Genomic DNA, 144,179 nt, shown 5'->3' on the forward strand with positions numbered 1-144,179 from the left:
GATGTATATTCTAGTAAAAATAATATCTAAATATATTTTTCATTCATAAATTAGATCTAATATTTTTCAAAATAAGTTTGTTGGTTACAAAAAATATATCATATTATCAAAACATTAGTCATTAATCATGTTATAGTGTTATATTGTTCATCAAAATATATATGTATATGTAGTTTAATAAATAATTTGTATGAATATGCAATGAATTTAAAAACATAGAGAACATTTATTGTGGTTTAGAGATGCAAATGGTCGGATACAGATAGTTTTAGATAGTTACAAATAATTAAAAATCTTACTGTATTCTTATCTATTATAATTTTTCAGATATGGATATGGATACGGATACGGATCAGATAATTTAAGTAATTTTCTGAATTCTCTATTTCCGATAGTGGTAGGTTAAGTCAGACTGTTCGTTTGGAACCGCGGTGGTAGGTTTCAATTTGTTTTCCTAAAATAAAAAAATAAAATAAAAAGTTTCAATTTTTTAATAACTATGACATAAAGAAGGCAATAATTACTTCTTTTATTTGAATATTAACTTTTCCTACTGTTAGCATTAATTTGCATTTACTGAGCTTCTTCTGTCTATCTATTAATTTATATTATCAGGGACATGATTGACCCCACTGAATAAATAAAATGTATCATGATGAAATAATTCCGGTTTCACAAATGCAACTTTTTTTGGGCACTTAAATAACAATATAAAATCTCCAGAAATTAAGAAATGCTGAATGCAGCTATAAAGAAAGGTATTCAGAAATAAAGAAATTTTGAATGTTATTAGAAATGGAGCACTTTGACATTGTCAACAAATAATAAAAAAAACCGATCATGTATTTAGCATTTTTTGTTGTTGTTGTTGATAGTGTGGAAAAAACACGCTGTGTTGTGACTAACATGCTGTAACTTTGATCCTGTGTCGTGCTGTGATCAAGTTAATTTTTCACGTACCGTGTTGTGATTAAAATATTAAGGAATGGTTACGGCACGCGAATGGTCATGTCATGTGAGTCACGCCGTGCCCAAACATACATCGCGTGACCATTTAATCATAATTTAAGTTAGTTTATTAAAGATTCATCATTTAATCAATATTTAATAGTCATGATTACACGTGACTCGTGTGGCTATGTATCGTGCCGTGTCGTGCTCAAGTTTTAAAAGATGATCACGATAAGCGAATAGTCACAAAATATAACTGATACACATGCCGTGCCGTTTCAAGAGGAAGCCGTCATGTCATGGAAAATCATATATTTTAGTAGATTCAACTTTGATAAATTAATTTATGTGGGAGCCATTCACCAAACTAAAAAAACAAATGACATTTCTTTGAAGCCGTGCCAGACCGACAGTCATGTCATGGAACTGGAAGGAACGAGGATTTGTTTGAAAAACGAAAAATTGATCTCCAAAAAAATAATGAGAAAGTGGGACAACAAAGGTGCATGACTGAGTCTATGGTACTATGCATATCATGGGTTGTTACGGTGCTACGGCTCTATATTTCAGTTTTCAAATCCTAACGGTCGATCCGAACCGTTCATCTTGTTCTCCATATTAATATGTGTTTGGAGACCAAATTTTACATTTTTTGAAATTTTTTTACTGTTTTTTTATATTTATTGAAAATTACTGTTTTTGGATGGTCCAGAATTTTCAGATCAAGTGATTTTCTAAATATCTAAAAAAATTTCAAAAAATGTAAAATTTGGTCTCCAAACACATATTAATATGGAGAACAAGATGAACGGTTCGGATCGACCGTTAGGATTTGAAAATTGGAATATAGAGCCGTAACACGGTAACAACCCGTGATATGCATAGTACCATAGACTCAGTCAAGGTGCATTACATATTTGTATGATTGTGTATATAAATTGTCAGGTTTTGCAGCCATTTATATCATTCATCTGTTAATTTGTAAGTGGTTGTAATTAATACGATTATAAATGCTGCGCATGGATGCATGTACATGTTTTCACCGTTTTTTGTTTTTGTTTTTTTTTTCTTTCTAAAAATCGGGATCTTTAATTCGTTACAGGGATCGAAATATTTATCGACGGAATATTATAATTTAATTATGTGGGTATCTATCACAGATCCATGTCATATATTTAGCAAGCTATTTTGTTTGAATTTTAGCATAAACAAATTAGAACAGTATCAAGTTCTGTAAATAATGTATTTTCTTTTTCAGATCCATCAATTAATATATTACAAAAAAATTAAGCATCAGAATATAATTTATATAACAATTTAATATGGATTTAGGTCTATAATGTATTTGATTTTCAGCTTCTTAATTATATAGAAATTATCATTGTCAAAATTTAATTTAATTTAAAATTAATATATAGTTTTTTGAGTGAAATTCAAAAAATAATATTAGTATAAAGAAGTATGTGAATCTTTTTTTTTAGTACCACATTATTAACGCAAAAATAAGCACCACAATATGACAGATTATCTTAGATTTTCCAAGCATTTCAGAAAATTATATCGTTAAAAGGATTTAATATCTAAAAAAATAATCTTATTAGATTGCAAACAATTTATTTTATTGGTACAAAAATTCTACGGATTTATTTCATCGTTAGCATCTAAAAAAATATATACGGGAGCAGGAAGGTGTATTTAATGTTCAAGATAATTTATCTGTAAAAGAAAAATCAATAAAAAATATATTTTCCTATAGATATTATATATTAATCTATTTGAAAATGTCCAAGATAATTTATCTGTAAAAGAAAAATCAAGAAGCTCATGAAGTACAGTAAATTCGGTCTCTTTCCTTTATATTTTTTCAAATTGATATTAATAAATGAATCTTTCTAAATGAAAAACTGCGCTCATTTTTTAATTAATTGATATTAAATAATACGCACTTACAATGTACATTTGATTAAAATGCACATTTAATTATTGTATATAAATTTTCATACTTATTACTGGATCACTCTAAACAGACACCTAATCATTACATAATATACACTTAGATGTTGCATAATACAAATTTAATTATTGCATAACGCAAAAACCTGTTCAATTTTATTATAAATTTTACAAAAAAAAATGATGACAAAAATAGTAGGTGGGGAGAGGGACCATAGTCACAAAATTAGCGAATTAAACTCGAATAATTCATTTTTTTGTGATGCCGAACTGAATGCCGAATTATTCGGTTTCGTAAATTTTACGATTTTTTTTCAAATTTTTCGAATTATTCGCGAACTTTTTTCCATAACCTTTTTGTTTGCTCTCTTGCAGGACTGAGATCTCTGATATGGATAATTCTGAATCATTCCCAAAGTATATCCGAATTATTTCTGAATCACGAATTTTTAATCTTGTCAAATCGAACCCGAATAATTAATTTGTCAGTATGTGGAGACTTGATGCTCTTTGTGAAAATGAACACGCTTTGGAAAATTTCACAAAATGCAACCCTCATGTCATGATAAAAACTGTATGAGACTTGATCCATTCGCTTTGAAAATGAAACGTTCCACAGTGCTTCTTCGGTCAACGCCACACACACACACACACAGGTTGGATACGCTACTTACATAAACATATGGGTATATGCTTATAAGTCTTTTTTTTGTTTTTCAAATTTAAAAAATTGATCTAAACCGTTAGATGTGATATCTATATTGAAATGTGCTTGGAAACCGAATTTTATATTTTTCTGAATTTTTTTTACTATTTATTAAGCCGCTTTGAAAATTACTGATTCAACGGTGGCTTCTGATTTTACTATTTTGTTAAGCCACCGTTGGATCAGCGATTTTCAAAGTGGCTTAATAAATAGTAAAAAAATTCAGAAAAATGTAAAATTTTATCTCCAAGCACATTTCAATATAGAGATCATATCTAACGGTTTAGATCAACTTTTTGAATTTTGAAAACGAAAAAATGACTTATAGGCATATGTCAATATATATATATATATATATAGAGTAGGGTTAAAATGCACCATTGGTTTTGTGCTCCAATCATACTCCACGTCTCTATCTTCATTTACAAAGTTCAAATAATCAATCCTAACCGTTCATCTTGTTCTACATATTAAAATGTACTTAGAGACCAAATTTTATATTTTTTGGAATTTTTTTACTATTTTTTTAGATAGGTAAAAAATCACTGCATCTGGATCATCCAAAAACAGTGATTTTGTACCTATCTAAAAAAATAGTAAAAAAATTCCAAAAAATATAAAATTTGGTCTCTAAACACATTTTAATATGTAGAACAAGATGAATGGTTCGGATCGACTGTTTGAATATTGTAAACGGAGATAGAGACGTGGAACATGATTGGGGCACAAAACTTGACAGCAACATGATTGGGGCACAAAACTTTAGATGTCCTTTTAAGCGTGTTTAATTAACCTCTAGACAGCAACTTGATATTAATTAATTAATTTATATTAGTCGAACCGTTAAAGCGTGTGATCTGTATATATAGTCAAATGTTGAGAACCTTCGTGTACACATTAATATATTAAAAATATATGACCGGTGCCCGGTGGGTATTATATTTAGCTCATTGATTTTATCTAACTTTGGGTTCTTAAAATCATTTAATTCGTTGACCCCCTCAATTCATTTCATTTCCGTCAAGTTTCTAAATATAAATAGGCAGTACCATAAAATAATCCACACTTGCCAAAGGGGCACATTTTATTGAAGGAAATTAAGTGCTTTTAATTTATATATATATATATGTGCTTATGCTAATCTCAAATTCTAAATTGTGTCGATAATTTTGGTCTTGTTTTTATATATTATTTGAAATGGGAGGTGCCACCTCTTTCAAAGAAAATTATATTTTAAGTGGATTTGGTTTCTGAATTTCCATCAAATCATTGTATAATTAATGTAGCTATCAAAGAAAGTGACATTATTATAGTTTCTAAGAAGGTCGTCATTATCTCCATTGCTTTTTTCTGAAATTATTATCTTTGGATTGCTGCAACATGGATAAAACGAACAACAATTTACACTAGAAATATCAAGAAATAGAAGTAGAGAGGCGGTAGCAATTAATAAATTTTTTTTATCAATAATCAGAAATAACAACTTTACTATTGAAAAAGATGGTCAACAAAGAACTATTCAAACTTCAAATGAAATTGCAATACCTTCTATAAAATAATAAATTAAATGAGAAATGTTCTGGTCCCCTGAGCCATCATACCCAAGCGCATCCTCAAGTAGTTTAACAGAAAAACCTTCCAATATTGTCTAACTTCCATTTCCAGCGCCAATATTCAAACATTTAAGAATAATTATTTCAATCCCCACACTCCAGTACCCGCATTATACCCCCATCTCTTAAACAGATTTTAACTTCCCATAAACTAACTTAACTAACTAATTTAATTAAATTTATTCAAAACACTAGTATAAAATACTTGGAAGATAATAAATTAATGCTTGCAAATTAAGATATTAATACTTGCATGTATAACTATATGGAGAGACCACTCAAACTACATGGGGAGAAGAATCATACACGTTTTTAGAGGTGAGTTTTTTTTTCAATATCTTCCACATTTCTCATGTTCTATGAGGAATTTTGCGAATCTAAAACCACGAATGTATTCTACGCAATTTTATCTTTCAAATGAGATCCATGATGACGTACTTTCGGATTCATTGTCACACAAGTATTTATACCTCATTGTGCAAGTATTTATACCGCATCGTACAAGTATTTATACCTATACTTGTAAGTATTTATCCCCAATCGTGGACCCCGCATCTCCGCATCACATTTTCCTAATCGTCCCTGCGTCAACCTTTCTCTAACAAAAATAGTTGACCACATAGGTATAAATACTTCAGTGCATAGATATAAATACTTGTAATACTTGATATTAATACTTTTAAATGTCAGCAGTGTCATATGTGAAAAATACTATGTATAAATACTTAAATGACGAGGTATAAATACTTGTGTGATGACGAGCTCGAAAGTATGTCATCATGGATCTCATTTGAAAGATAAAATTGTGTAGAAGACGTTCGTGATTTTAGATTCGCAAAATCCTTATAGATCATGAGAAATGTGGACGAGATTGAACAAATAAAATTGGGGGGATAATGGGGGGATGAGAGTGCTGGTACTCATATCATCTCCCAACATTTAAAGCTATGTTTATAACATTTTAAAATGTTACTCGCAAGCATATAAACTTCTGTCTGAAAACATATCTAGATAGTTTTAACTCTCAACTACTTTTGTCTTCAAACCAAAAAAGGAAAGATTTTTTTCACCCACTTTGTTTTATTTTTTCTTTGATCATTTTAATTTATTTTTTCGACGATCCGTAATGAATTTTATGAATCTAAAAATACAAACTGATGCGTCCAAAGGGTATGGTGCAAAGTTTCAGTACAATGATGTACTTTTTAAACCTTTAACACACGTTTGAGTTAAATTGCAAGTGCACAATTCTATCAAAGTAGTATTTGAGGTGTCGAACCGCAGGGAGTACGATAAAAACTTAGTTTAAACTTTAGTAATAAATTTCAGAAAATAAAATAAAGTAAAGTGCAATAAAAGTAAATTGTGGGGGGTTTTGTTCTAACAATTCCTAAGGTTGGGTTCAATACCCAAAAGAAAGGAGTTTGAAACAATAATTGTAAATAAAAGTAAAAGAAAGGAATTGATTTGCTTTCAAGATTTAGATATCTAGGGGTCTTTGGTCTACAATCCCTTGCTAACTCTATTTATTCGGTATTTGTTTGAATTCATGTATGATTTGATGAGGTTTCTAACCTAAAGTGTTAAAAAGGGTCACGGTCGTGAATTAATAACGTGCCTAGATAATTTCGGACTTCACGGTCGTTCTTCACCCTAATTATCTAGACCCATTAAGCTCTTGTTAGCCTATATTGACTAATTACTTAATCAATATAGGTGTCCTAAGTAGGGGTTTGACTTCACGGTCGTTCTTCACCAAACCCTAACCCTTAATTTCTATAGTTCCGGTTATAGGTATCAAAGTACGGTCGCTTCTAACCTAAAACCTAAGATATTTGTGTTCATAATTTGGTACTCTCCTCTCATCCTAACTTCTTTGGATCTTTTGCTTAACAAACCGATTCCAAAGCGGGACTACCACGATTTCAAGTACTAAACTATGTAATCAACACAAATGATAAATCACAGAAATTAACAATCAAATCCCATAAAACAATCATAATAAAAACAAATAACCGAATAAAATAGAATCAAACAAGTTCATGCATTGACCTAGACCCCTAGAGAGAGAACTACTCCCTCATGGAGAGATCCATTACAAAAATTGGCAAAGTAAGAAGAAATGAAATAAAGGAAGTAATTACACCCTTTAACAAATCAAAAACCTCTATCTTGCCGACTTCTTGCTCAGGAAACCCTTCTTCTCCTTGCTTGAAAGCTTTCCTTTTCTCCAGAATTTATCGCTAAGTATTGTGTATAGAGAGAGAATGAAAGAGGAAGAGATAATGTGTGAGATGCCTTGAATGGAGAATAAACCCCCTCTTTTATAGCCAAGGATCATGTCCAATTTAGAGGCTAGGAAGTGGAGTCAGTGGGTGCTATATTTGGATTGTTTTTCCAGGATGCCTTGTCCATATTTAGCTGTAAAAATGTGTCCAGGTTGCGTCAAAAATAGAAACCATGTTGAAAATGTGTATTTTTGGCCTTCTGCGGGTCCAGTGCGGGTGCTGCGGGCCGCACTGCGGGTGATCTCATCCGCACTGGGAGAATTTTGATTTTTCATGTTGTAGATATTCTCTCTAGCTTTTCAAAAAGTGGTCACAAACCTTAATCGGAGTTACGAATCAAAAGTTATGGCCGTTTTAAGTTCAGGCTCCACTTATGCGTTCTGCTACAGTGCGGCCAGGCCACCCGCACTGCTACAGTCCCATCCGCACTGCGTCTTCACCATCTGCTACAGTGCTACAGTGCGTCCGCACTGCGTCTGAACCACCCGCACTGCGGATGCATCGAGATCCGCACTAGGCTCGGACTTTTCCTGTGCGACCAGAGTGCGGCTGCATCGCGATCCGTGCGTCCGCATCGATATCCGTGCATCCGCACGGATTTTGATGTATAGCTTATTATATCTTTTTAAAATTGGCGCGCGTCCATAAATCCATCTAAGTACTTATTTTGGCCATATCACAAACCGTGTGTCCGCAATGAGCAGTTTCCTTCGGTTTTCTTCATTTTTCTTCATTTCCTACAAATTAAAACTAAACAAACGCAGTAACTTGATCCAAGGTGTATTATATTCACTTTATATTGAAAATACAAGATATTTGGTATTATTTTGTGATAAAAATCAGATCGAATATGTATATAATTTAGGCCTATCACAAACGTTTTCTATTCGATTTTATCTTTCAAATAAGATCTATGAAGAAATATTTTTGAATAATTTTAAAGTCATTTGTTTTTTTTAAAGTAAAACTCATGAGCATTTTAAATTTTCAAGATTTTAAATCTCAGTCTACAATCATTAAAAATTTTAAGGCTTTGTACATAAGTTTTATATGCTTTGTACATGAACTTTGTAAATGCAGTGTTACTATTGAGGTTTATATGATTTGAAGTGTTATTATTGAGGTTTAAATTTTTTTGTACATGAGGTTTATACATTTTATTCTAGAGATTTAAAGCGTTATTAATGAGGTTTATATGCTTGTACATGATGTTTATACAAAAGATTTGAAGGCTTCTAAACAGAGGTTTAAATTATTTTGAAGTAAAATAAAAAAAAAACTGAAAGTCACAGATATTTAAAGTGAGAAAAAAATTACAACACAAATATAACTCAAAAGTTATTCTTCATAGATCTCATTTGAAAGAGAAAATGGGATAAAAAATGTTTATATTTTTAGATTCACAAAATTCATCATAGATCGTCGAGAAAATAGATGAAAATGATCGGAGAAAAAATTAAAAAAAAAGTGGGTGAAATGAATTTTTTCGTTTTTGGTTTGAAAATAAAAGTAGTTAGGAGTTAAAACTATATAGATTTAGAATTTAATGCTTGCAGATAGAGATTTAAATGCTTGCGAGTAGCATTCTAAAATATTGTCACGCCCCGGCGGCCGGGCCGGGCACCCGACGAGACAGAATGGCACCCTCGCATCCATCCGTCGTCCTGTCAACCTACGTCGCAATAGAAAGAAAACAGAAATAATACGAAGTCAGCTACAAAGCCGAGTAACCAGTTATTTAACGACGCAGCTTCTCTATAATTGGCTTAATTACAGTAAACAACCATTTCAATAGGATTGGATTAATCCGCACAATTAAAAATCAGAATACTTATGCATATTTAACCGATAATATCAGTTGGATCTAGGTTTTCAATAAACAACAGTTACATTCCAGTTGGAATCCCTAAAATAGGTGATTCCCAGTATTCCAATCCATTAAAAACAATTTCAATATCTAGACCCCATATTCCAGTTAAATATACCATCATAATCCGATTACCCAATTCAGTACCCAATCAACCATACAAATCAAAAGCACAGATTATAGAGAAGTCTGATTACCTGATGGCGATCAATTCAGGAATCCAATTCGAAATACAACACTTTTCAACACGACGTAGTCGGAATTCCAATCGAATATACAATCAAAATATTTCTATTTTTTTATTTTTCTTCTCTCTTTCTCTTTTATCTTTCTTTTCCTTTCTTTCTCTGCCTTTAGTTTTTTAACCGAGTCATATGAAGATGGAAACAAATTAAAAGGGTGTTAAGGAGATGAATGCATGGAGGCCACGTGGCCTTAGTGCCACGTTGGCTTTTATATTTTTCTTTCAACATTTAAACCTTGTAAATTTTTTAATATTACAAAATAATTAAAAATGCATACCGGGTGTTACAAATTCTCTCCCTCAAAAAGAATTTTGTCCCCAAAATTCAAACGAATGATACTCAAATCAATCGGGACAAAACAGACGATAATTAACTCGAATGTATCAGGTACAAATTAATCAATCGGAGAAAATATTCAACTTGAAGTAAATGAACTTATTTCTGTACATTTATCTATACATTAAAATTCTATACTTATATAAATTCATGTCAAATAGACTATATACCAAATGATAATCAAACAGGACCACAAATAACATATATTATGAATCAATAATCAATCAAATTCAAATATATCAGACAATCAAATTTCAGGAATTAATATTTCCAAATGTATATTCAGATGGATGAGAAAAATTATCAGACTAATATGGATCAGAAAAGATATAAGTCAAGATACTTGTCGAACTATTTTCAGATAGATCAGGATGCAATTCAATTCAATCAGAACAGTGATAACAATTAAAATTTGAACCCAAACACAGTCCGAGGAACGAATGCTTTGATACCATTCTGTCACGCCCCGGTGGCCGGGTCAGGCACGCGACGATACAAAACGGCACCCTCACATCCATCCGCCGTCCTGTCAACCTACGTCACAATAGAAAGAAAACATAAACAATATGAAGTCAGCTACAAAGCCGAGTGACCAGTTATTTAACGACACATCTTCTCTATAATTGGCTTAATTACAGTAAACAACCATTTCAATAGGATTGGATTAATCCACACAATTAAAAATCAGAATACGTATGCATATTTAACTGATAATATCAGTTGGGTCTAGGTTTTCAATAAACAACAGTTCCATTCCAGTTGGAATCCCTAAAATAAGTGATTCTCAGTATTCCAATCCATTAAAAACAATTTCATGATCTAGACCCTATATTCCAGTTAAATATATCATCATAATCTGATTACCCAATTCAGTACCCAATCAACCATACAAATCGAAAGCATAGATTATAGAGAAGTCTGGTTACCTGATAGAGATCAATTCATGAATCCAATTCGAGATACAACACTTGTTCAGAATTAACACAACGTAGCCGAAATTCCAATCGAATATACAATCAAAATATTTCTATTTTTTTATTTTTCTTCTCTCTTTCTCTTTTATTTTTCTTTTCCTTTCTTTCTCTGTTTTTAATTTTTTAACCGAGTCACATGAAGTTGGAAACAAATTAAAAGGGTGTTAAGGAGATGAATGCATGGAGGCCACGTGGCCTTAGTGCCACGTTGGCTTTTATATTTTTCTTTTAAGTTTTAAGTTTTATGTTTTAACATTTAAACCTTGTAATTTTTTAATATTATAAATAAGTACAAAATAACTAAAAATGCATACCGGGATGTTACAAATATTATAAACAGAACTTTAAATATTTGAATATTAATGCTGGAAGTGGAAGTTAGATAACATTTGAAGTTTTTTTATTAAACTATATGGAGAACGCACTCAGGGATTTTGTTTGAGATGCATTTATCAGAGTCCAAATTAAATAATCAGTTTAGAAAGAAATTGCAATAACTTCATCTGATTTTTCCTGCATTCGAATAATTTTGGCATGGAAGGCTATTTTTGTTTATTTATTAGAAGTGCCAATTTCTAGACAACGAGAATAAGATCCGACCCAATTTGATTCGATTCTAAATGAGAAAAGGTTTCTATCACTGTCTTTTGTCTACCATCTGTCCACGCTTTTTATCTAGCGCTATTCACTCCGTGTTTAACTAATTTTAACGAACACCGGTCCCTACTTCTAACTGACCACTTACTCCAACTATTTAACCTTCCTTCCGTGTCTCTATTTCATTTTTTGAATATCCTTTTCAAAACCTTCCTTCTCCGATCAATTTGTTTCCGATATTTCTTTGTCGTTTTACGGAGACAGAAATTTCTGGATCTACAAATCGTTCGAACTCTGAAAATTCACAATGTCGACGAAACTCTTAACTTCAATCGCGCAACTATTCCAAACTATCAAACTCAGATTTTGGGATAATAAAGTGTACCGAACTCAGATTTGATGGCTCTTTACAGATCGGGGCGGTGACTTCTGTCTACGCTGTTTTTGCATTACATTATCGCTTCGGAAGGGTATGTTTTCTCCGACATGAATTTCTTTATTTTAATAAACTATTCAGCGGCTCTAACATGGATTTCTTTATTTTAATATAATTATTCACGTGTTTTCCTCTAAGTTTGTGCGCATTAAATTGTAATGTTTAATATAAGATTTTTTTTCAGTTTTAATTATTAACTTGTTATATGATAATTCAAATTTTTCTTTGAAATCTGCCGCAAGTTTTAACCAAAACTTCGTTACTGTACTCTATTTATTCGGTAAGCTATATTGCTATCGATTCATTGTTTCTCGTGAATCCTCATGATCTGATCTGGTAATACTTTAAGTCTGATTTGATCTGATCTGACAGGTTAGTTGTCGATTTCAATATTTGATTTGAATTTGTATTTTGAATTTGATATTTGAATTCAAAATTATATAGATCGTTTTCGTTATGTCGTCGATTTAAATTTTTTTATTTAAGAACTTACATGATTCGATAGTTTGTTTTACAATATTCGATTTCATTTTTGAAAGAAGAATACGACGAATCATCTCTAATAATAAAATCGAGTTTCTATGGACAATTAGACGCTTCCATTCTAAATAATAAAATCGAGTTTCTATGGAAGTGAAAATTATAACTGTCACTGTCAGTTATTCAGAAAAAAGAATCCCCAGAAGAATTGTGCACATCAAATTATGAAGAGGTGTCACGGTTTTTATTATTTAGAATAGTTTGTTAATATACTGTTTCATGTTTAATAAACCGGATGATAAGATCATTTTTTTTTTTCAAAAAATATTTGCACATAAAATCGCTCATTGAATACACCCGGAACAAAATCCGCATTTTTATATGATAAAGTTAAAAGAAAAAAAAAATAAGTGAAGAGATAGACAAACGTAAATAAATTTCGAAATTATAAAGTAAAAAAAAAAATTAAAGCGAATCACTGTTTTGATTCATGAATCTAACCATGTTGTATTGTGTAGAATATATTTGTATGGTCCACAATTGTTTTTAGGTTTGTAAATTTTCAATTTCATAATCCATTCTTCGCACTTAAAATTTTTGACTTGCAAATAAAAAAAAAAATGCAAATTAACCCGCTGCATTTTTTGTTTTTGTTTTTGTAAATGTAGTATATAGACATTTGGCAAGTTAAAAAAAGTGAGAGCTAATTAGAACAAAATTAAGTTGCTTCTTGAGAAGGTTTTAGTGTTTGTTACTTGTTAGTTGCTGACAAATTAAAGCTCCTAATTGTCAAATCATAGGTAATAGTAAGACCAAATAAACAAATAAAATAAAACTAAAAAATATTGTTTTGAATTCTTATGCACATCAGAGAAGGTACAATATATCCAATCAAATGCAGATTAGATTCAAGATGTAATGAAATCAGCAACCTCTCCTGTTGCCAGAAATTGTAAAAGGAAATGATTCTATATTTTTTTTTTGAGTAAATTTCGTCAGGGGTCACTAAACTTTGCTATTTGTCACGAATTTGTCACTCAAGTTTGATTTGTTCCTTTTAGGTCACTAAACTTTGTTATTTGTCCCAATCAAGTCACTCTATATTTTTACATCCAAAATCTTAACGGAATATTCCCATTCCATCCAAATAATTAACAGAATATACTTATTCCATCCAAAATATTAACATAATGAGTATATTACATCCAAAATACTAACGGAATGAGTATATTCCGTTAGTATTTTGGATGAAAAAGTATAGAGGGACTTGATTGTGACAAATAACAAAGTTGAGTGACTAAAAATGAACAAATCAAATTTGAGTGATCAATTCGTGACAAATAACAAATTTTAGTGACCTACGGCGAAATTTACCCTTTTTTTTCGTCTAAGCAAAGAAAATAATGAAAATTAAATAAATTTTCGTCAGTTTTCAATATCTTAGTAATATTTAAAAAGTTTAAACACAAAAACCTGCGAGTAACGATTGTGTAAGAAATTGAGAGAATTACCACAATTAAAAGTGTTATAAAATCTTGTTATTTCATTCAAAATTTGCAGCATAATCCCCATGAATTCTCAAATGTATATTGGCAGAAATATTTAATTATTGTGTTATCTGTCTGTTGCTTCACCTTTGAATCTCTAAATGTATATTACAGATGATTTTCTCATTTTGTGAGTTACGAACATATAACATTTCACACGAGAGCCATATACATTTGCCATTGAATCAAATACAGGTTCTTAATAAAAGAAGAACTTAGAACTGTTACCAAATAAAAGAACAAGGGTGTTCGTATCTCTTACTTAATGTTATTGTTATGGATAATAAACTCTCAACTTCATCGCCTTTTTTTTTTATCATATAAATATATTCTACAACTAAGTTACGGAAAAACTTTTACAATGGATTTAATTTTAACGCTAACTAAATTTTACAGACCAACTATCTCAGTATTTTTTTGCACAATATTGTTTACTTGTATTATATGTATTTACTTAGTATCGTTTAATTGTCTAAACTCACTAATAGTTATTAGTTGTATTTTAACTATTTCGGATCCGTTTGGTTTATTGGAATGAAATTAAATAAAGAAATCATTTTGATATATAGATATACATGATGGTATATAAAGATAGATCTTCGTATTAAAATTTTGAAGTAAATACTTAATTTCTATAATTACTCACCACTATACATTCTTGTAGATTTGAAACTATTTTCCAGCAAATAGTATATACTACTTTATTCAATATTAAATTATATTCCTATATTAGAATTTCACACTTACCATATAATTAATTGGATATTATTTTTATTATGTTTGATCAGAAATTTCGGTTAGGATAAGGATTAAGGTAACACAAGTAAAAATCATTTATATTATTTTAATTTATTCCTTTCATCATCGTAATACCGAAACAGAGGTTAGATACCCAATTTTAAGCCGAAATTAAATTGTCAAAGTTTTCATAACATCTATTATATAAGATTTAATCGAAAACAGTCAAGTCAAAATCTTGATAATTCGCTTAGATAGTAAATTAGGACGAATGACATGTAATATTAAAGGTTTTTAGGAAACGAAAATTGAATTCAAACATCATTAATTAAAATGTATATTTATGTTTTAAATAGATAACTAAAGTGAACAAGAGCTGATATGCTTGCATATCGGAATGTATATATTGGGTCTGGTGTTCAACTAGACCTTTTGTTAATGTGACTGCAAGCGAAAGTGGTACTGTCACATATGTGATTGTAGGCTGATACAGTCTTGTCACGATCGTGATTGTATGCGGAAGCGGTCCTGTCACAACCAAGAACTAGTGGAATATGAACTCACTGTCTAGTGAGGCAAATGCAATGGATTAACAGGAATTTGAAAGTGAGAAATGGTTTAAATATGTAGGATTGCATTGTATTAGAGGTATTTATGATTTATTTTATCATATTTGTGAGAATTAAGTAGATTTTATAAACTCCAATTTAGAATTAAATTTCACAGTGAGAGAATGTTCGAATCTTTCACCTTTCCACTTTTATTTGGGTTTTAGATAATGAAGATGAAATTACTTAACAAAGTTTTTTTTTTTTTTTTTTTTTTTTTCCACTTTTTCACTGCTCCATGTATTTACCGAACGGACCACATTGAACTTGACATCCGAACGATGTTTTTATGTTGCAAGATTTCTTCAATCTAAATTGAAAGGAAACTTTAACCGACTGGTAAAACAGTTAATTGAAGTTAGAAGGTTTTTTAACTGTTAATTAACAGCCATGATTTTTTTTTTTTTTTGGTCTCTATAGCCTTGAATCGAACAATGGGAAATTGACCACACACGTGGCGAAAAGAGAAGGCGCGCTCGCGTTGGATCCACGTTGGATTTATCGGCTCCTAGTGCTGCTAATTTAATAGGAGGATTTAGATCCAAAAATAGTACAAGCTGACATGGATCCACCAAGAAATTTAAACAAATCCAATCTTAAATTTCTGGATATATTCCACTATTTGTCTATTTCCCTTCAATCTAGCGCTTTTTTTTTTTCTTTCTTTCTTTCTTTACATTCCTTTTTGAACTTATCCATTAGAAACGGACGGAATTTTCCATTAAAAAAAAATGCAAAAATAAATATAAACTAAAGCTACATTATATCCGTCTACACGGTATATTAAGGAAAGAAATTAAATTCATGGAGACATTTTATTTTATTTTTTTGCTAAAGGTGGTTCATCGTTTAATTGAAAGTTTATTAAAATAAACATTTTGTATCAAGATAAGCAATATGAGTTTTAGATCTAATGTTAATTTTGTTTGTGCAATATATAATTATTTCATTCCAAGGATTTTTTTTTTTTAATAAATTAATCCAAGTAGACGTAATAATGTAATGACAATACATGATATTGAATATAATTAAACAAACAAATCAATAATACAGTTCAAATTACTCAGTCAGAGTCAGGTAACAATATCCAGAAGTTTTCTTCTCCAAGTATTATTCCGATAGTGACTGGAATATTTAGAAAAAGGAAAGAATTATCCGCGTGTAGATAGGAGTGCCGAGTGCGTATCCTCTGAGATATCTCATATTTTGCGTGACCGACGTGTCCAGTGCCTATTCGGGGGTGGCATAGGAGGCCGGTATTATTTGAGCTTTGAGATTCGCGCGGAACATATTGCACGGTTGAGATTTTCCAAAAAGTCACGCAAAATTTGAGATATCTCAGAGGATGCGAATTCGTATGGATAAAACCTTCAATTTCGGAAGAAAAAAAAAAAGCTGAGCAAAAAGAAACAAGAAAATAACCTCCGGATAAGACCGAACCTCTCGTCGAAACTTGAATCACGTGCTACGCTAGCATTAGATCCATTCTCTCCCATTTCCCAAACCCAATCATTCTTCTTTCTATTTCTCCATTTCATGTAACTGGATAAATCCTGTTAGAGGACGAATTTCATAAAAACGGACGCATCCATTGATTAAAATGGAGAGCATAAACGGAAAAAGTTAAGATACCCGTACCCGTTTCGTCCTATATATTCTCACCCCTTTAGAGGAATTTCATCCCATCTTATCTCCATTTTCATTCATCTCAGAGAAAAAGATTATAAGAGAAGCTGATAACCTGCGCAAAGAGAACTTTCCATTCGCTCAATCGAGTTCGGATACTTTTGCAATTGAGAAGTAATTTTCGTTGAGAAAAAGCAAGAAAAATGACGACTTTGATGGGTTCTTCATCAGTGGCGACGAGCGGCTTGAGGTTTCCGGCGATCGCCGGTAGAAGAAGTGTCAGGTGCTCCGCCACTCTCACCGGAGATAACTACTACAACTACAAGACCCTGAGACTTAGACCTGGTGCGACTGAGAAGGAAGTCAAGAAAGCTTTTCGCAAGCTCGCTTTAAAGGTTTGTTTTTGTCTAAGTTCTGATTTGTTCTTTTCTCTTGTGCATTTGAATTAGATGAATAGTTCACGTGTTAGGATTTTCCGAAATAAGAGTGAGGGTATTATTTTGATTTCGTAGGAAAACTGGGTCTTTTTGCAAAATTCTCCTAGATCCCTCTTCATTTATTTATTTCTTTATTTTTCTTTTAAAAACTGAGTTCATCTTACTCTATTAATCTGGATCACAACTTGACAAGATAAAAACTAATTTATTTCTCGTGATTTTGCTTCACAATATATTCGATATATATATTTTTTTAACAATTTTTCATATATCATTTACAGTATCATCCAGACGTATGCAAAGGAAGCCAGTGCAGTACTCAGTTCAACGGTATAAACCAAGCATATCAGGTAATTTTATTTCTAGATTGGTACCTTCCTTTTCTATATTACAGCACACAAATTGGTAAATATTGGGTTAAATGCACAGCTTATGATTGAGATAATTTGAATGGAACAGTTTATAATTAGTAATAACTGATAACAGTTAAAAGTTAAAAGTGTAATCAGCAATTCAATCTTTAATGAATAAAAAGACTAATCAGATATTTGATTGTATGAAATTGCAGATGATATTAGATGAATTGAGGAGACCAGTGCAGCAAAAGGAGGAAGCAGTATATGATTCATACAATTATGAGGATTCATCAGATGACGAGTGGATGGGTTGCGAAGCCGCCTTTGTTTTTTCTGGCGGCAGACAAGAATCCATTTACTTTTAATTAGAATTTAATTGAAAGGTTTATAAAGGAGAAAGATAAAAGCGTAGCTCTGGTTTTATCATAATGAGCTCCTCTTGTCTTTCTTAGTGATGGGAAATTGTACATAATTTGATTTTAATTTACTTGTAATTTCTAGTAGTTTTTTTTTTCTGTTTTAAAGTGAAATAAAAATGGGTTATTTTCCCAACAATTTGCATGGCTAAAGAGTTTTTAGCATTAATTGCGTTGTTCTCATAGTTGTTACAGCGTTATGGAAACCAATAGACCGGTACGATATTAGGTAACTTTGGTACCAGTGGAAACCCACTACTGTCACTATTCTATTCTATTCCTTGGATGCATCTGTTATATATGGGGTTAAGTTCGAACCCTCTCTTAAAAATACATATATATGCATTAAACATGACTATGTAAAAGGATAAATGGAATTATTACAGTCCAGAAGCAAGGAATAGGAAAAACTGCTTGAGGAACCGATTGCTGGATACCTATTTTTGATGGTACGTTTTCAGAATTGATAGAAATTTGTCCATCCTAAGCAAAACAATATAATAAAGCGTATCTTCAATTCCTGAGCAAATTTGTTAACTTTTTTTTTTTGAAAACCGGGCAGTGGCTGGAGCAAATTTGTTAACTGTGATCATATACTAGCCAATACATTTCTAGAGTTTGTGCCAAATTGAAAACAATGCACTGCACTGCACCAGAAATACAAGTGATGTTGATATATTTGGTTTTGTGTGAACGTATACCGATTGAATAAAAGCTCAGAATTTGGAGCTTCCTTTTACCATGGGAATGGGTCCCTGGTATGAAAGACAAGTTTGAGGGTTTATTAATTTTGGAATTATATATGGCTTAGTTGATAAATTGTTATCTTATCACGGATAAGAGATCATTATATGGTCCAGGGTCATAGAACTTGAATGGGCCCCTAAATTGGAAGCACTTTGTTTGACCCCACCAAACCAATGAGACCAAAAACATTTGATTTGTTAATTTGACTAGTACCAGTATACCAAAACTATTGTATTCGTTAAAGAACAAATGAATGGATGCCATTTGCCAACAATAGAGATGCTCCAAGTTTGTAAAATTCTATATATCAAAGAGTGTAGACACTACTATTGAGCACGCAGTTATGTGTCAATTTAAAATGTGTTCAAGTGCCATTCGAATATTCGATAACATTTACAACCCAAAAGTGAATGGACATTATTCGTCTATTCAGAAAGTGGAATTGTCAATCTGTGTTCATCAGGCTTCGTGTAAATTTGTATTTGTGGAGGAATAGGAAAAGAGAAGACAAGTAGACAACTAACACTTTCGCCTGGGACCTATAAGAATATGACATGAGATAAATGCTTTTTTTTTAGAGGAGAACAAATAGATAGATGTTGAAAACTTTGGAATCATTTGTTGAACTTTTCTATATATTCCCAAAAGCGATTATAATTGTAATTTTTAAATTCTACGCTTGAAGGACTCTGTGCAAGAACAAAGGAACAAGTTCAATTGTGATTTAAATTGCAAAATTTTGAACTAAGAACTTGTTACAATAATTCTTTCAATTTCTTACAGATGTCAAATCATGACATTTCAAAAAAGCACAGATCAGCAACTAATATTTCATCAGAAAAGAGAATCGATCGAACTTTGTTGAAATCATAGAAACCATGGAGAAGTTGAAAGTTACATACCTAGCTAGTAGACCATACTGTCAGAGAGGAGAGCCATGAATGCATGGAATTGCTTCCTGATATAAGGACCAGAATTATAAAAATTGTTTCAAAAAGAAATACATTTTGCTTTCTTTTACAAGTGCTATAAAAAAATGTTTCAAAAAGAAATACATTTTGCTTTCTTTTGCAAGTGCTTAGTGATGGAATCATAGAACACCTCAAATCATATATCAAGAAGAAATTAAACCTCAGGTTCATAAAAAAGGAGAAGGTGAAATTCTGTTAACGGATGAGTTGCACAGTAATTAAGATATCGAGCAGTAATAAATTTAGGTGGCTCTCAAAAATAGTCTTTGCTTTAATTACTAGGCGACAAGATCAAATTTTGTTTGTGGGCTTCAAATATTTGCCCGCATAGTAAAAAAAATTGTTACCATCAATTTGGAGCTATTATTGGGCAATTTCTTGGAGAAAAACAGATCCAGGCAAATATGAGCCAAACATAAATTTTGAAGGTTTGAAATAACTTGAATATTGATAATTTTTCAGCTTTCCATTTTTTTGTTTTTTTTTTCCAAAGAGGGATGTTGTAGCTTGTAAAATATTAACCATATTTTTGTTGTGGTGATGCTCCATACAATGGACCAGGGATAAATAAATTTATGTGCAGTTTATTTGTTCTTTAGATGATAAATCTAATAAATTGAATTGCAATGATTTTATAAATTATGGAAATATTTTATTTAAACTTTGGTCCATTTTAAATTATAAATGAAAAAATCGTCACAGACTCATTTTGTTTTAGAAATTCAAACATAAATAAAAATAAATGAAAACATTCATAAATTAGATATTTGTCTTATTTTCCTTCTTTTGTTCAAATTTTAATCTCTTGCTTGAACTTTAAGACACCTCTACCTCTCTGAATTAAGCCTCCTAACCTAAGACAGTTGAACATTAATATCTTAATCATATTTGTGTTGCCGAATGATCCCTACGCATATATCTTAATGAGCCTAGGCCAGGGGCAGTTTGTTTAATTAATTAATTATTATTAAATTAAAAGCTGAGTTAGTTAGAGTTTATGATGTTTTGATATACATTTTTGGAGTACACGCGAAAAAGTCTCCCTCACCGCCTCTATTTCTGATAGTGGTAGGTTAGGAAAGACTCTTGCTCTGCAACTTGCAACCGTGGTGGTAGGTTTCAATTTTTTTAATAATTGTACTATAACAAAAAACAATCATTACTTTTTTATTTTATTTTATTTGAATATTAACCTTACCTACTCTTAGCTTTAATTTAATTTGCATTTGCTGAACAAATTCTGAGCTTCTGCTGCATATCTATTAATTTTGCGTTTTGTTATAGAAGCATTTTATTTGTTGAGGTAGCGGAGCAACTGTCCGTTGTTGGTTTAGCAAAAACAAAAATCATGATGCAATTGTACGGAGATAGAAATGCTTTGATAAAGTCAAACCTCAAAACATCGTTGCTGGAACGAAGAAATAAAGAAATAATGGACTTGGCACTAGCAAATTAAAATAATTAGTCGGCGTGTATTCGCAAAAATAAATATGCCAATTGACCCATACCCATACGGGATTTAAGGAAAAGCATATATTTTAATAGATTCGAATTCGATATATTAATTTATGTGGGAGCCATCCACCAAATTTCAAACTCTAAACTACTCTGACATTTTTTGGGTTTGTAAATCTTGGAGTTGGAGCGGAGGAATTCGTATCCTCTGTATTAACTCAAGAAGGAATTTTTGACTTAATATATCTGAACCGTTTAATTAGCTTTAAGATTTGTGCACATTAAATCGGAACTAATATCAAAGACTTCTCTATGTTATAGGCAGAGATCAAATAAGCTCTATTTATAATCATGCAGTCGAGATGCATTAACTCAAAAGATGCTCTTTTGAATTAATGCAGATTCGATCACTCAGAGCGGTATTTACATCAGTAGCATCGCTATTACAAAATTTCACATGCGCCCTTCAAAAAAATAATTAGATTAGCTAGGTCGGGTACCTAACCCGGTGATGTTCAATTCTTAGGTTAGATCCAGACCGTTCATATAAGTTTCTATGAAATTTTGAAGTGTATCCTTGTACTTCAAGCTCCAAAATCTTTTTTTAATGTGAAAATGTCATGTTCACTTTAATTTGGAATTGGAGTTCTAACGAAGAGCATCGTCACACAACTTTGTTTATATGGTGAGTACAAACGCTAGAGCCAGTGAGCTCTTAATGCCCTACAAGCGAGAAGTCACACGGCTATTCGAAGGGAGCATTAAAGTAAATCTCTACACTATAGAACAATGAACAAAACACTTTAACTAGATTTAGAAGTAGATTAGCTAAGTGAATTTGAGATTATCAAAAGAGTATTGAAGTTTAACCTCTCTCAAAGATGAAAGCTCTCAAGAACACATAATTAGTACTTTTTGAATATTAGAGGTGGCTAGCTTGAATATGAAGTTGGGGTATTAACTCTATTTATAGATGGAGCTTCAGATCTAGGTATTTGAACCAATCTGTTCAGTGCGGTAAAGTTTTGTTCGAACAAATAGTACAAACTATTTGAAATTAGGATTTTCACATTTTTAATTATGAACTAACTATTCATAATATTTCTGCCCGTTCCGAATGGATGTTATATTTCATCCCAATTATCTGTTACCTGAATAGCGTTCATACAGTTGACATCCATATGGAATGAAAACTATTTGGATGTTCTCTGGAAAGAACAAAACTGATCCGTTATGAACAGTTGTTAACCAGAATCATTTATTCCATATTGAATGCTTGTCTATCCATCCGGAAATAGTTGTTAACCATAGTCATTTAATATATTATGTACTTAACGATTTGCTTCCGTTCCAAACGAATAGTTCCAGAAATCAATAATATCAAATTTACTTTACTTTTCTATTTAATATTACAATTCTATCTATAATCTTCATAATTTCTTGTTCATTTCTTCAATTCTTTAAATTAATATTGTAATCATAATGTTAATGAACCTGCAAATTCACTCATATAAAAAAATCATTAAATTTAATGATTGTATATTTTACAAATTAATCAAACAATATAATTAGAAGATTGCATACCACAGCAACAATTCCTTTCACAATTTTCTTTAATAAACCTGTGGTACAAATTGTATGTTTAATCATACAAATTGTTCATTAACATACCACAGCAACAACTTGAGTGGGAATCCTCCGGCCATAGTTGCAGCCTTTCACAATTTGTATGTTTAATCATAGGCACATAAAATATTATGGGAAAATATATTGCCTATAGTTTTAAATTTTCTGGCCTGAATGGTCACTTCTTTTAGGTAAATATATTGACAGAGCTAATTTAACTTCATACAGCGCACAATCAATAAATACAAGAAAAAATACATGACTAGTGCACTGTATGAAGCTAAATCAGCTCTTTCAATATATTTATAAAATCCTATTCTAGGAGAAGTAATTGCAGACACGCTGAAAGCTCTAGGTTAGAAAGGGGGGGATTCATGTAGCCATGTCCCTTAATAAGCGTGTTTAATTAACCACTAACAGCAACTTGATATTAATTAGTAGTCCAACTATTAAAGCATATGTATAGTCTTAAGTGTCGAGAACCTTCGTGTATTCAAGTTAATTGTAGACGCGTTTACACATTAATTTATTAATTGATGGTCGGTGTGTATATAATTCTAAGACACATATTAGAATGAGGATGTGTAATATGTGAATTAGTCTCTATTATAGATTAAAATGTATTTGTAGATTAAATTTTAAAAGTCAATATGAATTGTTTAACATGATCGTCCTACAAAAATGTATTTGTAGATTAAATTTATATTTCTTACAAATTTTTACAACTTTTTTTAGATAGAAAATCATCTATCTATCTAAAAAGTAGTTAAAAATTTGTATAGAAATATAAAATTTAGTATGCAATTATATTTTCATATAAAGATATTATTCTATAGTAGAACTAGTCCGAACTATGCATAGTACCATAGTCTCACTCAACATATTGTTGGGGTTTTGACAGTTCAAACTCATTTAATTAGCTCGGTTTTCACTCAACATATTGTTGGAGAAGAAGATGGAGGTAAAAGAGAAAAATAAAAATGGAAGAGAAAGGGAGAAAGAGGAAAGAAATAAAGGTTGTTAGAAATAGTAGTTATAGTTAAAATAGAAAGTTAGTTGGGGGATGGATAGGTGGAGGAAATTATAATTACCATAATTTTTTAAACATGCATAGATAAAAGAGGAGGGTTCAAATGCCTCTATTTTTTTTAATAAAGCTACAAATAAAATAGATCGGCGGGGCTATTAACTATTTTTATTCATGATGCTGCTTGGAGATGATCAAGCAGAGAGAATGCTTGCGCAAGCACTGCCGTCATGAGGTGGGGGGGGGGTGTTATTAGCATCTCCATCTTTCTCCCTGTGGGCTATCCAAAAATCCAATTTGAATGCCTGTTGTTTCTTCAGGGGTTACTCTTTGCTTAGGGTGTGCTCTAAAAAGAGGGAGAACCCTTTCATTAAATAGAATGGCCTGACCTAAATCAAGGCTTCCCTTTTCTAATGGAATTATGATAACCATTGTCATAGCATTGGTAGACATGTGTTTTGTCCATGTCCCAGTCCAAAATCTGTAGTATTATTACTCTCCGACATAAATGCCTCACTCTTTGAGGTATTGAGCCATGACAATGGTTATCATAATTCAATTAGGAAAGGGAAGCCTTGATTTAGGTCAGTCCATAGTACGTTTTTTAAAATTTTAATATTGATCTTTAATTTAATTTATTTTCTAGTGTTTTTCTATTTTTTTCTATTTTTAAATTATTTTATGACTAACTTGAAAATATTAATTAAACATGGCTAATTATGTTATATTTGATCACATAATTGTAGTCAGATAATGTGATCATTTGTGTGACATTATTATATTTTACTCTTTTAGTTACATCGCATCACATAATTAGCTATGTTTAATTAATATTTTCAAGTTAGTCCTAAAATATTTTTAAAATATTAAAAAAAGAGAAAAACACTGAAAAATAAATTAAATTAAAGATCAATATTAAAAAATTAGTCAGGTATTGTGACATAATTTGACTGAGTTAATTTAGATAATGTGTCGTGATATGTTATTTTTAAATAACACATAAGTCACATGACATAACTGATACTCGTAATGTGTTGCGACAGAACCTGCACTCATATACTGGATGAAAAATTTTGAACATCGAGATTGTAATAATAGATTCCTGTTATTGGGAATAATAACAGATATTAATTTCCCATTTAGGATTACGCTCCTCTCTAATAGTAGAAAATTATTAGTCCCTGGATAGAATTGATAGGGGCTCTAAAAATCCGGACTGAAGAGGCTGCGAAGCGAGTAATCCGCAAAACCCCCAATCAAACACTTTCATAAAAAATGCTTGAACTCACCAATCAATCAATGAAAATAAATCTAAGGAATAACATGAATTTATTATTCTGATTCCAACTGTTAATATCGTTGAGATTTGTACATACCAAAATTTCTTTGCTGAAATTCTTGTGTAGAAAAATTTGAACAGTTAAAATTAAAATAACATGTTCCTGTTATTTCTTTTGAAATAACAATGAGTTGCTCCGTCACTGGTCAACGTTAACAACTGGTATTATCACCAGTTCTCATTTATATCTAAGAAAAATAAACAAATAGTATAAGTATTGTCGGTCATTGATTATTTAACTTTCTTTTTACATTATTCATATTTAACGTATGATTCACATTTACAAAAATAATTAACTAACCGTTACCAAAACCAAGATGCACTCAGGCCTCATATGATCATACCCCCCTTGCCCGTGCAGAATATTACATGTGAATCAGGCTGCATACCTGATCACAAATGTAGAATTGTTTTTTTTCTCTTTATTCCTGTTTTACCCTCCCTACATTCTTTTTCTTTAATTAAGGCTGATCTTCTCTCTCTTCCATTGAGTCATTCCAAAAATAAAACCGCTTAATTAACGCACTGTGCAGATTCTCTCTTATGTACAACAAAACTGCTCTTTGCGCCCCGATTTTTTTATTTATATCAAAAAAAAAATATAAATTTAAAAAACTAATCAAACCTCTCGTCAATTTCGAAAACTACTCAAATCAGAAAAAAAAATTTCGGTAAATGGATATTAAAACCGGAATAATTTTTCCGGTTTTAGGATTTTTTTTTTTATTATTTTTTTTTCAGTTTTTATAATTTTTTTATTTTTTGTATTGAAGTATTACAAATATTTAATATATTTTTTTAAAATATATGGAATACTATATAATTTGATTTATTTGAAAGACTGCTAAAAATAATCCGGATCAACATTTTTTATGCCGGATTTTTTACGGCCGTAAGAAAAATTAATATAATATAATATATGTATATGTAATATAATATAATATAATATATATGTTAAAATGTGCTTGCATATCAAATTTTATATTTTTTTGAATTTTTTTACTATTTATTAAGTATTTAACAAAATCGCTATATTCAGACCATTGAATTTTTGTACCCATCTTAATAAATAGTAAAAAATTTAGAAAAATATAAAATTTGATCTGCAAGCACATTTTAAAATATCCATCATGTTGAACGGTTTGGGTCGATTGTTTGGACTTTGAAAACTTTGAAAATACCGATCGTTGAATGAAAACTTAAACTGAATTTTTGAGGCACTAAACGAGGGTTCCAATGCGTCATTTTTTTTATACCTCATCATACCTCATATTTTATATCTTCATTTTCTTCATATTCAAAGTCTAAATTATCGATCCGAACCGTTCAACATGATATCCATACTAAAATATGGTTAGGGATGAAATTTTATAATTTTTGAAAAATTTTTACTATTTTTTAAGATGGGTAGAAAATCACTGTTTTTTCAACGGTTCAAAAACAGTGATTTTGTACCTATCTTAAAAAATTCCAAAAAATATAAAATTTCATCTCCATGCATATTTTAGTATAAATATTTTGATGAACGGTTCGGATCGACAATTTGGACTTTGAAAACGAAAATATAAAATATGAGGTATGATGAGGTATGAAAAAAATGAGGCATCAGAATTTCAAAAAAACGTCGTTTAGTGCCTCAAAAATTCAGTTTAAGTTTTCGTTCAATGGTAGGCATTCAACGATCAGTATTTTCAAATCATTTTCAAATCCGACATGAAAAATGTTGATCCGGATTTTTTTGTAGTAGTCTTTCGAATAAATCAAATTATATAGTATTCCATCTATTTAAAAAAAAATATTAAATATTTGTAATACTGCAATACAAAAAATAAATAAATTATAAAAACTGAAAAATAAAAAAAATAAAATCCGAAAAAAAAAATCCTAAAACCGGAAAAAATTATTCCGGTTTTTCAAAAAAAAAAACCCTAAAACTGGAAAAAATTATTCCGGTTTTAATATCCATTTACCGGAAATTTTTTTTCCGGAAATTGGTGTTGAAACCGGAATTTTTTTTTCCGGTTTGGGTAGTTTTCGAAATTGACGAGCGGTTTGATTAGTTTTTTAAATTTATATTTTTTTTTATATAAATAAAAAAAATCGGCTTTGCGCCTCTTTAATTAATTTTTCTCCTTTAATGAACGATTATATAATAAGAATTTTGTTGAAATAATAAATAGTTTGTCTTATTATAATTGTTAAATTTTAATTTGTTTTAGAAATAGTAAATTTTAATAAGAAAAAATATTTGAATTTTCTATTCTAGTTATTCTACAAAAAGTGAATTTAACTATAAGACTGATAAAATCGTATTTAGAAAAAAGGCAATACGAGTTTTAGCATCTAATGTTAAACAACACTATAATTTTGTTTGTGTAATATTTCATTTGAAGGATTTCTTTTTTGGGTTAAAAAAAATTATTAGCTGTTGCATTTAATTACATCCCTTATATTGCAAATAGTATTTGGCGATAATCCAAGTAGACATAATACTGTAATAACAAATGAAATTTGACAGTACATGATATTGAATATAATTAAACAAACAAATCAATAATTAATTTTAGACAGTTCTAAATATTCAGTCAGGTAACAATATCCAGAAGTTTTCTTCTCCAAGTATTATTCCGATACTGACGAGTAAATATTTTAACAGACCATTTTTGACTACATACAGCGCACGGACTATTGAATCATAATAGCACTGAATGCGGTACGTGCGCTGTATGAAGCTAAAACACCTCTGTTAAAATATGGACCCATATTGACTGGAAAATTTAGAAAAAAGAAAAAGAAAGAATTATCCAGGTGTTGAAAGAACCGACATTTTTATTTTTATCCAAATTTTAAAATATTTTAATAAAAATAACCAGATTTTTGAAAAAAAATTAAAAATACTCAAAGTGCGGAAAAATTCTGCACCCCGGAATAAAAATTCGGGAGTGCGGAAAAATTTCGCACCCCGGAATAAAATTGTTTAGACCTTTCGATTAAATCCAGCATGGATCTTGAAGCACCCAATTAATCCCCGGAATAAATCCAGCACGGATCTGGATGCAGCAAAATTTGAACGGTGGAGATTTTCCAAAGAATCAAGTGATTCATTGATTGATATATATATATGGTGCGAATTGCACCTGACAGGAAGCAAACAGTTATAAAAAATCGTTACAAGATTAATAAATCGAAAATTCGTTACAAGTTCGTAAAATTTAGAATAGAAAATTAAATAATTCGTGTAGAGAAATAAATAAATAAGAGTTCTAATTAGGAGAATAAATATACAAAATTCTCGTACGAATAAGATTATATAAAAGTTACAAATTTCGTTCATTTATGAATTATAGATATTTGATTTGATATTTATATATATAGAGAGAGAGAGATGGGCTATGGTGCATTGCAATGCATGGAGGGGTTTGTGCATTGGACCATAAATCTAAAATTCAAAATCCAAATGACCGATGCAAACCGTTCATCTCTCTCTCTCTCTCTATATATATATACATATATATATATATACTCTCTATATATATATATATATATATATAGGCTGTGGCTAATTTGCTGCCGGCAGCATTTCTGCCGGCGGTGCTGCCACTGTTTTTTCTATTTTTTGATGTTCAAACGACAAATCTAAACCGTTAGATGTTTAATCTATATTATAATCTACTTGGAGACCAAATTTTACATTTTTTGGAATTTTTTTACTATATATTAAGCTGGTTTGAAAACCGCTGATTTCAATGCTGCAGAAATTTACTGAAATCAGCGGTTTTCAAACCAGCTTAATATATAGTAAAAAAATTCCAAAAAATGTAAAATTTGGTCTCCAAGTAGATTATAATATAGATTAAACATCTAACGGTTTGGATTTGTTGTTTGGACATCACACGGCTAAATATAGCCCCGGCAGCACCTCTGCCGAAATGCTGCCAGCAGCAATTTAGACAGACCCTATATATATATATATATATATATATATATAGGATTTGGCTAATATGCTATGGGTAGCTAAGGGGCCTCCCGTGCTACGGCTCATTATTCGACTTTTCAAAATTCTAACGGTCGATCCGAACCGTTTATCTTGTTCTCCATATTAATATGTGTTTGGAGGCCAAATTTTACATTTTTTGGAAATTTTTTACTATTTTTTTAGATTTATTGAATATCGCTGTTTTTTATGGTCCAGATTTGTCTGAAAAACAGCGATTTTCAATAAATCTAAAAAAATAGTAAAAAATTTCCAAAAAATGTAAAATTTGGTCTCCAAGCACATATTAATATGGATAACAAGATGAACGGTTCGGATCGACCGTTAGGATTTTGAAAAGTCGATTATTGAGCCGTAGCACGGGAGGCCTCTTAGCTACCCATAGCACCGTAGCCAAGTCCTATATATATATATATATATATATATATATATATATATGGTCCAGCTAATTTGCTGCCGGCAGCATTTTAGCCGGAGGTGCTCCTGCCCTTTTTATTTTTGTGATGTCCAAACAACAAATCCAAACCGTTAGATGTTTAATCTATATTATAATCTACTTGGAGACCAAATTTTATATTTTTTTGAATTTTTTTACTATTTATTAAGCTGGTTTGAAAACTGGTGATTTCAGTAAATTTTTGCAACATTGAAATCAGCGGTTTTTAAACCAGCTTAATAAATAGTAAAAAAATTCCAAAAAATGTAAAATTTGGTCTCCAAGTAGATTATAGTATAGATTAAATATCTAACGGTTTGGATTTGTTGTTTGGACATCACAAAATAAAAAAAAGGCAGCAGCACCGCCGGCAGAAATGCTGCCGGCAGCAAATTAGCCATTGAAATATGAGGAGGGTTCAAATGCCTCCATTTTTTGTGCCTCCATCATGCCTCCATTTTTAAAAACTTTAATAACTCAAAATTTAAATCTTAAAATTCAAAATAAAACCGTTGGATATGAACTACATCATTTTATCTATGCATATGTAAAAAATTATAGCATTTCAACTTTGTTTTGGTTGTCATCTTGAGCTTGTAAAAATTTATACTAATGTGCATAATTTCTAGACGTTGATTTTTCAACTTATTGATTCATATAAAAACAAAATCAAAATGTGATAATTTTTTATGAACACATAGAGAAAATAACATAGATCACATCTAACGGTTTTATTTTGACGTTTAAGTTTTAAACTTTGAGTTATTTAAGTTTTTAAAAATGGAGGCATGATGGAGGCACAAAAAATGGAGGCATTTGAACCCTCCTCTTGAAATATATATATATATATAGAGAGAGAGAGAGATATGGGCTATGGTGCATTGCAATGCATAGGCCATGGTGTGCATTGGACCATAAATCACCGATTCAAAGTCCAAATGACCGATCCAAACCGTTCATCTTGTTCTCCATATTAATATGTGCTTGGAGACCAAATTTTACATTTTTTGGAATTTTTTTACTATTTATTAAGCCACTTTGAAAATCGCTGATCCAACGGTGGCTTCTGATTTTACTGTTCCAAACAGTCACCGTTGGATCAGCGATTTTCAAAGTGGCTTAATAAATAGTAAAAAAATTCCAAAAAAATGTAAAATTTGGTCTCCAAGCACATATTAATATGGAGAACAAGATGAACGGTTTGGATCGGTCATTTGGACTTTGAATCGGTGATTTATGGTCCAATGCACACCATGGCCTATGCATTGCAATGCACCATAGCCCATCTCTCTCTCTCTCTCTCTATATATATATATATATATTTATACATACTAATTGATATCTAATGTTTCGGATTCTAAAATCGAATTATAAATACTTGAAAATATTCGTACAACATTATGGAAATTTTACGAAGTCTCGATTCGAGTTCTGAATTGGTGAATGATTTGTGAATATTTACATGATATGAAACATTAAACTTTGAAACTCATATATAGAAGAAAAATTTATAACAATGTTAATTAAAAAAATTATAACTGTTTGCTTCCCGTCAGGTGCAATTCGCACCATATATATATATCAATCAATGTATCACTTGATTCTTTGGAAAATCTCCACCGTTCAAATTATGCTGCATCCAGATCTGTGCTGGATTTATTCCGGGGATTAATTGGGTGCTTCAAGATCTGTGCTGGATTTAATCGAAAGGTCTAAACAATTTTATTCCGGGGTGCGGAATTTTTCCACACTTTGGATATTTTTAAATTTTTTTCAAAAATCTGGTCATTTTTATTAAAATGTTTTAAAATTTGGGTAAAAATATAAATGTCGGTTGAAAGAACCTTGAATTTCGGAAAAAAGCTGACAAGAAAATAACCTCCGGATAGTGTATTAATGGTCGGGCGGGTACGGGTATACCCGGGACAAGTACGGGTACGTCTCGGGTACGGGTAGGACGGGTACAAGGGTATTCGGATACGGGTATGGTCGGGTATATTTTTCAAAAACCATACCCTACCCGTCCTATACCCGTACCCGTGTACCCTTGACGGGTAGGGCGGGTATGGGTATTTTTTATTTTTTTATTTTATTTGCTGTTTTTTTCCGGTTTTTTTGTTTATGTTTTTTTGTTGTTTTTTTTAACAGTGTCGTATAAATGTTATTACGTATTTATAATTCGACTTTTAAAATATGAATAATTCAATATCAAATAGTGTGTGTATATATACATAAAATTATCAAGGCACATCTTTATAATTTCTAAATAATTAAAATTTGTAGCTTATATATATAAATTATTCTTGCCAAAAATTTGTATGTTTAGTCGGCTAAGTACAAATGTATTTATTTATTTCTTTACACGAGTCATTTTATTTTATTTTTAAATTCTTATTCTAATTATTATTGCAAAATTGGATCCGTCTCGTTCTCCTCTTTCCGAAAAGTCGGAGAACGCGTGAATCCGACACTCGTAGCCAAAGTTATAGATGTTTTTTTTTTTTTTAACAGTGTCGTATAAATATTATTACGTGTTTATAATTCGACTTTTAAAATCTGAATAGTTCAATACTTCAATATCAAATAGTGTATATATATATACATAAAATTATCAAGTCACATCTTTATAATTCCTAAATAAATAAAATTTGTAACTTATATATAAAAATTATTATTGCGAAAATTTGTATGTTTATTCGGCTAAGTACAAATGTGTTTATTTATTTCTTTACACGAGTCATTTTATTTTATTTTCAAATTCTCATTCTAACTATATAGTTTCATAATTTATTTATATCTTGAAATTTTTAGTTTACATTTGAAATTGATAATATATTTTCTAAACGTTCATTTTAAATTGATAATATTGATGTGAATTATGCAATACAAGTAATAAATCCTAAATTGCACTCAATTTGGTTGCAAGTGTACAACCTTATCGAGGAGTACTTAGGGATCGTCTCCACAGGGACAAGTCGGAATTTCAAGTCTAACCTAATCAATTTAATTTAGTAAAATAAAATAAAAGGAATTTGTTTGTTTTTAGGATGGTTTGGTTGTGATTAAATTGAATTAAACTAAAAGTCTTAAAGCAAAATCTGAGTTTTTAACAAGTATGAGAAATTAGGGTTTCTTAGGGTTCCTATCCACTAGTGTTATGACTAATTGGTTTATTAAATTTGTTCTTTTAGTTATGAAGGCACAATTGGGTGTTGTAGGTACAAAGGGATATCTCTATATTAATACCATCTTTTAATTAGAATAAACGTCACCTCTCGGTACTTGGCTACCCTAATCTAAAGTCATTAAGTTCTTACTGTCCCAATAAATCTAGAAAACTATCTTTCACCTTTCGGTACTTGGCACAATTCTCTAAACTATTAGGTAAAACCCGTATAAGACAAGCGTCACCTCTCGGTACTTAGCCTATCAAATACCCTATTCCTTATGGTCTGGACCTAATATTAAATTTCTCAATTGCAAATACCAAATCCTAGGGTTTCATGTGATTTCGATTAAGTCCTCACAATTAATTAAAATAAAGAATAGATCATAATAAAGAACAAGAATATATAAAATAAAACCAACTAAATCATAACAAAAGTTTCAAGTACAACCCTAATCTACCCTAGAAGAGTCCTTAGCCTGTCATGGCTAAGATACAAATCAAATCAAAGAAAAATAGAAGAGTTCCGAAAGAAAGAAAACAAATAAAACCGATTGATCAATGATCTCTTCCTCCTTCTTCTCTCTTCTAACTTTTCCTTGCTTTTCCTTGTTAAAACCCTAGAGATTTTGCCTAAAAAACGTCCCCCAATCTGTTCTACAGGTTCCTATTTATAGCCCCCTCTAAAACCTAGAAATAACCAACCAAAAATAACAAATTCGGACTCTGAACCGACCTAATTGCGGGCCGCAATACATTCATTGCGGGCAGCAATGTACTGTAGCAGTTAACAGACTGCGCAGAAAAATTCTGAAGAGGTCCTTGCGGGCCGCAATAAAAGTCATTGCGGGTCGCAATACATTCCTTTTATATTCTCAGATTGTAGATCTTCTCGTTAGCTTTCCAAAAAGTGGTCACAAGCCTAAGTCGGAGTTACGAGTCAAAAGTTATGGCCGTTTTAAGTTCAGACTCTATTTTTGGCTGACTGCTACAGTGCGTTGCGGGCCGCAATAACTGTGCTGTAATGAAGAGGCTCTGACTTGTTTGGTTGCGGGCCGCAATAACTCCATTTCGGGCCGCAATAAATGTTGGCAGAAGCTCATTTCTTCGTGCTAACTCACCCGTTTTGCTTCGTTAAGGTCCAAACACTTGATTACCTGTAAAACAAACATAACTAGGGCAGTAACTTGAACTTTTGGACATTTCTAACCTAATTAAACCTAATTTAAACTAATTTAACCAAAACTTGGCTTAATTTACATACCTAATCCTAGGTTTAAATAGATACAATTTTGGCTTATCAAATATATTTTGTAAACGTTCATTTATTTTTAATAGGTTAAATAAAATATAAATAAAAAATATCTTAAATCAATTACTTTAAAACAATAAAATATAAATTAAAAATCTAACCTATTTAAAATAAATCTAACATTTTTAAAAATAAATCTAACCTATTCAACATAAATCTAACATATTCAAAATTAAATCTAACATATTCAACATAAATCTAACATATTGAAAAATAGGTCTAACATTTTCAAAAATAAATCTAATCTATTTAAAAATAAATCTAACATTTTTAAAATAAAATCTAATGTAACATATTCACAAAAATAAATCTAACATATTTTTTTAACCTATTAAAAATAAATCCGAATTTCAAAAATAAAATCTAACCTATTAAAAACAAATCTAATTACTTCACATATTCAAAAACATAAATTGAAAAACCAATTTTTTTAACCTATTAAAAATGAATCTAATATATAAAATCAAAAAACAGAAATTAAAAAAAAGAATTTAAAAAACAGAAATTAAAACAAAATTAAAAAAACAGAATTTAAAAAACAGAAATAAAAAAACAGAAATTAAAAAACAGAATTTAAAAAACAGAATTTTGAAAATTTTGAAATTTTGAATTTAAATGGGTACGGGTACCCGGATAGGGTACAACGGGTAAACGGATACGGGTACCCGGGTAGGGTACAATGGGTAAACGGGTACGGACACGGGTACACAAGTACGAGTATAGTCGGGTACGGGTATGATCGGTCCGGGTTTAGGGTTTAGGGTTTAGGCGGGCAAAATTAATCCTCTACCTCCGGATAATAAACCTCTCGTTGAAACTTGAAACACGTGCCACGCTAGCATTAGATCCATTCTCTCCCATTTGCTAAATCCAAATGCCCAATCATTCTTCTTTCTATTTCTCCATTTCTTATAACTGGATAGTTCCTTTTAAAGGCCGAGTTATATAAAAACAGACTCATCCATTGATTGAAATGGAGAATAAAAAAGGAAAAGTTGAGATAGCCGTATCCGTTTCGTCCTATAGAGAAATTTCATCCCATCTTATCTCCATTTTCATTCGTCTCAGAGAAAAAGATTAGAAGAGAAGCTAATAGCCTGAGCAAAGAGAACTTTCCATTCGCTCAATCGAGTTTGGATACTTTTGCAATTGAGAAGTAATTTTCGTTGAGAAAAAGCAAGAAAAATGACGACTTTGATGGGTTCTTCATCAGTGGCGACGAGCGGCTTGAGCTCTCCGGCGATCGCCGGTAGAAGAAGTGTCAGGTGCTCCGCCACCCTCACCGGAGATAACTACTACAACTGCAAGACCCTGAGTCTTAGACCTCGTGTGACTGAGAAGGAAGTCAAGAAAGCTTTTCGCAAGCTCGCTTTAAAGGTTTGTTTTTGTCTCCTTTTCTCTTTTCTCTTGTGCATCTGAATTAGATGAATAGTTCCCAAATAACAGCGAGGGTATTATTTTGATTTCGTAGGAACACTGGGTCTTTTTGCAAAATTCTCCTAAATCCCTTTTCATTTCTTTCTTTCTTTTTCTTTTAAAACTGAGTTTATCTTACTTTATTAATCTAGATCACAACTTGACAAGATAAAAACTAGGAAAAAGTGTGAGATTGTCACTACAAAACCTTAAAATTGTGAGACTGCCATTACAAACTTCAAAATTGTAAAAATGTTACCATAAAACCTCTTAAATTAGAAATTTGTCATTCTTGTACAATTCTTATACTTTTTTTATTAAAAATAATCTGAAAAATTCTATTTTAGAATACGTATTTCTGTATTTCTAATTATACCATTCAAGTAAAATTATGAATATAGAAATGGCCACAGCCGATCCTCTGCCTCCTCTCTTCTCTTTCACACGAGAAAGGGGAATGATTCTCCATGGGAAATTCATCTATTGCCTCTCGCCAATCCATCTCTTCCCTCTTTGTCTCTTACCCTCCTCCTGCCTATCAAATCGCCGCCTCCCTCTCTGCCTCTGACTCTAAACCCCACCCCCCCTCCTTTCCTCTCACTTGCTCTCTGTGTTTATCTGTGAAGAAAGGCAAATGGTGGAAAAATGGTGACTGCAATGAACACCCTTTGGGAGATTGAGTCCCCATGTAAGTGTTTTTTTTTTTTTGTATTTACCAGTTTTACATCACCGCTGCAAGCTAAATCCTGAGAATAATTTACGTTTCCGAATATTTTAGTGTGCAGTAGGAGAATCTAAGCAAACACTTTGGTTTTTGTTTTCTCTGTTTTTTTTTAAATTTAAACCAGATTTTATATTTTCTGATGTGGTTATTGCTGAAGTACAGATAATATGTACTCTTTACAAATCCTTTATTATTCAAATTTTAACTGGGGATTTTATCATATAGAAAATTAGATTTTAACAACCTGGTTTTTGATAGAGATGCCAAGTAAAGTTTTACCATGAAGAGAAAAAAAAATTGGGTTGTGATCTTTACTGTCAAATTTGGCTTTTATTTACAGAACAAATGCACATATGGGATGCATGATGCTGGTTGTGTGCCTCTGACTAAGTCCTTATCCAAATTATATAAATAACATTAAAACCCAATATATATGTAAAACAATATACTTGTCTATAGTGATAATCTATTAGCATCATAATCAAAAGACTACAGATTGATGGCTCATTGATATAAGAATGGTGTGGAACTTTTGAGTTGATCAATTCTGGTGAATTTAAATGACTTCTTTAATGTTTTCAATTTTTGTGGCATCTGAGTTGATCAATTTCGATGAAGATAATTTAAATTTATTGTGAGTGGAAGACAACTTTATTAATTCTTTCTTTCCCTTTAATTAATTATTTAAATAACTATAAAATAAACAAAGTTAAAAGAATTTTTGCAAATATGACTTGGTTCAATTTGAGTAGTTACTCACTTTGTCGTTAATTTGAGGGATGACAAACTATTAACAATTAACTCTGATTTGATATGCTGTAGGTAAAGCTAGGTAGCCTGTCGAGAACTGGACCGTGGTCTAATCAATCCTGCCTTAGTATTAGACACTATAAACAAAATGCAATTTATTTTTATGCACCAAAGAAGAACAGATGCACTATGATCTCGGCAACAACTGATGAAAATGGCTTACCAGTCACCGAGCCAAAAATATCAGAGCAAGCAAACACAGAAGAAAAGCCACAAAACAATGACAAAAATCCCCTTCCAAGTATGGACAGCAAGAGGCCTCCTTTAACTGCGCGTGAGAGGTTACGAGCTGCACGTGTACTCTCAAAGTATGCTGAGTCGAATCCTAAGCCCCCAAAATCTGAATTTGGAAGTAAAGTTTTGGAAGCTATCAGAGAGACTGATAAAGGAAAGAAAAGGGGATCCCGTCTCCCGGAAGCACCGACAAACTTGTTTGATGATAGTAAAAGGGGGTTGCCTCAGGGAAAATGGACCATTAGTAACCCTTTTGGTGCCGATGTGCTTGCAGTTGTGGTTTCTTTTCTTTTAATTACCACAGTTATGTTTGGCACCACTTATCTTGTCTGGAAGGTTGGTGCTATACATTTTAATGAGTACTAATTGTAAGTATTTGCCTTTTGCTATGTGATTGTAAGGGTAAGAGATGATTTTATTTAGGTTCTTGAGGTCATGTAATGCTAAATTGGGTAGCTTGTGTAGTTTTGAACTTCTTTCTATTGTTGATAAATTGAGCTCTCTACGTGATACAAATACCAAATACTTGAAAGTGTGACTAATCTTTTGGCTAAAATGTAATTTTCATTGCCTTAATCAAGTCATAGTCCATTAAAAGAATCCAGGTAAACACTACAATAGAAACAAGCTGGCTAATCTTTTGAATTTGTTCACTATGCACTTGAAGAATCTTGGTACTTAACTGCCAAGCCAGGCTGCTATATTGCTCGGATTAGAGACGGCTGATACTGCAAATTTTCTCAATGTTCTTGCTACTAATTCGTGACTCACTTTAATACACATTAAAGAAGTACAAAAGCAATGAAAATTGTGAGGACAACAATCATAATCAATATGTTTATATTGAATTCAAAATGGAATTCTAATTGTTAAGTACAATTAGTTGTCCTTGTAAAACATATATTCAATTGGACTACAAACCAAAAACAAAAACAAAAACAAAGAAAATAGATACACTCAATATAAACAGAATTTTGCTTGAGCATCAAAACATGCATCTTAAACAATAGTTTCAAGCCGTCATCATAGTCCTGAACTCCTCGAAGCTAAGCACTCCAGCCCTGTCAAGGTCAAACTGGCGGATCATCACCATGCACTCCTCGACGTTTCGTGATGAGCTGAGGCGACTCAACATTCTTTTCAAGCTCTTTGCGGTGATGCACCCCTCTCCTTCCATCTCGTACATCTTGAACGCCTCTCTGAGCTCTTTCTCCTTGCCAACGTCCTCCCCTTCTTCCATTAGTTTATTGAACTCCTCCATGCTCAGCATTCAGACCAGCACAGAAGGGAGAAGAAGAACTAAGAAGAGCGAAAGCCGTACACCATGTGGCCCATTGGCTAAGGTTCATAAAGGAAATTTGTCTCCAGGCGGAAGGGAGAAATGGGTCAATTGGCTAGGGTTCGTGTCTCCAGGCGGAAGGGAGAAAAGGATAGAGTTCGTCTCCAGGCGGAAGGGAGAAAAGGGTAGGGTTCGTGTCTCCAGTGATCTATGCTGCTTCCTATTTTTTCATTCTATGTTGAGATCACTGGAGACACGAACCCTACCCTTAATGAAAAAACAGGAAGCAACATAGATCATTGGAGACACGAACCCTACCCTTTTCTCCCTTCCGCCTGGAGACAAACCCTACCTTTTTCTCTCTTCCGCCTGGAGACATGAACCCTAGCAAACTGACCCATTTCTCCTTTGCGCCTAGAGACAAATTTCCTTTATGAACCCTAGCCAATGGGCCACATGGTGTACGCCTTTAGCTTTTCTCAGTTCTTCGTCTCCCTTCTGTGAAGGTCTGAATGCTGAGCAGGAGGAGTTCAATTTAATTAGTTTGGTACGCATCAGACTTGCCTCACATTTTTCAGACCTGACCAAATTGACAATCATGACACGAGGTATTTAACAGCAGCAGCATCGCTATTACAAAATTACACATGTGCCCTTCAAAAAAGAATTAGATTAGGTCGGGTACCTAACCCGGTGATGTTCAATACTTAGGTTAGATCCAGACCGTTCAATATAAGTTTCTATGAAATTTTGAAGTGTTTCTTTGTATTTCAAGTAAGCTCCAAAATCTTTTTTAATCTGAAAAATGTGATGTTCTCTTTATTACGTAACAACTATCTAGCTATCATGCTAGTAATATAGTAGGCTATTCATACTTTAAAAAAAAAATTATCTGATACTAGTAAATTTAACGTAATTCAAAATTATTTATAACAATTGTTGTTTCTAACAACATCTAGTGGGAATACGGTGTTTTAAAGAATCTTAAATGTTTTTCGTGAAAATTGATAAACAACACAACCGCAATCAATCAAACAAAGAAATATAAATAGATAAGAGTATGAGAGATTAACACGCGGGATGTTAATGAAGTTCGGCTTAAGATGTCTACATCTCCAGAGTAGCGCAAACCTGGTCGGTGCGTCTTTTCTATTACCCAAAAAGAAGTGATACAACTCGTAACACGTGAGCCCAACACACGTGGAAAGTCACGGCCTAACTCGTGTACAAGGTGAGCCTAGAAGCAGAAATTGGAGTCCTAACAAAGAGCATCGTCACACAATTATGTTTATGTGGTGAGCACAAACGCTTGAGCCAGTGAGCCCTGAATGCCCTACAAGCGAGAAGTCACACAACTATTCGAAGGGAGCATTAAAGTAGATCTCCACACTATAGAACAACGAACAAAACACTCTAACTAGATTTAGAAGTAGATGTAAAGTGGATTTGAGGTTATCAAATGAGTATTGAAGTTTAAGCTCTCTCAGATATGAAAGCTCTCAATAACACATAATTAGTACTTTTTGAATATTAGAGGCGGCTACTTGAATCTGAAGTTGGGGTATTAACTCTATTTATAGATGGAGCTTCAGATCTAGGTACTTGAACCAATCCGTTTAGTACGGTAAAGTTTCGTTAGAACAGATAGTACAAACTATTTGAAATTAGGATTTTTCTCGTTTTTGAATTATGAACTAACTATTCAGAACGTTTCTGCCCAATCCGAGCAGATAGTATATTTCATTCCAATTATGTGTTACCTGAATAGCGTTCATACAGTTGATATCCGTTCGGAATGAAAACTATTTGGATGTTCCCTGGAATGAACGAAACATATTCGTTCTAAACAATTGTTAACCATAATCATTTATTTCATACTGAACGCTTGTCTATCCGTCCAGAATCATTCAATACATTATATATTAAACGGTTTGCTTCCGTTCCAAACGGATAATTCCATAAATCAACAATCTCAAATTTACTTTACTATTCTATTTGATATTACAATTCTATCTATAGTCTTCATAATTTCTTGTTCATTTCTTCGGTTCTTTAAATTAATATTGCAATTATAATGTTAATGAACCTGCAAATTTACTCATACAAAAAACCCGTTAAATTTAATAATTGTATGTTTTACAAATTACTCAAACAATATAATTAAAAGATTGCATACCACAACAACAATTCCTTTAACAATTTTCTTTAATAAACAAAGTGGCATCTTTTTCTACATTTAGGCAGAAATGACAATAAAAAAAAGTGATTTAATGTGTTATGTAAGAAATTTCAGCCTTGTAGGATTAATAAATTCGTCTTATCTTTGTTAGAAAATTGTTTAAAGAAAGCTTAAAATTTTCTAATGCAACTTTAATTAATATATATGTATTTTATGTGCCTATGATTATCTAATGTAAAACACCTCACTATCTAATAGTATTAAAACACCTGCAACGAACGAAACTGATCCGTTCTAAACGGCTATTAACCAGAATCATTTATTTCATACTGAACGCTTGTCTATTCGTCCAGAACCATTCAATACATTATGTATTGAACGGTTTGCTTCCGTTTCAAATGGATAGTTTCAAAAATCAACAGTCCCAAATTTATTTTACTTTTCTATTTTATATTACAATTCTATCACATAATTTGATAGTGAGTTGTTTTACATTAGATAATCATAGTCACATAAAATATTATTTGCCTAAAATTTTAAATTTTCTGACCTGAATGGCCACTTCTTTTAGGGTAAAGATATTGACAGAGCTAATTTAACTTCATACAGCGCACAATCAATAAATACGAGAAAAAAGTACAGGACTAGCAGGGGCGGAACATAATACTCTTCAGGGGGTGCTAAGCCACCCTTTCAATTTTTTTTTTTAATCAAGTATATAGAAGTTGAAGTAAATGTCATTTTTTTGTACATAGCAGCCTATTCTATGTATAATTATAAACTTACAGGTCAAAAAATAAAATTTAAGGAGCAAATTCTGTCTTTTTTATTTCCCATTTGCAATCTTGACTCCTAGATTTGCGTACCATTAATATTAAAAAATAGGTAACTTGTCGACTTCTTGCTAGAATTTGGATAGTTTACCGTATAGAGAAAATAAAAAAAAGGAAATGTCATTGAATGCTTAAAAGAAGAAATCCCATAGCAATTGAGCATCTCTTTGGCTCTTCTAGCTCATCTCAAAAAAAAAACACAAATTAATCAATTTTTGAAGAGGGCGGGCGAAATCCAATAGCATATGAAGAAATTCAGAAAACAAAAAAAAGTTAAAGAAGAGCTACGAAATTTAATTTTAATTGAGGTTTGTATTTTGTTGATGCTAGTTATTTATTGCATCTTTTTATAAACTCAAATAGTGAAAGATTTTGTGTTATATATTTTTTTTGAATTGATGTTTAGCCCACCCTATATTCAAATTCTAGTTCCGCCCCTGAGGACTAGTGCACTGTATGAAGCTAAATCAGCTCTTTCAATATATTTATAAAATCCTATTCTAGGAGAAGTAATTGCAGACACGCTGAAAGCTCTAGGTTAGAAAGGGGTGGATTCATGTAGCCATGTCCCTTAATAAGCGTGTTTAATTAACCACTAACAGCAACTTGATATTAATTAATTAGTAGTCGAACTATTAAAGCATATGTAGTCTTAAGTGTCGAGAACCTTCATGTATTCAAGTTAATTGTAGACGCGTTTACACATTAATTTATTAATTTATTAATTGATAACCGGTGTGTATATAATTCTAAGAAATGTATTAGAATGAGGATAAGTAATATGTGAATTAGTCTTTACTATAGAATATATTTTTATTTTTAAAGTTTAAAAAGTTGATATGAACTGTTTAACATAATCATCATATAAAAATATATTTGTAGATTAAATTTATATTTTTTACAAAAAAATTTAGATAGATAGAAAATCACTAGATCAAGTGATTTTCTTCTTATTTAAAAAATAGTTTATAAAAATATAAAATTTAGTATACAATTACATTTTTATATAAATATATTAATTTATAGTAGAACTAATCCGAAACCATAGTCTCACTCAACATATATATTATTATATTTGGCTTATTGATCTTGCATCTCATCTTTGGCCTCTAAAATCACATCCTTTAATTTGTTGACCCCACAATTCAGTTTCTTCAAATTTTATAAACATGCATTAACGTGTCTCATTTAATTTGGCCATAAAATAATAGACACTTGCCATAGGGGCACATTTTATGGAAGGAAATTAAGTGCTTCAATTTGAATATGGCTTTGCAAATTAATTTGAGCCGTGTTTATTTGAAAGGTCATTTGTAGTGTATGACATACATATATGTGCTTGTGCTAATCTCAAATTCTAAATTGTGTAGATAATTTTGGCCTTATTGTTATATATTTTATTTGAAATGGGAGGTGCCGCCTCGTTCAAAGAAAATATATTTTAAGTGGATAAGGTTCCTGAATCTCCATCAAATCATTGTAGAATTAATGTAGCTATCAAAGAAAGTGACATTATTACATTGTAGTTTCTAAAAAGGTCATCATTATCTCTATTGTTTTTTTTTTCTTCTTAAAAACATGGTAGAAGCTACAAGAAATGGAAGGGTTTTTCTTGTTTATTCATTAGACAATGAGAATAAGATCCGACCCGATTTGATTCGATTCTAAATAATAAAATCGAGTTTCTATGGAAATGAAAATTACAATTGTCAGAGTCAGTTACACAGGAAAAAAAAAATATATCCACATAAAATTGAGAAGGTGTGTCAGAATTTTATTTTTTAGAATAGTTTGTTAATATACTATTTCTTTTTCAAAAATATATTTGCACAGAAAATTACTCATTGAATACACCCATAAACAAAATCTGCATTTTTTATATGATAAAGTGCAAAGAAAAAAATAAATAAAGAGGTAAAAAGTAAATAAATTTCAAAATTAGAAAGTTCACAAAAAATGAAAGCCAGTCGTTATTTTGATCATGAATAATACCTGCGTATCTTTCTTCTTCTTTTTTAAAGTAAGAATAGGAATCTACTTCCTATTTTTATTAACCGCAATTGGTTACAGAGTCTGAGCAGGGTTTTGAGAGGTAACCCTACAATTAATTTACATATGAATGGAAAGATAAGAAAAATAAAATAAAATAAAATACAAATAAAGAAAATTTTGAGAATAGGAAAGAATGAAAATTAAAACATCAATTAAACAAGCTGCTTCTTTTCATTATGTCATCATTCTTCTATTTGTGTAGTTCCATTATTGAGCTTTAACTTCTTCAACCAATTTTTCAACATTTTTCGAACGCTCTTGAAATATTCTTGTACAACGCTCCCTCCACAACACAAATAAAACATGATGTATTGTGTACAACATTTTTTCTCACATTATGCGAACTAAAAATGATTTTGAAAAGTTTCATTTTCGTAATCCATTCTTGGCACTTAAAATTTCGAATTATCATTTTTTTTAAAGTGCAAAGAAACCCGCTGCATTTTTTTTTTGTGTGTGTGTTAATGCATTGTGTAGATTTTTGGCAAGTTTAAAGTGAGCGCTAAATTGGAACAAAAATAAGTTGGTTTTTGAGAAGATTTAGTGTTTGTTAATTGTTAGTTGCTGATAAAGCTTATAATTGTCAAGTCATTGGTAAGAACTATTTTTCATCTAAGCACAGAAAAGAATCGAGATAAAAATTACATAAAATTTCGTCATATTTTTGATATGCTAGTAATATTCAAATATAATAATGTGTGAACAACAATATAGCAAGCAACGTTTGGGTAAGAAATTGTGATAATTACTACAATCAGCAAATGATCTAGAATTTTGTAAAGGAGAGGTAGCACAATTGGCTAGGAAAAAATTCTAGAGTTGTTGTACCCAAAGGTTGAGAGTTTGATTCTCCCTCACGACTTCGTAACTTCTGCGAAGGTTTTCAAAAAAAGATCTAGAATTTTGTGATTTCTTTCACATTCGGTAGATTTTATGTTCTTGCACATCATCTTTATCAAAGGTGGAAGCAGATATTAGAGTAATTGGGATAAAAAATATATAAAGATAAAATACTACAAGAGCCCAAATTGTGCACATTGTACAATAATCTGTTTTTTTTCCTTCAAAAAAAAAAAATGGAGCCAATTATATAAATTTTTCATAAAAAAAGATATAAAGGTCAATTTATAATATCCAAAATATTTTACTATAAAATATATAATAAAACCATATAATAATAACTGGTTTTTGACCCCATGTGATTTATGTCCCTCTGCCTCTAATCTTTATGGCATAAAATTATACAAATCTCTGAGAGAAAACAATTAATCACCGTGTGCTCAAGAGAACCATATAAATCAAGGATCTCTAGTGGAACCTGTAGATCCTTTCTTCAATTATTAAGCCAAGCCATTTCCTCTCTTTGTTTTTTCTTTTTTTTTTAATAGTCTCTACTTTCAATATTTTGCATGATTGCTAAGAAGAAAAGATTCATGAATGAAATATTGAAATTGCTTAGAAAAAGAAGGGAAGTTTGGCACTCAAAAGAATCTACAAACATCAACGATGCTATCATTTATTCATATTTTGACTTTTGACTTTTCCGTGATAAGATAAATAGTAGCTCAAAAATTCAAAATTCTTTCAATTTTCACAAGTTGACAAAAGAGCCCTCAATATTTTAGAACAAATAATACGTCTTTTTCCTTCGCAATTAACACTGTGAGGCTTAATTGGAGTCTTATTTGTTTTTGTTTATTTTTTCTAATAAAAAAACAGCCGAAAGATACAAACTGGTTGCCCGAACATTCAATCGCCACATATTGCTACAATATATTTTTTTCAATAAAATTTAAAATTTAATAGGGTTGTTTTTTTTTTTTTTTGCAAAGTTTGATTTAATTTCCTAGCTAGATGATAAGCTTTCACATGTCACCTATGACCTACCTCAGCCCTTGCATAATTAATTTGTACTTAAATTTCCTATTTAAATTTAATAGAATAATATTAGAAAAATTGGTACAAGTATTTATTTGATTAGTGTCTTACCTTTGAAAAGAGATGTGACTCTTGCTTGGAGACAAAGGCTCCCTGATACTGAATTACTGATAGAGATGCGAGATGTGAGATGTCTCTTTTTTAATTAATAATTTAATATGTGTATATGTAACCTAACCTTGATCGCGCGAGATATTACATCCCAATAAATTATCTATGATATGATATGATATGATATGATATTGATTGCTCTATTTTAGAATTCATAGACATAGTATTTGACGCGCCGTGTTTTGACTATTGTAGAAGAACATTAATTACCGTTGGGGAAAGAGCTTTCTTATCAAGTATATATATATATATCCTCTTACTCTTAATTAATTAATTAATATTGTTGTTTTTATGGTAGGGCTTTGAAAACTTATTTTTAGAATTTATGATATATAGAGCAGTTGCCTTATTCTCACTGTATATGTATATATATATATGTAGGTTCACCCCGCTAATAATATATCATATGTAGTGTTGTTTTAGTTCCGTAATTTATGCGCTTCGCTAAGCCAAAAGCCCAAAACTGGTATATATATTAAAATATTCATCCAAATAAAACGAACAGGTGTGTTAGCAGTAAAAAAAAATAAAGTAGATATAATAAATTAGAAAAAAAAAATGTATAATATTTTTGTAAGACTAATAAAGATTATTTATGTGAGATGAAAGCTTCAAAAAAGAAAATTATAATTTTTAGAGTCTGAGAATAAATTATGATATGAAAAAGCAACATTTCGCAAAAAAAAAAAAAAAAAAAAAAATTGATTGTGCAAAAATGTTAGTTAAATTAAAAGAATCTTCTCTGAAACTTCAGTTTTTTTAACTATTTATATGAAAAAAAAAATTGTGAAGTCATAATTTTTTTAAGTAAAGATTGGAAACCAAAATATCAATCTATTTAATATCGACGCAAGAAATTTGATCATGCAGATTTTGAACTTGCGATTCTCTACACAAAATATTATCTTTGTCACTAAATCAAAAACTATTTCTCTTTACAAACCTAACTGTATTATTATGAAATAATCAAAATTGAGTTTTGTAAGAAAAATCTATGATTTAAACAAGCACCACCGTACAACAGAACTCTTGAAATGTTAAGAACAATAGTGTCTTATTAATTTTTTCTTTTCTTTTTTCTTTTAGATTTAAGATACCGACAATATCAGTGTCCTACCTATATTGAAAAACTTAACTAATAGTTTTAAACAATTTAATTTCGTTTATTGATCTCGCAATTATAACAAAAAGGGGTTCCGTTTCACTTCTTCATTTCCACTTCTTTAGAATCTGTTTGGCCATCTTAAGAAAACAGAAATAAAAAAATTTTGAATAGCCGAAATATTGTGCGTGTGGACTGATTTTTGCGAAGTCTAAGTGAATTTGTTTGTCCCACGCGCACAATAAACGACTGAACAGGTTCTTAGCAAATATTTTAAGAGGATTAATGATGAGAAGGTGTTGAAAATGCCATATAATATCCGGTCAGAGCTAGTTCGATGAACATCGGACTAAAAAAATGTTATAATATTCAGTCGGAGCTGTCTGATCCGCATCAAAATTCATGTGAACAATTTTAAAATTTGTACGAATTGGATTAATTAAGTGTATATAAATCTTAATACAGATCAGATGACTTTGATCGAAAATCGAATCGAGTTTGATCGGACACCCATCGAACCACCTCCAACGTCCTTAATTCACTTACCACAAGACCTTATAAACATTCACAACCGTCAGATCTATAAAGAGTGTATTTGATTAAAAATACAGCACAAATCTCAACATAAAGAGAATTACAACTTCATCATCCAAATTGAAAGGAAATTTAACTGATCGGTAAAACAGTTAATTCAAGTTAGGAGGTGTTTTAACTTTTAACGGTTAATTAGCAGGAATGAGTTAAACAATGGGAAATTGACGACACACGTGGCGAAAGAAGAAGGCGCATGTGGGCATGTGTGTTGGATCCACGTTGGATTTAACGGAACCTTGCGTTGGCGTTGCTAACTTGATAGGACGAACATCCCAAAAATGGTGCAGCTGACATCGATCCACCGAGAAATTCAAAAACAAAACAAAACCCAATCTTAAATTTCTGGATATATATATTCCAACTGTTTCCCTTGAATGTAGCACTTTGTTTTCATTATTTACATTCTTTTTTGAACTTATCCATTTATCCATATGATATGACACACCAGGGCTTTTCTATATATACAAAAAAAAAAATTATCCGCGTAAGTTTGAATCCTTCAATTTCGGAAAAGAAAAAAAAAGGGAGCAAGAAGAACCAAAAAATAACCTCCGGATAAGAACGAACTTCTCGTTGAAACACGTGCCACGCTAGCATTAGATCCACTCTCTCACATTTTCCATAACCCAATCACCTTTCCTTTTTTCTCCATTTCAAATTACTGGAGAGTTCATCCTATAAGGACGATTTCGAGAAAATGGACTCCTCCATTGTTTTAAATGGAGGTCAAATACTAAAAAGTATAGATATCCCTAAACCCGTGTTGTCCTATAAATTCTCATCCCTCGTTGAAAATTCATCCCATCTCATCTCCATTTCATTCGTCTCTGAGAAAAAAATTAGAAGAGAAGCTGATAACCTGCGCCCGCCCTGAAAAATTTGCATTTGCTCAATCGAGTTCGAGTTCGTATACTTTTGCAATTGAGAAGTAATTTTAGTTTGAGAAAAAGGAAGAAACATGACGAGTTTGATGGGTTCTTCATCAATGGTGAGGAGCGGCCCGGCGATCGCCGGTAGAAGAAGTGTCAGGTGCTCCGCCACTCTCACCGGAGATAACTACTACAACTACAAGACTCTGAGACTTAGACCTGGTGCGACTGAGAAGGAAGTCAAGAGAGCTTTTCGCAAGCTCGCTTTAAAGGTATGGTTTTGTGTTAGTTCAGATTGGTTCTTTTCTCTTGTGCATTTGGATTAGACCAATAGTTGGCGTTAGGTTTTTTCCAAATAACAACGAGGGTATTATTTTGATTTCGTAGGAAAGCTGGATCTTTTTGCAAAATTCTCCTAAAGCCCTTCTCTTTTCCTTTTAGTTTCTATTTATTTTTCCCTGCGACTTATTGAAAAAAAAATTGATTTACAGTATCATCCAGACGTATGCAAAGGAAGCCAGTGCAGTACTCAGTTCAACGCGATAAACCAAGCATATCAGGTAATTTGTAGATTAGTACCTTCCTTTTCCATATTATAATTTGTATGGAATAATTTATAGTTACTAATAACAGTTAAGTGTAATCAAGCCATTCCATCTTTAGTTACTGAATGAAAAAATAATAATTTGATAGTTGATTTTATGAAATTGTAGATGATATTAGATGAATTGAGGAGACCAGTGCAGCAAAAGGAGGAAGCAGTATATGATCCATACATTTATGAGGATTCATCAGAGGAGTGGATGGGTTGCGAAGCCGCCTTTGCTTTTTCCAGCGGCAGACAAGAATCCGTTTACTTTTAATAGAAATTGATTCAAAAGTGTATAATGGAGAAAGATAAAAGCGTAGCTCTGGTTGTATCATATGAAGAGCTCCTTTTTTCTTAGTGATGGAAAATTGTAAATATAATAAAAAAAGTTGCTTTGGTCAAGAATTCTTAGCATTTGATTAGTTTTTAATTTTACCATTAATTGGTGTGCTCAATATTGATGGTATCATACTATCATGAATGTTACTGCCACACTGGATGCAAATAGATCTACCGGTACCGGTACCGGTACGATTCTAGGTAACTTTGGTACCAGTGGAAACTGGAAACCCACTACTACCACCATTCTGTTATATGCCTAGGAGGCATCTGCTAGATTTGGGATTAAATTCAATCCCTCTTAACAATACAAAGAATAAGAGCATTAAACATGACGATGGAAAAGAATTAAATAGAATTACAGTCCAAAGGAAAGAAAAGGAAAAACAAGAGACCTATATTTTTTGTGTGTTGGTATCAGAATTACAGTCCAAAACCTGAGGATTTGATAAAAGAATGCAATTGGAACTTTGGTAGCTAGCTATGGGGTATGGCCTATGGTACAGTACAATGAATCCTGGATAAATTGCCTCCACGGAGAAATTGTTATATGTCTGTCTGTATCTTGTATCTTGGTTAATGATTAGTCCCTGTCCCTGGTATGAAAGAGACTAGTTCGAGGGTTTATTAATTTTGAAATTATTTATGGATTAGTTGACAAATCGTTTTCTTTATCTCGGATAGGAGATCATTGTATGGTCCAGGGTCATAGCACTTGATTGTCTTCCTCTAAAAATGTAGTATTTATGAAGTGTAAAAGGGAAGACACCTAACACTTTCACCTGGGACCAATGAGAATATGAGATGAGAGGATGCCATGAAGATCATAGATGCTGAAAACTTTAGAATACCATAGTGTTGATTAGATTAGAGCATATCTAAATCACAGTGTTAAAAAGGTGCCAGTTTAAGTGGAGATAGTACTATCTATTTTTTGTTTATGGAGTGCTGAGTAGATGCTGGTATTGAGCACGCAGTTTTTTCTGGGTCAACTTAAAGATGCTTTTTAAGTTACATCTGACAACATTTATAACCCCAAGTGTTAACATACCTTTTTTTTAAATGAGAGGTAGCACAGTTGGCTAGAAAAAAGTTATAGAATTGTAACACTCAAAGGTTGAGAGTATGATTTCCGCTCACGACTTTACAACTTCTGCGAAGGTTTTAAAAAAAATAAAGTGCTATCCAACATTCCAACACTATTTAGAAAGTGAATTTGTCGATCTGTGTACATGTTTCGTGTAAAAATGTGAGTTTCTTAATATGTGGTCAAGATGAGGTTTAACGTCTGAAAAATACTGAAAATCATATTATTGGTGCAGTCTCAGAGACCTGCATCTGGTGGAACCTTGTCATGGTGTGGTTCCTTTACTTTTTTTCTTGAAAGAATTAAAATTTTAATTTATAAAAAAATTATACTTCATGGAAAAATTGGAAAAGGTAAAGACAACTAAGAGTTTCGCCTGGGACCAATAAGAATATGAGATGAGAGAGATGTGTTGTTTTTTAGAGAAGAGATTAATAGATAGATGCTTAAACCTTTGGCATCTTTTGTTGAACTTTCTTTATATGACATGAAATCCACCTAAGAGAAAACGAGAGCCTATCTATCATCCTATTAGTAAGTAACCTCCTGGTAGGAATAGGATTGCATTGTTTTATATCTTTATATACAAGGCATGAAACGAATTAGCCACGGTATATAACTATATATACAGTGTATATATTTTGCAAGGTAGATTATTGTGTATACTATACTTGAAATTGAATAAAGCGTTTTTGGGCTAGAAATTAAGCGTTTAAATCTAGCTCACAGGAATTGAATAATGGTTAGGAAAATAATGAAGTGAAAGAAGCTCATATTAATGTACCACAGCCACAGGGAAGCAAAGGAGCTAGGTTAGATCGATGGGCATCAGATCAAATTCGATCCATCATTCAGTCTGAGCCATTCAATCTATGTTGAGATTCGCACGCCCATTTAGAATCAGAAAACACGTTATATTTTTAATTCTCAGAACGAACTTCGACGCAGATCAAACGGTCATTCATAGCTCCCCTTTCACAGAAGATATCCTCAACAGCGATTATACAAGTAACAATTGGGCCGGGCCACACTAATAAATCCTATCACTCTAGGTGTCCAATAGGACAGAGGCCCATGAGTTATGAATGAAAGCCCAAATACCAACTTCTTTCAAGAAACAAGAAATTTGAGACCGAATGAGGAGGCTGTGCAAGAAGCGCTTTGATTACCATGGATATATTTATTTATTTATCCCCTCTTCTCAACTTAGTGGTCCTCAGCTCTGTTCATTGTTCCCTTTAATATTAGTTTTAATTCCAATAATTGTCGCACTTTTCTGTTTCTCTTTTTCAACCGTTTTGGGTTCTTCTCTGTTTCTGTTTGGGACTAAGTAGCTGGGACGTTTGACACTCTCTTCAAATATTCTACTTCAGGTTTAATCAATATAATGTGCCTAAGCTACTTAGTATTTTTGCTTTCTGAGCCATGGCTGCATGTTATTGCTTCCTGATACAAGGACCTGGGTAATCAAAATATTTCCAAAATTAAAAAAATACATCTTGCTTTTGTTTTTAAGTGGTTATATTGATGGAACCGCTCGAATCATCAAGAAGAAAACCCTTGTTCATAAAAAAAGAAGGAGAATTTGACTCGCTCGTGGCAAAAAATTGCTTTTGTTTTTAATTAACACATGCACATCTTGGCAAAAAAGCTCGTGGATCGATCGTGACTCGCTCGCTAATAACTCGTTCATTAGTGGACTGAGCTGTTAATGAGTTAGCTCATCACTAACTCGATTCAAAATTAACAAATTTGAGCTGGGGCCTATCTCGCTCGCGAACTAACGAGCTAGCTCAGTACAAATATGAATTTGTATGCATAAATTTATTTTATGAACTATATTTGTATGAATTTCAAGATTTAGTATTTTAATATATATGAATTTAGTTATAAATTTAACTTATGGTAGTTGACTTTATAATATATTATGTAATACATTTGGACTTTGGCTTATGAGCTTTCACGAGCTGATTCGGCATACTCATTGTCAAAACAAGCAAGTCACAAGCCACTTTTTAAGTTTGAATCCAAATGTTGATTCGCTTATGTCTCGCTCGTTGTTAAAACGAATGATCCATGAACTTAGTCTAGCTCAGACCAAGCTGGCTCGTTGCCAGCCCCGGCCCTCACGTGTAAAATATATTTTTTTCTGTTCGCCTTATCCTGCAGAGGTATGCATAGCGGGTCAAAATAGGTCTGAACTAAAATAAAAAAAAAAAGATACGCACACAGGAAAACGGCTCGTTGTCCGAAAGGGGCACAAAAAATCTAAAAAGTGTGGAGCAGATATCTAGAACTAGAAGTGCGTTTAAATACCAGAACAAGACAACTGACACGTAGGCCACGTTGAAAATATCATCTATAATTTTGTAATGAATATTATAAGCCGAAGGGTTTATACAAAATTAACACGAGTAAAATTGGTTTTCAAACCCAAATTAAACGTGTAACCGCGTAAACACTGATATATATACATATATATATATAGAGTTAGGCTTGGGTGCTATGGATAGCATAGTGGCCTCTATGCTACGGCTCAATATTCGAGTTTTCAAAATCCAAACGGTCGATCCGAACCGTTCATCTTATTCTCCATATTAATATCTGCTTGGAGACCAAATTTTACATTTTTCTGAATTTTTTTACTATTTATTAAGTATTTTACAAAATTATTGATCCAACGGTGGCTGCACAAAACAGTAAAACCGTTGGATTAGCGATTTTCAAAGTGGCTTAATAAATAGTAAAAAAATTCAGAAAATTATAAAATTTGGTCTCCAAGCAGATATTAATATGGAGAATAAGATGAACGGTTCGGATCGACCGTTTGAATTTTGAAAACTCGAATATTGAGCCGTAGCATAGAGGCCACTATGCTATCCATAGCACCCAGCCTAACTCTATATATATATATATATATATATATATATATATATATATATATATATATATATATATATATATATATATATATATATATATTTTGTCAAATGGCTCCGATATGTATTATGTATGTCCGTCATTGCGTGTATGTAAATTGTTCGTTTTTATGATTTTTGACAAGAAATGAGGTCTGAATTACATGCTGTAGGTATAATGAATAACATTTTATTTGTATCGATGTATTATTACAACTACAGATGTTATTAGAAAAAAAAAAAAAAAAAACTTTAATCAACCGGTAAAACGGTTACTTTTATATTTGAAAGTTTCTAACTACCCATTAACAGCCAACAAGTAATCTATGGAAATTCACCACACACGTGGCAAAAGGACAAGCTCGCCGAGTGCTCAAAACACAAAAACCCAAAAATAATTGACCGTTGACGTGATCCACCAGACAAAAAAAACAAAAAACAAAATCTAGCTAAAATACCTCAATTCTAGAGTAATACATTCATCCTTGCAAGCCACAACCTTTATCTATGAAATGTAAGAAAAAAAATAAAGGACCCATAGTTTTGCTTTTGTATCAATTAAGATTTCATTTCATATTTTTCTTCTTTCCTTAGTAGTTAGTATCCATTCATCATAGGGAGATGATATTTAATTATACTGTTGATTATTAGTTGATATTAATTTATAATTCTTTTAACACTGTGATAATGCATACTTATTTTGTAATGACAGTCCCAAATCCCAATAGATATAAAACAAAAAAATAAGGAATGGTAATCTGTTAACGAATATCAAGCTTTTATAAATTGCATTTTAAACTGTTTAAATAGGTTTCAGACACTCTGATAGTAAGATTATATATATATAAAAAAAAAATTAACAGATTTTTGACAAATTACATGGATTTCATGCCGCAGAGGAGCTAAATTCCATTTTATTTTAAATCAACAATATGACATATATTTATCTGAAAAGTTAATTTGATATATATTTTCTTTAAACCCCCGTATGAGTTCGGATTACGAATGGTAACGAGCTGAGTCTAGCTTATATTCAGCTTGTTATAGCTACCGAGGGAGCTGGATGAGCTGAGATTAAGATTCCGAGTTAAAATTTTAGCTCATAATCATCGTCACGAGCTAGCTCAGAGTTGGACCGAGCTGGCTTGTTAGCTCACTGAACTTTATTGAGCCATTATCATACACATGCATTAAATTTTTTTTTAATAAAACCCATCAAATAAAGTATAGTTTGTATTAGATGTTCATTTCCATAGCTTGAGCATAACCCTTAATTCAAGTGTAACTAAGTAAATCAACTACTATAAATTGAGTTCGAAACTAAATTCATACATACAAAAATATCATATTCTCAAATTCGTACAAACATATATAGTTCACAAAACAAATTCATGCATACCAAATTTACACCTGGACGGAGCTAGCTCGTTAGTTCATGTGCGAGCTAGACTCAGTCCAAATTTGTTTATTCTGAACTGAGCTAGTCACGAACTGACTCGTTAACAACTCAGTCTCCTAACGATGAGTCAGATGCAAGCTATGATCTTGCCACTCCTAGTTCGGACGGACCAAAATTAGCAAGTCATATATTAACATAGACAAACATGCTTAAACTTCTGTGAATCTAATGATTATTCTGGTGTTGTTTTTTATATTTGGAAAAAAAAAAAAAAAAAAACGTTGTTGACACGACTATTTCTCAAAGTTTTTAAAATATATTGAATTGGCATGAGATGAGATATTGATGAATTCAAACTTGTGGTACTTTATGAATGTTCTTCTTAATTAGTGTATAATCAGGCAATCAATAAATGCTAGAAAATAAAATGTACTTAAATAATTGCAGGTCTCCGTTAATTTATTTAAGTTTCATAATTTCAACACTGGGCACTGTAACAATGAAAATGGCTCCAATAAGATGACTTTTGCTTTTTGAATTTTAAATTTGGAAATTTTAATTTGTTTAACGTTGTATTAAATAAATTTAAAAATTTATTTCAAAGATTTAGATTTTGAAATTAATCAATTATGGAGTTAAAGTTCATCGATCTCGTTCGTAACAAATTAAAATGGAGTAAACCAATATGTACTTTAGTATTTAAGTTTCATAGCTTGTCTTTCCTAAAAAAAAAATAAAGTTTGGGTTATTGGGATAAAGATATTAACGTAGTGCATTAGTTATGTATTTTTTTATTTTTATTGTTGATGCATTAATTGTATGTATGATGTTAAAACAACTTTATTAATATATTTATACGTACCGGTCTTTGACAGTAATATTAAACAATTGAAGACCTTAATGACTGTTTTAATTTAAGAATTGACTCTTTATATTTATGCTATTTTTTGTTGTTATTACTTATTATTTGTTAATTATTAAGAACGAAAATGTACGTGTAAAACTTGATAAAATGAATCTCAATATATAAAAATGTGCGTATAAAGATTTCACATCCGTCTTATCCAGTTCAGTCGTTAAAATTTAAATCATTAAATGATGATGCGTCATTGATGGCGTTAAACATTTTCTACAAAATATAATAATAATAATAGGACTTGGCTACGGTGCTATGGGTTGCATAGAGGCGTTCCGTGCTACGGCTCAATATTCGACTTTTCATAATCTAAACAGTCAATCAGAACCGTTTATCTTATTCTCCATATTAATATGTATTTGGAGATGAAATTTTACATTTTTTAGAAATTTTTTACTATTTTTTTAGATTTATTGAAAATCGCTGTTTTCAGACAAATCTGGACCATAAAAACAGCGATATTCAATAAATCTAAAAAAATAGTAAAAAATTTCCAAAAAATGTAAAATTTGATCTCCAAACACATATTAATATGGAGAACAAGATGAACGGTTCAGATCGACCATTAGGATTTTAAAAAGTTGAATATTGAGCCGTAGCATGGGAGGCCTCTATACAACCCATAGCATATTAGCCAAATCCAATAATAATAATAAACAAACGAGAATGATTTTTGGAAGTTTCCAAATATTCCGTCTTTTAATTTACATTCAGAATCTTCTTTTATCTCGAAAATCTAATTAGAAAAACGAAAACGACAGTAAATTAAAAAAAAAACCCAATAGAAAACGGAGAGCATTTCCGCGTACTTTTAAACAGTGCAAAGAAAACCAAAAAATAACGTTTGGATAAGAACGAACCTCTCGTTTAGGGGTGTCAATGGGTACGATATGGGTAGGGTGGGAGCATTTTCATACCCATACCCATTAAGAATGATCTTACCCATACCCTACTCTTACCCATTAAGATTTGACCTTACCCTACCCTACCCTTACCCGTTAAAATTATCGGGTAACGAAACGGTAGCGGGTGAATAACGGATAATACGACTATAATAATTAGTTTTATTATATTTTACAAATAGAACATCAAAACTCATTTATTTCGCACATATACAATAATATTACTAATAAAAAATAAAAATAAAAATAATTGTGCAATCAATTTCAACTAAATTATATTTTTTTATAAAACAAGAAAATTCAAAAACAAAAATATATCTTTCGAAAAAAATTAACTATTTAATTAAAGAACAAAACATACAAATAAAAATAATATGTTTAATATTTTTCTTACAACAAAAATTATATACTAAATAATAAAAGTACTAATTAATTATTGCTCAAATATTATCATATTATTATATTTTATATAATTACCCTAGAGGATAATGGGTACGAAATAGCTTTTACCCGTACCTTTACCCATTTAGTTAACGAAAAAAAATTCTTATCCATATCCACCTTATCGAATACGGTTCAGGTCGGATAAACGGCTAAAAGGGTATCATTGACACCCCTACTCTCGTTGAAACACGTGCCACGCAAGCATTAGATCAACTTTTCCTCCAATTAATTAAACTGGACATTTCCTGTCCTCAGAAAAGCCACTAACGTAACACGTTTTTTGAGTATGAATGGACAGTTCCATTATCTGTAACGGAGATAAAATACGGTAAAGTGTCCCCTTGCTCTCCTATAAATATTCATCCCTGGAGAAATCTGAGCTATATCACATCTCCATTTTCAATTTGTCTCCAAGAAACAAAAAATTTGAAAGGCAAGCTAACAAAAATCGGATACCTTTTCTTATAAATAAGAAGTAATTTTGGTTGGGAAGAAGGAAGAAAAATGGCCACTTATTCATCAATGGCAAGGTGTGGCTTGAGATCACCGGCGATCGCCGCCGGTAGAAAAGGAGTGAGGTGCTCTGCCACCTCAGCCACAGCGACAGACAATTACTACAACTACAAGACCCTGAGTCTGAGACCTGGCGCAACTGAGGAGGAGGTCAAGAAAGCATTCCGCAAGCTCGCATTAAAGGTTTGTTTCTCCCCCTTTTGCTTTTGGACTAGTTCTCTTTTAGGATTGTCTGAATTGGTAAATGAGGAGCTTCGCATTGGGTTTTATATAAATTTGATTGATCTAACAATTTTCCCTTTTTGTATTGACAGTATCATCCAGACGTATGTAAAGGAAAACAGTGCACACTTCAGTTCCAGGGAATAAATCAAGCATATCAGGTAATAATATATATATCTATATATAGATTAATGTTGGTGCCTTTTCAATTCCTTATCACAGCATAGAAAATAAGGCACTTAAAGGCTGTATTTAATGAATGAAAAACTATAACTAATATTTGATTGTATGAAATTGCAGATGATATTAGATGAATTGAGGAGACCGGTGCAGCAAAAGGAGGAAGAAGTATATGATACATACACTCCTGAGGTATATACATACTCTGACGACTCGTCAGACGAGTGGATGGGTTGCGAAGCTGCCTTTGTTTTTTCTGGCAGGCCCGAATCCATTTACTTCTAGTAGAACATATATAATTGAAGGTGGTGTAAAAAGGAGAAACACAAAAGCATTGCTCTCGGTTTTATTATGAAGAGCTTCTTCTTCTTATTTCTTGAAGATGAAAATTTGTACATACATACCATTTGCTTTTTAATTTACTTGTAACCGGAAGTTATTTGTGTACATAAATCAAAGAAATAAAAACTGGGTAATTTGCCCAACAATTGCTTTGTTCAACAACTTCCCCTTTGATTGCTGTCTTCGTAAATGCTGCCATGGTTGGCACTAGAATTTAAAGAGACCAATGGACTGGTTGATTTTAGGGAACTTTGGTACCATCTCGTACCAGTGGCAATGGCTGTGGTTTGCTAATTTCGGCTCTGTTTAAATTTGTACGGATTGAATGATATTCGAAGGCTAGAAAGCGTGAAAGAAAGCAATGCTATGCGAGCTATGTACAATACAAAGAACACTGGACAAATTGCCACAGAAAAATTGTTATATACATTTCCATATCCCTGGGAAATCATTTGTTTGTTGTTTAGTTGATAGGGACATTATTTGTGGTTAGTTGATGAATCGCTTTCTCATCTCTTAGAGGAAAACAATATTAATTTTGTGGTCCAGGGTCATATATAGGCGTTGATTTGCAGGTGAATTGTAGAAAGCACATTGTTTGACTCAACCAAATCAATTAGACCAGAAAAATTTGGTTAAAAACGAATTTGTAATTAATGATATGAAAATGGTAGCAACTAGTCTTTCTTTTTAAGAATAATGAATGAATATTGTTAGTTAAAAAGAAAGAATGAGTAGATGCTGCTATTGACTATTGACTATTGAACACGCAGCTTCTGGGTCAATAATTTAATTTTATAACCCAATTGTCAAATTACTGGTTTTTGAAGTGTGATCCTTTAACAGATCAACACTATTCAGAAAATGGAATTTTTAATCTGTGCACAGGCTTCATGTCATGTGGAAATATATTTATTAGGGAGAAAGTGGTTATTGGAGAGGAGTTGAACTTGAATCCCACTTTCACGTGGGGCCAATAAAAAAATATGAGATAGAGATTTGAGAAAAGAGAATAGTAGATTGATGCTGACAACTTTGGAATCATTTGTTGAACTCTCTCTCTCTATAACATTAAAGCCACCTAGAAGAGAAAATGAGATCCCATCGTATATATGGTGAGTAAAGTTTCAAAAGGAATGGAATATTATTCCTTTGGAAAATGAAAACGTGAAATTATGTTAGATCTGGGAATTTATTTGGATTGCATTTTTATTTACTTGGAACCGAATAATACACACTCTTTCGATACGACCATACCTTTTGAAGCCTAAATGATTCAGCAACAGCAACAGCAACAGCAACAGGGTTAATATATATATATATATGATCACTAATTGGGCCAGGCAAACATGATTGTCAATTCTCTAGTGGCCCAACAGGCTAACAGGCAAGAGGCCCATGGACTCTGAACAGAAAGCCTAAATAAACTAAACTGTTATTTAAACCAAATGAAGCTAACAGAACAGAAGACCTCAAAACTCAAAAGGGAGCAAGAAACACTATATATATTTCTCAGGTGTTCAAAATATAATTCTCATTATCAAAACGAACCTATTTCATATGTGAATGAATTATGGTTTCATGGAGCTTCCATCAAACTGTACGTCTGTGCAGGTATGAGGTATATAATTTTCTTATTCTGGCTTTGTTTCAAGTTTACAGAACAGAATGCCAACCATTCCCATCTCAAAAGAGCTAGCCTTAATTAATTATGCTTTCAAAGCCCAAAGGTTTAAAAAGTCTACGTACATACCTTGTAAACCAATATAAAAGCGAGCAATGGCCAATGGATGCCTGAATTGCTTCTCAATTCCAAGACCTTGATAAACAAAATATTTCAAAGGAAATATATATTTTTGCTTCCATTTGTAAGCACCCTATGGGGAAGCAGTACCACTGATGTAATGTGGCTGTCTCAAATATTTTTTGCTTTAATTACTAGGCGACAAGATCAAATTTTATTTGTGGGCTTCAAATTTTTTACCGTTGAAACTTTTAGTAAAAAAAATTGTTACCATCAACCTGGATCTATTATTGGGCAACTCAATTGGAGGGAACAGATTCACAATAAATTGAATATTAATGTTTTTAAATTTTACCACTTTTTCGAATAGCTTCAATGTACAGGTCATTAAAATAAGAAAACAATATTACGTATATATTTTCATAGTTTAGACACGATTTAAATTAGGGCTGCAAACAAATCCAACCAAATCGAACTTATCTCATTTTGAGTTTGAGTTTGAATAAGATTAGAACCGAATTGGTTTGATTTGTTTCAGAACAAACTACAAATTTTACGAATCAAAGTCAATTGAATTATGAACTACATTTTTTTTTGACAACCCTAGTTATACCAGTAGTTTATGCATTAGTTTTCTTCGCGTGGAACAAAATTCACACAATTCTCTTTTATCTTTCACGAATTTACACTAATGGATTATGGGTCAGCTCAAGATTCTCTTACCTTTTACGTTAATGGATTGATTAAAATCACAACATGGATCTAGTCAAATGAAACTTATTCCATTGTTAATTTGTTACGCTGCTGGAACATTTTCTTATTATAAGAGCATCTACATCCCTAAAACTCAAAATGATTTCTAAATAACTGTTAATTACTTTTTAAAAATTATGGTCTTTAAAGTTTCTAACTCTCACATCCCTGAAACTCATTTTAGAGTTTCTATTAAGCCACGTCAGCAACAAATTAAAAAGGAGAAACAATTTGAGCCAATCATTTGACCAACATAGAGTTTATAAACAGTTTCTTAATAAGAAACTTTCCTGCATAGTTTCTAAATAATAAACTCTTCCACATACCTGAAACTGAATTAGAAACTGTCATGTCATATTAGAAACTCTAATAGTTTCAGGGATGTAGATGCTCTAAGTTACCATTATATTAATAATTTTGAGCTTTGAAATAAGCTCGGTTCCTGCACCATTAAATATTGATGGTTGAATCCATTAGTTGCATTGTTTGATATTCGAACCTAAATAATTTGCGAATTAATTTCGAACAAATTATATCCAATTTGAGTTTGATTTGAATAAGATTCGAACGGAACTAGTTTAATTTGTTTCAGAATGAACTAATTTAGAATCAAATTAATTGTGCACTTTATTTGAATCGAACTCAAATCGAATCACAAAATACAAAATTTTTGTGCAGTCCTAGTTTAAATAGTGAATGATACGACCTATGTAAAATATAGATAATATAATTTTACTTTTTCTAATTAAAATTTGTTTTTCAATAATTGCGATTCTCGTGTAAAATGGTCATAAATATATCATTTTTATTATTATTTTTGAATTAGTAGGTGAAATATCCTTCTTATTATGAAATGATAAGAGGGATGATAATAATTCCTCTCCATGCAGCCATATCCTCCAAATTTTACTAGAGACTCATTCTATAAGTTCCATCAACAATTTTAATTGTAGATGCATTTGACAACATCAACAATATTATAAAAAATAAACTTGTTTCTTTCACCAATATAAAAACTTGAGTTCTGTTAGTATTAAAATTTTAATAGTTAGATATTATTAATAATTAATTTGTTTGATAGGTATATAAATTAAGTTATGCTCAAGAACATGCATGCATGGATTGTAGTCCCTGTCAAATTTGTGGGATTTGATACGGAAATTGAGGCTATCTAGGAGACTATTCATCTCTCTTAGTTGGATATAAATCTGCTGTTATTCGGTTCCAAAGGGATCACAGCACAGGATCCTGTTATTTCTATCTCGACCGTTCAAAGTTTTTCATACACCAATTTCAAGAAAAAAAGTTTTTCGTGCCCGAATCTCGGCAAAATTCAACGGTTGGAATCAGAATGATAGGGTCCTGTTATCCCTTTTGAATAACAGCTGATTTATTAATTTCCCTCTCAGTTGGTAGTGTGTACTGTATAGAGGGGCTTTAGCTTGTTTTAGCAACTTCCCTTTTTAATTACGTTGTGTTTAGGAAGAAGTTGGTTTGTCACTTTCTTGACAAGTCATCAAATGATATATTTAGTATATATATTCAGATATTATTTAATGTTAATACATCCATCGCCAACTGGTGTTGATTAAGATGATTTCTTTTGTAAAATTTGATTAATTAGTATTATTAAGTTGAAACTTTATTTCTTAAGGATTTCTATAAAAATTAAGTGCAGTCGATCTGTCTTTCAAAATTTCAACAATTGCTTATGTTAATTAAGAGGATTTTTATTAATTTGTCTAAATAAAAATGAAATTATACAATTTTTAAGGATATTTATAAAAAATAAGGGATTAATTGTATAAAAATTTAGGTTCTTCGCCATTGGATTTGGATCACTAGAAAATATATGTAGATTACAATAATAAGCGTTTGAGTGAAAATATAACAAATAATCGACCTTCAATCACGACCACCGACATTACAGTACAGGACAGGGCTCATCTCCAGACTCCAGCCCAAGCCTGGAATGCACGGAGCTCTTTAATATTCGTGCGGATTTAAATCGAACGGTTTAGATCTCAATTCAAAATTTGAGATAAACTCAGGATACGAATTCCTGCGGACGCTTTGCACAAATGTTGATTTCTTCAGGGGCATAAGATAAAAAAAAATTGTCTTAATTTTCTCTCCTACTCCCTCGGTCGTCGCTGCTCTGCTCCATTATCAGATCTCTCTCTTGCTCTTGCACATCCCGGCCCTCAAACCTAGGTTTCCTTCTATGGAGATCTCTCGATCTCTGCGATCTTTCTCATGGATCGCCACTGTTCTCGTGCTTCTCTCGATCATGGCACCTCCGGCGAGTTGCTTCTACTTACCTGGAGTTGCTCCCGCTGATTTCCAAAAGGTATTATGTAATTTATACTTCTCGGTCTCTTTATATGCATGTTACCAATTCTATCCTCTTTTGATCGGAGAACCAGCTACGCTAGCTGGCGTATAAAGAGGGAGTCACTTAGACGGGCTTTTCTAACCTTGATTTGTAAAATGCGATTTTTTCATTAGATTTAGGCTTATTATGATTTGTTGACAAACAAATTGATAAGCTCTTAGCAAAAATTTTGCACGGATTAAGATTGAAATAATAGTCTACAAGCATCGACTTTTAACTAATAGGACTTCACTTTTGAATTGTGATTGAGTAAACTGCTTAACACAAGGTGTCTGATGAGTTTTAAAACTCATGACTTCTCATCTGCGCTATTTATTTATCAATTAGTGTTAGAGATCAGCTTCTATTTTAAAACATTCAAGATAATTTGCTCCTGCTTCTATTAATGGTGCCCTAGCTTAAGTGAACACTTTCCCTAGCTTGTGAGTTCATTGGTACACTTCCTAATGCTGATTATCATGAATTGTATATTTCTAGGTTAATAAATTCAACAGTGCATCTTCCAAAGTGTGATTCTCAGAACTATTAGTTCTTAATTTTGTTCGCATTCAATTAAAGTTATTATTGATGGCTATGAAATGTATGTCCTCAATGGTAAGTAATACACATGTCTTATACCCGTCTATTTGTATTTTGCTTTTGTTTTTATAGAGAGATCCACTGTCAGTGAAGGCGAACAAACTAACATCGACAAAGACACAGCTACCTTACTCATACTATTCTCTGCCATATTGCAAACCCGATAAAATAGTCGATAGTGCTGAAAACCTTGGTGAGGTGCTTCGTGGGGACCGCATTGAGAACTCTCCTTATGTGGTTGGTATCATTTTACAGAATTTATATCTGCAAACTTTTGCTATGATACTGATGAACCATGGAATTATCGTTATGATGAGTATGACATTTTAGTAATGACAAAAATACAAGACTAAATCTGAGGGGTTCATTGACTGTAAATTTGTTTTATATTATTATTTCTTGGAGGATAAGGCTTGAATTCTTCTGACCATTTCTATTTGGTTTCCAAATGTTGATAGATTATCTTCAACGAATAAACTAGTTCTCATGAAAGCCTTCTTTCTATTAATTTTGGTAACAGTTCCAAATGAGGGAGGCTCAGATGTGTCAGATTGTTTGCAAGATCACTATTAATGAGAAGGAAGCCAAAGAACTCAAGGAGAAGATAGAAGATGAGTATCGAGTCAACATGTAAGTCTGAAGGTCTTAATTTTGTTTAGTTGCTATAGTATTTTCCACCTAATAAAAATTATTGTTTAGAAGTCCTTGGATTTTGGGGAGGAGGCTCTTTACTCTTTTTTTTTTTCCAAACAATCATTTTCTGTCAAGTTTTTTATTTTGAACATTAAAAACTGCATGAAGGCATAGAATGTCAACATAAACGGTATGATACCAGGATGAATTTTTCATTTTGACCAATTGGTTATTTGATTTTCATTTGATGTGGTTTTGGTTTTTTTAATTGAACCATCGGAGCAGGAAATAAAAAGAAAAAATATCTATATGGTTTGCGCCTGACAGGTACAGGTCATGTACAGTCCAATACAACCTTGCAGCGGCTTTTTGCTGACATCTTAATTTGATATCCTTAATACTTTCTGAACTTATAAAAAATTACAGGATACTTGACAATCTTCCTCTAGTGGTACCACTCAAGAGACCAGATCAGGAGGGTGTTATTTATCAGCATGGATTTCATGTTGGTGTCAAAGGCCAATATGCTGGTGTAAGCTTTATCTCTCGATTTTTCTTTTGTATCTCTAACTATTTGAATTTGATGTGCATACAATAGTGTTAATTGATGAATTATTTGGTTTCAATACATTCTGATTTGAAACTTTGAATGAATATTTATTTATTTTACTTTTCTGAAATAATAATTTACATACGGTGCACATCTTACATAGTTTAACTGATAATTTTAGTGACTGGATGGATTTACTTTGAAATTTTGAACAAACAAAACACGAATTCTCTCTTTAGTTGTAATCTGGGGTCTATTGCTGATTGAAAATAACATGAGGGTACCAGGTTTCTTCATCTGTAGTGTTAAGCAATACTACATAGTAATATTTGCCCTTTCATGAATTACCATGCAAGGATGAGCTAATCTTGGGCAGAATAAATGCAGAACAAAGAAGAGAAGCACTTCATCAATAATCACTTGTCATTTCTTGTTAAGTTCCACAAAGATCTAGAGACTGACCTTGCTAGGATTGTTGGCTTTGAGGTGAAACCCTTCAGGTTGGTCCCTCTCTCTCTCATATGTTTTTTCAAAGAATAGTTTAAGATATGTCCTTACAAATTATTTAGATAGCATACCTATGTAGGACGAGTAACTCTGTACTTCCGTAGTTTATTCAAATAGCACTGAAAACAAGAATCTTTCGCCCTGCATTTTTAATGCCATTTTCACGAGGAAGGAGGATAGTGTATGTACCATTTGATTGAGAATGGGGATTGGACGAGGACAATTTATGCACCATTTGATGTACAATTTACACACCATGGAATTGAGGTGTACAAGGCTATTCTCATGTTTTCTTGAGCTAATTCCCTATTGATTTTCTTTAAAATTTTCTGTTTCTCATGGGGCAGAGGGATTGGCATATTGATAGTTTTATCTTTCTTGTATAAATTTTGTTTGAGTTAAACGTGCTTATTGTGCTTCATTCTTAGTTTCAAAATTCTTGACATAAAGCGAGAATTTTCTTTTGTGGATAACAGTGTGAAACATGAGTTTGAAGGAGAGTGGAATGGGAACAAGACACGCTTGACCACATGTGATCCCCATTCAAAGCGTCTTGTCACAAACTCTGACACTCCTCAGGAGGTTGAGGCCAACAAGGACATTATCTTCACCTTTGATGTTGTTTTTGAGGTATGCTTATATGTTAAACCATCATGTGGTAACAATTACTCGAGCTAGCTCACTTAGGTATTATGTATTAGCTGGTTAATATATGAAATGAGGTTTTAAATGGAATTGGTTAATATACCACTTTGGAGTGAGTTTGCACGAGTAAACCTCAACTAAGCAGGTGTATTAAACATTATACCATGCAACAAAATGAGTCCGGCTAGTATGACATCGGTGTCATATGACACTAACTTCAAAATTGATTGAATAGACTTCAAACTGCTAATCCAAACCATTCAAACCAATTTATTTTATGAGTGATGCGTTTACATCCAACTTTTTTTTTTTATATTTTTGAGTTTTTTTAGTATCAAATCAAGCGGCCAAAATGTTGAAAAATGAATGTATTAAATTAACTTAAAAACTCACCCATTTAGTATAACATCAGTGTCATTTCAACCTAAATAAATTTGAAAAATTATAATTTTTACATGTAAACGCACAACTAATGAAGTAGATCGATTTGAACGGTTTGGATTCACCGTTTAAAGCCGATTCGATATGTTTTGGAGTTGGTGTTATATAGGCTGAAATGACACTGATGTTATACTAGCCAGACTCCAACAAAATATGTGCATCAAAGAACAGTATTAAGTTCTGTTGTCCAACCCAACCACGTGTCTAAGTGAAATCTCTACTGTTTTGCATAAACCTGTGTCAAATCAGATGAATCTGAACTGACAATAATTGTTACTTGCTTTTTCAGGAGAGCGACATAAAGTGGGCCTCTCGCTGGGACACCTATCTCCTAATGACAGATGACCAGATCCATTGGTTCTCTATTGTGAACTCCCTCATGATTGTACTTTTCCTCTCTGGCATGGTAGCCATGATCATGCTTCGAACCCTCTACCGTGATATCTCCAAGTACAACCAACTTGAGACCCAAGAAGAGGCCCAGGAGGAGACTGGCTGGAAACTTGTCCATGGCGACGTCTTTCGCCCACCTATGTATTCTGATCTGCTGTGCGTCTATGTGGGATCCGGCGTCCAGTTATTCTGTATGGTGCTCGTCACCATGATCTTTGCTCTCTTGGGTTTCCTCTCTCCTTCCAACAGGGGTGGTCTCATGACCGCAATGGTGCTCCTCTGGGTTTTTATGGGGTTATTTGCTGGGTATGCCTCTTCTAGGTTGTACAAGATGTTCAAGGGAACTGAGTGGAAGAATGTGACCTTGAAGACCGCGGTTATGTTCCCCGGGGTCATTTCGGGAATTTTCTTTGTGCTGAATGCACTAATTTGGGGTGAGAAGTCATCTGGTGCTGTGCCATTCACGACCATGTTTGCCTTGGTGCTCCTCTGGTTTGGCATCTCGGTGCCACTTGTTTTTGCTGGTAGTTATATTGGGTTCAAGAAGCCTGCTATGGAGGATCCAGTGAAAACCAACAAGATCCCAAGGCAGATACCTGAACAAGCATGGTACATGAACCCAGTATTCTCGATTCTGATCGGTGGTATTTTACCGTTTGGTGCTGTTTTTATTGAGTTGTTCTTCATTCTCACCTCAATCTGGCTCCACCAGTTCTACTACATCTTTGGTTTCCTATTCCTGGTTTTTGTTATTCTGATAATTACATGTGCCGAGATTACTGTTGTGCTATGCTACTTCCAGCTGTGTAGTGAGGATTATCTGTGGTGGTGGCGCTCATACCTGACTGCCGGGTCGTCTGCTCTCTACCTGTTTCTCTATGCGACATTCTATTTCTTCACGAAATTGGAGATAACAAAGTTGGTGTCAGGAATTTTGTATTTTGGATACATGCTTATTGCCTCTTATGCCTTTTTTGTTCTCACTGGTACCATTGGGTTTTTCGCATGTTTCTGGTTCACACGGCTGATCTACTCTTCTGTCAAGATTGATTAAGGTTGGATGGAGTACTTCTTTAACTATTTTGAATATGTTCTTAAGTTTTGTAGAATGTTGGCTTATATTATTTTATTTCCAATTGTGTTAGAGGGAATGATATGTTATGGTACCTTCTCTTTAGTTTAAATTGTTTGTAGCAGTTGTTCCTTTTGTTAGATTTTGTGACTTAAAGAAGGGGATTCTTAAATTGTGTGTTCCGGGTGCCTGGGATATAGGTCTTTGTTTAGTTTCGCCCCCGAGGCTATTGGAAAATGTGTTTTGTATACTGTTTGACATCATCATTCAATCTAGTTTTGAAAATTATTTGCAACTGGTCAAGGGGCTAAGATTGAGCAAAGTTAGATCAATGAAGCTCAAATTTCATGCTTACAAAAAACAGATTCGTAGATTGGTAGTTGCCTTTTTCCTTTATTTTAAGGGTTTTTTTTTTTTTTTAAACTCGGAAGGAGCATGTGGAGATTGGGTAAGTATTCCGTGCTTAATTTTCTGTTTGTTTATTTTAATCCCTTCCCGATTCATAATTGCAAGATCTTTTTGAATGAGATGAGATTTAACAAGTACTTTGTGTACCACGATACTATGGAGATCTTCCTTGTGACTTAAAATGAAGAGAAACTTGAGAACAACAGAGAGGATTGGATAATTCCACTGGTATAAGTTTATTTTATGAGGATAGTTGTAAAGCATTAATACATGAAAAATTGTAAAGTTTCATGGTCAAAGTTATAAATTTAAATTTATGAGGAGCTAAAAGCATTTAGAAAAGTTTCTCATGTAGTGAATTAATAATAGTACATGGTATGAAAACACAACATAGCTGGTATAAGCAATAACTTGGGAATTGTAAATAGTCCACATGTCAAGCATTTTCATCCAATACATTCTATTGAATTTTACTCAATTTTTGGGTTAATTTTCTGTATATCCTTCAAAACTTGTTCAGTTTTCTATTTATCTCTTTGTTATATCTGATATATCCTTCAACTCTAATTTTCTTTTTTTATTCAACCATAGATTTAATTATTCATAATTAAATATTATCTAATTTATTTGTTTCCAATAATGCCCTTCCCTTTTCCATCATCCTCTTCATCTAAACATCGATCTCTCCTGGTGGGGCGTTCATCTAAACATCTGACTGAAGGAACTATCCAAGAGAGATGCAGCGTGGACCCCACTCGTCAGTGCTGACTGGGCATTGAGATGGCAGCACGTGATTCATTAGAGAGATCCAACCACAACCAATCAAATTAGGATTTATTTTTTGTATTAACATCGCCTATAAAAGGTCAGACCATGCTATTGAATAAGAAATTGTGTGTTTCCACCTCTCAAATTGGCTCTCTCGCCATTGTTACCAGTTTTCAGTTTTTTCTTTAACTTGACTCAAATTGTGAGTTTTCGATTGAATGCAAGCTGATTTCTATAGAGTAATATATATACATGAAGTCCTCTGACTCTTTTGTTTTTAAGGTCAGAGCCCATGAACCCCCTGACAATTTTCATTTAACAAGAAAAAATATTTCCAGCATATTATTTATTTAGAATTACATGTGCCAGCAAGTGCAAAAACGTGTATTAGTTCCTAATTCACTAATCTAATTGCTCTGGTGAATCTCCCACTCCATTTCTATCATCTCTTGCGGTCTTCCCACTGTGAATTCCCATGTATTTACACATAACACATTGTTTATAATTATGGAAGAGAGGAATTTGAACAAAAAATAATACACTAATGAATCAGGACATCCATCCCGGTATATTATTCAATTTTATAAAATTTTGAGCAAAAACAAATAAAAGATGAGTTTATCTTCAAGACAAAGCATACACGATAGTTATTAAACTTGTTCGGTATCCATACATTTCATAACTCATTTCAAATCAATTAGAAAAGATACCATTAGCAACAAGGGGTAAAATTGCTCATTCAGAACCTACAACAGTTTGGGGGTAAATCAACGGGAATAGAGAATAGAGAAATACAACTTTATTGGATTGATATAGGACTGGTATAGTGTAATAAAAAAGGTCTCGCGATAGAAAGGAAAGGATAATGGCAGAAGCGTAGCACAATAGAGCGAGAACAAAAAAAATTACATAGTAGAACGGCTAAAAAAATGACGCTATGCTTGTATAACGTGCCATAGGTCAATAACACCATAGTTTTTATGGTCCAAAAATGCTATTTATTTACTAATATACCTATCTAATTAGTTAGTTAAAATCACATGGATAACGTTACTAAAGGTATATAAATATATGTTGTGCATATACATGATGAAAGTATAAATATATGCACCATCAATGACATCATATAATATTTTAGAGCATTTTACCAATTACAAATTAATAATACTTTCTAATTAAATAATTTGTGGTTAGGAATGGAATTCTGGATGTGGGGTTGTTGTATGCATGCGGTTGAATTTGAACAAAAAAAAATGTACGACGTAAGCAGTTCAGTATAGAATTCGCGACGAGAGGAGTAATGGGATAATGCGACCATCAGATCAATATACATATCTTTGAGAAGAGAGAAATTGCAGAGAGTTGTTGAGGAGGTGGCGAAGATCACTAAGCAACAGGATCACTACTCGAGTTTTTTTTAGAAATCAAACTAGGAGAGAGAAACAATAAGAGCATTAATTGAGTCGAGGATCTTTAAGTATTGAAGAAAGGAATAATATAATTATTCTAAAAGAAAATATCAATAATTGTAAAGTACATATTACACTATAAGATTTGAAAATATATAATCTATAACATAAGTACTATTTAAATAGTTGAGTAAATTAAAAATAAACTGACCCTAAATTAGTGAATTGCTCAATATTGATCTATTAGTAAAATTTCTTGAATGTTTTTTTCATAGCCTGTTTAGGCTGAGTGAATAGATATTTCAAGATTTAAACTAATCAATTTGGTAAAACATATTATATATATTTCTTATTAGTTTATATATTGATTGGTTTTCTCCAATTTCTCATTGCAAAATTTAGGATTAACTAAAACTATAAATAGTATATATATGTACTAACATATTTTATCATATATTTTAAATAAAATTAATAAGACCTATTTCATAGTAAATTTGTACTCTTTTTTAATATATAACAAGTTAAGAGTCAACATCAATTATATATTAAAATAGTTAAATAAGAGTTCGGCAATATTTACATGAAAACACAACATTTGAGTGTAAATACATGCAAAACTCCTCACAGATCGTTAAATAAGAGTTTGGCAATATTTACTGAAATATGAATAGTTGAACGGCGAAGAACCCGAAAGTACTTCATCATGGATCTCATTTGAAAAAAAAAATTACGTAGAAGATGTTTATGGTTTTAGATTCGCAAATTCCTCACAGATCATTAGAAATATTGACGAAATTAAACGGATAAAAAAAACCCACTTCTAAAAACATGTAAAAGATGGTGTGTAAAAGAAAGTTGATGTTCATTTTTTTTTTAATACTTAATGTCTTAGGTATGAATACTTAATGTATTATATGGTAATATTTGCACGTATAAGTATCCATACATGCGCGTGCCAGTTGTAAATTTTTTCAAATATAAGTGGTCCCCAAGTAGTTAGTAGTCCCCCTATGTAGTTAGTGGTTCCCATCGTACTTTATGCATCAGTTAGTTAGGGGGGACATTTAGAGGACTGAAGTAGGGGGACTGTTAGTCGATCCCTAAGTTTTTAAAAAAATTATGGGACTAATTGATTTTCATTTGCTAATTCATATCTCTCCGCCTCTGCTTCCCACTCCTTCATGTTCATGTCTCTTTTATGACACATGCAAAACTTCACTAGATATTAATCTTGATATGCACATATGTTGGGTCATGCATGTCATAAACGAAAAGTATATGCATGCTTTAATTAGACAATAAAGAAGTAAAAAGGAAGCGTCTAATTGTCCACAGCCTTTTGTCCACCATTTGTCCACAACTTTCACTTGCGTGAATACTGTAAAATTACTTCTATATACTGTATAATTATACAATATATCACATAAAATATATTAGTTAATCACAAAACATCCAGCAACTATTTGAAGTGGTTCTATGATAGTTAGAAAAAGATTGCAACTTGCACAACATGACAAAATAAAATGTACTTTCAAACTGTACTTTCGAAAATTACAGTTATAGGAAGTTATTGACAGTTAGAGTTAGTTATTAGCGGTTATTGACAGTTAGAGTTAATTATTAGCGTTCGCACTGGGTTGAATCTTGTATACTATAAAATTGAATCTTGTATACTGTAAACTTGAATCTTCTACACAGTAAAATTTACAATTGAATCTTGTATACTGTAAAATTGAATCAGCAAAATTGTAAAATTGAATCTTGTATATAGTAGAATTTTCAATTGAATCTTGTATACTATCAAAATTAAATCTTGTATACAGTAGAATTTTCAATTATATCTTGTATACTGTAAAGAGTTAGGCTAATATGACATTGGTGTTATTTGAAACTAAATAACACCAAATCTTAAATCCTTAGATCTGCTTTAAGATTCGTAATATCCGCTTTTACTGTTCAAGCACTTTATTTTGTACGAATCTTAAAGCAGATCTAAGGGTTTAAGATTTGGTGTTATTTAGTTTCAAATAACACCAATGTCATATTAGCCTAACTCTACTGTAAAATTGAATCTTGTATACTGTAAAATTTTCAAATAATACTGTAAATTTTCAATTGAATCTTGTATACTGTAAAATTTTCACATAATACTGTAAATTTTCAATTGAATCTTGTATACTGTAAAATTTCTAAAACTAAACCATAAAATAATACCATCTATACTGTAAGATAAAATGTAACAAATGCTACATTTCAGTTTAAACTATAACCTATAAAGAATCATGTATACTGTAAAATTGTAAAATATAAACTATAAAATAATACCATGTATACTCTAAAATTGTTAAATCTATACATACATTCATCATCACACAAAAAATATGTTCACCACAAAACAACATATGTTCACCACAAACAACATCTGTTCAACACAAGATAAAAATATTCACCGCAACATTCAGAATAGCATAATAGCAACAAAAAAAACTATGGACAAATAAATTTTATATTAAAAACCTCTTATGTTCATTGTTCGGACGAGTAAGAAGCCTCTCTATCATTCCTTTCCTCCATATTTTCACAAGATGAATACTGTAAAATTACAAGATGAATACTGTAAAATTATAAGATAAATACTGTAAAATTAACAAATCATCTCTTTCTTCCAGATTCCACAAGATGAATACTGTAAAATTAACAAGGCAATATTGTAAAATTAACATATCAATACTCCATATCGCCTCTCTATCATCTATTTCCTCCATATTTTCACAAGATGAATACTGTAAAATGACAAGATGAATACGGTAAAATTAACGGGGCAATACAGTAAAATTAACATATCAATACTTCATATCGCCTCTTTATCATCTCTTTCCTCCAGATTTCATTTGAAATGCTATATCTGTTACTGCATACAATGAAAACAATAAATTCAACAGAAATAACTTACTAGATTTGAATTTTGCCGTGCTCTTCAACAAAAACAACTTCTATTCGATCGCGCTCCACGATTGAAGGTTCCATTGCGATCATGTATAAAAAACGAGATCGAGTCAATAATCTCAATTAAAATCGACATTGCAAAGGAAAAATGAATCAGAGAAGGTAAATACAAAAAAAAAACAATTACAATTTCGTTGCCATCGCGGCTGATCCAGATTATTCTTCCGATCCGATCCGATCATCTCTTTCTTATCCACTCTCGTTGCCGTCGCGGCCGTCGGTAGAGAGATGAGAGGGGAGAGATGAGAGCAAAATCAACAGAGAAGGTAAATTCAAATGAGATTTGAATAGCGAAAGAATCCAAATCGTTGGCCCGTATCCCTGCCTCCAACCTTGCTTGAGAGCAATTTGTGCGAGCAGCGTTGAATCCTAATCGTTGGCCCATGCTTTACTAAAAAAGCGAAAGAAACGAACGACAATATTGAAAGTTTCATCAAGGTTCTACTAAGCACCCTTTTCTCCTGGCCCTTCTCTATAAACTGAAAGCAAAATCAATAGAGGCGATAGGTGAGAGAGAGAGAGAGAGGAGAGATGAGAGGTTTTGTTTTGAAAATGAGATTACAAAAAGAAAGAGATGATCGGATCAGAAAAATAATGAATATTTAAATAGCGAAATCTGGAAAAAGATTTGAATACCCGTTGAAAGGTGGGACCAAGCCGTTAAAATTAGTTAAATGAGAGTGGATAAGATCTGTGAACAAATGGTGGACAAAACTCAGTGGACAGAAACCTTTTCTCCTTTATTTACTTAAATTTTAAAATATTCATCCCTCAATACTCAATAGTATAGATATAAAAACGCACTTGTACTCTCCCCATGCGATTTGTAAGACGTAGTTAGAAATTAGAAATAGATGGGCCAAAAATTAAAAGATATATAACATATATATATATATATATATATATTTTTTTTTTTATAATTCACTATTCCATGTGCTTATCGAAAAGGCAGCACATATAAATAGAAGCAACGTTTTGCATTTTTGTTATCAAACAGCTTGTGATTCCTTAATTTTAACATATTGTTGATGTTTGTAATTAATATAATAATGACGATGACACGTCTCGATTATTAGACAGCTTTCAGTTTCTACAGTAAATATATTTTGTCAATTCAAAATGGACTCTTAATTAAACGTGTCTTTACAAGGATACATGCAATATATAGAAATGAACAAAACATATCACAAATTGAAAATATCAGTTGGGACAGAAGCGTCACAGAACCAAGAGCAGCAACACATCATACACAGACTAAAACTTAATTGTGACATGAAAAGACTCGAACAAAAGCATACAATGAAATTGAAAAACTAATTATTACAACAAAAGAACAAGATATCATCAGACGGTTAAAGACCTAAACAAAGTGATTTTGGTTTCATGCAGCGCACAAATTAACTATAGAATCTGTATACAGATAGAGCTGCATATATATATATATAGTTAATTTATACGCTACATGAAGCAATTAAACACTGCTCTGTTAAAATCTTTACCCATATGCATGCGCATGCATGAGACCCTTTACAAGATCTATCACTTGGTTCCAACATTTCTATCTCTATCTGCCATTGGAGGTCCCGTAGGATAATTACGATCATGTTCACGCTTCGAGGGCCTCGATTTCTCATAGAACATAAAATATCCTATTGTTCCGGCAACAACTACACCTGCTACAGCCCAGGTGGTTGGGCTGTACCGTCGAAACATGCCGCAACCTCTGCTGTACGAACCACAGCCAGCAGGTGGGACCCTCTTGGCAGGATCGTCCGCCACTGCTCTCATGTATTGTCTCCACATCTTGCTATCGTTTCTAAAAACGGTTTACAAATTTGACTGATCGTGTTTATTTATTTATAAAATTTGGAAGGGGGATGACAATAGTCAATATATAGGCGGTGCTGGCATCGGAGCCGGGACACGTGGAGGGCTCAGGGCTTTGTTGGTGCGTGACACGTAGCTATTTACTGGATGAGATAGACACTTTAATTTGAATGGATGTACATTCTTTTTTTTTTTCTTATTAGTTTTTGTTTGGGCATAAATTTACGATCAGGCTGAGTTTGAATTGGGCCGAGAAACGTGGTTGTGTTTTTTTTTTTTTTTGTTTCAAACACGCCCGTAGGCAAAAACGTGGTTATGTTATGTGAATAATATTTCTGATGTGTAGATCAGAGAATGCATCGTCGATACGTCGTGGTTAAAAGCTAAAACCCAGGTTTCAGATACAGTAAGTCTTTATCCTCCGAAGCAACAAAATATTTGAGTTTAGATTACGTCTGTCTGATTATAATGCAATAAAGAAATGATTAGAAAAATTAAAGCCCTATTAGTTTTCGGTTCAACCCCGTAAAGCAAACATCATATCGATGTCTCCAAAGGGACCAGCAGTCCAGCACACTGCACTTAAAACAATTAATGCTGATGTTTTGTGTTCGCTACATAAAGAAATAATATATTTTAAAACATCCCGAAAAGAACCCATGTGTGAAAAATATCCTGACATTGTGTAGAGCCAATCCAACCTTTTTTCTTTAATGCTTTTTGGCAAGGATTTTTTTTGTTAGCTACCAACCACATAAATGCTCCAATTTTGAGGAAAATTGGTAATTTCTATCATATTTTATGTGTTGTTTTTGAACTCCGATACAGCATAAAAAGAGCATATAAAGATTTAACCGTACAAGCATTAGAAGGGTCTCATCTCCAAGAGGAGAGATTTTATCGTATGTATGAGTAAATGCTTTGCTACTAATTAAATGTAAAATTTATATCTATTCTATCGCTAGCATTGCTGTTAGAGATCTACGAAATTGCAATATATTCCATATTCATTTAACATGGAGACCAATTAACTTGACCACCCAAACTCCATTTTCCGCATCAATACTTAAAGCTGACATCACTTATTGAAAGGCAGATGTTTTTACTTGTGTATGCAAACAATGTATATTTGCTCGACGGCTGTACAACTGTTAGCTCTAGAGGAAACTTTTTTTGAACCAAAACATGTCAAAATTTTCTGGTACTAATCCAAACCAATGGGTTATATATTGTCCCAGATCGGAATTAAAAGATACATCTGATCTGACAGTGTTGTTCTTATATCATAGATCTTTATGAGCAGTTTTAATACAGGTAAACTGATTGACAGCGCAATATGAAACAAACCAATGGGATGCAAAAATATACTCCCAGTTTAAAACAAACCATCATCCCTAATCTCAAGTATTTCCATTAACCACAACAGTCAACTCTCAAATTTTAAAATTCTACTATTTGCTACCCCAAAATTACAATTCCGTTGAAACTTTCTTTAAAACAAACAATGACAAGCATACAATAAATGCAATGCACGGTAATAACAGTTTACTCTTTTCTTTCTTTGTTTTTCTTTTTGATTGTATACAATGTAAATATGTTACAAGATTATACAAGTATAAAATTACAACAACTAGCACTTAATGCTTGACACTTTAATAAAACCATGAAGATAGATATTTAAAGGGGTTTTAGTCTTCCAGTTCCCCTTTCACATTACCCAAAATTACAGGGTGTAATTTAAACTTGCCTTGAATATAAAAATAATAATAAATATTTACAATTGACATGCCCCAGCCCACCTAATAGAATAACAAAATAACATAGCTATGAGTGTTCACATGATTTTATTCCAAGCTTGCAAATTGGTCCCTGAGCTATCACATAAATTAAATAGGTCTCAGAAACTTCCATTTCCCTGCATCAGGAACTGAATTTCTCTGCCTTAATACCCCCCACCACCACCACACACACACACACACACACACACAAGAATAATAATATTTCAGGGACCAATTTGGTACAAACAAAATTTGGCAACCAATTTGCATTTGGTGAAACTTGAAGGACCATACCAAAAGGCACCATAATTTTGTTCAATTCTAAAGAGGCATGAGTCGCCGACACTTCAAAAACCAAAGGAAAAAACAAAAAATAGAAAAGCCACCCAATCCGGAGATACTTAGTACCCATTGAAAGGCACCTGTTTGTTGGAAGAAAGGAATTTCAAAATTCATTCCGAATATCCCTGCAATAACCCCAAAAATCGCAACCACAAATGTAGCAGTTGTGAGCAGCAGCTCGAATTGTATAAGCTGATTCCTTACATTGTCCTAAATCAGAACAAAAAGAAAAGACAAATAACCAACAGAGCTGTATGTTATTGATGTTTCTTCCCACAAACGCCGTTAAGCAGCAACTAGGCCCACTTAGCCTTGATTTTAGGTTCACTATTTGCAACCTTGCTTCCTTTCAAACCAGATATTACCTCAACTAAATAAGAAAGCTTTAAGTTCTTTTTCATGTTAACTTTTAGAAAATTGAGAACTAATTCAGGAATAGATGCTATATCCTGGTAATCTTTAGAGAGGTCACAGTCAGGTCAAGTATTGACATTTAGTGTCTGATATTGTACTGGTACAAAACAGCACTAATCCTTAATATAAGTTCATAAATTGATATTTTTTTACTACAGTAGGTGAGATATTTACCAGCTGAATATTAATGAAGTCCTCTGTGTCATCAATATATTCTTTAAGCTGAAAATCATAAAATTAAACACGTCACCTTCAATAATCAAAATAGATTAAGAGAAGTACGGAAATAAATAATGAAGCAAATCAAATTGCCACAAAGATTTGTTTATATGAATATCAATATGCAGATAAAAATATTTGTTGTTTGAAATAAAATCCACAAATTTCTCAAAAGGAAAAAATCAGTAAAAAGTAATGTATACTCCTAATAGTAATCTTAATATCATGTGCATCATTGCAAAAGTAAGCTATGTATTATGGACAAGAATTTTAAGTCAGACACAAACTACTTCACCTTACATGAAGTAGGGATGAAAAAAATGGTATTTTGGGTGGTTTTTGTAAAATATGAGATACTATGCTTGATACTTTCCATTTGTTGAACAAGGTTGTCTAATAAGCAAAGGAGAGAAAAAAAGAAAGAAAAGGTGAACAAAATATAAAAACCACATTACCGAAGTAAGCTTGTTGAGAGAGCTATCTATCATCACAAAATATGCCTCAAGCATCATCTCCAACTCCTGAATATGCTCAATTGCATTCTCTGAACTCCTTACACTACTATCCTGCCTACTTCTAGCTATACTCAGTGTTTTTTCCAACCTGTGGGAGTCAGGTGGAGATGAAGCAGGGGATACTGGTGCAGAGACCGATATCCCAGTTCCAAGTGCTGAAGAATTAAATGCTAAAACTGGATGGTCACCCATGAAAGACATCTCCAACATGTGTTGCCTTTTCTCCGTCAGGTACATCTCAGCCATATCTCCGTCATCATCCATTAAATGCTCTATTTCCTCTCTAACCTGTTATTATTTATAACAAAGTAAACAATTATTGAGTCAGGGACCCAAATTTGGGACCTGGTACAGGTTTTTTTTTTTCCTCTTTTGAAGAGAACTCTTCAAGTCCATCCCTAAACTTCAGCCTTTGCTAAAATTAATTCCCAAAATTATAGACTATACAGTTCTCAATGAGATATTTCTGTAAAAATTCTCAATGTGTGATCTCTCTTAAGACCAGGGCTTTAATATCGTGGGATCACACATGATGTGACAAATAAGTAACATTAGTAATCATATATAGAGGACAATGAGAATAAGCTAGTAACTAAAAATCTTTACAGCAAAATTCTTAAATATTAAACTAAAAAGTTCTATCACATTCGAATCAAGAAATCAACCAATATGTGTTTATTTGTTTTATAAAATACTTAATTTCCTTCTTCTTTTGTTGATATTCATCTCTACGAATTATTCTTTCCTATAATGGGTTGTAATTAAAGCATAACAGTCAAGTTAATTATCACATGATCTGTTTTAAGTGAAAAGTCTGTGCATAAACTGTAATTTCTCATTATACGCACTCAATCATTTTAGTAACTTTTGTGTGCAGTAAGGACAATCTGTTTATTTAGTTATGAGAAACTCAACTGTTTTGCCCTTTACTTATTATGAAATTTTGCAATGAAAAGTGGGATAAGAATTAGAATTCTGATCCCTCATTCAAATTATTCATTTCTTTTGCATTTCACATTTTTAATGAACCACATTGGTCAATAGCAACATTTGTTCAGGAATTCATCAAAACAAAAAAAAAAACTTATTGCCTAATTTGGAACATTGGACAATGGCTTTGTATTTGGGGACTAAACGAGCAATTGCATTTTACCTTATTTTTGTCCTTTCACAAGACCCTTTTGTTTTGAATCTACAATTTATAGAGACCAGACTGGATTAAGACTTAAAAATCAACTATGGACAATAATAGAATATGTCACAGCAATACCAGATCTCTCATTTAAATTATTTATTATCTATTCATTTCACATTTTTAATGAACCAAATTGATAAATAGCAACATTTGTTCCGGAATTGATCTAAATAAAAATAGACTCTAATCACCTAATTTGGAGTATTGGACCATGCCTGAGTATTTGGGACTAAACGAGCAATTGCGTTTTACCTTTATTTTTGTCGTTTCAAGAGACACTTGTTTGAATCTACAATTTATAGAGACCAGACTGGAGTAAGGCTTAACTAAAACTATGTCCAAGAAAATATATGTCACAGCAATACAATTATTGGACATTTCGAGGAACAGTATAAACCATAAGAAACTTACAGCGTCAACCAAGAAGTTGCAATTGCATTTAGTGCAACTTATCAGATATCGTCAGGTACTTAATACCAAATAGGTTTATGCTAGCGGCTGAAATCTCAAATATTATCCCAGTTTTAATGTATGCGCACATTTATGTGTATCAGAAAAGGGAAAAACGGCGAGATTTTAAAATTACCTTTTGAACCCTTCGAGTCAATGCAACAAGACGGCTTTTTAATCGCCTAACTCGTTCCAAATTTAAGGTACTTATTTTGGATGTCAGTTCATCTAGCAATGGATATGCTTCGATTTCTAGTTCAGCAGACTATTCCAAATACAAACACAAAAAAAAAATTATAATTAGTACATAGAATAGCAATATTGCAAGGCAATGTGTAACTTGAACCAATACAAAGATATGATTTGACAATTTTAGCCATAGTTGAATTATCTCCAACCTATATCATGCAAACACCAAAAGCTATCCAAATTAAACCAACAAAAGGGGTGTGTGTGTGTGTGTGTGTGAGAGAGAGAGAGAGAGAGAGAGAGAGGCTTAGACAAAATCAGTACCCCACTACAATAGCTCCAGTCAGATCCTACAAATGCATCCCCAGGTGTTTTCTAAGTCATGGTGATACCAATACTAGTACAAAACATAAAAATGATTCACAGTTATAGATAAATGCAGATGTTGTGCTTGGATAAAGTTTTGGGCAGTGGATGTGTTATATTCCACATAGAAATTCTAAATTCAGTGAAAACAATATAATAAAGTGAGAGAAATATACCATCTAGTTACTTACAGCTATTTCTTACCAGTTATTGCAATATAATATGGTCAACTTCAGATATACCTTTATAATATGACATCCACCAATAATTCCAATATTAAAATAAGGAAGAAAAGGAGCTTATTTGGAATAAATTAAAAATCATTAAAAATCAAAGAGGGATGGAGCATAACATGAGAAGCAGCTTGTCGTTGACTAACTATGAAGGGAAAACAAACTCAAACTTCAATGGAAAATTGGTACTATTAATGTAACCAATCATTAATTGAAAGGTTCAATAAAGTGTGAGATTGCGTATGAAGATGAATGAATTCTATAATAAATGGAAAGCACAGATTTAACAAAATGTCTGATGGCTTTTGGAAAAGCTCAATGGTCAAAACCTTATTGACAGAGACATAGTTAACAGGAAAGGACAATATTATCAATCTAAAATCAATTCTCACGCCGTATATAATTATTTCATGAACTACTACAAAATCTTAGTTTTAGCAGGCTTCTGTATTAATTTCCCCTTTCTTAATTTCACAAACTATAATATGACCATATCTGTTGAATAAGCAAAACCTAAGCTGTACTACGATAATGAAGGCATGAATCCCTCTCTTATTAAAAGTAATTTGTTCAACCGTAGATGATAGTCTTAAATTTATTGGCCATGCTAATTTCTTAATCAAGTCAAAATAATTTTATTTTCATTACCATTCTCGTCAAGTCATGTACGTCTATGGTACCAGTATGAAACTGACAACCAGACCGGCCTTAGTTGCGTGGTAAACAAACCTCAATTTCAACAGGTTTAGGTTCTTCATTACTTTTATTTCCTTATTTATTAACTGAGTGCTGAACCCTCAAAATACACCTAGTGTTCCAAAAGGCCAGATTATTTGAACTGTCATACCTGAGAATCAAGGAAAGAACAAGCAACCTCAAGAGCAAGCTCCAGTGCTCTAAACTCAAATGGCAACTGGTCAGTAGCCTCACCCATGGCCTCGGCCTCAGCTGCAGCTGACATCCTCCTCTGCAATTCCACAGTGTATTGCAAAACACAAGAATCCAGAGAATTCAATAAGAGCAACTCATCCGCTGTGATAATACACCTAATCTGCTCGAGATTGACTACTATAGCCTTCTCACGGCCGAGGATGGTAGACGGGTAGACAAAGAGAGGATCAAGGAGACGCAGATCTCTGGCAGGGAGGTCACATCGGCGCATGATAGATATTTTGTCCGCCTCGATGATGGAGGAGGCACCTGTAACAGCGTCGATGCGGATCCAGGAGCGGGGACCGGTGGTCGATCGCTTTTTGTGCGTTAAGGGGCTGAAGGAGAAGCCGGGGCGGCGGGGACCAAAGGCGGAGGAGGAAGAGGGGCGAGGGAGTGACGGGGAGGAAGCGGAGGTGGTGATATGTGTAGGCGACTTGGGATTTATGCGGCGGAGGAGGGGCTCGGCCGCCATGGCCGGAGATGGTGGAGATAAGGCGGGTATGATATGATAGTAGTGTTGTCGGAAGGTATGGGAAGTTAGTAGTGGAGGGAGATGGTTGCGAGAAGAAGTGGGGGAATGGAAAATTAGTTATTTATTTGTCTGATCAGGCGGAGGCGGAGAATAATGGTTTACTGCTGATCAGACTTCACGAGAAGAAACTGAACTATTCCATCCTTTTCCCTTGCGGGAAGGAATTTCATATAAATAAAATATACATATAACAAATTATTAGTGGATGGCTTCGTAGTTTGTATGTTTTTTTTATTTTTCCACTTTTTCTTGATGGTGTCAGTATGTTTCGGCTCCTATCCAATTGCAAGGACGCCTTAACAACTCCTAGCGAGGTCTGGACCGTCTGATACACTTTGAGCGTTTACAGCAATTCCGATATCGACAGATGCGTGATTCACAATTTTATTATTATTATTTGTTTTTTTTGAGGAATCGCATGAAAAATGATGGCCGAACTGCCGAAGCCGATATTTTACGGATTTTAAAAAATTAATTCACCATCAAAACTGATTGACTACGACGCTAGATTTCATTCGGTGTTATATATTTTTTTTTTCATTTGTCATTTATATAAATTTCTAAGATTTTTCTTTTTAAAACTGATCAATTATTTTGCACTATAACTGTACATTACATAGGGGTGCAAACGGGTCGGATATTACCCGTCCGAATCCGGATCCGTATCCGAATTTTTGCGGATTCGGATATTCAGATACGGATAGTTGTGGATTCGGATACGGGTTGAGTTTCAGAATCGGATACGGATACGGATCCGGATATTTTAATTTTTCGGATATCCGGATAATATTAAGATTTGAGAGAATTTTTTTGTGTCTATTTATTTTTTGTATTATATATCTTTAAAGAATATCTTTTATGTTGGTATTTTTAATTAAAGTTATAGTTATGTTGATGAATTTTAGTTAATCAGATATATATTTTGTAATGGTGTAACAAGTTAATTAGATATATATTTTGAATTAGAAATCCGAATTATATCCGTATTTGTATTCGTATCCGAAAATATCCGATCCGTATCTGTATCCGTTTAATATCTGATCCGTATCCGATTACTATCCTATCCTATCCGTATTCGTATTCGAAAAAAAATACGGATACAGATATGGGTTGAGCACTATCCAATCCGTATCCGATCCGTTTGCACCCCTAACATTACAACATGAGAAGGGTTTAAATACCTTCATTTTTTGGTATCCCCATTGTACCTTTATTTTTAAAAATGTTAACAAATCAAAATTTAAATCATAAATGTTAAAATAAAATTGTTAGATGTGATCTATGTTATTTTCTTTCTGTGTATAAAAAAAATATATATATATATTTCAATTTTGTTTTGATTGCCATCAAGATCTTGTAAAAAATGTACTAATTTGAATAATTTCTAGATGTTGATTTTTCAACTTATTGCACATAAAAATAGAATTGAAAAGTGGTAATTTTTTATGAGCATATAGAGAAAATAACATAGATCACATATGACAATTTTATTTTGACATTTATGATTTAAATTTAGAGTTATTAAAGTTTTTAAAAATGAAGACATAATGGAGACACAAAAAAATAAAATTATTTGAACCCTCCTCTTAAAACATAATGTTAAGGGCAACTATATGTTTTTTTAAAGATTTTGGTCTCTTTAATCGGACAATATATTTAAAAGTTTAAAAAATTTATAAATATCTGGAATGAACTATTTTCTATATAAGAAAATGCAAGAGAATTTGGAGCTGATTTTGGTTCCGGATATCTGAACCATTTGTGCAATTATGAAAATCATCCGCTCTATATTAAGCGGATTCGTTTTCAAAAAAAAGAAGAAGAGATATTGTGATAGTAATATGAAACGAAGAGGCTGATAAGCAATTAAGTAGCCACCAACAAATTTGGTATTTTCTGGTAGCCATCAAATCAACAAGTATGATAATTATGGCAGAGATCGATGAGAGATGAGATGACTGAGATTTTCTAATAACCATAAAAGATTTTTACGTTGACTTAATAGGCTACATGATACCTGGCCTCTAAATTTTATAATTCAAAGATACTGCATTCTCTTAGCTATTTACAGGAATTTCTTGAAAGATCAATTAGCAACTGCAATTTAAAAAGAGAACGGAGTATCCGTAAATAATCTAATTGTTTATTGTAATCGTCGAATTAGTTATAACTAATCACTATGCAAATCTATAGCCCAACATATATATATATATATCCGTCAAGTGGGCCTGGTCCTTCCAAAAGCCTGTTAAAGTTTTATATACATAAATTGATTATACAAGTAGAGTGGAAAAAACGTTCCGTGTCATGACTAACACGTCGTGATTTTGGTCTCGTGCCGTGCCGTGACTAAAATATCAAGGGGTGATCATAGCACGTGAATGGTCACGTCACATGAGTTACGCCGTGTCCAAACGTGCCTTGCGTAATTCACGTAACCATTTAATCATAATTTAAGTTAGTTTATTCAAAATTCACCTTTTTAATCGATATCTAATAGAATTACATGTGACTCGCGTGACTACGTGACGTGTCGTGCCGTACCTTACCAAAATTTTAAAAGATAGTCACAAAACGTGAATGATCACGGCACGGGACACGCAAGTCACAGCATGTAACTGACACACGTGCTGTGTCGTTCCGTGATGGAGCTGGTTCCGTCGTGCCATTTTTCCCACTTTATATACAAGGGTCTGTTTTAGGGGTCTAAACGGATTGGATATTATCCGATTTTATCTGAATTCGAATCCGGAAAATTATCTAAATTATATGATTCGTATCTGTATCTGTATCTGAAAAATTATAACGGATAAGGATATGGTAAGACTTTTAACTATCCATATTTGACGATTTACACTTTTAAACCACAACAAATGTACTATATGTTCTTAAATTGATTTATTAAATTGCATATTATACCAATAATTTATTAAATTGCATATAAATATATATTTGATGAACAATATAACACCATGACATAATTAGTGACTAATATTTTAATAATATAATAGATATTTTGTAACCAACAAACTAATTATGAAAAATATTTGTATCCATCAGATATCCGATCTGAATCCGTAACGTTTAATATCCAATCTGTATCCGTATCGATATCTGAAAAATTATAACAGATACGAATACGATAAGACCGCTATCCGATCCGTATTCGAACGTTTACACCCCTAGTCCGTTTGGTTACTATTTATTCTTGATCTACAAAGCCAGTTCTTAAACAAAGCATCTTAGGTTGTTCTAAACAGTGAAAAGTCAAAATTCAAAACATTGATCTATTTGACGATTCACATATTTGTACCAAAATTTTAAGAAACTTTATGGACGTCTAATTCTTCCATCTTTGAATTAATGTCATGCTTACTAATTTTCTGTCCCACACATTTAAATATTTGAAAAGTTGAAGCAAATTGAAAATTAATATTTTATATATCATAATGATATTGGATGGTCTGTTGGTAAAAATAAAATCCTACTGATCGTTCAATGATTGAGAAGGGGTCTTCTAGCTATCCTTTTTATCTTCCATGAAATCCACACCAATATTAATTAATTCCCATAACTGACCATTGTACATCTGCCGATATCATGGGCTAAATAAATGCCATTAATTATTACCCACAAATATATATAGTATCTGACCGTGGTCCGTGGAGGCTTTAAAGTATATTTAATAACTGACTGTATTTTCTCAAATATTTGACAAACTCTTAACATAAAAATGAAATCCACCTCCAGTAATAATAAATTTTAGATAAGATCAACATCTCGGTACATCTTTTTTTTTGTCTTCGACTAATATTCACGTGCATCGATATATTGTTTATATGTTATACAAGGACTATATATGCACATCGCGTTTTAAAACATTGGTAATGTCATAATGCATTATCAATAAGCTCTACTGTTTGCTAGAAAAGACAGAAAAAAATCAAATACAAGAAATAAGGCAAAAAAATTAGAAACTAAATCTTCCAAGTCCCTTACAAAATTTACCAAACAGCACATGCAACAAGTAAAAATTAACAAGAAAAACAGAAGTGTTTTTAGCAGGTTTTACTGCATATACTTTGCATTCGCCGACTACCTTTCGATCAGAACAGAAAATAAAGCTGCAATCTATAGTCACCGATTGGCATACCTGAAAGTGGGCACAAATCAATCCATTTCTACATTAATTTTTTTTTATTTTTTGAGGAAAATTTCCACATTAATTTATTAGTCACACTCTTGTTGTATCAGAAACATGAGATTGGCTTCCGAAAAGAAAAAAAAAACACAAGTCAACAACCCAACAAAATCAGATTAGAAGGTAACCTTAGGTCCCACCCAGGCCAGGCGGCATTCCTAAGCTCTTTGCAAGATCACCCATTCTCTCTTTCATTGTCTACAATAAAAATAAGAATATGTTAGGAAATACATGTAAAAGTGCAAAATTTTCTTCCATGTTTTTTTTTTTTAATTGTGTCTGTTTTCAGACCTGGACACTCCTCTGATGCGCATCCTTGTATGCTTCTGTGACCAATAAAGAGAGTTTCTGTGCAAAGAGAATATATTGCAATTAAAGTTTCAAAAATCTTCTCCTAGATTTAAACAAGAGTACTTCAATAGGAATACTTCTACCAAGCCTAAAAAATATGCTGGCTCTGAATATTTAAAGCAATTGATGAAAACTAAAAACGTTAAAATAAGCCAAAAGTTTATGTAGTGGGATTGCTTGACCGTTACTCGTAAAAACACTCTTGAAAATCATCAAAAAATAAAATAAAATTTCAAATCCAACATTATAGGCACAATTTATACGGTACACATATCATCATTGAGAAATGACGAGACTTGGTGCATGTTTCAAATCCAAAATTATTTTTCAACTTCAAAAATCTAAAATTAACGGTCCTTGATGCATTATTGCAGATAATACTCAAATTGCATGAAACATTGTTGGGAGGCTATGTCCAACAATACACCTCTAAATTTATTTTTAAATTTTTTGAACTTATTCAAATCGATTTGAAAAATATTGTCGAGATTACCAGATAAATTATTGTGAGTGATCCTTCTCCAAGTTTATAACCAAAGAAATCACCCAATGACAAAGTAAATAAATTCTATCCTTTATTAGCAAACTTGGGAAAAACAAAATTTATAAATGAACAGAAAGTTTGAAATTACAAAGAAGTTCAATTTTAAAAACAAATTTGTCAAATAACAGAACCCTCCATGTAAGTTCCTCACAGAAAAAAATGTTATTTTGCTTAATTTTTTTTGTCTATGCTAACTTTAATTTTTCTTCTTCTTTTTGGGGCTTAACAGACCTAGTCCGAACCATAACATCAATATTCAGGATTATTTGTCGACGACCTTCAAAAAAAAAAAAATATTCAGGATTACAAAGTGTGCTTTAAATTTTTCATTTCTGTTTCTTTTTCCTTTTATCTGAGACAATATTTCTAATTTCAACAGGCAGATTAAACCAAACTCAACTTTCAAGTTCCCATTCTTTGCCCAACCCAACTAAGTAAAAAACCTTAATAAGTCGGTCAAAAAAACATTTCAGGGTTCAGAAGGCCATCTTTTAAGCAGTGTCATTTTTGCTAAAATGAAAGATACGATTTCTGACACTCTAGTATGGGACTCTTAAAACAAAGGATATAATTTTCAACAGTTCCCCAAATTACGCTTACCTCAGGGCCCAATTCCATGGCAGAATTTGTGATTTCAATCCTTATTGGTTGTTGGTTTCCAGAAAGAGTTACCTGCATTTAAAGAGACATAAAGAAGAAAAAAAAGATATCATGCTGCTACTGGTAAAATCATAACAGTATCAGGAACCTTCTAGGACCCGTGTGGTCAGAACTAAATGTTAAAGGCTCAAACTAAGCCCAATGTTAAGAACCCAAAACTAGTAAATGCTCATATAAAGCCCAAATTAGTACCCAATTGGTATTATCCTGTACTGGTCAGCATGAACTGGTAACACATAGTTCAGAATTCTCATGACATACCTTAATAAGCTCACCTTCACAATACCCATCAATCTCAGTTCTGTCAGAAGGAAGAAAAAACATTTTTCTTAATACTTGCATCTGAAATAACTATAATAAAAAAAAAATTTAGGATCTTATAGAGTGGTACATATACATACGCAGCAAGATCCTTTTGCACCTTAACCGCCTCTACTTGTACCACCATTTGTGCTTTCTTCACTGTTTCATACAAATTTTGCATGTTGCCAAAAACCCCTGCCTAAGTAACGATGTTAAGTTTTGTATCAAACATGAAATTTAGCTTCATAATAAACTTACTACCAACAGAAAAATAAATCATTATAAGATGTATAAATAATGAGTTCAACAACTTCCCAGATATAACCAGCAGGGTACCAGTATATACCTTCTTTTCAGGTGCATCAGCATTTTCTTCATTTTTGTCCTTATTTCCTCCAAATAAAGCACAAATACGTAATGATATCCTCTTATTTGTCCCTCTGACACTAACAGATGGAAAATGGGATGGTCCTTCGATCTTTCGTGTATTGCCTGACAATATTTAATGGTACATCGATACAAGTCAGAAGGTAAATCCTGATTGATGGTTTAATAAAAAAAACAAAAGTGTTTAACCGGATAACATGAAAAATCCTGGGTTATGCTTTTTTGAATTATTTTGGAACAAAGATCCTATTTAAACCTTTCTCTGTACAGCAGGCCCAACAAAAAATGGTGATTGATCTTGCCTCTCTATTGAGAGATGCAAGTTTGAGGACATCCAAAAAGGAAATGGTCGTGGAAGTTAACGAGGCAAACAAATATCAAGCATCGCAATTTTGCCATGATTGGGTGGAGGGAATAAGCGGATCGGTATAGCTATCCTATCCTATCCTAAAACCCTAGAATGATGGTGAGGAAGAGGAAGAGGAAGAGGAAGGGGCACTAACCGAACGAAGAGGAGGAAAAGGCGGAGGCTTTGAAGCAATTTGTAGAAGTGAGAATATTTGACATAGGAGCTGTTAGTGCACTGGGCGACGCCATTGGCGAGTAGCGAGAATGCTCAGCCTTCCCTCCCTTGATACGAATTCTTTCGACTCCGGGGCGGGGATACGGGATAGATAGATATTGGGAGGTTTTACAAGATAGCCCTTAAAAAGTTCCAATATTAAAACCACCTCGACTCCCAAGATAACCATTTATTTTAGACTGCCTAAAGCTAGCTCTACCTGTTCGGTCCGACACGGTAACAAGTTAGGTTAGATTACATTCTCACTTGGTCCGACACACTAAAAATTATTATATTTCATCTTAAATTTCATACAATTTTAAATGTTATTTGATATTTCATCTTGAAATCTTCACATCTCTACGTTGAGCAAATATAACATTTAAGTTATTTGTTCGATGATAAAACCCACATCAATTTTCATCATTTTATATATTTGATATTCAATTATGCGTAAAGTACATACCAATTTTGAAGTTTTGTATATTAAAAATATAAATTAAATTGTAAAATTATTAACTTAATTTAATGGATCACATCACAAATAGTAAGACATGTTGAAAATGGTATGGATAACATTTGATCGGTATTCGAAAAATTAGATATGGATATCTAATATCTAAATATCCGTGTAAATATGAATACTGATATGGTTTTGCATTTAAATTATCCATATATTTTAATATATATTATGAAAAAAAATATGTTATTCTCCATTATAATTAAATAAATATTATGAACTTCAGTATCTTTAATATGAGGAAGGTTCAAATGCCTCCATTTTTTGTGCCTCCACCATGCCTTCATTTTTAAAAAGTTAATAACTCAAAATTTAAATCATAAATGTCAAAATAAAACCGTTAGATGTGATCTATGTTATTTTCTCTATGTGCTCATAAAAAATTATCGCATTTCGGTTTTGTTTATATGTAAATCAATAAGTTGAAAAATCAACGTCTATAAATTATCCACATTAATACGTTTTTACAAGCTCTTGATGACAACTAAAACAAAGTTGAAATATTATAAATTTTTACGCGCTTAGATAAAATAACATAGATCACATCTAACAGTTTTATTTTGACTTTTATTATTTAAATTTTGAATTATTAAAGTTTTTAAAAATGAAGCCATGGTGGAAGCACAAGAAAATGAAGGCATTTGAACCCTCCTCCTTTAATATTATTTTAATGAATATCCAATTCAATTTGTATCTGTATCCATATCCGACTGATATCTAATCCGTATCCATATCCGAAAAATTAAAAAATATATATAAATATAATTTTTACCATTATTTGTTCAGTATCCGCTCCATTTCCACCTCTATATCTAACACTATGAACGAGTGTCAAATAATTCAATCAAACAACTGAAAATTATGACATTTCACTCAGTACATTACCAAGTCCAATGTGTGGATTGCAACATTACCTGATCGTTTGCATTATTAGTGATTGTCAGGGGCTGAGTCAGACTTTCAAATTATGGGAGGTCAAACTACACAATAGGAGTCGATCATATAAAAATTTTCTATAGAGAATGGAGATCAATTTTACAATATCAAGACATTTCACTCTAAATTATATAGAAAATTATAAATCTTAATACAAAATTTTCAAAATAAAATGGAGGTCAGTTGACCCCATTATATTCATTTGGTTCCACTTCTGGTGATTGCTTTATTAGTGTAATATATTTTTTAAATCAGTAGTGTAATGTTAATTGTATGAACATTGTGTCTTAATCTAAACAAGTGGCTAGACCAGTAGATCACTACTTAAAAAAATTCTAAAAAAATGTATTTGAGCAAATTAACGAAATAAGTGGTTACGAGTGCTCAAATGTTCGGTTTGGTTAGAACTGAATTAAATTAGTTATATTAAAAAAATTATTCGGCTTTTACAATTATAATCGAACCAACTGAATTAAACTTGTCAATCCAATCAACCGAACCAAAAATATATATCCAACTAAATTTTGGTTTCTTTGGTTGAATTGAAATAAGATATACTAAATTTTAAAATGTCAAAATTAAATGAATACGCAAATACTTTTAATAATCATATAAATAAATATCAAAATTTATATCAATCAAATCAAAATTAGAGAGATTAAACATAATCAAATACAAAAAATTTAAGTAAATATTAAGTAATTTTCGATTTGTGATTGAACCGTAATAATATAAATTAAAACGAGCCACATACATAAAAAAAATTAAAACAAAAATTCAACGGAACGGAATTAATTTACACATAAAGAACGAACTATTTAATTTTAAATTTGTGCGTTCAGTTGAAATCAATTATCAAATAAACCGGATCCAATAAACACCTTTAACACCTTGTTTGGATGAAGAGTAGAGGAAGGGAGGGAATGGAAAGAAAATATAAAAATTTTCGTCAAATTGCGTTTGGTTGACAAAATTATATAAAATGTGAAGGGTACAAGAGGTGAAAGATTTAATCTTGTATCATTATAATGAATAGAATCGGTTTTCCTCTCAATTTGGAGTGTACTGAATGGAAAATAAAAAGATCTTGATAACAATCCCCGCATCTTTATCCCCGTAAAAAACCCCGTAGAAACTTCCAAAACAATCATGGGGGGACCGCTCAATCATTAATACTCCGCATAAACTGTTAGTGTTTAACTTGAAGCATCAAAATATTTATGTTGAATTTGTAAAGTATTAATCCTTCTGCAATGATCTCTATATATGAAATAATAAATCAATCCATTAGTTATTTCCGCACAAAATTTTCTTTCTTTTTGAATCGTCCCCACACATCTGGGGACCATTAATTAAACAATCCCCTCATAAATACTTGTCAGTTATCCCTGCACAAAATTTCTTTTTTTTTATTGTCCCCGCACAACTGGGGACCATTAAACAAACAATCCACTCACCTAATGATAAATACTTCTCATACATAATTGCAACTTTCAGTAAAACATTAATGATAAATACTCCTCAGACATAATGATAAATATTTTATGTTACATGGATAAATATTTTATGTTACATGGATAAATGCTTCTCGGATATAATTGCAACTTTCAGTAAAACATTTGAGACTTAAATATATTAGATGAATATTTTATGTTACATGGATAAATATTTGACGATACAAAAATAAATACTTTGTTCTTGAACTTGTCAATAAATAATGTTTATAAACCAATGTATCATCATGTCAGTGACAATGATAAATACTTTTCAGGCATAATGATAAATACTTGTCAGAAACAATAATAAATACTTTTTTGAACTTTGTTCGACTTGTCAATAAGTAATGTTTAATCAAATAAATGTATCATTATGTCAGAGACAATGATAAATACTTCTCAGAATTAATGATAAATACTTATTAGAAACAATGATAAATACTACTTGTCAATAAGTAATGTTTAATCAAATTAAAGTATTACCATGTCAGAGACAATAATAAATACTTGTCAGAAACAATGATAAATACTTTGTGGAACATCAATAAACAGATAAACATTTATTAGTGGAGATTGCTATTAGAGGAAAAGGGATAGTTATTAAATGATATTATAATTTAATGCGGGGATAAATGAAAATTATTAGCAGAATAAATAGGGGATAAATGACAATTAATGAAGTTAATATTGAGAGAGAGAGTGCGGGGATAAATGGGGGACAAGGGTGAGGGTATTTCTATAATTATTGAAAATAAAATTTGTTGCAAATATTTTTATAAAAAAATAATACAAATGTCCAATTATATATCTCACACATATAATTTTCATACAAGTTTTTTGTCACAAATATATATTAATCTTTTAAACTTTTGATATCTCCATATTATATCTAAATTACGGCCCTGATTTACACTGAAACCCGTGCTTTAAAGCCTATAAATGTGGACTTTTTACTTATATTTCGATGAAATGTGGTACTGCTATGCTTTGTTTGGTATTTTGCAGAAAAAAGGGCAAAAAACTGGATCTGACTACTTTTCATACGGCCCGTATGACATTTCGTACGGCCCGTACAGGATCTGCCCAACCACACAGAAGGTTCCACAACAGAGGCACAGAGTCTCCAACACAAAGCACAGCCCTACGGGCCGTATGGGGTCCACTACGGGCCGTAGGACGCTAAATTGGAAGATCCAGCCAGAATCTGAAATCAGCTGAAATCAAGGAGGCCGAAAAGGAAGCCTCTGCAGGCGCGATCTGGGGCATTAAATGAGATATTTCCTCACCAAAAAAAGGGGATTGACAACTGGAACTTGGACAACCTTTCTTGGAGCAAAAGACAAGAGGAGGAGAAGAGGAAGAGAAGTGAAAAACGCGAGTTTGCAACGGATCTTCGGATTTCTCCACTGTTTTGTCATGAACTCTTTTATTTCTTGTTATTTGTGTTATCTTATGAACATGAGTAGCTAATTTACTTTGTTTCTAGGGTTAAGATATAGTTTCTAGTTTGGTTTTGTTTGCATGCTACTTGGATTTTGTGTTGAATGCTTTGTTTTTACCTTGTTGTGTAGTATTTCGATTGCTTTATTTGTGCTTGCTTGAATTGATTAGTCATCCCGTTAGATGAATGCGCACATCTAAGTGTTAGGAGCCAAGTCTATGACATTTAATCCAACCGAATAAAGTATATGAAGTAGGGTGAAACCAAGGAGTACCCGAAAGGTGAAACTTTCCTTGAGGCGAAAGTCCTTGGATACTTTTAGTAAACCAACAAGTAACTTAGATAAATTAAGCCAAAATGCGAAAGTTGAGGTTTAACGCATCTAAGAGGGAAGTATTTGAGTCCGGTAATCGGGTACTAGGCCAAAATGCGAAAGTTGAGGTTAGGTATCTAGATCTGGTCGATAGAAACCCTAAACATTAGCACCAACACAGAAAACAGTAGCTGCAGCATTAACTCGGGGTCCCCTACGGGCCGTATGGATTTCCATACGGGCCGTATGCCTCGGGGCTGAACAGAAATGAAATCTGAACCCTGGAAACGCCTTTTTATCAATTGAAAACAACTTAAATTCTCTTTATTGATTTTTAAACTTGTCATAAATCATTAGAATTGTTAGAACTAAACCAAATCAATTTCTCTCACTTCTAGAATCTTAAGTAATTTTAGGATAAGTCCGGTTATTTTCTTCCGTCCCTGTGGATCGATACCTGAGCATACTCATCGATAGGATAGTACACTTGCTATCTGATTTGACAGAGTGTAACAAAGGTTTAAAAGGTATAGCTTGCTATACTGAAACTTTGTAGCATATATTATGTGCGAACAACTTTAATCAATTAAATAAGAAATAAGACGGAAAGAAAATTAAATTTATTTTCTCTCATTAATCATCAAAATACAAAAAAAATTAAATATATTAATTTTTTTTTTATGTTCGATTTCATTATTTTTTATTCTTCACTTCTCTTTCTTCCTCTGCTCTCCATCCAATCAGAGTGTAAAGTGTTGCACAGTGCCACAATACGGTAAACTTTCTTTTGAGTTGATACTTATCCGAAAAGAAAAGACTACTATCGTAGTCAACCTTTCCTTCTTCGATCCTCTCCAATCATCGAGGGTATAATTTTTTTTTATTTGCAGCTCTTCCGTCGAGAAAGATTCGGATCGTCTGAGTAGAATCAAAAATTCACATTTCTATGCTCCGCTTCTAGTGTGAGAAAAATGGCATGACGGAGCCGATTACATGTCGTGTTACTGTTTCGTGCTGTGATCATTTACATGTCGTGATGATCTCTTGATATTTTGGTCACGATACGGTACGCGAAAGATCCGATTACAGCATAGCACGTAATTACGCGAATCATGTATAATTAGAACCGTTAGGTCTTAATCAAATAATGAATCTTAAAGAAACTAACTTAAATTATGAAAAAAATAATTTAATGTGAAAAACATAACTAGTTACGTTTAGACACAATACGTAAATAATTACGGTGTGATTAACGTACCGTGATCACCTCTCTTTGACATTTTAGTCACGACACGGCTCTCTATCCGCTTCCCAACAACTGCACTTGATCGTTCTCTAAAAAAATATTATCGATAATCCCTATGTTAAAACCCCCAAAAACAGGAAAACAGGAAAAATCCTTCGTGATATCTCACCTTGTGTTGTGTTGGCACTTGGCATTAAACAAAGAGAAAACGGCATGGTTTGACTTTGAGCTTTATCCAATCAAAACCGACGCTCAGATCAAGGGAGTTCGGCCCAGAAATATAGAAGCAGAATATTCTGTAGCACATTCTTTATTGGTAAAAAAATTGTAAATGCCTAGTAAATAGTAATGGATATCTCTTGGTCAAAAATCAATTACAAAAATTATAACCATTTCAGAAATTCAAAAACAGCTTCTATATCAAATTCACAATCATTTCATTCTATCTTGTGAAATCCTTGTTTAGACTAGAGGTGACAAAAAAGCTTGTAGATCAATCGTGACTCGCTCGTTACTGGACCGAGCTATTAACGTCAGCTCGCAAACTAACTCTTACTGACTTGTCACGAGTTTAAACTGAGATTTTAATTCGGATACCGCTCTCTCAATTATAACTCGGTTCAGAATTAACGAACTGAGTCAGCTAGTTGACACCCTTTAGAGCACACCATCTGTGATCTGTCGGCATTTAGAAAAACAAGTAAAATAACCTTGTTTGACATCTCGACTGTCCAATCAAAACCAACGCTCCAGATCAAACCAACTGGATATCCCTTCAATCTAATAAAATAAAAATAAAAATAGTTGATGAATGATGGAGCTCAGAATGTGAATGGAAACTTGGAAAGTATATACGGCGCTAACTAACTATAAAAAAGAACTACCGCAGAGTTCCTGATAGGATCACTAACTCGCCATGGCTCTCTTGCATTCTTCTTCTTCTTCTTCTTCTTCTTCGTTTTTCTTTCTTCTAGTAGCTCTTTGTTCATGGCATCTACCTTTCGCTTTTGCCCAGTCCAATTGCAAGGCATGGCTGGTTCAGTCTATACCTACGGATATGCCAGACCTTCACCTTGTTCCTGGTGTACTCTCAACAGGTATTTACTATTTACCTCCACATGTGTGTGTGTGTGTGTGTTACACTTACACCATTACAAAACTGGAAATTGGCTATATTAATTGTTGTAGGTGAAGAGTTGAATAGATGATAGTTGATGTTATCCCTGCAAGGATGGTCTCCTTTATTAGTGCCTGATAAGTGTTTGAAGAATTGCACGGGAAAATGCCAATAGGCATAGACAACCTTGTCACCGTAATTTAAGTATTTAACCTACTTTGGGTTATTATGCACACAATTTTAATTAACATTTTCTGTTTATACTTTCCTTTTCTATTCAACTTTTAGCTGATGTACTTCAATGGCTAGCTGGGAATGCAACAAAGAGCTTGGATCTAACGGTACAGTATTGGGAGCTCTTGGCTGAGCCAAATAATTCCAAATCAGGTGATTACGGCTACTCTGAAGCTGACATGAAGAAATTTGGGGCTGATTCCGGGCGCCAAGTGTACCAATCATTGGTTAAGGCAGCTGACCGAAATGTGAGCATTAGGTATGTAATCAGCTAATTGTGGTTTCGTACTGATTGGTGCCAGTACCAGTAAGGTCGGCATTAGATAGTGTACCAATTTAGTGGTTGACTTTGGTTTGACAACCCGGCTTTCATTTCTTTGCTCATTTTCTGTCAATTGTGATTTGACTGTAAATTTAAACTAATTATGTGGACTGAGGCTCTATTCTGTCACTTAATTGAGCAATTAGAATTCTTAGGGCATTCTAACCTTTTTACATGATCAAGGTGTACGTAATCAGGGCTAATTCATGTCCATTTAACTGTCTTAATTCCTCTAGCAGGTGAAAACTCATACAACTTAAAATTGTTTTTTCGAAAAAGAGTTTTGGATTAATATAATTGCATGATTATTCGAGAAAATATTGCCTTTTAATTTATGTGAAGTTTTCAATATTACAAATACAAAACAAATACTTGTAGAATGTTAAAGTGAATCTCTTGGATAACCATTTTTAGTAAAAAGTATTATTTTTCAAAGAAAAAAAAAAGGCATTCTAAAAAGCATATGGAGTACAAGAGTGGATAAAGGACAATTTTCCTATTTTAAATTTTCTAAAACGTTTTGTTTTATAGGATAATCCAGCACTCAGGAGTTTACCCTGATTTTGTCGAAGAGGCATCAGACCTGGCTGCAGGCCGCCCCAATGTGAAAAACATCACCTTGTTACTTAGCAACTGGTGGGGCACAGGTATTGTGCATTGCAAAGTTTGGATTTCTGACAACAAGGATATTTATATCGGCTCTGCTAATAATGACTGGAAGTCTCTCACCCAGGTACAGTATTTTACAGGTGCCAGTAATAAAATCTTGCTTCCTTGAAGGATATCAAAGCCAACTGTTACAATAATTGAAATATATTATCCTCAAGTGTGTTTAAAAGATGTGGGGGTTTATAAATCACTTTAGATATTCTGTGCTTAATTTCAAAAATCAAACAATAGCATCTAGCATACTGTACTGGTTAGGCTTGCTGAAGTTACTTCTTGTGTATCAGCCTAAGTGGAGTATGTGACAATGCAGGTTTCATGTCATAAGTAGGTAAAGCTACCTTACCATCTGCATTGTGGAACCATACTGCTCAGGTCTGGTAATAAGGCCTCGATTCGGTCAAATTTTGATCTTGTTAAACAACTGGTGGATACTTGTCGCAGAAGCAGTTTCATATAGTTTATTTATCTGCTTATTTGCTTTTCTATTTTAGGTGAAAGAGCTGGGGATATATCTCGTTGGTTGTTCCGAGATAGCTCAATCTTTGAGGGATTATTTTGACAATTTATTTACACTTTCGACCCTTAATTCCATGGATTATACCAGAACCATTTTTGACAGCCAGTGGCAGGCTTCTAGAAAGGTCCCTTGCTGGTCTAACTTCATCCCAAAAGAGGAACAATGCAGGTACTTGGTCATTTTAGCACTAATATAATATTTAGAAGTTCCATACATGTCAAGCTCAAGTAGTCTATATGCAGGTGAAATATAGGTAGCACTTTGTGTTGTAAAAATACTGTTCCACAATTGCCAAAGGATCATTGTGCCACCAGGTTATTAGACCTACCTAAATACCATACCAGTGAGGTTCTATTGAGTACTGCATTTGACCTTGCTGGTAAGGTGTCTAGTAATGGACCTGAAACCTAACTGATCTGTGACTAACTTGATGATCTAAATCTGAAACCCTAACTCAACATGACCTTTCCAATCAGAATGACACAGGATCACAAATTGACCAGAACAAAAAAAAACTAGCTAGCTGGTAGCAAAATGTTCATTTGATTATAATGCATGATAAAAATCATGTGCTTAACCCCTGCGTAATTGAACCTGACATATAGAGGATGTCTTTTCAAAGTCACCAAGCATCCCACGTGTAATTGAACAACATGAGGTATATTGTTTTGTTATCCCAAAATTACCCTTCTTTAGAATGCCCCACCCCTCCAAAAGAACCTAACCGGGCAGCAATATCTGATCCAAATGACCTGAACCCTAACCTGAAGCAATTTGATTAACCCAAACTGACTGACCCTTTTGCCACCAAAATAAATTTACCAGAACAGGTTCAAAAGTGCAGTCTCAAATAATAGAATGAAATCAGACCTGATATGGAGTAACTCCAGTTAAATTTTAAAATATTAACTTTTTGGTGTTGGACATGTTAAAACAGATCGCCTCTTCCTCCGGCGAGGGATGTACCGCATGTTAATGGTTACCCAATAATAGACGATCCTGCTACCTTTAACGTATCCATTGAGACCCCTGGAGTGGGTGCTTCTACTGCTTCAAGTGACTTGAGCTACCTTTCTTTTGCACCACCTGAGGTGAAGTATATACTGATAGTCATCAAATGTTTTGATTTTTAGATTACTGTCTCCAGTAATGGATCTTGTACAGTTAACAATATCATACTTATGATTATGGTGTTGAATAATTAGTTTATGTTTTGTGTAGCTCTTATTTGGCAAATTCCAATCTGATGAACAAGGATGGATCGAAACGATTAAATCAGTTAAGGTTGGTGGAACTGTGCGTCTTAGTACAATGGATTGGCTTGGCCAGTCCCAATTCGCCAATCCAATGATATTTTGGGATTCTCTAACTGCTGCTATTTCAGAGGTATATCTGCTAAAAGCCGAAAACTAAAACCTTGTATGCACTTGATTCACTACAATTACAATCTACTTCACTTTTCTACTCTTAGCATGTAAATAAAATTCCATGGCAACAAAGTTTGAATTTTATTACTTCACCAGGTCGTATTTGCTAAAAATGCTACGGTGCACCTTCTGACTGCAAACTGGACCCACTCACCAGACAGTACTGACAAGTACCTGAAGAACCTTCTCTATACAAATGTCCTCTGTTCCTCCTCAAAATACAACCACTGTGGGGGTAAAATCGAAATTCGCTACTATATCATTCCGGGCTATGACAAGACAGGCCCTGCTATTATTAATGGTACAGCAACAGGCAATCTTTATCCAGGCTATACCCGGGTCAACCACGGAAAGTATGCTGTAAGTGACGTGCGGGCCCACATTGGTACCAGTAATTTGATCTGGGACTATTTTTACTCAACAGCTGGGGTCAGTTTTGGTACATACAAACCCTCTATTGTGACGCAAGTGCAGCAGGTATTTGATGCAGATTGGAATTCACCTTATACACAATCTGTTCAACCATTAAGTGCTCAATCATGAGAGGGGAAGTACAAAAGTGCTTATTTGTTTATTTTATTTTTCTTGTTTGGGCATGATGAAAAATTTGCTCCGTTGTCTCAGCTGTTTGATCGAAAGAGGGGTTTGTTTTTTCAAAAAAAGAAGAAGATATGGAGTGCTTAGAAAATACTGTTATTTGGTTATATTGCTGCATTGGTGCTCGTGTGCTGCACTGATTATGCAAACTCATGAATTTTGGAAGTTGAAATTACATGAGAAAGAAGGAAAAGAATATGACTTCCAATTTCAAATCCTTTTCACATGCCACAATAAAAGTATATATACAGTGCACCCACCACTTCTATTAGACTTAACATTAGTGCTAACAGAACTCTATATTGTATTTATAGAAGTGCTTTGGAATGGGATATGTTATTGCTTTAATTTTTGAAGATAATTACCAATGAAAATTGTCTTTTTTATCATAAGTATTACTTATTTGAGTTTGGCATTTGCTGAAGACTGCCGGATCGTTTTCAATATACACAAACGAAGTGACCTGGAAAATAGCAGGATGAATCATGCAGCGCTATAACAAAACAGATTTGGCTTCATGCAGCGCACGGACTATAGAATCAAAACAGCACTATATACGATTAGTACACTGCATGAAGCCAAGACTGCTCTGTTAAATCTTAACATGAAAACTTTGTACATTCTCCATTTTTTAGTAGTATAAATAAATGGTGCCAAATTGACATATTGTCTCTTTCACTGGATCACTAATGGAAGTAGAGGTCCAGTGACAAGTGCATTCTTAAAAAAAAGAAAAATATTCAGGACCAAGAAAGATCCTAGCCAACAACCAAAAAGACTAAAAAGACCAAAAAGAACCCAGCTTTTTTTGTTTCATTTATTCATACGGCAACTCTAAAACTAAACTTAGAAGATTGCGAAAGGGAAATGCAACCGCTTTGATCAATTTCAATAAAGAACATGACAAGTAACAATTCAAAAAATTATCTTTTACTCATCAATATGGAAGGAGCCGTGTTTTCTTTTCAGACCTAAAGTTCAAATTAAAGTACATCATGATTCATCAGCATATATAAAAAATTAAAAACTATATAACTCGATCGTAACGGACTTGCCACAACACAACAGATACCGACACCATCAACTAACTCTATTACAAGATTTTTAATCAACGGTTAATTCCATTCCACTTTAGCAAAATCTATTAGCCACGCTTATAGAATAAAAAAAAATATATCATATACGATTTTATCTTAATTGGTTATCATAAGATAATGAAAGATGTTTACTTTAGCAATTATTCCTCAATAAATTGAAACCACCTTCATCTCTAGAATTCATTATAATTTTAATTTGTGAGTGAGTTGAACATTTTAATATTTTTAAAATTGTATTTGCAAAATAATTGTATATGCTAAAGACAAATTAAACGTAATCAATTTTTTTTATTGGAATAATTATTTATAGTTACAATTGTAACGTCAGCATCGCTTTACTTACTCTGACACGCGCGCGCACAGACGCACTGGCCACAACACGGAAACATCAAACACCCCCAAGACCAAGAGTGCGTATCCTCTGAGATATCTCAACTTTTGCGTGACTTTACGGAAAACCCCAACCGTTTAAATACGTTCCACACGAATCTCGAAGCACACAAATACTGACCCCCTACATCACCCCCGAATAGGCACCGGACACGTCGGTCACGGAAAAGTTGAGATATCTCAGAGGATTCCAATTCCAAGGGGAAGGCCCCAACCAACTACTAATCTTTCTAACCTTCTCTCTTTGGCTCTTTCTTGAAGAAGACTCAATACTAGCGTCTGTCACTAGTGTACTATAACACTATCCAATTCCAATCCACCTCTCCTCTTCTCTCCTCTCCTCTCCTCTCCTCTCCTCTCCGTGCTGACTTTATTTCCTTTTCTCCCAACTACTAAAAGATTCCCATTTTCTCCCTCTTTCCCTGCTTCAAATCACCTCAATTTCCAATGTGGAGACAAAAGTGAGCTAGCTTGTCGTACAGTCTACTTCAGTAGCCGATTTATGAGGTTTCTAGCGTTTATTCTCAGCAAATTTGGGTTTGGAGGTTTCGAATTATCTCAAGTTTGTATGAGTTAGCTTTAATTTGGCCTTAGATGAATGAGATCTGTCCCTCTAAAGTGATTTTATTTAAGAATTGTTTGCTTCTGATGTTTGATGTTTGATGTTTGTTGTTGAGAAGACCAATGATTTGGTCTCACTTCAGTTGGGCTATAATTTGGATCTTAATTGATTGATTGGCGTAAATAGTGTTCAACTGAGAATTAGGAGTAAGGTTTCAACTAATTACAATGTCTCGTGCACCGAGAGTACGTTCTCTAAACATAACTGAACCAAATTTAGAGGATGAAGCGAGACCAGTTTTGGTACCGGGTGGCAACAAGAAACCCCCATCCCGCAAACCAATTGTGAAACCTACTACACCAAAATCAGCTCCAATTCAACCCAATGACACATTGCTCAATGGGGCAAAGAAAGAACGAAAGAGTTGTATACCTCCCTCTAAAGAGTTTTCAAAAAAGGTGCTTTTGAAAGGACACGAATTGCTTCTCCACCCCAATTTGTCCCTTAACGCATCTTGTTCATCTGAGGTGTCAACAGAGTCGTTTACTAGCCGGGCCTCGACGGGTCGGATTGGAAGACAGGTTGGACTCACGACCCGGCTGAAGGTTGGTTTGGTTAAGAGAGAGAAGAGTGTCCCGAAGGTAGACAATGGTGTTGGCCGTGAAATTGGTGAACTCAGTGTTCCTCAGGAAAAGAGGAGATGTACATGGATTACTGCTAATAGCGGTTTGTCTCTCTCTCTCTCTCTCCATCTCCCTCCTCTGTGCACGTGCGCGCGCACGCACGTCTGTCTGTCTCTTGTTTCTCTCTCTTATACACTAAATCACACATTCTCTACTCCAGAAGAATCTTCCCACTAAGTTTAGCTGGAAATTAAGAGAAATTGCTAGTTTTGAGCACAATTGTTGAGACTTACTGTTAGACAGCATGAACCTTACTGATTATTAAAGATGAGTTTCCATTGTTTATTCATTTTTATAATTTTAAGTATCCGCTTAAGGTGCCTTGATAGTTTACCTTCAATATTCTGAAGCAAAAATTAGCAGTATTGAATTATGGTGTTACAATTATCATTATCAATTTCCCTTAATTGGCAGATTTTATCCACTATTGTTGGTAATTTGCTGTAACATCCTATATTTGTAATATTTAGAACTCAATATACCTATACATTATGATTTTTTAATATACTTATACACTAATTTTTTAATGCACCATGAGGGGAATCTTTTGAACAGAAATGTCGGCCGTAGTGGCACGTGTTTGATTTTAAATTTTATAGGGTATGTGTGAACTTCCTGTTAATAAATGAATTTCAATTGATAAACAAATGTTAGATTCAAAGGCCAACATTGTTTTAACATTTCATCAATGGATGGGGTCATTGATTATAGGTACTTATTCTAAAGCATTGAACTATTCTTGATTCAATTTAGTGGAGAATAGTTGTAAAGATACTCTTCTTTGGGCCATGCTGATATCTCCAAAATCTTTCTAATAATGCCTTGTTTCAAGGTGTTTCCTTTTCCTTTTTCCTTTTTCCTTTTTCCTTTTTCCCTTTTCTTTTCTTCACTCTCATACACACTCTCAATATATTTTGTGGGAAGTAATTTTTCTAGAGCCCACTCAATGTCCCCCCCTTCTTACACTGATTTTGGGTGCCACAAATTGTCACAACTTCTCTATAGCATTAATATCTAAAAATCCAAATCTCAAAATAAGAAATCTGAACCAGTGATCACCAGAGTCCAGAGATGCCTGTGCATTCAGATCTGGAATATTTTAACACATGATCAAGAGGTCAATAAATGAATGCATTAAAATTTCTCCATTGTATCATGTTGGTGAATTTTTTTTTTTGGCCTCTTGACCTTCTACAAAGATTCTGTGAAAATCTACTAATCATGGACTAATCCAATTTTTTTCCTTTTTCTTTTTGATCATACTGAAAACCTCTGCAGTTTACCTTCTTAATCATAAAATATTGAAATTAAGAGACCTAACAGCTGCTGGACTTCTCTATATCTGCTTGTTGAAATTTCAACCTTTCAATTTAGTCCCAAAAACTTTGGAAATATCCATAAATAATAGAGGAGGGATCAAGTTACAACAAGCATTTTCTACATTTTCAAAGTCCAAATCGTCGATCCAAACCGTTAGATGTGATCTCTACAATAAAATGTGCTTGGAGACCAAATTTTACATTTTTTGGAATTCTTTTACTATTTATTAAGATGGGTACAAAATTCAATGGTCTGAATTTGACTAGTTTTTGTACCCATCTTAATAAATAGTAAAAAAATTTCAAAAAATGTAAAATTTGGTCTCCAAGCACATTTTATTGTAGAGATCACATCTAACGGTTTGGATCGATGATTTGGACTTTGAAAATGTAGAAAATGCTTGTTGTAACTTGTTGTAACTCAAAAATTGTTGTAACTTGATCCCTCCTCTAAATAATAATGGTACTCGGCGCAGAAAGGGGGCATTTTAATGTGAAATTTTTGAAATTTGGGACTCGATGCAAGTTTAGTGAAGTCCTGACTGCTCTTTTGTTATCCTCTATTTTATTTTCCCCATTTTATTTTATGTAGTAACTTTAATTGTCTGTGCAATGTTAAATTTTCTGTAACACAGAGTTTTTCCCATGTGATTTTGAATAAATGAAACTATGGCATGAAGGACATTGTTGAAATAATGTTTATTTTTATTACCAAATTAATAACTAAAATATTGTATTGCTGTCCCACTTCGACTTGTTGACTTATACTACTGGATATTAACTATTTTAATCTTTTCCACATCCCTTTTTAGTGGTTATAACTAATTATTCCTCTTGTCTTTTATCTGGTCCTTATCTCAGCTTGCTTACTATTTTTAATCTTTTGTTTTTGGTTCATTAAATGTGCCTTCATAGGAGGGAGGGGTAGGTGCTAATTAAACAGCCATATAGCTTTTTAGGTTATGTTATATCACTAGTACCAGTTTGTACAAACTAGTATATACCTGACTGGTATGGTACCATGAACATAAACTGAAGCCCTAGCTTTACATAGACCGAGATGGACCATCAGAACCGCAACTTTTTCTTGTATGAAACGTTAAAAATTTATTTAAGAAGTACAAAGCAATGAAATAGTTTCTTTCAAATATTATGAAATCATAAATATTTTAATTTTTATATTTATTTTAATCTGATGTTTTTCTTCTATTTATTAGAATCTTCTTACGCTGCTTTTCATGATGAAGAGTGGGGAGTTCCTGTGCATGATGACAAGTATGTATATCTGACCTTCTATCAGTTCGGATTTTTTTTTTGTACATGTAAAACCAAGTGATGCCAAATCATCTGAACAATTTTAAAATATCTTATGTGTCTGAAAATAACCAAATGCCAATCAATCTAGGATCCAGTCTTGTCAGCTGGATTGCTGGAACAAGGCCATTTTGTTCCTGCAAGCCTCAGTTGTGCAAATAAGATGAACTCAACAAAAGTCATAAATTTAATATATTTTTCGAAGAAGTAAGCATAATATTTGGTTCTAATTTTGTATCATCAGGAGGCTTTTTGAACTATTAGTTCTATGCGGTGCATTGGCTGAACTCACTTGGCCTGAGATTCTCAGCAAAAGGCAAAATTTTAGGTAATTATTTTGAGTAATTTTAAAACACACCCAACAACAACAACAACAACAACCACCTTTAGTTCCAAACAAGTTGGGGTAGGCTAGAAATGAAACCCAACCGGAGGTGAGGGTTTCATTTCCATACAGAGGCAGTATTTTTTGTTGGCTCGCCACACCTATCACAACCCCTTCCTTTTTCCTGGCTTGGGACAGGCTAGGCTGTGTAGTTTCTCTGTGTAGTTTGTAGAAACTACACAGGCGGAGTTAAATTTTAAAACACACACAAAAGGAAAAAAATAAACAACTTAAATGGTAGATACACTTTAACACTTATCATTAAGCAGGTATATGCTTGCCATTTCTGATGTAGATGTTTATTGTGCCTGGACTTGTTGGTTAAGACTAAATTAAAACCTCAGTTTAGGCAACTGAAACAGAAAATTCCAAGAAATAACCAAAGAAACAAGAAAGAAAAACAAAGCAGATTCAACTGAGACCTATCTAGGTTATTGGTGTCAATAACATACCATTACCTGACTTGACCAAGAAATTTTTGTTGTTCTTCAGGCAAGCATTCATGGGATTTGATCCACTTGCTGTATCAAATTTAAATGAGAAAATGTTACTGATGCCAGGGAATACTGCCACCTCTCTTCTTTCAGTGCCTAAGATTCGTGCAATTATTGACAATTCTTGGCAAATACTCAAGGTTTTTCCTTTTTCTTTGCTTGTTTATCATAATAGGGATGTGCATTGAGTTGGCTTGTTTTATTTAACCAATTTGGAATTGACTTTGCCTACTAAAAATGGGTATCACCTGGCTGCATCTAGTATACCTTCCTGGGGTATAGGACCCCCTTTTTGATAATCAATCTTTTCAGAATCAAAAGGTGTACTATGTTTGATCAAGGGTGCCATATTTTTTATTTTAGAGTTTGAACTTCTTTAGTTGGTTTTGTTTTTCTGTTTTTGTTCACGGTTCTCCTTCTGCTTTCTTTGGTCCAACAATTAGGTACAGTTGTGACAAATTGACTTGTCTCAAGGGTATTATGTTTGATCAAGGGTGCAAATTGACTATCCACTTTTTAAAATTTTATAGTAAATATTAGAAAGAAGCTAAATTTTATTGGTCAGGTTCAGTAATAGTTTTACTGAATTTCCTTAAAAATAGCTATTTTGCATAACAATTAGCATTTATGTCCCAAGTGGGCTGAGTCTTTATGTTAAATCATGTCAGATATCATCTTCACATATGCAACACATCAGCTAACAAAATTATATCCTAACCCTCTGATGCAGATAATAGAAGAGTTTGGATCCTTTGATCGATACTGTTGGAATTTTGTAAATCAAAAACCAGTTGTAAACAAAATCAAATACCCTCGTCAAGTACCGGTTAAAAGTCCAAAAGCTGACCTCATGAGCAAAGACTTAATCAAAAGAGGCTTTAGGAGTGTGGGGCCCACAGTCGTGTATTCCTTCATGCAGGTTGCTGGTTTAACAAACGATCATCTCATGAGTTGTTTCCGTTTTGAGGAGTGTATAGCCGTCGGCATGGCACCTAGTACAGATCTGAAGGGGGAAATCAAAACCAATGATGAAATGCCACTTACAAATTTGATAACCATATCATAGCATATCACCTCTTTAGCCTGATAACCAGTAGATATAATCTGTATTTTTATTCACGAGTTCACGTCAGTTTGTTTTGTGTGATTTTATTGATTTATTTCTTAGTTATTTATTAACCCCTAGGGATGTACATAAAAGTTTCTTGAGTGATTTATATATGTATTTTAAGTATGTGGATGAGTGTATGATAAACCAACTGATCGTGACAAATACGTTTTGAGAATTGTGGAATGTTCAAGCCTTTTTTGGAGTTTCTTAAAGAAAGTTATGGGAAGCTCTCTCTCAAGTCTAAATTCAAAACAGTTATTGTTCTCTATTTAGAATTATACTTTTTTTTTTTTTTCAGTTTCTATGTATGAACTTCTATAGTTTTACCTAATGTTTAAGGATATAAATGAAGTTGCTATCAGATGTTATATAAAAGGATATAAAGAGATAAAAGGTTGGTTCTTAATTATCCTCCTCTTCTCTCTCTTTCATGTATGTTGAAATCACCATAGCTTCCAACAAATTAGTATATTGCTAAATTTATCACCAAAACTGCAATCTCTTTTCAATATTTTGTTCTAGCCAAAACCAATTATCATCAAATGTCAGTTGCGAATGAAAACTGTTTTTGGTGCTCATGAATTATGTAGTATGTTGAAAAAGAGCATGATGAAAAAGAGATAGGTAACTGCCTATCTACGCAGCAGTCTGATATGGACTCACTTTCCTCGCATATTGGCAGTTGTGAATAAAATAAAGCAGTCAGTTTGATAGAAGGTGCAAGATTTTAGGTCATAGGAAATATTTGGTGCTCCTTTAATGTTGAATTAATTCAATCATGTGATGAAAGCAATTGATGCCTCTACCAGAGTTTCAAAAAAAAAAAAAAAAAAAAAAAGATGAAAGGAATTGATAAGTGTTAAGGACATTGACACCGTGACTGTTGACGAATTGAATATGAGTTATTGTTAGCCCATGAAGAGAGACCCAAAAAGAAGTCAATAAGATCATACTAGTAATCGTGCCCGTGCACAGCAACGGAAGCAAATTATGTAGTAGAAAACCTAATTTACTAAAGTATTTTTTTTCATAAAAAAATAGAGAAAATAAATATCACTGAATGTAAACCAAAGATATTATTTCTGAATTGAATATAGGAATTAAAAAACATAGCATTCTCTAATAAAAAACATAAACATACAAAGCTAAAACAAAACAAACAACCTAAAAGCTACTGAAGTAAGTAATTTCAATACGTTAACACCATATTTGGTAGCACCTCACGACATGTTGAGTCTGCACATAGTAAACAAACTGTTTTAATCAAGGAACTTCAAGTTGATTAATATTTATTAATTTAAGACAGAGTGTTTTGATATTTTAATTTTAGAAGTACCTAAGTCTCAACTCTTCACATGTGTTAAAAACTTAAAATGGACAGTGGAAATATCTGTGGCAAGCAAATGTTATATGTGCTTTGTTAATTATCTCACATGTGCACTGTTTTTTCTCACATCTTTTCTTGTGTTAATCGTGACACAATGTCCCAATTAAATTTAACAAAGGAATTACATAAATAAATATTAAATGTAATTACATAAATAAATCAGGAGAGAGTAAAAAATCTGTAAGTTTTTTTTTTTTTTTTTTTGCATTCAAATGACCGTAAGCTATACATCTTTTTTGGGATACACATGTTTGATTGTAAATATAAAAGATTCCCTAAAATTAATTTAAAAGCTATCCTTAGATTTGTTGCCAGTGTATAATTAAGGAGCACTGATATCCTTGTTCTCAACATCTTCGAGATAACATGCAGCTCCACCAGACCTAACTGTTGTGAATTCAATATCCTTCAGATCAATTTATGTCAATTTCAATCTATGAAATCTAAAAGTCATTTTGGAGTCTGTGTTTAGGCCAGCTACTTGTCAAATTAGGAAAAGCAATTCAAAAAATTAAAATTGAGAGAGTGAAGTGGACCTCAACATGACCAGCATGGAATAGATCAATGCACCTGGAGAGTTGGAAATAACAACACAGAAGCAAAAAGAAGAGCAAAAGAAAAAAAAAATCACTTTTTCTTTTAGCAACAGTTAAAGAAAAGAAGTTGCCTCCACAGAGAGTAAAAAAATCACTCATTGCTATATGAAAAAAAAAGCAATCAAAATTCAAATGATTAGATTTATTTTGTTCTTGTGTTTATGTCAAATTTTACTTTAAGTAGGCATATTTTTGCAAATCACACTATATCTTATCGTAATGTGCAAAGAACATTGGTAACTGTACATCATATTTTGCAACAAAGAAGCAACATTTTGGGATGCTTTGCAGCAGGCATTATCATTATCTCAATTATATGGTATAAGAAGTAGCTTCAATCAAATTTTGGGATTCTACCAGAAAGTACCATAAACCAAATTTAAAGCTCGGCAGAAATAAAGTAGGAACACATTAATTTGCCAAGTTGATATGAAAGGGATACTTCAGTCACTTATGTATGCACCTAATGGTTGGTTGAATGACACAAAATTTGTTGGTAAAATACAATAGTAGGTAGGTAAGCATGCTACCCACATGAATACAGACCTAAACATATGGAACTCTACATATATATAAATAAACCAAAATTCGACCAAACTAACCTTGGTGGCAGTACTTCTCATATTGATAGCATCATGTGCATCTCCAAGGAGTATCTTTGCAGCCTCGTCTACTTGAACTTTATGTCTAATTAATTTCAGAATTTTTATGGCTCAGGGACTATGATGAACAGGTGGTTTTGTAACTGACAAATTTCAGGCTGGTAGCAATTTTCCTGAACCAGTCCCAATTTCAAAAGATCAACCTTAAAATCGATGGAGCGGTTTGGTGAAGAGATGGAGCGGGATGAAATACATAGAATCTTGCTGTAGAATCTTTTAGAGGAGGAGAGACGGAGCACCAGAAATACATAGAGGAGAAGCAGTGTTGCAAAATGCGGTATGCGGAAAGTATGCGGAAGGGCACCGCATACCGCATATACGGTATGCGGCCGCATATGCAGATTTTTATGCGGACTAATATATGCGGATTTTAAAATAAGAATTTATATATAATTTGTATCATTATATGCATAATCTCACAACAAAAATAAAAATACAAACATAAAAACACAAACAACATAATACAAACATATCAAAGAACATAAAATAACATAATACAAACATATCACAAGTCAGTTATCACAACATAATACATAAATTTTATAGCATACAAACATATGCGGTTCTATGCGGCCGCATATGCGGAACCGCATATTAGACCGCATATGTTTTTTCCTATGCGGTTTCCAACCGCATACGCATATGCGGCCGCATATGCGCCGCATAGAACCGCATTTTGCAACACTGAGGAGAAGAGACGGAGAAGAAACGGAGCGCCAGAGAAATAATTCCTCTATGTATTCATGATGGGAGAAGAGACGGAGCGCCAGAGCGGAGCGCGCCAGAGATGGACGGAGTGAAGAGATGAGCGCCAGGAATTGTTTTAGGTTTTTAGGGATCTTATGTGGCGTGAACAGTGGGGTCTTAAGTGTTGAAGAGTAAAATTTAGAAAATTCTGCTGTATCTGATCTGAAAATTGAATGGTTGATATTAATTCCGAAAATTTAACTTTTAATCACAACCCTTGCAGGATCTAGACATTAAGCTCCTTAATAAGGTAGGGAGATAATTCGCCACAATGTTTATTACATATTCAAAATTAAAAAAAAACAAACAAAACTTCTGAGATTAGAATGGCAGACGTGTAGCAGAAGTTGCTATGACAGAAAATAATAATAATAAAAAAAAACTATAGAGACAGTTCCTAAATTAATCACCCGTATTAATCGTGCCAGGTGTGTCATACTCGAGAAACACACAAGAAAAAGCTTTTCATTGCAAGCAACCGAGCTCCTATAGATATCAATTAAAATTGATAAATATTCTTAAAATATTATTTTCAATTTTGTTCTTAATCACGAGATGCATCAATTATTACGCACAAATTAAATTTCATTTACAACACGTAGTATGTGTCTCTCATGATTTTTATCAATTAAGCATATTTTTCGTGCCCAGTAATCCCCAAAGCTGATAAAAAAAATCTTCTAAATATTATTAGGTGCATGATCATTAATTTTTCTGTCCTAAATAAAAACGATATATCAATTATACATTATGCACCAAATATGCATACATGAACACATTTGCAGCACATTTCACATGTTTGTTTACATATATTTTAATTAATGGGTTCCACATTACAAATCATATCATCATCAAAATTAACAAATTAATATTCTCCAAATAGTACTTTTAGTGTACCTAACTGAAAACATATTAATATGTAAAGGTGGTTGAGTCTTTAATGTTGCACAGAACATTGCCGAGGTACGAATGTTGAAAGCTAGGGGATGTTGTAGGATATAGTCAAGGCTGTTGTGGAGTTTGCAACCCAAAATGAAGACCTGTCAATTAGGGAATATTAATTTGGTGAAGTGTACTGTATATATATATATATATATATATATTAGTAGTACTAGTTCCATAGCATGATTTGATGCTTCGAGGGTGAACGTGGTCTTCAAGGTATTTAGTAATGCGTGTGAGCTGTAAGAATGTGCTTCTCTTCTCTTGCTAGTTATTTTCTTGTTGCTTGTTTATTTCATTTATGTTTTGTTAAAGCTAATTCAAAATGTCATGAACAAACTACCACGTATGTATGATCAATGAAATTCGCGTGGGTTCTAAGTCTCTTATAAAAACTAAACAAAAATGAAAACGAAAAATAAGCAAAGAAAATATTGAAAAAAACTTGACAGTTCCAGTCTGTAAAACTCTAGGGTATGAATCGGTGAATCGAAAAATAAAAGTTTATGAAGTAAACAAGGCTGACAAGAATTTCAATATTTACACAATGCTTGTGGATGTGTTATATTTAAATTTAACACAGAAATTTTCAATCTTTCTTTTCCTGGCAAAAAAATCTATCCATTGAATATATATCGACCCGAACGGGCCACTTATGGAACCAAAAATTGTACAGATATACAATCAATGAACCTCGAGAACACACCATATAAACTTAACCAAAAAAAATAAATTAAAAACCTACTGTGCAAACAAAAAGGTCTATATCATCTGGTTAGAGGTTCAAGTTGTACTTCCATTACAACAGAAGAAGAATTCAACTCTGATTTACTATGTGTCCCCCGATTTGTCCGCAAGAGGTCTGACGAATCATCCTCTTCTTCACTACTATTACCCAAAACCCAATGCCCCGATAAAGAACTCCTATTAACTCTCCTCTGTTTGTGTTCATTGTACTCCAAGTATACAACCAAACCAACACCACCCAAGATCCAACAAACCAAGGCCCAAGTCAAACCTTTCACATTGTCATCCCCATACCTGTGCCCTAGATGCTTCATACCAGTAAAGAGTGCCACTGTACCAGCGACAATTGCACTCCTGCCTACGTAAATATGCAAATATTCCCAAATGACACGTTTGCTTGATGGCAACTCTCCTGTCTCAGGCTTCTTGGGCCGCATGTATGCATTCAATGGTTGCACAGATGCCAACACAAGAGCCACCACACCAAACTTCACATGCACCGAACTGAGGAAAAACCCTCTCAATTCAGCAGCTGCGAAAAGAAGACCTAACAGCATAATAGCTATACCAGAATATTGTAAATAAACATGTGTCTGGAACCAGCCGTTCCCTTTCAAGTGTTTTAAGTACCGTGCAGCTAGTATGCCACTTGGCAATAGGAACCCCCACGCAACAAACATCATAAACCCGTGAACTGCCAATACGGGTCGCAAATCCTGTTCGGCCTCAGCTGACCCGCGGAGCAACAAAACCCTGACAGGTCGGCTACTTGTCACTGAGTGCATGTTTCTTTCAGTCAAACCCTCACTCGACCACTGGGCGCCCATGGCCCACACGACCTTTAAAGGGGTAGTAGGGTCAATCTTATTTTTACACTCTACCCTTCCTTTGCACATAGGATTTAACGGCCTTGTAAATTCAAATGTAATTATTCCACTTTCAGAGCTACTCCGTACATATGTCAAATTTTCAGCCGTCGGATGAACACTCATTGAATCCTTACCGTCAATCCAGTAAGTGTTGACTCGACCTGTACCATTTTTATCAACCCAGCCCACATAAGCATAGCTGTTGATCATACCGGATCCAAATCCAATTGCTATGTACCCACTTTTCTTCTCCCCTCTAGCTGCAATAGAAATTGAGTCTTCTGACAGGGTCCAAAAAAGGGTTACCTGTTGGTCATCTAACAAAACACTATTATTGTACATGTCACTTAAGCCACCATCCACAACTTTCATTCTCCACCCCATTTTTTGTTCATACAGAGAGTGATAGTACACCTGGTCAGGGGTGTTCCTGTTAGGGAGCCAAGTTAATTCATATGGGTTTGCAACCACACCATGGGCATCAGGCCCGCCAGCATATATGACCTCAGACTTGTTACGCAATGTGGCATTACCACCTATTGGATCAGATGTGACATAAAGTGACACACCATGACCTGCTTCAATAGAGAATATTACTGGCACTCCTCTTTCAACTTGTACAAGAGGGGCTTCCTTTTTGTTTATGTAGAGTACCTTTGATGGGTTTGGCGGATTTGGGTAATGGATAGTGGGTCCTGATGTAACGACCAATGGTGTGTTTCTTTCAGCTGTAACTCTATCTTGGTCCTCTTTGTCATCAGCATCTAATGGACCTGGGCACAAATCGACCCGCTCCGAGACATTTAGAGTTAAAAACCCATAAGTGGTCTGTTTTGGTCCGCCATGATTTTGTGGAAGATAATATGGGCGTAACGTGTCAGGTGGTCTCATTAAGCCCAGGGCCCATATCACAGTCATGTTTTTATTCACATTTACCTCCACATCATACTTTTTGTCAACTGAAACCAAGGGTTTTTGATACCGAATAAAAGAGACTCCATCCCTTCTATGGCCATATACCAATTTAGAATTGTTCACAAACCCAATCGGGTCTGATCCTTCATAAATTGTATCCGGGCACACACCTGCAACTGTACCATCCTTGTTCAAAAGGCATTCACTGTATTTGGTTATGAAGTAGTCTTCAGAAAATGGCATGCCTTCTTCAGTGAAGCCAGTCACCGCCACATCAGCATGGAGCATGGAGGGTTCTGACATGGTGGGGTCTGCCCAGCCAAATGCCATGTAGTATTCTGATCCGATTGCTGCTTCTAGACCTATGTCTATTGAATTGGAATTTGTGTTTAAAGTCCAACGAAGTCGATACCTGAAATAAGATATGTTTTTTTGTTCTATTTGATTAAATGCATGTTACTACTGATTGGTATTAGATAATCAATATCAATATGTGGTTACAGAAATTAACTTTATGGTTCCTTTTTTACCTAATTGCATTCAACAATTATCTAAGGACTTCAGTACTGAATACTATATAGTAATTCATCTCTGTACCATACTGCTGGAGATAGTAGCAGGTACTTCTTCAAAGCCTTTATTACCAAACAAGTTGGGGTAAGCTAGAAATGAAACCCAACCGGAATCAGCAACACAAGGATTCCCAGGGGGTCACCCATCCTAGTACCACTGCTCAATTCGTGAGGTTTTCATTTCCATAAAGAGGATGTTTTTTGACTGCTGGCTTGCCAAGCCTATCACGAACACTCCTCCTTTTTCCTGGCTTGGGACAGGTACAGGCGGAGTTTAGTAGCAGGTACTAAACTGGTAAATTGTGTTCATTTTCTGCACCCTAAGCTTACTAAACTTTTATTCAGTTACTGCAACAGCACCTACAGGCGAACTAGCAGCTAGTAATGGTACATTCATACCAGTACCACTTCATATGTTAAAAGAATAAGTACCTCTCTGATAGTGGAAGGCAGTTTGCAAACATGGTCGGCTGAACCTCAACTGTTAGATTGGCATTAGAAAGATCTGAATTTGAATCTGGATCCGATTGGTTGATTGGTTGGGAGAGAACAACATGCCCAAAATCCGATGCTGTTACCGGGTCCCACACTGCTAGGATTCCAATTTGGTCCCAGGTTGCATTGGGAAGAAGGTTAGCTGTCAGAGTAGAGTTAGAGAAAGTCTTGTTGAGAGGAAATGAGGAGACTGTACGGCCAAGTGTGGTCATGTTGTTTAGGTCCGGAGCAGGTGCGCCATAGAAGGACACGAATTCGGATCCAGAGTGCATGTCGAATCGAGAAATGGAGAAGGAGCATCCATCAATGATCTTGAAAGTTCCCCTGAGTTGATGCTGGATCATGGAGAAATGAGCGACGAAACCAGAAAGAGAAGTGTTTTTACTGCAAGTGGAGGTGGAGGTGGAGGTGGAGATGGTAAAAGGGAGGAGAGAAAGGAAGAGGAGAAGAGAGAAAACGGGGTTCGCCATTAGAGGCGAAAGTTGGAGAGCTTGGAGATCTGGATCTGGCAATTAGGGTTAAAATCTGGGTTCCCTTCTCTGTTTTACTTTGCAATTGCATGCATTGGATTTAGTTGGAGAGCTTGCGTTGTTTTTTGATTTAATTCGTCGGAATCGTAGAAGAAGCTTCTGTTTAATTATTCCCTCCGTCTTTTTTCTTCTTTTTTCTTCCTCTTCTAGTTCTAGTTAGTGACGGAACCGCATTCTAACCAAATTATTGGTTCGTGTCTGGCCCAGGGGTAAATATTAACAGACAGCTTTTGCCTTTATGCAGGGCATGGACTATAGAATAAAAAACACGCTTCATCCGGTTTATGCGCTGCATGAGGCTATAAGTGCTCTGTTAAATTATTTACCCGTCTTACAAAGTGAGGTCCAACAGACCAACACAACGCGCTTGGAAAATAAGTCCACGTGGATTTTATGCCACATTTGCAATTGCAAGTCTGTCTAGGTCATAATTCAAAGCAAACACATTTCTATGGAAAGGAAAAAAATTAGTCCTAACTAAAAATAAATAAATTACATTTTCATTTGCACTATTTTAATCCTTAAAATTTCAAAATCAATAAATAAAATTAGTCTGTTTACAAAAAGGATATGTTAATTAGTCCTATTATATATATTAGTCTCTTTACGTGGGAAACAATTAATATTCAATCTTTTCTATATTATATTTATATACTTATCAATATTTTATTTATAGTTTGAAAACAATTATATTTACAGCACAAGAAAAAAAATATTATGTTACATATCGAGTTTATTTGAATCGAGCTCGAGCGATAAGCCAATGAGAATGATTTTGTGTTAAGCATATATACCCCACACATTGATAAATATTTTTATTATTGAAACTTAAATAATTTTCAGCCATGTGATTAAATGAGAATCGTAAGAAAGAGTCGTTAGAATGTAATTATTTTTTGTAGCTTGGCCGTAACATGTAACCTAACATTTTATTAGGTCACTAAGTAGGGTCCCCACTAATTGTCAGAAACTAATCCTCCTTTTATTTATAGATCAAGGAACATGGAAATAAAAAAATAATAATAAAAATGCAAGCAACTATATATAAGTAATGAAAGAATCAGTTTTTTGTTTAGTGGTAAATGTGCTACTTTTTGTATGAGAAATCACATATTTGAGACTTCGGAAGGACAATTCTTTGTGAATATTAAATAATTGACATACTTGACTTCCAACTTTTACTCAATTTTTTTTTATATAGAAATGAAGAAAGATTATTACACAATGAATTTTGGTAATAATGAAACATTTTAAACTATCCTCTTCTCAATAACAAAACTATCATATCTCAGAAGTCAGAAGTTTTACTTTAACCATTAAATGTGCAAATAAGATAAGATATACCTTTAAATTTAAATACACGCTAGAATTATTCTAAGCTATTAAGCACGTACATTTGACAATTTGGTACAGTAGAAAGTTATCTTTCTAGGAAAAAGGCTTTTTTTCAAAAGCTAAACACTTTTATGTTGGAAATTCTACACGAGAGGTACTTGATTTATAATAATCAAAAGCGAACTAAATACGCTAATTCGAAGAACAAATATTTGTCTCGTATATTATATGAGTTAACAGCGATTGGATTAGACTAAAATTTGTTTAACAAATTAAATGGTTACTAAATTATTAGGCCTGAAGCTGTTGTATATTTTTTCTTGGCACAATTTTTAATTCCCACGAAGAAAAAGAAGAAGAATAAAATAAATATTACGAAGGGAGAGAAAGGAAAATGGAGGGAGGTAACCATTTTTCTTTTTCTTTTTTATTTAATTTGTCTTGCATTGTACTCTAATTTGGAGAATAACAAAATATAAAATTTAAGAGATTAAAATATCTAAAAGAATATTTTAATAAAATAATGAATAAAGATTTATTTCTCCCAGTTTATTTCCCCCATTCATCCTCCAATCATAAATTATATGAGGGGACTACAACTTCCAACACAAAAGACAAAAGAAAACGCGTATCAGTCATTAATAATGTGGGGGACTGCTAATTAACTGTGGGACCACTTATATTTGAAAAACTTTACAACTGATGCACGTAAATATGTATACTTATACACGCAAGTATTAACATCTAATATAGTAAGTATTCATATGTAAGATATAAAGTATTTCTTTAAACAATATTTCTTATTACATACTCATTTTTTACACATTTTTAAAGGTGCTTTTTTTTCTTACTTCAATGTTGCCCATATTTCTAACAATCTGTGAATTTTTTTGCGAATCTAAAGTCACAGACGTCTTCTACGCAATTTTCTCTTTCAAATGAGATCCATGATGAAGTACTTTTGAGTTGTCCATCGCGCAAGTATTCACACCTTGTAGTGCAAGTATTCATACCTCGTCGTACAAGTATTCATACCTCATCATGCAAGTATTCATAACTCGTCGCGATCCCGATCCAGACCGCATCACCTCTAACTTCCTATTTATCGGCTCCTACTGATCTACCGGCAACAAGGCTTTTCAGGTTGTCACAGGCAATTTATGAATACTTTTCCAACGAGGTATGAATACTTGCACGACGAGGTATACATACTTGCTGGTATGAATACTTGTTCGACGAAGTATCAATACTTGCACAACGATGTATGAATACTTGCTCGATGTGGTAGAATACTTGCCCGTCGAGGTATGAAACTACATGACGAGATATGAATACTTACGCGATAGATAACTCGAAAGCATGTCATCATGGATCTCATTTGAAAGAGAAAATTACGTAAAAGACATTCGTGATATTAAATTCACAAATTTCCTCATAGATCGTCAGAAATATTGACGAGATTGAACGGGAAAAAAAAACCCACCTCTAAAAACATGTAAAAGATGGGTGTGATGTGTCCAGTTTTTTTTTTTTTTTAAATACTTGATATCTTAGATATGAATACTTGATCTATTATATATTAACACTTGCGTTCATATGTATCCATATTTGCACGCGCCATTTGTAAAATCTATCAAATATTAGACGGTATCTCAAGTAGTTAGTGGTCCACCCTGTAAATGAACGACCCCTCTACTTAATAATCGATAATGACGCATTTTGTTTTGTCTTTTAGTGTTGGAAGTTGTGGTCCCCCTAATAATTAGTGGTCAACAAAGACAGTTATTAACTGGGAGATAAATGAAGCAAACGAAGTGAGAGATAGTTAGTCGATCCCTAAAATAATATAATTTTCCATCAAACATCGCATAAACGAGAATTAAACTTTTACTAAAGAAAAGAGGAATTAATTCATGAAAGCACCTAGGATGAAAAAGAACTTATTAAAAAAGAAAAATTAATAAAAAGGTGGCCCATGAAGTGACCCACGAATTAGAGGTAAGGATGGTTGTCTAATGACGTGGCCCATGAAGAGAAAAAAAGAAAAAGAAAAAAAAGGTGATTCTAGAACAAAAAGTAAATGGGCTCAAATTCAACCATTTCCTCAAGTGTTAGTCACCAATGCGCACTAGATTAAAAAGAAGACGCAAAAACTTAGTTTTACTCTGGGCATATATTATATTGTTTAAAAATGGTGATACATGCATATAAGCAATCATAATTAAAATAGATAATTGGAGTTCATATGTAATTAGAAGATTATTTATTTTGATGTGATAAACTTGATACATTTATTGTTTGGAATTTTCTTACCAAGTAAAAAACCAAATCCAAATCTAGCTTGTAATATAGATTTGTCGTTTTGAATCTGAACTTTGAAATATTACTTAGTAGTTGTGGTTTAAGATCGACATTTTCCTTTATTCCCCAACAAAATAATATTTGATCAAAGTTGAACAGAGACCAAAATAGTTTGTTCTCGGTCAGAGAACATTTTAACTTTCTCTTTTTTCTTAAAAAAGAAAGAAAACATATACTAATGACTAATGAGAGTGTTTTTTTAAAAACACAGCCTTTGCACAAAAGAAGCTCTCAACACAAAGAGATAAAACAGAGTAAAATAATATAAAATAAACCACCTTTCTGCTTAGAGGAGTGGAATTAAAGAATAGGAGATATGCGTAGGCAACACTTGCGAAAATTCCTGCTGGTAACGACACAGCCATCAAAAGCTTCTTACTTGTGCCATATATTTTATCTTTCCGGACCAAGGCCAAAACTGTCATGTTAACTACAATAATGGCCAAAAGAGGGGCTTTCAACTTTACTATTGCTTTTGCATCTTCATCTTCCTACACACAAAAAAAAGTGAAGATTTTTGTCATGTCAGATAATAGGACTGTAAATATCAGTTTTTACTTTTTACACCCAAAAAAAAAAAAAACAGAGAAAACAAGAAAGATTTTTTTCTTAGTTTCTCATGTTATTGATAAGCAGTACCACTAGAGAATAAAAAAGAAATAAAATAAAAGTACCTCCGGATCCATTCTTTTCTCAAAGTCATGGTTTTGATCTTAGTTGAAAATTTATGGAGCTAAAGTTGTTGGCATGTAAATTGTGTGAGAGAATCACAACCGCCACAAAAAGGCATGCATGAGATATGAATGAAATCAAAGAAAAAGGAAAAAAGTAAAGCATAATTTTCATTTTCGGTAAAAAGCATAGTATAATCCTATTTTTCTGTTTCAAACAAAAAGTTACCATAAAGAAATCTAATAGGACTTTCAACTTTCAAAACTTCTCCGGAGATGCACATTTGGCGTTCTTAGATAATTAAAAAGAAATAAAGTTCAATAGGTCTAAAATCCGTCTAGAGAGTATGAATATCTAGTTGATATTTAAATTTGGAAGACTTAAATATCGTTTTTATCTAGTAGAAAAATCTTCAAAACTAAATATGACATAATATAGAATGTTGAATAATAAGTTAAATAAATTCTGAACGAGTAGAAATGTACCATTGTACGAAGAAGCTTTTATTTATCGGGAGAGACATCAAGAAAAGAAATGGGGGAATTTCATATCTACCACTTCAAATTCTATAATTACATATTTATCATCCTAAATTCTAATAACTCATATAATTGTACAATATAATTTACATATACTAAAAATTCAAATTAATTATGTTTAAGATTTTAAAAACAAAAATTAATCTAGAATTAATTAAAAATATATTCATTCCCCTGTACCCGCTCAGATAATATATAATAGCATTAAGATGTGTTTCTCCGATCATCTCGACATGTCCTCTGCCACCATCTCATTCAAGCTCAATTGTAGCAGCAGTCTTGGCCACACCTTCTCATCAACTGCAACTGCTAACACTTTTGCTATTAGAAGCTAGCTATAATAATGGAGTAGCGAGTCATGCAAGAGACATCGAGAGAGGTTATAAACATCATGCACTGAGCACAGGTGAGAACTAGATAAGACGAGTCCAATTCAAATGTAGAGAATACAAATAATTAGAGAAGACAAGAGTCCAATTCCTTAATTAATTATAATTTTTAGAATTTTGAGTTTTGTATATATTTGTAATATATTGGATAAATACGGGAGTTATTAGAATTTAGAATGGTAAATACGTAATTCCATAATTTAAAGTGGTAAATACGCTATTTCAAAATTTTTGAGTGGAATATATGAAATCCCCCCTTAAGAAATAGTTTAAAATTTAAGAAATGCAAAAGAATACTCCAATAATTTGAAAATAAGAAAATGATATGTTAAATATAAAGAAAATTTCAACTAAAGAAGACCACTTATAATAATACCTCCAAAGCATGCTCGGATTTGGAACACAATATTTTTTCCAGAAATTATCTCAAAAGAGCAATTTTTGGATCTCAAGTTCTCAACACAATTACAATTCAGGAAGCAAACAGTAACTGAGGTACTTAATCAAAGTAGGAGTTCATTACAACTTTAAAATAAAGTTATGCACACAGTCATTTCATTTGCAGCATTCTCCTCTCTCTCTCTCTCTCTCTCTCTCACACGAAAAAAAAAACTTGCTCACTGGGATTTGTGCGACCTACCAAAAGAGGAAATATTTGTCCCTCTCAACATCAATACGGGCCCCAACTGGGCTAGGATTGAAGTAGGGCCATATTGGGCTGAGTAGAATAAGAAACAAAACCTAGCAGCAATAAGACCAAGAGTAACTACTCCATCTAATTCTTGTGCTAAGGTTGACATATAACATAAAACAACTTATATCATAAATATTAAAAATAAAAATTACTGCGAAATTCTCTCTCACAAGTAGTAGATATTTTCATTTCAAAATAATCTGTCATGAGAATTCAAAACCATTCTCATGTATATAAATACAAGATAAAGTTGTTCCCCTTGCAATTCAAATGATCAGTGCAAACAAGTCCTTTAATTATCAGAAATCACACTCATATCATTAAGGATAACAGAAGCTAACTAAGGCGAAGAAGGAGATACTCAACTTCTACAACTTTAGTCAGAGGCATGACCCACTTGTCATAAAGATGTGAGACGACTGAAGGATTGATCTTATACTCAGTCTTATCAGAATCATTATCATCTAAAGTCACGTTTTGAGAAAACAACCTGGCCTTTTTCTCTACTCTTTTTTTGACGGCTTCTTCAACAGCCACAAATGTCAGCAAATTCATCAATCTGTCTCGATCCTATAAATAAAAGAAGAATTGATGCCTAGTGATAGAACTCCACAAATATATTTATCTAATGGAACAAAATAAATCAGACCTACCTCAGAACTTATTGCCGGGCTATAATCCTGAGGTGCATCAGTAAATTTCGCTTCTGCCACATATTTGCCGTAGTGAATTCTTCTGGATATAGCCTGCAAGAAGATAAACGATATATTTTCTTTAACAGCAACTTGAGTTTTTGCAACTCCTACCAAAGATAAAGACCTTCCTCATTTCAGAAGGCTTAAATTTATATCATATTTTACACAGTCCATCATTTTTAACTTCAGGGACCATTCTATTTACTGGTATTCAAATTTTCTTCTTTCACATTCTTGCCAATGCTGTTTAGCTAAAATTAGATCAGAATGAGGGTTAATTAGCCCTTGAACGCTCAACAAACAGTCATGTGAGAGCACAATTTCGTATTAAGGCAGCAACTCAATACTATACTGGTCAGATCAATTACTGATATTGAGTGCAAATGAGCATGGTATATTATTTCCTTTATCATGGATATGCAAGAACTGTACCTGGAAGATCAAATACAAATATGTTCCGGTACAGGTATATAAAAAAAGCGTGGTAACATAGTACCCCTTTATCATGCATGTACAAGAATTTGTACCTGTCAGATGTTTACCCATATTTTCCAGTACAGGTTAATATAAGAAGATTGATATACATACTTGGAGACACACAAAATCAGACGCGACACTTGATGCGTAATTACCATCATCACCTTTTTCAGTAAATAAAGGGAGAAACTCAGTGAAATAAAACTTCCATATGGCCTCATTCACACTGATAGATGCTGAAGCTGGATATAATAAGGACTAAAAAAAAAAAAAAAACAAATTATGTCACTTAATTCAAATAAAATACCAAAAATTAGAATCCTGTAAATTAACACATGTTGACAGAAAATCCTGTAAATTGACCTTCGTTGCCAGAACGATTCGTTATTATCGAAATGGTTATGGCGAATCGAGGCAATCCCAGAGGGCTTATGGGCCACCACTGTTAGGAGAGTTCTGAATATATCCTCGGTAGCGGATATCCAACCGGCACCAGACACACCCTTCTTTTTCAAGGAGCTAGCTCTCTTGATTCTGTTCTTTATTGTAACCACGTACTATGAGAATGGTGTCACAGTTAGGGGATCCCGGCATTATGGAAACTGAAGGTACCGATGAAAGTCAAGATATTCATTTGGTTAATGCTGGCAAACAGGATTTTAACACAAGAGGTTCTCATAATTCGAGGTTACACCATTCAAGCGGGTTGCCAACTGTGCCCGTCTTTAGCCGTTGAATCCAGGGACCACATCACGTGGGACTGCAACTACGTGATTAGATTTTGGCAAGGGATATGTGCGCATTACAACATCACTAAGGGGCGGAGTCAGGATTTTCGTCAGGGGGGAGGGGGCGAATCGGGTTTAAATATCTTATTGGATTTAAACCCATTACTAATTGGGTACTCGATAAAAAAACAATGCTTTGACTTATATTTTTCAATACTCTGATTTGTAATTTCTAATGTTTTAACTTATAATTCTAATTACCAATCATAATTCAAGAAATTTATTTTGAATTTAGCATTAAATTTAACCCGAATTACAAATCAAACATTCAGAAGGGGACAAAAAAATTTCCAGGAGGGGGCAAAGTCGATCGGTATCGATAGATCACCACTAAAACTCGAAATCCAGGGGGGGCAGACCCTGAGTCGACCGGTGTCTGTATTATTAAATGATATGACTCTCGATATATTTTTTTGGACTAACAATGTTTAGAGCTGTGAACTTTGTGATAGAATTCTGTACATTGTTGGTGGCAATCTCCGCAAGTTAGATATCTAGAGTATGGGAGTATGGGTGGCAGGGTGGGGATGGGGATGGGGAGTTTCTTATTTTATTCATGTAACTCTGTAAATTAAACTTTTTTTTATCAATATATTCCAAAGAGGAAGGATATGGAAATGGAAGAAGATAGAGGGAATAGGGCTATGATTTCATATTTGCAGAAATTTATAGATAAAAAGCATATGGCTGAATTTGTTTGAATCATGTAATAAAAAATAGTAAATCAGAAATTAACCTGTGACTGTGAATCCTTGGTGGGCGGAAAAGGCAAAGGTAAATCTTTGGGGAAAAAAGGAACATCTTCAGGCTTTTGATATCTCCCGACCTGACCTTATCAAAATGCAATTAAAACTCAATTAAAAATTATACATTGCTTTAGTAAACTAAGGTGATCGAGAGGAAGTGAACCTTAGCTTGGAGGGACTCCGATTCTCTGACATAGAGCTCAGCAATGGAGAGTCCATTTCCGAGGAAAGAAGAGTCGTAGGCTGGAGCGTTGTATGGGAACCTCGCTCGCTCAATTAAACTAAAGACGATGGAATCCTCTTCCCTGATTAAAGCATCTCTCACCGAATCGAGTGTGAACCTTGAACAAGAAGAAAGGCATTGTAAATATAAAGAGGAAGATAGGAGAGAAAATAGAGAGGAGGTGAGAGAAAGACCGTACTTGTTAGCCATAGTTTAGACTTTAGACTTTAGACTTTAGAGAGAGGGAGGGACTATGTTTTTATTTCGTACAGAGGATTCGAAAGAAGAAGAGGAATCATATTTTTGTTCCCAACATCGCCGCAACGCAAGGAATTAATTAATTAATTTTTTTTATTTATTATACCTTTTCCAATTTCTAAATTATATTGTTAATTTATTAATCAGTGGGTGGCTGACTTAGACTTAGACTATCATCCAAGAAATGACGCGTACGGCGTATCCTCCTTCAAAGTTTGACAATTTGTCCACTCACTGTCCACTATGAACATCTCTAGTTTAGTTCTTTTTTATTATTAAAAGCTCCAATTAGAGAGGTGTAAACGGAGCGAATTCCGATTGGATACTGCTAATATCATATTCACGTCTCAACAAGCGGATACCACTCAATGGCGGATGCAGGATTTTTGTCAACGAGTGGCAGAAATCGGATTTAGATATTTTATTTGATTCAAATCTATTAGTTTATCGGATTGATTTAATGTCTTAAAATCTAATTTTTTGAAATTCACAAAAATGAGATTTGAATTTATTAAAAATAAAATCATAATAATTTTCTACGCATTAAACCGAGAATTTTGATACGAAGAATGCGAAAAACCTCCAAACGGTTGATTTTATATGGATTTTATAAGATTTAACGCACATTTGGGGTGCAATTTTAGTGTGTTAGATGACAATCCGACCAGTGGGGCCCACTGTCATAGAGCCACAATTTAAATTAATTTGAACTCCTCATTTAACGTGACCCCTTCATTTTGGGTACACCCACATCACATAGATCAAAACATTAAAAATATGAAAAGGTCATAGGCCCACCATAAACTAAGCCTATCCAAAAATTAAAATATAACAAGAAACATTATATTGGGTCAATGACATACGAGACTCTTTTGTAAGATTCTTCTCACTCCCTTGTTATCTGAAAATTAGTCTAAAGAAGAGAATTTTCAGAACTACAAAATTCACGAGAAAGAGTGGCTTATTCTCACCAGCAATAAAGAGAAAGAACCTAACCAGTTTTTCTCCAGAGAGGGGCAACCTAATTTTCAAGGGGGGGGGGGGGGGGGGGGGCAAAACCGAAATCAACCTATTTTTTTCCACTACTTTCAAAAATCTAAGGAGGCAGTTGCCCTCCCTGGACTACACTGGGTCCGTCCCTGATACCACTATGAATATAAATAGTAGAAGAATGTTAAAATGTAAAATCGAATCTACCTTAAATGTATACGTATATAGAATGAATAATCCATAAATACGGATTCAAATACAGACATAGAACGAATAATTATTAAATAATTGAGTTATACAAGCTTTAAAATACAAATACTAATTAAATATAAAAAAGAATGAATAATTTAAGTTAACTGAATACAGCAACACAAATTGTGAAATATGCACCTAAACTAAGGATTTTTTTTTTTAAATAGAATTATTTTTAAACTTTTCAACAGAACAAGCACGGTGTTTTGGTTTTTTAGAAAAATAGTCTCCACCGATCCTAAGAAAATCAAAACCTACACTGATCCTAGAAATCAGTGGAACCAATTTCTCGCCCCGCCACAGCATCCTGTACAGTTAGCCACATCAAATACCTCCACCAATCCAGTGGATCGGTGGAGCCTCCAAAAACTGTCTACACCAATCCCAAATTAATATATGGGAAGGGATATTCCAAATTTTCAAAAAAATAATGAAGATATTTGTTTAGTTTGAAAATGGAGAGGAGTATTTGAGACTAGAGTACAAATATAATTGATTTTTGTATTTTTTTTTTCTCTCTTAATTATGACAGTGTATAATCTGACGGTAATATAATATAGAGGAGGGTTCAAATGCACCCAAATTTTTGTGCACCCAAATGCACCCTATCTTTCAAATTCTTTTTCTCCGTTTTCAAAGTCCAAATAGTCAATCTGAACCATTAAATGCGATCTATATATTAATGCTTGGAGACCAAATTTTATATTTTTTGGAATTTTTTTACTATTTATTAAGCCACTTTGAAAATCGCTGATTTTACATTTTCTGGACCATTGGATTAGCGATTTTTCAAAGTGACTTAATAAATAGTAAAAAAATTCCAAAAAATGTAAAATTTGGTCTCCAAGCACATCTTAATATATAGATCGCATCTAACGGTTCGGATTGACTATTCGGACTTTGAAAACCGAGAAAAATGATAGGGTGCATTTGGGTGCATTTGAACCCTCCTCTATAATATAATAGAAAATAATTTTAATATTTACAAAATATTATTTTTTTTTGTAAAGAAATAAAATAACTATATTACTTTCTTTTTCTTTTCTTTTTTAACTCGGCAGCATCTCTCAAGGGACAAAATAACTATATTACAAAAAAAACACAAATTCATTGTTTAAAATTCCAACCAGCGGTAGTGTTGCTAATTAATTTGCTACATGTATGCTGTATGCAGTGTCGGGCGAATTTGGAAATCAAGCCTCCACAGGTCTCTAGGATCGGTGGAGGTAGAGTATGGGATCTTTTGTGGCAAGTTGATGACTGGGTGAGAAATTGGCTCCACCGATTCGTAGGATCAGTATAGGTTTTGATTTTCTTGCTCCATCGATTCTTAGAATGGATGGAGGCTATTTTTCTAAAAAAATTCCAACACCGTGCTTGTTTTGTTGAAAAATTTAAAAAGAATTCTACTTAAAAAAAAAAAATCTAAACTGAGTGCGCACATAAAATCAAGAAAACAATATTTCTTCAAGCCAAGCAGTACAGTGGATTAGTGGGGAACTGGGGATAAAGCATGATAACTCAGCAACGGGATGGCGTGGGTCCCACGGAAAGAAGTGAACATCTGAGTCAAAGCTATAGCTCATAGGCGCCTTCTTCTGCTGCTTCTTTTCTTTTTTAGGACCCGTAGATATTGTATTAAATTTAATTGTCTAGGGACCTCTTCGTTTGTCACGAAATTGTACATGCTGAAATTTGACGGGATGAGAGTTTATTTTTGAAAAGATGGAAATCCATCGGGAGGAGTACGTACAGTGGCGTAGTTAAGATTTAAGTTAGGGGTAAGTAAAAAATGGGTTTGGATTTTTTTTAAAAACAGATTCGGGTTCAAATCGTCTCCATAACTCCCTTTCCACCTTTGTCCGAGCCCCATCTAAAAATCGGAATTGTAATGGGGTGAATAGGTAGCAATCAGACAAATTGAATCGGAAACACGGATCTTTTTAGCATAAACTTGTTTTGTAATAAAAAATTTGAAAATTGAAAGAAAAAAAGAAGATAAATATTTCATATGCATAGTTTTGTTATTAGTTTTTAATTTTCAGAATCCATATTAAAAAAATAACTAAAACTACTAAGCAAAATAGAAAAATTGCTTCACATCACACGGATAATAAAAACTAAAAATATACAGTTGACTAAATATATATATATTGAAGAAAGAAAAAAAAACAGTATAAATTATGACAAAACAGTAAAGCAAATGTAAAAATTGCAAGAAATTGTCAAAATAGATGAGTCCAACGAGAGACAAAATGGAGAGGAGATGAAAAGTTGGATGTAGCTGTCATCTAATTTGGATGCAACCTGAAAATAGCAAGAATAGTGCTATTCCATTGTTTGATTAGTCGTAGACAGTGACTAAACCATCATGAATTTTTCTGACTAATCGACCGATTATTCTTGATTATTCCCGATTAATTACTTCGCAGTACCTTGTCCGTCCGACGACCGCATACTATTATTTACAACACTGATAAGAACAGTGCTAATACCAGAAATAAATCTATTCTTAGAGTGATCCAAACATAAAATTAAAAAAAAAATACCTAACTTCATTCTATTCTTCACGAACCAAACGCACTCTAAATGTATAAGTTAGATCCGCCAGTATCTCTCATATTTTGTTATTTGGACTCAAACCCAAAAACCCATGTACAATATTCTTTAATGGTGCACAACACTAAGTCTAAATGGACAAAGAAGAGCTTTCTTCTCCATCCGACTCAACCAAAAATTCAAAAGAACAAAAAAATCTCACCTCCACCAAAGGAAGAAAGAAAATGACGGACAGAGAAAAAGAGAGACCGAAATTTGCCGCGGGTTCGAACTCCAGGGGTAGGCAAATTAAATTTTAGAGGTAGGCAAGGTTCATTATAGAACCATATTCAAATTAATTTTTCTGTTCTAGGGGTAGGCAAATGCCTACCCTTGTTCTACACTACCTCCGTCTCTGAGTACACGCGAGATTGATTATAGTAATGTGCTGAAATGGACGTTCAGTTGTACAATGAGATTAGTTGTGAAAAATCTTATTTTTCTTTCTAAAATGCTTCATATTAAACAATTATTTTTATTACTAAAATTATTAATAGTGTAATTAAATAAAATGAATTAAATAATGACATAACATTACTTATAAATTACAATTATTTTTTTTATAAAATATAAACATTACTTATTACTTATTATTTTATTATAATTTGTAATAATGTAATTTGAATTAATCATGTATTTAAAATTTTCACCAGTTTATTTAATTTAAAAGTATTAATTAATATTGCAAAAATAATGAATATTAATTACAAAACGTTGAAAAAAAAACAGTCGGGCATGATTTGAATAATAAGTATTAAAAAAAATGAGTATTGATACTTTGTACCAAAACTGCTGTACATGACTTGTAAAAAAGAGTATTAATATATGAGTAAGGCTTGAGTGCTATGGATAGCATAAGGTTATCCGTGCTACGGTCTCAAAAACTTATCGTATAAATTTCAAACTTCGATTTAAGTAGCTCAATAAATTGGATATATAATAAACTTGTAGAATACTAATTTTTACTATTTTTGAAAATTTTTACTATTTTTTATAATTTATGAAAGATGGTAAAAAATGGTCTAAAATATTGACAATTTTCTTATATTTTTAGATCATTTTAGGCCATCTTTCATAAATAAAAAAATAGTAAAAATTAGTATTCTACGAGTTTATTATATATTCAATTTATTGAGCTACTTAAATTGAAGTTTGAAATTTATACGATAAGTTTTTGAGGCCATAGCACGGATGACCTTATGCTATCCATAGCACCCAAGCCTTGCTCTATATATATTATGTATAAAATGTTGCAAAAAAATAAATCCAAGTCCGGAATGGAGTTTTGTTTAGTCCCACAGCAGTCATTTACTAAAGAAGGATCACTTTATATATAACTCATTTAAAAAAACTGTAGATATTGAATTGAGAGAGAGAGAGAGATTGGCTAGACAGTATTGAGAGAAAGATGAGAGAGAGATAATGGGAAATAAAAAATGATGTCTGAGTGCAGGAAGTTTAGATCATAATTTTGCATTGAAATATGAATAGATGGGATGTACTTTTGGAAAATTTTGGGAACAAAATGGATCTACCGAACACCCAAATGGGTTTACATATGGGATTAGTCCAAATCCATCAAAATCCCACATAAAACATGACTACCGAATAGGGCCTAAAGGTTACAGTGTTATAAATTGGAGTGTCAATAGTTACAATGGTTACAGTGTTATAAATAGGAGTGTCAACAGTTACAATAAGGATAGATGGAAGTATTTTTATATTTGTACTTATTATAAATTATTCTTATTCGTATTTTATATTTAGAGGAGGGTTTAAATGCCTCCACCATACCTTCATTTTAAAAAAACTTTAATAATTCCAAATTTAAAACTTAAGATTCAAAATAAAACCGTTAGATGTGATCTATATTATTTTCTCTATGTGCTCATAAAAAATTATTACATTTCCATTTTGTTTTTATGTGAATCAATAAGTTGAAAAAGCAACATCTAGAAATTATCCACATTAGTATGCTTTTTACAAGCTCTTGATGACAACCAAAACAAAATTGAAATGCCATGATTTTTTACACGTGCATAGATAAAATGATGTAGATCATATATAATAGTTTTATTTTAACTTCTAAGTTTTAAATTTTGAGTTATTAAAGTTTTTTAAAAATGGAGGCATGATGGAGGCACAAAAAATGGAGGCATTATATTTATCCATTACAAATTATTTTATTTGTATTTATCTTTATCTGTTATAGTTGTCGGATAACAAAATTGTAGCAGGTAAATAACATGTAATACTAATATAATAATATTTTATTATTTATTAAATAAAACATTAAAACTCATACATTCATTTCATACATGTATAGTATTTTATTGAAAAGGAAAAAAAAATCTGATCATGCTAAACGTAAGTAAACCAATTAAAGTACCCTTTTCAATGCATTGCAACATAAACATATTATAAAATGAAGAAGATCAAGAGTTTGATTTACAATTTGAATTCAAACTTACAAGTAAAGAGATCTGATAAAAACAAAAAGATAAATGGTTTGTAGAAATATATACATTCCATAGGTAAAAGCTAAAAGGACAAAAAAATATTTAGTAAAAGTGAATCCATACTAATGAATTAGTTGCTCTACTTCGTGGCACTAATTATAGTTAATGTTACTAAAATCCCTCCTCAATATATTTTCTCCATATAATTAATAACTGAAACTATGAATGAACCTGAACATACTATTAAAAAAAATATTTTATCTTATCAAAATTGAACAAGCAAAATTGTAAAAAGATTTACTATAGCTTAAATTGAGTAATGTTTTAAATATGAAGATATCAGATAATTTGATAAGATATCAAATACTGATAAAATATTTTTGAAAGTGTTAGCATATGATATTCTTAAAAATTAATTGATTTCCATCATGATTCTTAAATAAGGAAATAAGGAATGAGAGAGAGTTGGAGAGGAGAAATAAGGAAATGAATAAATTGATTTTCTTTTCAATTTTATTCTTATTCAATTGTAATTGGAATATATCATGTGGCAGTATGTGTGACGAGTATATTTCTAACTAAATTTAGATTTCTATACGTAAAAAAGATGCATTTAATTAAAAGAAGACATATTATTTGATTGGAGGGCTGATATTAAATCCGAAATTTTATCTTTCAATCATAGCCGTTGGCGGATCAGGACATCTACGTGCATAATATAAAAATGGAGATATAACATATATAATTTTTTTATAACTACCTGATAGAGTAACGGGTGTGAAATAGACTTTACACATACCCTTACCCGTTTAGATAACGAAAAAATAATCTTTACCCGTACCCGTATCCGATAAATTTACGAAAAAAAAATCTTACCTGTACCCATTTTATCGGATATGATACAGATCAGATAGACGAATAAAAAAAGTGTCTTTGACACTCCTAGTGATAAAGATGAAAAACAAACAAACTAAAAAAAGTAACAGCAAACTAACTACCCGCCCTTTTCATTTTATAAAAAGTGAAAAAGTGGGGGATCTAATTGTGAGTTTCAGTCAACTCTTAGCTTTTTTTTTTTTCGAGGAAAAGCCCGTAGGCAGCCCTTTGCTGGTTACCACAGGTAAGTAGAAAAAAATATAGCGATTTATCTACTTCCTTCGCATGCTATCCTCTAGCACTCCTTTGTTCAGTACAATACTCCTTTATTCAGATTGTAAATCCATGTACTCAGGACCCGAAATTTTTAAATATACCATACTTTCAAAAAAAATAAACCAAACAACCACAATTTCTGAAAAATTTGATTTTTGACATGGCCGCATCCCCTAAGTGCGGCCAGCGTTTTTCGGGCCGCATATAGGAGATGCGGCCACTCCTTTTTTTCCTGTTCAGATTGAACTGCACGAAGAAGAAAAAAAAAAAAAAAAAAAAACAGGTGGCCGCATCCCCTAGATGCGGCCCGCAGAAAATTGGCCGCATTTTGGGAATGCGGCCATGTCAAAATTCAAAATTTTGAGAGAAAGTGGTGGTTTGGTTTATCTTTTTTGAGATAATAGTATATTTAAAAATTTCGGCTCAGGACCGAAAGATTTGAAGCTCGGGACGGGAGAAAATTTTAGTCCCTTTATATATAGAATTTTTTTATGATACCGGCTAATACACTTTTATAAATACTTCAACACCATATGTCTATTAAGTCGTTTTTGCATTTTCAAAGTCCAAACAGTCGAAAAGATCAAATAAATATCCGTATCTAATCTGGAATCCGGATAAATTCTTCATGTTGTATATATATATATATATATATCCGTATCTAATCTGGAATCCGGATAAATTCTCCATGTTGTATATATATATATATATATATATATATATATCCGTATCTAATCTGGATTTGGAGCGGATAATCCATATCCGTTTTCTGTCCTATCTCCGATACACTTAATATTGTTTAGATATTATTTTCAAAAATTAAATTTGCAATCTCTCTGCATATATATATAAAGACAAAATTCGTATCATTACACTAATTAAATTCATGTTCTTTGGCATAAATAATATAATATAGTATCTTCAAATTTATAACTTCAAAATTATCGTAAAAGAAATTAATTTCGATGGACTTGATATATAACATACCTGATTAGTTTTTTCATCATCTTCTTAAGCGACAAAATATGTGACGTCACACAACACAATAGTCATTTTTTCAGTTGTAAATTACCTACATTTTTATTAATAAAAAATAAACCCGTAATCACCCAAAAATCGTCCTTTTTGCCTCCGTAATCGTCTTTGTTTTCTCTCTTTCTCTCTTTCAATTTTGGTGAGTTTGAGAGGGAGGAGAGAGAAACGGAGTACTTATAGTGCCCAAAAAAAAAAAACCCAAACCGTGAAATTATTTCACGGTTTGAGTACTTTTAATGAAAACTTGATAGATTTGATTGTAATTTGTATATTAAGTTTGATATTAATAAAAATGTTAGTGTAAATTGTAACGAATTTTGAACGTTATCAATTACATACTCGTTCTTAAAATTTAACTAGATAAAATTTAAAAAATGAAGATGTCCAGAGATAAAATATAGGTGGACAGAAATTAGATGGACACTCAGGGGAACTCCTCTTTAAATGTATTGCTGGCATAATTTTCTAATTTTTAGGATAAAACATGCAAATGGTTGTTCGAGCAAACTAAATAAATTATGTACTAAAAAGTGTACATAATTTTTTTGAGCAAATGACATCATTACCTATTAATTATTTTTTTGGGAAATTTTTATTTCTTTTTTCTGGGTAAATTTAATAACCATATTTAGTTTGTATAAGGTTATTTTTTTTTAGTCCAGTTCATAGCAATAACACGCTTTTAGGTGTTTAAACAACTCAAAATTATCAACATGACTCATAAAAAAATTGTAAAGAAGAAGGTGCCACTTTTCCGCCCAACAGATAACTTGCACATTTTGTTACGAAGTGGTAGTAGTATTATTTGTATGGTTGTTTGTTGTTGTTTAGTCTGATGTAGGGGTGAAAACGGAGCCGGATTATCCGGCGGATATCCGCTCCGTATCCGGATATAATCCGGATTCGGATAATTTTCGGAAATCCATAAAACCCGTAGGCGAAAAAAGGGTAGTCATTACCGAACCCCTGCAATTATACCTTTAAAGTACTATTACAATAGTGTGATTCCTTCTAATTCAATAGTTGTTTGTTGAATTATAAAAAAAAATACAAAATACATTTGACGTATAAAAATATAAACATAAGCAAGAATAAAATTCTTTCAATGTCTGTTTGTAAATTAAATGGAACAAATAATTTGATGATTCCATATAATTAGTAGAATTGCAGGTGAAGAATATATTAGTAGAGTTGAAAAATACATTAAAGATAATTTGGTCTTTATTTTTTATTTTCATAGTAAAACATATTTTTTATTCACTCACTTACATTATTAATTAGTTTATTAGAGTTGTTGTGGAACACCAATTTCTTAATGAAAATTAAATTGTTAAGTCTCAAGGTGATGTTTAATTGTAGACTAAATAGTGAAATAAGAATTTTAAGTCTCAACTATTTTATTAAATATAGTTTTATTAGACCGGATTAAGACGATATAGGTGATTTTTAAGCTCATCTAAAATGCAAAAAGTAAAACCTAAACAGATGCTTTTAAGTTCAGTCCAAGTTGAGAGTTGAGACCCACCGTCGTCTCGTGACTCTCGTCATAGAACCCATCTTTCACATTTTCTCTTTCATTTTTTTTTTGCAACTCCACATGATCTCTTTCTCTTCCCGCGCGTCATGCCCCCCCTCCTCTGTCTTCACCACCGCTACCTCCTCTCCGCCCCCATAAAATTTCAGCAGGATTAGAATATCATACATGTTAATTACAAGCCATCATAAAATACAATGTCATATATGTTAACATAACGATTCGGCAGCCCAAGAATTTTGAAGCGTGGGTTTCAGTTTAGTATGATATCTCTCCATAAAATAACTTCCCAAAAATAATTAATTGACAATTGATGCCTCGAATTCTTAAGTTACAATTATACATTGCCTCGAATTCTTAAGTTACAATTATACACTGTTCATATATAATAAATCCCTAATCAGTATCTCTATCGCCGCTAATTTCTTCACAGAAGTTATAAACAAGAAAAAAAGAGATCTCTACATTTTTTTATTCCTCTTTCCTTCATAACTTCCACAGGAGACCCAATTTGTTAAAATCAAGGTATTTTCAATCTTTCATTTAGTGCTTAGTACGTAGATTCAATAGTTTCGTATAATTATTTATGTAATAAAGTTTTCGGAAAACTATACAGTTTCTGATACTCTCTATGAAGATGTTGTCTTGTTGTGTAATATAATTTGATTACCTTTAAGAACTTAATTATTCTATTTTAGTGATATAATTGATCCCATTGAATTATTTTGTAGAACATGATGTATTAGCCTTTTTATTTATCAAGGCTAGACTAGATGACTACTGTGTGTACATAATTATTCTGTTTAATTAAGTCCTTTTATTTATTTTGTGGATTTAAGTTTTATCTATCTGAAAATTATTTATTTGATAAAATCTCTAGATCATGAAATCAGTAATGGTTTCGATTGTTAGAAATTTATGGAATTTCATAAATCATGTTGTTAAACGATAATCAAATATTTCTTAGACTTTTATTTTGTCTGTTCTCATTCTTTCGGAATCAGAAAGAAGATGTTAATTCATACTATCTATATACATATATGTCATTGTTTATATAGTTCAGATATGAAGTTATTTTAATTAAATGGATTTATACTGTGAAGTTTGATAACAGAGATTATTGACCGATTTACACCTATACTTTTGATGTAACATCAATTATTTTATTAAATGGTATTTTTTTCACCGATAACTCTAGGAATTTATTCACCGATAACTCTAAAGTAATTTTTATTGCAAAATGGTCCCTTCTAAAAAACTTATAAATAAATTGATTTTATTCCTGATGAAAAACAGATATAGGTATTTCTGTTTAGAATCTAATGAATGATATTTAGACAAAAATATACAATTCCATCATTTGTCAGATCGTATAGTAAAAAAAATATATTTCTGTTTAAATATTATGAATAAGATACGGATCTGATGCTTAACAAAAATTAGTTTAGCAATAGACTTGTCTAAATAGAAGCATGTATAAATATTAATTTAGAAACCGTGTTATATGGTCTAGATCCGAATCCTGAAGTAAGAAGTAACGTAGAGGCAGGAGTGAACTAACCCATGACAACAGGTACGGATTTTCTAGACATTGTTAAATTGTTATTTACTATTTTGTTTGCATTTATTTATTTATGGAATTGTGCATGTTGGGTTCGAACGATCTCTTTGGCTTGTTTAGATAATATTAAAGTAAGATTATTCGTTTGATAATGAGACTTGTATGAGTAAGATGTGTTGAGTATGATATTGTATCGTGTTTAGGTAAAATGAATGTGTAATGTATAGATTAAGTTAAAGGAAAGGGGCCAATATGCGTTGAACGCATGTTGGAATGTATACATTGGGTCTAGTGTTCGACTGGATCCCTCGTTAACGTGGCGTTGGGTGGGACTTCCTGTCACGGGTCGATATCTTGCGGTGGTTCGAGTCCCCGTTGAGTGAGACAGTTGAACTAGTAGTAGTTCGAGTCCCCCTAGTGAGACGCTAATAGCTGGGGTGGTTCGAGTCCCCCTGGTGAGGCAAAGAAGATCTAGCGGTGGTTCGAGTCCCCGTCTAGTGGCACGACCAAGATCTAGTGAGGTTTGAGTCCCCCTAGCGAGGTAGATAAAAACATAAAAGAACACTAAGGAAGTGTGTGTATGTGTGTTTGTGATTTAAAATTATGCATTAGTTATATTGCATGTGAGGTTATAATTTTAATATCCTGTTTGTGTTAATAAGTGAATTTGACAAACTCCGGAACTGAAACTAAATCCCGCATGGAGAGACTGTTCGATCTCTCACCCGTTCCACTTTTATGTGGGTTCCAGGAAATGATGAGGCCAGCAGGGAGCACGAATAAGAGGGATGTGAACCAGGAGGTCAACGAGCAGACGACTCAAGTATCTTTTTATTTTCTTTTTAATTAAAATTTAATTTTCTCTTTTAAAGTTGATACATTGACTGAAATGACATTTATCGGTTTGTTTGTCATGTTTGTCTTGATATCATGTTGAATGTGTGTTATGTAATTGAACTAATTATTGTGTTAGAAGACTTTGTTTAATTATAAGATAACTTGCATGAGTATTTATTGTTCGAGTTTGTTAGGCCAACTCAGCATTTGCTGCTGAATGGTGAAAGGGGAATCAATTTATCTTTTTCTGTATCAGATTTATCTACTTTCTTTTACTAATTGCATCGCCTATATAAGGCAAACTCTTTGATGGAGCCGTATCCAGTTTTTGATTAATAAAATAGGCGAATTGCTTTGAGCATTCGATGCGATGGTTTCTTGTCAGAACCTCGCTTTTACCTCAAATTAGTGCGTTCTTTGTTCAAAGTTGTTTCTTTTCTATTTGATTTTAGCAATTGAGCTTGAAGCTCGTTGCAAATGTTTCAGATATTTTAGCTAATTTTGGTTTTCTTCTGCTATCAGATCTCGTAAGCAATGGCAACCAAGATAATTCAGAAAGAACTAAAAGATTTTTACAGAAAGTTCTTGATTGAATGTGCTGAATCAATTAATTCAGAAGCTAGGTAAAACAAATTATTTCTCTGCAAGCCGTCGATCTTGGTAACACTTGCGAAGTTTTGATGTCAGAGATGAAAAAAATTGAGAATTCACTGTAATCAATAGTGGCTCTATGAGTATTGTTAGTGGTAATCGGTAGTGGCGGATGCTTTAGCGTCTGACATCAAAATTGCGAGTGTAGATTGATATCAAGTTTCTGAAGCAAATTGATGATTCTCTGCGTATTACCCTTAATTTTAGAAACAAACTTTTGTTTGGAGCAAGTTTTTTGGATTGTTATCATGGTGATCTTATTTTGCCAAGTTTGAAGTAATCTAAATTCTAAACTAGTGTTGATTCTGGTACCAACTGATTTGTAAATAATTTTATAGTTCTGTAGTGAAATTGATCTCAACATCCAAGTTTCCTCCGCATATTTTACAAGAGATATATTCTTTTTCAGTTACATCCAAGGTACATCCCTTCCTATTACTAGATCAAATTGGGCAGCTTGTGATGAGATCGCTCCACTTCTCAGTTGGTTGTGCTTCCCATGCATTATACCTATTAATTTGACCAATTGATATATAATAACAGCTTAACATCAGAACAGAACCCTTTAATTAGTTCTAAGAAAATTGGACTAATTTCCAGGTAAAACAAATCAAGCTTCGTGTATGTTTCACAAGGGGTTGCAATTAGGAAAATTAGAAAGAAACTATATATCAATTTCACATGATCTTTAATTAAAACAAGCCTTTTCAATGTTTGGATGCAGTTCTTTATGGCCTATATATGCACAAAGTCTACAAATAAAAAAAAAAAAAACACCCTTAATTATTTTGGATGCTGTGCTTGTTCATACAAATGGGATAATGCCTTTAATTAAAAATATTTCCTGTTTTCCATTCCAGCTTTAGTATGATTGATCCATTACTGAAATGTTAATTTCCACATTAGGAATTAATAAAACACAAATCTTCTACAAAAAATTGCTTTCACATTATGGTCATAATTTGAGACCATACAATAAAGCTCAAGACAATAGATGACACCCGTCTATCTACCTAAATAAGTATCACACATAAATGAAAACCATAATAAAGTTTAAATAAGTATGAGCTGGTACCTTTAGCAGTCAACCAGTTGAACAAAACTCGTCAATATCTTCATTCTTTTTCCCTTTTCCCCTTTGAAAGCAGCTGTACCTTTGTATAAACCTTATTTGTCCCACCAAGCTATACAGTAACAAGTTTAACAACATTAATTTGGTTCTAAGCAGAAGCCACAATAAGTTATTATAATATAACAAAACTTAACCTATTTCGAACAGAACATATTTTATTAATTATTTCATCATTTCTCCTCGTACAAAGTATCTGTCCGATTAGTCACCTATATTAACATGCATTATTGTTTAAGGATCTTTAATTGAAAGAATTGATCCAGGTCCTTATAACAAATTTGTCACACCCCAAACCAGAAATTCTGAATTAAGGTGTGATCAACCTCGCCTCGTGCTTAATTAATCATTAAGCACGCAAGAGTAATCATAAATAATAAATCAAACAGCAGAGGAAACAATATAATATAAATATCAAACATCAGTCACATAACAAATAAATAAACATACACATACATAACATATAATTCGATCCATCTTGAATTCAAATAACACCATCTATAGAAGGGGATACATGATCTATCGAGCCCGTATATATAACACCATCTGACATCTCCTGCTGCGGACCGCCAAGACCGGTACCTAAAACCCACGAAACAACTTGTGGGGGAGCGACGAATCGCCCAGTATGTGACCCAAAATTTTCCCCTCAGGGATCCTCTACGGTCAAAGCACTCTTATTTATAAAATGAATACAATCAAAATATGCATATGTGTGAACCTATATTAATATCTAATATAATTTATAATGTTTTTGAATGATGCCATGATGCAATTATTCTATTATGCCAACATGCAGAATAAATCCAAAATAAAATCAAGGTGTAATATCAGATATAAATCAAGTCAGAATCCAGTACTCCTTATATTGTGTGCTCCAATACAATAATAATAATAGTAATATGGATATAGTAAATCACCCCGTGCCGTGCCAATAGGATCACAAGATCCAGCAATATAATCCAAGGACTGTGATCAGAGTGCAATGATACACGTTGCCTAGTGACACGAGCATTGCCCCACAAGAACAGCACACTAGCCGATGGTTATATCAAAATCCGGTGTGTCATCTCGCCTAATGATTCATCAACCAAACATATCCAATAGGAGAAATCATACAATGCAAGTCGTAAAAAGTTAATCTCTTCTCTCATGAGCAGGAGAGAACTCTACTATCCGACCAGACCAATAGGACACCACACATGAATTCTACCCAAACCGGTGCTAGAACCCCGTACAAGATTCTACCCAAGACTCGCCGGTCTTGGAATCCCGCACAATATTCTACCCAACACTACCCGGCTTGGAATAACGTTCTAGGCAAAGTAGCTCCTAATGTAGGGAAGGAATAAATCCCGAATCGTATCGTGCCACAGAACTCGAGATCAGAAGTGCTCACGTCAAATAGTAAAATGATCGAAAATGATACATAATCAAAGTTTATACATATAATATAAATCCTAAAGCCATCCAAGGATCAAGTGACCCTCGGCTCAGTGGCTGTCGGGCCGTCCTATGCCAAGTGACCCCAAGACGGAACGAAGTCACTCGGCTCTGCTCAGCTCTCACCAATGCATGGATATGCACGTAAAGTAATAATAATATATTGTCTTCTACGAGAAGAAGACAAACTAGTATCATAATATTCTAATAATATAAATATAATATTATTTAATTAATCTACTCCTACAATAACAGTAAATTCAGGTTTTTCAGGATTTATGCAATTCTACCTATAGTGCATAAAGAATAAACATACTCTAAAGTTTAATGCAACTACTTAAAAATAAAGTGCGGAAGTCAGGTCAGATGGAACGACTGGTAAGAGTACGCCCACGAAAAGAATAATTCAGATATCCCACACCTGAGGAGACTGAAGTCTCTGTCGCTAATAATCAGCGTGCTCCACGTATGCTCCGAACTGCAGGTCAATCGGATCGATCCACGGATCAGACTCGTACAGGATCTGCTGATCGAAAATTACGCAATTACAACTAATTAGATTATGCATTAAATTATTCTAACCCTCGCCCCAGCTAATGTGTTTTAGGAGTATTGTCAATTATTTTGATTTTATAAAATTTGCCAATTCATGCCATCGAGTTTAGCATTAATCTTAATTTATAAGTTCGTTAGATATTGATCATTCACTTTGATCTAAATTAATCTAGTTTAATCCTAAAATAATTTATATTTTTAATAATTTAATTTGAAGATATATTGCTTATAAAAATTCTAATATCGAAATATTCGCAAATATAATTATTCGTTAGTTACGAAAATTTTAAACGTGTCTTACCTATTAATAAATCATAATTACTTATCTATTTGATTTATTTTAACTTAACTCTAATTATTTTAAATCGGTCGAAATGCGATTTCGAAGGTTAACTTATTATTAAAAATTCCTAATGCTATTATTTTAATAAAATATGTAAATTGTGCAATTATTACTAAACTATATTGTTAGTTTAAAATATCTTAGTTACTTTATAATTTAGATACATAATTTGTTTATAAAATTTTAAAAACGAATTGTTTATCCATTTTACATGTTTTTAATTATTTCTAACTAAGCCGCACAATTCGATATTTTATAACTATAATTTTACGTTTATCTCGACGTTTCGAATCTAAGTATAAAACAATACTTTTCGTTGCTAATTAATTATCATTTATTAATTAGCAACGAGGCTTTTAGAAAAGTTTTGAAAAGTTTAAAAGTTTAACGTAAAAACTTGTTTAATTAGACTTTTATTTTATTTAACGTGTATGGTGTTTTAATCCGTCAATTCTTTTATACCTTTCAACCCATTTGGCTTATCAATTATTTTTTTATTCCAACTCCATTTAAATCAAGGGCCCTTTTCAATTCATCAATGCATGCATTTAATAAAGGCCCAAAGCCTTTTTAACCATTTACTTGAACATTTCAGATTTGGCCCACTACAATTACATATTATTTCGGCCCAGCAAGGAGAGGCCCAAAGCCCAATCAAATATACAATCAATTCAAGGCCGCATATATATACTAAAAAAATTTAGATTTGCATAGAGGCCCCTCCACTTATTTTAATGGTTAGAAGGGCTGGTTTCTCACACAATCAAACCCAAAATTTGCAATAATTGCAACGAGGTCCCTGTCAGGTCAAATACCGGTAAACATGCAAAACAGACTAGTCACAATACCAATTTCGGGTAATTAGCACAACACCACATATTCAACAATGCACAAGACAAGCATCAACAAGACAGTAGCAAGGCACAAGCCAAAGCAACACAACACACATACAAGGCAGCAGCAAGGCGCAACGCAGGGACAAGAACAACACAGAAGACAGAAAAAGGCAGCTGGTCATGAGGACAAGGCAACACAGCCCCAGGTCAGAACTTTACCGAGAAAATCAACTACTCGGGCAAAGGACAAAATCCGATCAAATAAACGAGTATTTCAGAATTTACCCGATTAGAGCTAGCACGAGATGAAAGCAACTAGAACGGCCGGTTCCAAGGAACGTCACCTAGCCTCATGGCCGTCGGAAAGAAATAAACACCACCACCAGATTTAAGCGCCTCCAAACACCAATTTAGCACCGAGAGACACCGGAATTATTCACAAGCAAGCAAAGAAAACCCCTAAACTTTCTAGGATTTTCGGATTCTCACAATCTCAAAGGAAAAGAGCAAAATAGAGGGAGAACAAGGCAAATCTCAACACATGAGAGGAAATCAAACAATCAGCCCAGAAAAACGAAAGGGAGGAAGAGAGAGGGGTACTAATACTCAAGAGTCAAGAGGAAGTCCAAACCGTACGTAGTCCTGCCAAGAGGAAAGACCCGCGTCAAATCAACTTCAAGAGGGGGTGGCCTCCTCCATTTCCTTCTCAAAGAAGCAACGAAGAGAGAGAGATAGTTCGAGTAGGGCCACGGGTCAGCGAGAGAAGAAAAGAAAAATCGCGTGTGTGGGGTGCGCCAAACAGAGACAGAAGAGAGATGGGGAGGCTCTGCCTTCTTGTGCGAAACAGAGAAGAAGAACAAAGAGAGGGAGGGGTCTGGCGGACCCGAAATGGGCATCTAATTTGGTTAAATCCAAATTTCCAACTTTAATTCAAGCTTCAAGATTCGTGCAAGCTTCAAGATCTAAAGGTTAAAACAATTGAACGGATTAGAATATTTGAGCGGATCCGAACTCAAATTTGATTTGGTTAATTCCAATTCTTTAATATAAAATAGGCCTTGAGATTGGTGCTAGATGAAAATGAACGGTTCAGATTTTCCAAAAGAACAAATATACATACATAGATGCACATGGTTCAAATCTATTCCGACGAAATCAAAGGGGTATTTTATAAATCGTTCTCTTTTAATTATTGATGCATATGTATATGGTGTGAATTCCTTCTCTGTTAATTATTAAGTTTCTTTTTATAACTTTGAATCGAAGTTTCATAAAATATTATAGTGTCGTACGAATATTATTACGTGTTTTATAATTTAATTTTAAAATCCGAATAATTCGATATAAATTTTATGAGGAGGGATCAAGTTACAACATTTTTTGAGTTACAACAAGTTACAACAAGTATTATTTACATTTTCAAAGTCCAAAT

General features: G+C 32.8%; 10 protein-coding genes and 1 long non-coding RNA gene across 14 annotated transcripts in view; 6 read left to right on the top strand and 5 right to left on the bottom strand.

The window, feature by feature from the left end:
* The first annotated feature begins 16,799 nt into the window (after positions 1-16,799).
* LOC144557978 (uncharacterized) lies at positions 16,800-18,313 on the top strand. The gene is made up of 3 exons (XM_078306664.1): positions 16,800-17,360; positions 17,684-17,752; positions 17,971-18,313. Exons 1-3 carry the CDS (start codon positions 17,169-17,171, stop codon positions 18,121-18,123), a joined length of 414 nt encoding a protein of 137 aa, XP_078162790.1. The 5' UTR covers positions 16,800-17,168; the 3' UTR covers positions 18,124-18,313.
* A 16,960-nt stretch (positions 18,314-35,273) lies between these two features.
* On the top strand, positions 35,274-49,382 carry LOC144557977 (chaperone protein dnaJ 8, chloroplastic-like). Of its 3 annotated transcripts, XM_078306663.1 has the most exons (3): positions 35,278-35,624; positions 48,880-48,948; positions 49,102-49,382. In XM_078306663.1, exons 1-3 carry the CDS (start codon positions 35,433-35,435, stop codon positions 49,249-49,251), a joined length of 411 nt encoding a protein of 136 aa, XP_078162789.1. In that variant the 5' UTR covers positions 35,278-35,432; the 3' UTR covers positions 49,252-49,382. The 3 variants fall into 3 exon arrangements, with proteins under 3 accessions (XP_078162786.1, XP_078162789.1, XP_078162788.1); XM_078306660.1 differs by lacking the exons at positions 48,880-48,948; positions 49,102-49,382 and adding an exon at positions 37,210-37,947 and having other exon boundaries at positions 35,274-35,624; XM_078306662.1 differs by lacking the exons at positions 35,278-35,624; positions 48,880-48,948; positions 49,102-49,382 and adding exons at positions 36,279-36,357; positions 37,220-37,947.
* Positions 49,383-57,500: 8,118 nt separating this feature from the next.
* LOC144557979 (chaperone protein dnaJ 8, chloroplastic-like) lies at positions 57,501-58,385 on the top strand. Its single transcript, XM_078306665.1, has 3 exons — positions 57,501-57,678; positions 57,810-57,878; positions 58,018-58,385. Exons 1-3 carry the CDS (start codon positions 57,505-57,507, stop codon positions 58,180-58,182), a joined length of 408 nt encoding a protein of 135 aa, XP_078162791.1. The 5' UTR covers positions 57,501-57,504; the 3' UTR covers positions 58,183-58,385.
* Positions 58,386-62,691: 4,306 nt separating this feature from the next.
* On the top strand, positions 62,692-68,239 carry LOC144558399 (transmembrane 9 superfamily member 9-like). The gene is made up of 7 exons (XM_078307245.1): positions 62,692-63,086; positions 63,783-63,947; positions 64,231-64,340; positions 64,770-64,875; positions 65,281-65,393; positions 65,877-66,030; positions 66,776-68,239. The coding sequence occupies exons 1-7, from the start codon at positions 62,961-62,963 to the stop codon at positions 67,931-67,933; spliced, it is 1,932 nt and encodes a 643-aa protein (XP_078163371.1). The 5' UTR covers positions 62,692-62,960; the 3' UTR covers positions 67,934-68,239.
* An 8,694-nt stretch (positions 68,240-76,933) lies between these two features.
* LOC144558082 (magnesium transporter MRS2-B-like) lies at positions 76,934-82,687 on the bottom strand. Of its 2 annotated transcripts, XM_078306789.1 has the most exons (5): positions 81,918-82,686; positions 80,419-80,547; positions 78,578-78,925; positions 78,078-78,125; positions 76,934-77,699 (listed from the first exon to the last, which is right to left on the bottom strand). In XM_078306789.1, the coding sequence occupies exons 1-5, from the start codon at positions 82,473-82,475 to the stop codon at positions 77,469-77,471; spliced, it is 1,314 nt and encodes a 437-aa protein (XP_078162915.1). In that variant the 5' UTR covers positions 82,476-82,686; the 3' UTR covers positions 76,934-77,468. The 2 variants fall into 2 exon arrangements, with proteins under 2 accessions (XP_078162915.1, XP_078162916.1); XM_078306790.1 differs by lacking the exon at positions 80,419-80,547 and having other exon boundaries at positions 81,918-82,687.
* Positions 82,688-86,376: 3,689 nt separating this feature from the next.
* Positions 86,377-89,644, bottom strand: LOC144558342 (nucleoid-associated protein At4g30620, chloroplastic-like). Its single transcript, XM_078307167.1, has 8 exons — positions 89,485-89,644; positions 88,941-89,086; positions 88,693-88,793; positions 88,553-88,592; positions 88,232-88,303; positions 87,028-87,084; positions 86,865-86,934; positions 86,377-86,688 (listed from the first exon to the last, which is right to left on the bottom strand). Exons 1-7 carry the CDS (start codon positions 89,576-89,578, stop codon positions 86,866-86,868), a joined length of 579 nt encoding a protein of 192 aa, XP_078163293.1. The 5' UTR covers positions 89,579-89,644; the 3' UTR covers positions 86,377-86,688; position 86,865.
* A 6,740-nt stretch (positions 89,645-96,384) lies between these two features.
* LOC144558488 (uncharacterized) lies at positions 96,385-100,736 on the top strand. The gene is made up of 7 exons (XM_078307326.1): positions 96,385-96,592; positions 96,901-97,105; positions 97,700-97,901; positions 98,329-98,522; positions 99,292-99,445; positions 99,576-99,740; positions 99,878-100,736. The coding sequence occupies exons 1-7, from the start codon at positions 96,412-96,414 to the stop codon at positions 100,322-100,324; spliced, it is 1,548 nt and encodes a 515-aa protein (XP_078163452.1). The 5' UTR covers positions 96,385-96,411; the 3' UTR covers positions 100,325-100,736.
* A 1,389-nt stretch (positions 100,737-102,125) lies between these two features.
* On the top strand, positions 102,126-107,923 carry LOC144558395 (uncharacterized). The gene is made up of 5 exons (XM_078307242.1): positions 102,126-103,153; positions 105,647-105,704; positions 105,988-106,071; positions 106,621-106,762; positions 107,353-107,923. The coding sequence occupies exons 1-5, from the start codon at positions 102,655-102,657 to the stop codon at positions 107,686-107,688; spliced, it is 1,119 nt and encodes a 372-aa protein (XP_078163368.1). The 5' UTR covers positions 102,126-102,654; the 3' UTR covers positions 107,689-107,923.
* A 4,695-nt stretch (positions 107,924-112,618) lies between these two features.
* LOC144557786 (DOMON domain-containing protein / dopamine beta-monooxygenase N-terminal domain-containing protein) lies at positions 112,619-116,342 on the bottom strand. The gene is made up of 2 exons (XM_078306374.1): positions 115,603-116,342; positions 112,619-115,010 (listed from the first exon to the last, which is right to left on the bottom strand). Exons 1-2 carry the CDS (start codon positions 116,133-116,135, stop codon positions 112,835-112,837), a joined length of 2,709 nt encoding a protein of 902 aa, XP_078162500.1. The 5' UTR covers positions 116,136-116,342; the 3' UTR covers positions 112,619-112,834.
* Positions 116,343-122,344: 6,002 nt separating this feature from the next.
* On the bottom strand, positions 122,345-125,418 carry CM2 (chorismate mutase 2). The gene is made up of 6 exons (XM_078306375.1): positions 125,314-125,418; positions 125,055-125,232; positions 124,882-124,971; positions 123,469-123,615; positions 122,839-122,931; positions 122,345-122,755 (listed from the first exon to the last, which is right to left on the bottom strand). Exons 1-6 carry the CDS (start codon positions 125,322-125,324, stop codon positions 122,522-122,524), a joined length of 753 nt encoding a protein of 250 aa, XP_078162501.1. The 5' UTR covers positions 125,325-125,418; the 3' UTR covers positions 122,345-122,521.
* Positions 125,419-138,789: 13,371 nt separating this feature from the next.
* The window catches only part of LOC144558305 (uncharacterized), a 21,283-nt gene continuing 15,893 nt past the window's right edge, over positions 138,790-144,179 (bottom strand). Inside the window, exon 6 of the long non-coding RNA XR_013512883.1 lies at positions 138,790-139,625. This is a non-coding gene — a long non-coding RNA (uncharacterized LOC144558305). The remainder of the gene's footprint in view (positions 139,626-144,179) is intronic.

This window comes from Carex rostrata, chromosome 8 (genome assembly GCF_964058835.1).
Source record: "Carex rostrata chromosome 8, lpCarRost1.2, whole genome shotgun sequence".
Taxonomy (NCBI): domain Eukaryota; kingdom Viridiplantae; phylum Streptophyta; class Magnoliopsida; order Poales; family Cyperaceae; genus Carex; species Carex rostrata.

Bases quoted from the DNA above. Each gene is read 5' to 3' on its own strand.
- LOC144557978 (XM_078306664.1), top strand. From the start codon at position 17,169: ATGACGACTTTGATGGGTTCTTCATCAGTGGCGACGAGCGGCTTGAGG. The intron at 17,361-17,683 runs GTTTGTTTTTGT...TATCATTTACAG, and splicing joins TTCGCAAGCTCGCTTTAAAG to TATCATCCAGACGTATGCAA. The intron at 17,753-17,970 runs GTAATTTTATTT...ATGAAATTGCAG, and splicing joins GTATAAACCAAGCATATCAG to ATGATATTAGATGAATTGAG.
- LOC144558082 (XM_078306789.1), bottom strand. From the start codon at position 82,475: ATGGCGGCCGAGCCCCTCCTCCGCCGCATAAATCCCAAGTCGCCTACA. The intron at 78,126-78,577 runs GTAATGTGGTTT...TATGATTTTCAG, and splicing joins CTCTCAACAAGCTTACTTCG to CTTAAAGAATATATTGATGA. The intron at 77,700-78,077 runs GTAAATATCTCA...GTTCTGATTTAG, and splicing joins ACTTCATTAATATTCAGCTG to GACAATGTAAGGAATCAGCT.
- LOC144557979 (XM_078306665.1), top strand. From the start codon at position 57,505: ATGGCAAGGTGTGGCTTGAGATCACCGGCGATCGCCGCCGGTAGAAAA. The intron at 57,679-57,809 runs GTTTGTTTCTCC...TTGTATTGACAG, and splicing joins TCCGCAAGCTCGCATTAAAG to TATCATCCAGACGTATGTAA. The intron at 57,879-58,017 runs GTAATAATATAT...ATGAAATTGCAG, and splicing joins GAATAAATCAAGCATATCAG to ATGATATTAGATGAATTGAG.
- LOC144557786 (XM_078306374.1), bottom strand. From the start codon at position 116,135: ATGGCGAACCCCGTTTTCTCTCTTCTCCTCTTCCTTTCTCTCCTCCCT. The intron at 115,011-115,602 runs GTACTTATTCTT...ATCTTATTTCAG, and splicing joins TGCCTTCCACTATCAGAGAG to GTATCGACTTCGTTGGACTT.
- LOC144558488 (XM_078307326.1), top strand. From the start codon at position 96,412: ATGGCTCTCTTGCATTCTTCTTCTTCTTCTTCTTCTTCTTCGTTTTTC. The intron at 96,593-96,900 runs GTATTTACTATT...TTCAACTTTTAG, and splicing joins TCCTGGTGTACTCTCAACAG to CTGATGTACTTCAATGGCTA. The intron at 99,446-99,575 runs GTGAAGTATATA...TGTTTTGTGTAG, and splicing joins TTTCTTTTGCACCACCTGAG to CTCTTATTTGGCAAATTCCA.
- CM2 (XM_078306375.1), bottom strand. The intron at 124,972-125,054 runs GTTCACTTCCTC...TGATAAGGTCAG, and splicing joins CGGAGTCCCTCCAAGCTAAG to GTCGGGAGATATCAAAAGCC. The intron at 123,616-124,881 runs GTTAATTTCTGA...TTTTTTTTTTAG, and splicing joins CCAAGGATTCACAGTCACAG to TCCTTATTATATCCAGCTTC.
- LOC144558399 (XM_078307245.1), top strand. From the start codon at position 62,961: ATGGAGATCTCTCGATCTCTGCGATCTTTCTCATGGATCGCCACTGTT. The intron at 63,087-63,782 runs GTATTATGTAAT...TTGTTTTTATAG, and splicing joins CTCCCGCTGATTTCCAAAAG to AGAGATCCACTGTCAGTGAA. The intron at 63,948-64,230 runs GTTGGTATCATT...TTTTGGTAACAG, and splicing joins TTGAGAACTCTCCTTATGTG to TTCCAAATGAGGGAGGCTCA.
- LOC144557977 (XM_078306660.1), top strand. From the start codon at position 35,433: ATGACGACTTTGATGGGTTCTTCATCAGTGGCGACGAGCGGCTTGAGC. The intron at 35,625-37,209 runs GTTTGTTTTTGT...GATATGCTGTAG, and splicing joins TTCGCAAGCTCGCTTTAAAG to GTAAAGCTAGGTAGCCTGTC.
- LOC144558342 (XM_078307167.1), bottom strand. From the start codon at position 89,578: ATGGCGTCGCCCAGTGCACTAACAGCTCCTATGTCAAATATTCTCACT. The intron at 88,304-88,552 runs GTATGTCATGAG...CTTTAAATGCAG, and splicing joins GTGAAGGTGAGCTTATTAAG to GTAACTCTTTCTGGAAACCA. The intron at 86,935-87,027 runs GTCTGAAAACAG...TTTTTATTGTAG, and splicing joins CGCATCAGAGGAGTGTCCAG to ACAATGAAAGAGAGAATGGG.
- LOC144558395 (XM_078307242.1), top strand. From the start codon at position 102,655: ATGTCTCGTGCACCGAGAGTACGTTCTCTAAACATAACTGAACCAAAT. The intron at 103,154-105,646 runs GTTTGTCTCTCT...TCTATTTATTAG, and splicing joins ATGGATTACTGCTAATAGCG to AATCTTCTTACGCTGCTTTT. The intron at 106,763-107,352 runs GTTTTTCCTTTT...CCTCTGATGCAG, and splicing joins ATTCTTGGCAAATACTCAAG to ATAATAGAAGAGTTTGGATC.